The following is a 124,343-nucleotide window of genomic DNA, read 5'->3' on the forward strand; positions in this document are numbered from 1 at the left end:
AAGCAATTTACATTCCTTCCCTTTGACTTGAGAGGCAGCGACTCAAGCAAGAGTTACAGATGGAGAGACTCCTCACATTTGTTAAAAGTCGTTCAGGTATGATTTTTTTATGTCATGTCTGCATATTTGTCTGTTTTCCTCAGACAGAAATGGTTTGAAATAGCTTTCAGCCCCTAAAGTGATTACGCCCTTGTGTCATCTCATCAATCACCTGTAAGAGTCTCATTACCTCTGGGAGTTAACCTGTTCCCAGGTGAACTTTTACGTGACAGTTGGCCGCAGTGAGCCGATGATTACTCATTTGTATACGATGCACACAAGCCCACTATTAGTGTCAGGGATGTGCTATCAGCCAGAGACATCTCACCTGAACATTCAAATGCACGCGTAACGGCTCATTTCAACATGCAACAGCTATCATCTGCAATTCAGAGGACAACACGGCCCAGGCCACTGCTTTCCATCGTCACTCATTCAATTCAATTCAAATCAGTTTTATCTATACAGCGGCAAACCACAACAAATGTCATCTGAAGGCACTTCTTCAATCAAGGCAATTCATTGTAATCATAATCCAGTCAAATTAAATTCAAAATGGGTCCAATTCATCCATACAGAGCCAATTCAAAAACAATCTCCCAGGTAAGGGAAACCAACAGATTGCACCTAAACTTCTCTTCGGTCCAATCTGCCGTCCTGAGACTCACAGCTAAGCTATTTTGTATTATGGTGGTCAGATTAGATTTGATTATGTGGTTTATATCTAAAGTGAAGGACAAAGGATTTCTGAACTCTGGATACAGAAGACAAAAAGCAGCTAATGAGGAACCCGTGATGGACAGGGAAGAATTATCGCAGAAGAGAAACTGAAGAAGGAGGTGCCGTTTTGGCGTGCCGCTCCATGCTGCGGGTGTGCATATATTGTATTGAGAGACAACAGCATTGCAGAGTGTGCCTGTGCATGCTTGTATGAGCCACTGTGTTGGAATGCTGGCCTCAGGCACTCGGCAGCTCACAGCTTTAACTTCTGTAAACAAACTAATGGCAGAAGACTGGAGGACCACACAGCCTCTTCGGTGAAACTGCTCCTTGTTGCTGTGGACAACAGAGAAGCAGAGCAAGTTTTTCATATTTACAGTTCAGTGTTTATTGAAGCGGGCTGGACGGTGGTGTGGTGGTTAGCAACGTTTCCTCACAGCAGAGGGTTACAGGTCCAACTCCCGGCTGGGGCCTTTCTGTGTGGACTCTGCCTGTTCTCCCCGTGTATGAGAGCGTTTTCTCCGGGTATTTCCTCCCACCGTCCAAAATCATCCATGTTAGGTTAACTGGTGTCTCTAGATTGTCCCTAGAGGTGACTCAGTGGGTCTACATGATGAGATTAACTGGATTATAGCTACAGTTGGGTTCTGCTCCTTATCTGAGGGTAATTATCCTTGCATATATGGCGGTGAATGAATGGAATCACTGGCACAAAGCATGTCATACCCCGGTACGATAGGTGGCGCTGTCCCCATTTCAGCTATCGCTAATAGAGCCACTTCCTGTTGACGTCTTCACCGCCAACAACAACAAACTCAGGCATTCAGAAAGATGGCGAACGCAGAGCGAGATGAAGCTGCGTCCCTCTACATCTGTGATGAGCTGGTTATGGCACAGACGATGCACAACGGCGCATTCTCCATCGCGTTGTTTCTTTCTTTCTGACGACAACAACAGGAATATCGTCTCCTTCCACTTCCGGGTGACGATCGCGGGAAAAAATCTGGAGCATGCGCAGAACGCTCGATCCGATCCACTGTCATTCATGAATGAAATTAAAATGTCAATTCAACACATGTCATGTAGTAGAGTCCAAAAGACATGCAATACAGATGTTGCTGATGGTAAAATACTGTTGCATACTACTGGAGCTTGGAAAAGGTTCAGTAAAACACTGTTAACCCCGGAGTTAGTCATAGTTTTGTCTCGTAAAACAATCAGCACCTGGTCAAAGATTTGTCATAGGTGACAAACATGCACGTTCATTTGGATCGAGTTATCTCGGGGTCTTAATTCGATCGCGAGTAACCAATCCGATTAGATTTCTTGTCAGATTAAGCTTGTTACATGAGCTGAAGAACTCAATCTTATTGTAATTCAGCCATTAATCAGATCCGATGGCGCTCATGTACCCGCACTGAGTGTGAGTGTGTGTGGTCGTTTGTCTCTGTGTGGCCCTGTGATGGACTGGCGACTTGTCCAGGGTGAACCCCGCCTCTCGCCCCATGACCGCTGGGATAGGCTCCAGCCCCCCGCGACCCAACCGAGGGATTACGTGGGTATAGAAAATGGATGGATGGCTGTTTACTGAAGCTTAAATGTAGCATTTGTGTTCTTCGTATGCGTTCATATAGACTGGAACAACATTTCAATCATAGTAGCTCACTTCTTACTGCAAGAAAAAGACTTTTAAACAAGCGTAACCTGTAACCTGACAGTATTCCTGCATGATGGTACCTGTTTGCCAATACTGGGTTCAATGAGTAAAAAGGTCCAGGAGGCTGCTGTACATACAGTTTATATAAAAAAATGTGTTATCAAATGCTTGGAAATTAGACTTATTTGACACTATTCATGACAACGAATGGTTTGGTATTGCCACCAAGCAGCTGCATGGCTATAATACGCATATGTCACTTATAAGTTAAATCAGTCATCTAATCATGATCTCTGCATAGTTACAAGATGTAAAGTCGTAAGACGCAATCAGAGTTTTAAATTCTTAGACACTAAGCAGGAAGTGCCAACACTTTGCTTCCTCCTGGACTGATTTAAGTCTGATCTTGGTTGTCCAGCAGCTCAATCATCTGAGAGATTTCTCCAGGACTCTAACAGGTAAAAACAACCCTGTTGAACAGTGATTGTTTTGCAGATAGTTCAGATTTAATTTCTGCATTTTGATCATGTCGGAGCTGGGCTGATTCTGCGTTAATGGGAAGCTTATTGAGGTGTCAGCATGACTCAAGCCTGTCTTTGTTTGTCTCCCTGATAACAATCCAACTGTCACCTCATTATGAGCCTGAACAGGTTGGATGAGACGTTAAACACCCAAGAAACCGGCCTGTGTGCTCACCTTGCGTGGCGCAGTCACAGGCGATGGGCAGCCTTTGGCTGTTGAAAGATCCCGCCGTGGCCCTGCGTCACTGTGCGTGTTTGTGTGAACCAATCACAACCCCACGGGACTCTCTCTGTGGCGGCGCTCCCGTGGTCGTGGTCGTGGGCCGGGAGCCCTCTCAGTTTGGTTGCCCCCCTTAAGGTAGCTCTTTCCTTGCCTTAGGTCTGGGTGTCTCTCTCTGATAGGTGCAGTGGGTCTGAGCTTGTCTTTGTGTCTCTCTGGGTATTTATGGGGGTGGGAGGGTTGGTATGTTGTATCATTGTTGTTTTTAGCCTCTGTTCGGCACTTTGTGTTGCTTTTAAAGCACGAAAGGTGCCATATAAATACAATTTGATTTGATTTTCAAGCACAAAGATCTGTGACACTGTGTGTGTATCAAATTGACTTGATAATGTGTGGGATTGAGGGAGTGTGTGTTTATGTTTGGCTTCTGCATGTCAGTGTGTGCGTACAGTTGGGTGTGTGTGTGTTTTCTGCCAGCTGTGAACCTATGATGGATAAGCACCAAGAAAATCATTAATCTGTAATGGCACTCTGAGAGTTGCACTTATGAAATGTATTAACACTTGAAAATGCATCACAGTTCATTTCCTGCTCCACACAGAGGAGGGGGGGTGAGTTAGAGGGACACTGAAGGTAATTAAATGTGGGATGGAGGATGGTTTCCAGTTCCAGATGCTCAGAGCCGGCCTCTGGGACCACACTGATTATTCTGCAAGTGACTGAGAAAATGTACACAAGTATAGCTTTAGAACCAGATATTACAGTAATGCTGCACTACTGCAGATATAGAACTGTTTATGTTCTTTGATCCTCAGTTTATAAGGATGAGGAGTAACTTTAAAAAACTGTATTTATTTATTTATATTTTTATTATATTTATTTATATCTGCTTAATCCAGTTCAGGGTCAGAGATAAAGGAAGTGGCTGCAGAGGATCTCTCCTCAGATTATTATGGATGGATGGATGGAGGGATGGAGGGATGGAGGGATGGATGGATGGATGGATGGAGGGATGGATGGATGGATGGATGGATGGATGGATGGATGGATGGATGGAAGGATGAATGAATGGATGGATGGATGGATGGATGGATGGATGGAAGGATGAATGAATGGATGGATGGATGGATGGATGGATGGAGGGATGGAGGGATGATGAATGGAGGGATGGATAGAGGGATGGATGGATGGATGGATGGATGGAGGGATGATGAATGGAGGGATGGAGGGATGGATGGATGGATGGAAGGATGGATGGATGGATGGATGGATGGATGGATGGATGGATGGATGGATGGATGGATGGAAGGATGAATGGATGGATGGATGGATGGATGGATGGATGGAAGGATGAATGGATGGATGGATGGATGGATGGATGGATGGAAGGATGAATGAATGGATGGATGGATGGATGGATGGATGGATGGATGGATGGAGGGATGGAGGGATGATGAATGGAGGGATGGATAGAGGGATGGATGGATGGATGGATGGATGGAAGGATGAATGAATGGATGGATGGATGGATGGATGGATGGATGGATGGAGGGATGGAGGGATGATGAATGGAGGGATGGATGGATGGATGGATGGATGGATGGAAGGATGAATGGATGGATGGATGGATGGATGGATGGATGGATGGAAGGATGAATGGATGGATGGATGGATGGATGGATGGAAGGATGAATGAATGGATGGATGGATGGATGGATGGATGGATGGATGGAGGGATGGAGGGATGATGAATGGAGGGATGGATAGAGGGATGGATGGATGGATGGATGGATGGATGGATGGATGGAAGGATGAATGAATGGATGGATGGATGGATGGATGGATGGATGGATGGATGGAGGGATGGAGGGATGATGAATGGAGGGATGGATGGATGGATGGATGGATGACAGATGGGTGGATGGATGGATGGAGGGATGGAGGGATGGATGACAGATGGATGGATGGATGGATGGAGGGATGGAGGGATGGATGACAGATGGATGGATGGATGGATGGATGGATGGAAGGATGAATGAATGGATGGATGGATGGATGGATGGATGGATGGATGGATGGATGGAGGGATGGAGGGATGATGAATGGAGGGATGGATGGATGGATGGATGGATGACAGATGGGTGGATGGATGGATGGAGGGATGGAGGGATGGATGACAGATGGATGGATGGATGGATGGAGGGATGGAGGGATGGATGACAGATGGATGGATGGATGGATGGACAGACATCTTAAAGTCACCAGTTAACCCAACATTCATGTTTTTGGGCGGTGGGAAGAAGCCGGAGCACCTGGAGAGATTCACGGGGAACACACTGAAAGAAATGGATCACCACAGGATTGACGGTATAGAAAATGGATGGATGGATGATGAATGGATGGATGGATGGATGGAGGGATAATGGATGGATAGATGGATGGATGGATGGAGGGATAATGGATGGATAGATGGATGGATGGATGGATGGAGGGAGGGAGGGAGGGAGGGAGGGATAATGGATGGATGGATGGATGGATGGATGGATGGATGGAGGGATGGACAGACATCTTAAAGTCACCAGTTAACCCAACATTCATGTTTTTGGGCGGTGGGAAGAAGCCGGAGCACCTGGAGAGATTCATGGGAACACACTGAAAGAAATGGATCACCACAGGATTGACGGTATAGAAAATGGATGGATGGATGGAGGGATGGATGGATGGATGGAGGGATGGATGGATGGAGGGATAATGGATGGATGGATGGATCACCACAGTGTGAAGTCCAATCCAGCCAAGAGCGGTTGCTGCCGCAGGTCTTTAAGAGGAAGCCTCGATGAGTGCAGATGGAGATCAGGTGTGTAAGCAGGAGCTGACCGGACTCCGCCCCGGACTTCCTGGAACCTGAAACCAAAACAAACACCACAGCAAGCAGGACTTGATCCAGGAACCCTCTTGCTGTGAGGCGACGGTGCTGCCCCCCACAGCCCTGAAACTAAGGTCTGAGCCTCAATGAGCATTTTGTAAAAAGCGATAGAAAGCTTAAACTTAATTTGAAAACTCACAAAGGGGGAAGAATATCAGATCCAAACATTTCACTTAACTTCACTATGTTTGCCCGACAGTTTTGAGGCACATCTTCATGACTTATTTTCCATGACGAAGCTAATTTGAACACATTTCTCTGCTTTCGCGCATCGTCCTGTGGGCCTGATTTAAACGCCTCATCACTTAAATAAACAGCTTTAAAACTCCTCACTCTGAAGAATAACTGACAGCCTCTTTGCACGACATCACAAACACCTGTTAGAACAAACGTTTCTGTTTTGTTGATTCCACATTCAGCTGAGCAGGTATCCATTATATAGAAAAACCTGTTTCTCACTTCGGTGAACAATGTGCTTTTTTCTGCGGGAGAGGTTGTCGGGGAAGATTAGTTTAGAGAACCAAAGAGATCCTCAGTTGTTCTGACTTGTCTCATTATGCAAAGGATGCCTGGCTTGAAAAAAGAGTCGCTTACTTTGTGCTTTCTTATTTTGGAGCATATTAGTATTTGGGTGTGAGAGATCAACCCATTCCTCGGAGATCAGAACGGCATTTGCTTTTGTTTTTGATAGAAACTATTTCTAAATTGAATTCCTCGCATGCCTTTTTCTGTTATGTGTGTGAGTCATCGTCACTTTTGTATCAGGTAATCTGCTAAGTTGTCCCAGGAGCGCGACCTCCTCTCACGGACCCTGTTACTGACGCACTGTTTACTGATGTGAAGATCCTCTTTGTTCCCACACACAGTGCGGTGAGAGCATTCAGGTTGAATGGATGCCAGATCAGCTCAGCTATTCAGTTATTCCCATAATGTCACATCAGAGCAGATTATCTATCTAGATTTGTTTGTAGCGCTGTTTTATTTCACAGACGTCATTTGCATCCTCCCACTTCTCCAATCGACCTCCAAGCTAGCACGCACATCCCCGCGCATCTCAGTTCTTATTCCACCTGTGATTAATTGATTTAGACTGTGTGAACTCTCCCCAGATGACTGTTTTCCTTGTTTTCTCATTTACTAACCGCACTCTGACCAGAACAAATAAATGAAGAACATGCACGGCACTTATGTGTCTGCTTGTCCTGCGTCAAACACAGGAAAATGCTCCTCTATTACTGCTCTTTGTTCCTGAGCTCTATTGTATTTGAACCCATAGCTCCATCCTGTCATATATGTTTCATATGGGGCTGTTTTTTTTCCACAGGGAAGAGACACTTTGAAGTATTTCAAATCAGACAGCTGAAGACAAAGAAAGAAGTCAAAATGAGAAATGACAACACTGACAAGAGATTTAAAAACTCTTTTCAACTTTCCTTGTGGAGTTCTGACCGCTAATAGAGCAAAGCAGCAGCATTTATACCAACAGGTCCTATTTTATCTCACAGGAGACGTGATTAATGTCGACCCAGCTGCTATTTCAGAAACCTGAAATACATTGTATGGCAATATGTTGGTTCCAGATGTATTTTACTGGCTTCCCTAACTATTTTACATGGAACTCCCAGCTTTATCGACCTCTAAACACGAGGAAATATTAGTAAAGGGCATTCATGGTTAACATTTGAACATGAAGGACTTGAGGAAAATACATGGTTTGGGTTGCAAGGATTAAAGGCAATTCAACAGCATCCACATGTGTTTAAAAAGCTTTAAATTTATACCGATGGGTGTGGTTCTAAATGTACACACTGCGCACATTTTGGGGTTTTTGGAAAACCCAAACTGGCAACATCTTTTCCTGGAGACCGAAGTGTTTACATTCTCCCCTTTTGTTCATTTTCTTTGTCTGAGGAGGAGCAATCACAGTTGAAACATCACCTTACCATGAGGTAGTAATTCTGTGGATACATCTGGGAGCGTTAAATCGAGTGTTTTATGTTTTCAGGCAACAATAAACTTTCTGCCCCTGGTTTTAGGTTTTTTCAGCAAAGCTGGAAACACTGACTTTATCAGCTGGTTTGGTTGCTCTTGACGTTATTTGAAGGTTAAACTGAAAGCGATTGTTATTTTCCATGGTTTCATTCTCTTGTTTCGGCCATCTTATCACCAGTAATCATCTCAGATGAGGAACATTTAATCATTCCAGCTGTTTATCCCATAATATCACTTTAACAGCTTCATCCCTCTGGTTTAAAACATTACTTTAAGATAAGAAGAGCTCCGATGTGCCTGATTAAGTTTAATTTACATTTTTAGAACAAAAAAAACACTGGAAAAAATTGTGACAAATGGTTTAAGTCTGCAGTTTGTTGTCCCATCCACCGATAAAAGCCTCCCTCCTCTTCCTCCGTCCGTCAGTAACAACATCGCCTCACGTCCTCCTTCCATAACTCAGATGAATGTGAACACGAGACATTTTAACTCACTCGACCACCTGAGGACATTTTAAAACACAAACGTGGTTCTTATTGAGCAGTTTCACCAGCAACAGTAAGTTCTTCGGCATAGATGCAGCAGGCAGACCAGATAATCTGTAATTAACCTGTTTGACCTGCTGACTTGAGTTGTTCCTGTTGAGGTTCATTATTTTCAGTCACTGATTGATTCAAACCACACTCATTTGGCAATAACTCAATGTTCATCTTGGCTCACGATGAAAAGACAAGTCGAAACAATATAGTCCAATTAGATCATTTTCTTTCTATCAAACACTAACTGTGATTGGCAAGGATGTGGATTACACAGGTGAAAACACACACAAGGCCACGCATCCACGCGGCAGACTGCTGCAGGCTTCGGTCCAGTGTGTGACAGGTCGTGGGAGGATCAAAGTTCAGGTTTTGAATGCCCTGTAACAGCATGGAGGGAGTCAGGGAAGAGCAGATCGAGAGACAAAGCATTGATAATGCCCATCAGGATTTACACTGGCAGGAAAAGGGAGCAGAGGGGGTGGGGTGGGGGGGCACGGGTGATTTACAGAGCGGCGTGGGCGAGGACGCGACAAGAGTTTAGCAGAGGAGAGGCGAGACAGATGAAAATATGAGATTATTCTTGTTTGATGGAGGAAACACTTTGTGCTGCATCAAACCACACTTATCAGGTAATGAAGTCCTCCCCTCACTCACTGTCACACGCGCGCGCGCGCACACACACACGCACACACCTCCTTGCTTGAATCTTAGTCCTTCTTGGCACGGGAAGCAGGATGTCTTTCATCCAGTTCAGCTGAAGGATCAAAGCTAAAAGGCTACTCCGCTGAAACTGACCTCAATTTGCACTGCTGTGCGCTCTGCACCTTTCCAACGTGCACGCTCCTGTAGCCGTGCTCAGACCCCCCGCGCACCTCCCGCTCAACTACACGCATGCTTTTTCCCTTCCTGTACTACCTCATCCACTTAACACAGGAAATCTCTCAGCACCTCCGAACCATTAACGGTGCAGTCTGTATCCTCCACATTAACGCGGCGACGCAGCATCTCAAACCTGCGCTGTTTATGCATGCGATCGCAGACGCGCGTGCGCGAACGTATAGTTTGTCTCTGTTAAATAACCTCTTCACAATAGAATTACCCCGCTCTGCACTTCAAAGAGTGTTTAGCTTCCTCTGCGTCTTCTTTCTTACTGTTTTCACTGCAAACAGCCGCTCTGCTGCGACTCACCACCCACACACGCGCTGTAATGTACACACGCACAGTATTTATGTGCACACAAACGTATGAATTTGTACTCCATGTAAGTCGGAAATCTATTTGTTTTGGCTACACCTTTATCGCTTTTACCTACCGTGTTTTTCACATGCTCAGTGTGGATTGTGCACATCTTTTACATGTATTTATCTCATGAAATCTATCACTTTATTTCATACTGTGGCCAAAAAAAAGCATCCTTAGTCATTATTAGAACAAACATTTAAAGCCCTTATGCTGCCAGCTGTTTTCATTTGTTTGTTTCTGTAAAAATCTTTATTTGTTGCCCTTTTATTTCTGTATTGTTCGTCGTGCACTTTCCTGGAAATCGCTTTGTGTGCTTAGCTTGAAAAGTTAGCTCTGTAAATAGCGATGTTGTTGTTTTAAAGGGATTAGCGCTTAAGCGTGCACTTTTTGGTACTAATGTGCTGTTGAGATGACACGAGAAAACTAAGAGTTTCCTCACTTTGGTTTTGGACTTCAGCTGCTGTACAGCAGCCTCTGGCTTCTCTGTGAAATTTAATAAAAAGATTATTTTTAAACGAACCGTGCTTATGTAATAAGTTAAACTTCAGCTGTGAACATGTTTCACCTATTCAGGCATCTTCAGCTTGGTTTCCTTCTCACTATAGGACTGATTACAAAGTCTTTCACAGACTAGAAACGTTCCTTTATGTTCTATATGTTTTCTGGGATCTGGACTGATATTCTGTGCGGGTTGAGCCAAAACTTTGGAACTTCCTCCAAATGAAATTAATTTCCAGTTTTTAAAATCTAAACCAAGGCGTCTAAATTTACTGCATCTGCTTTGAAGTGTTTTTTTTAACTAATACTCCTACATTTGAACTATTATCTTTGATATTTCTTAGGTGTTGTTATGCAGCACTTTGGTCAAAATGTGTTGTAAACTGGCTCAAACTGCACGTGTTAATAATCAATCAGGGATATTATGCAGTGCTGATGTTCATCGTTCAGTATTGTTGGTTTTTTAATCTTCATCTTGGTTTATTTGAGCACAGACGTATTTAGACAGTTTAATGTGAGGCTGGTGGTTCTGCCATCTTGATATCCCACCACAACGAAGCGTGTTGGTGTTCAGCCTCCCCTCTGAACACCTTTGTTCCTCCTCTGAGCAAACAGGATCTCAGCGGAGAGGCAAAGCTCTTAATTTGCATTCTGGGGCGCCCCCTTCTGGGCTGCACCCGACCTGCTACTTTTATTCCATTATTTCTTTCCCCTTTTCTTTTTTTGAGCTTGGAAATATTCGTGCTTCAAAAATAGAAATCCTGAGTACACAAGCCAAGGAGGTTTGAACCCTTATTGTCACCAGCTCAACAACGGAAATGAAGACATATTATTAAATCATAGGTTTGTGAGCTCATGTGCTCCACAGTAAGTCCAGTTAATATTTACTGAGGCCAGTGGTGTTCCTCTTGAGTGTGTTAAACCTTAAACGCAGATCCACGGGATAGAAAATCCATTTGTGGCATTAGAAGGCTCATTGTTGTTAAGACCGTCTCTTCCTTTCACGTGTTTTTATTTTATTTTCAGTTTGTGTCAGTGTTTTTTTTATTCCATGAACTTTTCTTTAATTCCCAAACCTGTAGTTGGTCCTCTTTTTCCACACACTTATTTGGAAATGATAGAATTTTCTGAAAATCCTTCATGTAAATCCTTTTATTTTTATTTTATAGCTCTAAAAATGGGATTGCATTGCAAAAAAAACAACAATAAATGCTTAAAACTGCACAGTTTCACACTAGAATATAATTTTGCACACAAAATAAAAACTATGTGCTAAAGATTTTAATTATTCAGGATTAAGGTAAATGATGTTGCAACATTTTCTCGCCAATAACATGAAATAGAGTCTGAATGTATGACATAAAGCCAGCGAGTGCATGATTTTAATATGTTCTTCTCTTGATTGCGGTTGGCCTGAGCTCATCCAGCACATAAATAACCCCCAGCTGTAAGCAAGTCAGCCTGTTTATGAATGCAAACAGTTATGAACGCACTCACATCTCATGAAAGACAGAACACACACTGCAAGACGCTGCTTTGGCTTCAGTTTGCCCCGGCGGATAAAAGCCGTTTCCTCCCAGATTTGTGCAACTCATTCAAAGAGGGATGAACGCGTAACAATAAAATCCGAGGCTGCGTTGCACACCAACCCCCTGGAAAACAGTCTGTGTTAGAGGAAGTAATTCTGGATTTACATTACAACTTTTTTTCAAAGCTTTCTAGACTTTTCCCAGACTGTTTCGCTACGGCATTCAGGGCTGATCTGGACTGGACCTCCTGAGACACAGTAGCCTGTTGTCTGGCCTGGGGGGCCGAAGCAGTGTTGTTATGAGAAGGCAAGGAACATGTTTTGTTAACCTGGGTGGTAAAAGCCTGAACAGCTTTGGGAAAATGCCCCTTTATACCCTCTCTTACCCTGCCATTTTCTTCAAATTCTCTCTCTTTACCATAAAAATCCTCCCGTATCTTTTCTATTTTTCGAGGTATGTGAAAATAATGTTAAAGAAAGCCGTGTTATTTAGCCATTTTTATGGTTTAGGTTTAATTGGTGCACAAAATATTGAAAAATGACATCCAATGGACCTTCAGGAGTGTATCTTTGAAGAAACAATGTCCAAATACAACCCTCAGCACACAAAGAAAAGAAAATTCTTCACATTTGTTGTTGTGTATTTACAAATTTAATTCTGCAAGATAAGACTAATGTGCAGCTAAGATTTGATTACATTTAAAAAACTAAAACTATAATAGAAATCTCCCCTCAGCAGATACAAAAGTCAAGTAATCCACAAAAAGAAGTAAGAAACCGTGGATTCAAGACCAGTCTGAGAGGGGAAACAACACAAACATTTCCTGACCTCAGAACCAGATTCAGATCTGTAGAAAATGACAGTCACATCTAAGATAGGCCACACAAACAGGAGCTCTCACCAAAGTTCTTGCAGGATTTTGCAGCTTTAATGAAATTGGTCCAAATAGAAGTTTCCCAAAATTGGGCTGGGTTGTCTTTGCACAATCCAGCTAACAAGCAAACAGAAGCTATCAATTCGGCCACTGCATTGTTGGAGCGAGTGTGAGAGAATGAATCTGTGCACGTGTCTGACAGTCTCATCCCCCATGACAGCTGAATATAATCACAAGTGTAGCATTTGGCCTCAGGCAGATTATCTTTTTATACCCAGTGAGGTCCAGTGATACCTTTGAAGGCCATGGAAAATAAATCATTGGATGCATATTCATCTATCAGTTGTATTATTCATTCATTTGGTCAAGCAAGGTGTCAGCACTCAGACTGAAAGGCTCTCTGTTCCCCCCTGACTCGTATTCCTGCATTGTGTTCATCTGGATGCTTTTTCAAGCTAAGCCTGGCACAGGCCTGGATTTCCTGAGCCCAAAATGTGAGCCCAGGGAACTGGGCTCCTCCAGGAAAGGAGAGCGATGTACGATAAAGCGCCACGCAGAAGCAAAACAAACCCAAATATCAGAGGTTTATTTAAAATCTTCTCGTCTTATAGTAACAGCAGCGCTACAGGCAAGAGATTAGCCACCCTGGGGTCAGGGGTTCCTAAACCACATTAATTTCCCTTGGAATACACACTTCATGTTTTCATGCGATGCGTAATACAGGCGTGGATCAGATTCATGTGTGGTCATTAGACTTACTAAAAAGCAGATATGGGACAGACATGCATAGGTCAGACTTGGTCTGATGTATTTTATGAAAGTGTGAGACCTGCCCAGGTTAATGCAATGTCAACACTGAGTTTATGATCTCACTGCAGCGATCTTTGACACCGAAGGCTTCATGTTTGATGTCGTACAGTTGAAATGTCCTGCACAGGAAGGAAGTGCTCACCCACTGGCCGTCTGTTCCATCTTCAGGAGCTCTATGGGAGGGGGGGAGGATTTCAGTGCAGTATTTACAGTGACCTTTTCCTCTCACTGGCCAGGGGCCCATGGGAAAAAACTGCAGAAGACAAACAATGAACAATAGGGTTCAGGGATGAGCAATGGTGCCAGCGCAGCATGTGCCATTACGGGGATGTAGATTACACAGGGTTGGGGGGGTCATGGCAAGGATTAAGGTACCAACAGGGTCCCTTAGGAGCCGCACACCTGCTCAGAACACAGCATGAAAGCACACGTTTCCTCCTAAATGTGTGTATCGTCAGCAGAGGGTTGATCAGCACATAAAAGACAAATACTGATGCAGTGCAAACAAATAATGTGTCAATTTGACATCCTTAAAGGACCTAAAAGTCAGATTCTGTTGTCTTTTTTCCCATCTTTACTCAGCTCTCAGATTTTTCTACTGACAGTTTATTTCCAGAAATTACAGCAGGCCTGTGCATCAGGAGGTCTTACATCTCACTGATTTTAAATCTCCTCCTATTATAGTTTTACTTGCATTGGTTTTTACGTAACAAAATGCAACGTAATGCACCTACACTTGTAAATGCATTGGTGGTATAATGCTGATGTTCTCATTCATTGGCAAACGCTGTGCCACTGAGACTTAGATTGACATCTTCCATCGTCATTGCTGTAAGTAGATGTTTATGTAGACAAACAGCCACTGTGTCACATCAGCATCTGTGCAAACTCCCAAGTCACAGTTTGATCCCTCAATTATCAGATTACCCCGTCTAATTGGACAATATGGTTTCCCTGGGGACTGGGCCTTGCCTTATCACAGAAATTCTTTCTGCCCTGCACAATTTGGTGAGATAAATGTAATGGTATCAGTGTTCTAGTGTGTGCCTGGGTGGTCTCTGTTGCATTTCTAATGATGCTGCGCCTTTCCCAGAACAAGTGGAAATACCTCAGTGATGCACCGTGAAAAGAGAGACGAGGAAAGAGCAAAGCTCCGTCTGGCCTCGAAAAATTCTCTCACAATTGTAAGGACATCCAGCTTGTGCAGGTTGCCTTTCTTGCTTTTATCCATGCAGCAAAAAAAAAGTTTCCTACATTTTTTTAATTTCATCATTAGCTGGTATCAGTGCACATTAAAAGTTTACATTATTTTTTTTTAAAAGAGCCGCAAATAATAGAAGAAACATGCAGAAACTGTAAATTTATATGCGTGATCTTGATATTTGTCTAAATAAAAGGCGCTAAATTAGATGCTAAATTAAATGTAAACATAAGATACCAATGACTTTATTCATTTAATTATTATTATAAATGCTTGTAACAAACTACTGATAGATACCTTTATGGCTAAGAGTGATTTAATTTAATCTAATTTAGTCTAATCTCGTTTAATTTAATCTAAATTTTGATACATATTTTATTTTGAAAGCAAAGACCGGAAGTAGTCACAGGACACAGGAAACGGCCGCTACAGGAAACCTCCAGTGAACTGTGAGTTACCTTTTTCTTTAAGATATTTTATCCTAATTTGCTCAAGATGGCGTTAAGATAATTATGGCACAAACTAAAGCTATATTAGCGGTTTGTTTAGTTACGATAAAAGCAAATGACAGTCTCTGATTGCGCTGGCGTCATCACGAATTAGCATGCTAGGCGAGGCTAAAGTTAGCCGTCAAATTTGTCAACAAAGCAGTTGCTGTTTTCATGGAAATGAGGGAGTTTGCTGTTTTGATATTTCGTAACGGGTGTCTGGTAGATGTCTATGACAGTCGGTGTTTTTAAAAAAGGTCGTGAGACTGTTCCGTTGGTGTCATTTTGCACTGTGCGAACGACTGTGCTTAGCTTAGCCAAACTGTGTTGATATTTGGTTTATTATTAAGTTGATGATGCATGTGTTGTGTCGACTAACTTATTTTTTACTTCTCATATTTTGTGAACGGCCTATGGTGAATTCGGCATGACAACTTCATGCTTTTGCTTGTTTCTGAGAAATGTATCGGTCATAGTTTGCTGATAGCGTTTCTGATGCTCAAAGCATTGGATTTCTTTATTTATTTCTCTCTCCACGCCATCCTCCAACCCGTGCTGGATACATTTATTCATTATTTAAAACACACCATGGTTAAGTATTCCAGGATTAAAATAATACCTGCAGTAGTTATGACAGCCGGGTGGCATGATTTCTGCCTTCATTCCTGTGAAAATAGATTAAGCAACTCTTTCTTATCTTAGAAAGAATCCTTTTTCCATGAAACCGAATATGATTAGAGGATATATTGGACTTTATATGTTGATTTTACTTGGAAATCATTTATTGTGTACAGATATGAATGACCCCAGGAGAAAATCACAATAGCATACCTCAAGGTTCAGAAAGATAAAGAATAAACATCATTATATTTAGATTAAATAGCACAAATAATTATTTCATTTCAGGGGTTGCATCTTTCAAGGTTCATGCTCCTTTTCTCTGTTTTTTTTTTTTACTGAGCTACAACTTTCATTACTGATAAACCAATGAAGGTATATATCATATTTCTGGATTTAAATATCATAAAATAGTTGAAATAACCGTTTTATTTAGCCCGCTCATCGTGCTGGAGAAGATGGAGCTGGAATAATGTTTGGCATTATTGTTTGAACAGAAGAATTTTCCCTTTTTATCCCAATAGTGTTTTAATATGTCATTGTAGGATAAACTGAAGTAAATAAAACTTGTACAGTAGTGTAGTGTGTCCTTAAAAGGATTCACCTCGCTCAGCTCCTGAGTCATGATTGCTGACCTTTAAAGATCACGTTGCTTGTGTCGCTCGATCGTAACGCTTCACGTTGTTAAACATAAGAAAGATCAGGCCGAACCTGACCCAACACGCTGCCCAGCTCCTGCTCCTTGGTCCTTGACTACAGCAACACCCTCCGAACTGGTCTCCAGCCTGTGCTGTGAAACCTCTGCTGATGGTCCAGAACGCGGCGGCCTGCGTCTGGTCTTCAATCAGCCTAAAAGAGCACCGGGGCGGCTGAAGAGCAGTCGCCCATCAATTGGAAGGTCGGTGGTTCGACTCCGGCTTCCCCGGGCTGCATGTTAAGCTTAAGACGTGCTGTATGAGTGTGTGTGAATGTGTTAGTGTTAGAAGCGCTTTGAGTGGTCAGTTAGACTCACGCTATACAGTCCATTTACCATTTCTGTCACCCCTCTGAAGCTCTTGGAGACCCAGCTCTTCAGAGAGCATCTCCTACCCTGGACTTCCCGCTATACCTCTACCTCTACACTCTACCTCTGACAGGTTCTGACCAGTGGTATGTAGCTTATTGTTAGCTGTATCCTCATTTGCAAGTCGCTTTGGATAAAATGCTAAATGCATATTTAAGGTATTCGTCAGTTATTAGTTAGGTACATATTTAAAGGTGTTAGTCAGAGGCTGCATTGGTCTGATTATAAGAAACTGTGATCAAACTGATCAGATCCTTGTGTTTGGTCCTAAAAGGGTCGCCTGTAGCATCCACTTTAGTTTTATTCTTCGGTCCTCGGCTGAGCTTTGCATCGTTCTGTTGTAGAAAGTCAGAGCTCTCATTCCACCTGGGTTTGGAAATAGTCCTGTTCTAATACGTCTAAATGTGAAGACGTCACTTAAATACTCCTCACTGTTATTGCACTCGTTAGCTGTTGTTCTCAGACCGAATACTGAGCCTCTGCAGTCCCTTTTCTTGCTGTGCCACTCTCGCTTCTAATAGATTTATCCAGAATAAACATCGCCTTACTGTGTGTGTTTGTTCAACTGATTGATTACACGAGAAAGTGATTGACAGCAAGTGATTGACAAGTAAACATGTCCTGGAAATACCTCGCTCCGAGCTGTGTATGTCGCCTTCTTTGCTTCCCCCAAAGTCAGCGGCGCTCACTGAGGGGAAGGTGGGGAGGGGGAGGCCGCTGATCCGTTTCCTGTCCCCTCCTCGGGCTCTAATTGAAAAATTTGGGTGGCCCAGCTTGTTTGTTTTGGTGGAATGTGGTGGGCTGTGTTTTTTAAGGCTTTTCCTCAGTGACGCTGCTCCACAGACCTCAGGGTGAACAGAGTGACGGGGGTCAGGCCGAGCCTTGTTTGTGAACCAGCAGTTCACTCTTCCCCCTGTCTGCTCTCTCTGCAGTCTGCCCCACCTGGAAGCCTCCACCCTGCTGACATGGTCTGCACACTGAGCTTTCTGTGGCCCCATCAGGGCTGGACAGACAGGCTGTGGGGGGGTGAGTCGCCTGCAGCATCAGTGAAAGTGACAGGCTCCCTTTTAATGTTGTTGATCCATTAATGTTCAGACCTGTTGAACAGTTGGAGACTGATTTAAGAACAGTCAAATGCAGCTTCTATTCACTGTCTTCCTGCTTTTGGTGCACAGTGAAGTGCAGTGAAGCACGTTTTGTTTGCTCTCCTGGATACAGACGAACAGGAAGTTCAAAGAAATATTAGAAAATTAACACAATTCATCAAAGTTATCATTGGACAAAAACAAATCAAAGCATTGATTAAAAACAACCTTCTTCAGGAGAAAGAAGAGAAAAGGCCGGGTGACTTTTGTCCTTCGCCATACTTTCGATGCTTTTCGTAGTTTTTAAAGGTTTATGGTCACATGACATAATGTCAGGATGCTTTTTGTTGAAACCTGGTAGTTTTGTGGACATATTATACTTTAAACACCTTTTTTTTTTCTTTTAGCTTGAGGTGTGTCATAGTTTGCTGAATATTTGGAGTTTTAAACAGAATTTAGTTTAGAATTATTATCATTTCTTTTTAAATGGGTTTGTGAAGCACTCATGAGTAGTTGGTGTCTGTTTAGAGAGCTCTCAGGTTGGAGAATCATGAAGAAAATCTGATGGGGGGAGCTAAGCTAACAGCTACTAAGAACAGGGCCACAGAAGATGCTTCATACACTGAAATCTGGAAAAGTTCAAACATGTACCGTCTTTTAAAGCTTTGCAAAAGTAAAGCTATTTAACAACTCTGAGTGGCAGGAATCTTAACCGCCTCAGCAACAGGGATAAATATCTCTAATATCGGTAAAACACTGCGTTATGCAGAAGGAAGAGGTGTAAGAAGCCCCGATGCACTGCTTCTGCTCTATGTTTGAGCTGTTTTAGATGGCAAACTCAGGCCAGCATGCACCGCTAATACTACAAATCCCAGAATGCTCTGCTGGTGCGTTTGCGCTTCAATCGGGACCCACATGCCCCCCTTCCTCTGTTGACATTCATTAGCGACCTCAGGCTTCCATCGGGCCGACCCAAAGGGGAGATTTTATTTCAGAAATGAATGCCGATGAATTGGTTGTAGAATGAAGCTTTGCTTGTTTCCAGATTCAGCGTTTAAGCAAAATTCCAGTTTGTTTCCATAAGAAAAGGTTCATCCTTGTATCTGAATATATTGCAGACATTTTATCAACAAATATCAAGGCCGGCCCGCGACTTTGTCCAGGTTTTTTGCAGAGTATTTGAGTTTTGAGCCCAGTTTTGAGCCTAGCATTTAGCCCAGTTCTGACAGCTGTTAGCTTAAATCCGCCTGTTGAAATTCCTCAAACTGAAAGTGCACTTCAGGTAAAACACCGACTTCTCACAAGTACTTCACACGATCCCACTAAAAATCCTTCCAGGAACAGGATGAAACCTGGAGAATTTGAAACATTTTATGTCCTGAATGATTAATAACCACCGCCTTGGTTAACTATTTATTTAAACTAGTTTCTTAAGGCGTTCATGACAGTAAAATAGAAACTCGGATGGCTGAACGGTCTAAGCAAAGGTGCAGATTCTTAGAGTAAACAGCAGTGTTTAGATTATTAATAATCTCATATGAGTGGATGTTTCTCACGCTCGGGATGTGTTTTTTACGTAAAGCAGCGCCGTTGCAGCCTGCCTCACCAAGGTTCAGATTGCTCCATTTCGCCATGTCGCTGGGCAGAGCCGCCTGTCTCCAGCCTCTTAATCCTCTGAAAACATTTTCCTGCAGTTGCAGGCCTATTCTTCATATTTCTGTTTATTGGTACAGGATTTTTTTATGGGAAACTGGGGACTTCACTTCATTAAGCATAGCTCTGTAAAGCACTTGAGACTGACAAACAAACAAACAGATAGCCCTTAACATAACAAAGCTTGTGGGCAGATATGATGATGGTAGGATAGTGAGCCAGAGCCACACATCTCATAACCGTGTCCTCGTTTTCTGTCACGAAAGCGTCTCCAAGAGTGCTGAGATTGGCTGGTTGCGGAGGAGATGCTGACTCATTGCAGAAGAACTTAGTGGTCAGTGGTCACGGCATATGTTTTCAAGCAGAGCCCGTGCAGTTCATGTTAACATGATCCATTTATTTGGAATATGATCCAGTTCACACATATTATGGTTAATTTCTGGCCATCAGGTACATTACTGCCTCCACATCTTAGAAGCATGTGGCGGCCCGGGTGTGAGCGAACACTGAGGAGGATTGTTTAAAGCTCCACCCAGCCTGTGTGATCAAGCTCGGTGATGTTTGGCTGGCTCTGTGCATTCAGAGGGGTCGAGGGGGGGTGTCTTTGATGGAATCTGGTGTTTGTGTAATGTTGGGAGTGAAATGGCATAAGTGTGTGTGGTGGTGTGTGTGGTGGTCTTTTAGGGGGGAGATGGGTTGAGGGTGATGAGCTGTCTAAAAGGGTCTCTTTGTGCCCACTAAACCTATCACACTCTCTCTTACACACACACACTCACGCGCACATTTATGCCAATCATTGCCATATGCGAGTCACCTTTTACCTCAGAGGTTCCAATGATCCGAGGCCTGAACGCCTCATTCATGACACGGTCACGTTTTAAAGTAATCAGAATAAAATCGGTTCATCTGTATTTACATCATACTTACAGTGGCTTCTGTCTCTCTGTCACCTGAAACCGAAAAATAAAATGCTTCAGGTTAGTGGACAGAGACCGTTGCACAAATTAAATGCAATTTAAAGGGATTTTGTGCTGCAGATTATTGGTCCTTTTAACCCTTTTGTTTCTCTTTTTTTGGACCTACAGTATTTGCATCTTTTGAAAGTGTTGGTGTAAAACAGAGATGTACAACAAGCTCTAATTTAAACTGTTAAAATTGATCGGTTGTGTCTCTTCTACCATCAAAGATGTGCTCATGTGTGTTTGTCTGCTCATATGATGTGTTTAATGACCTGCAAAATAATTGGATTTCTCACTGGTCATTCCTGCAGAAAAAAATCGCAGTGCGTTCTCTTTCCTTATGTTGTTGTTGTATTTGCTAATTACGATAATGTTATAATATAATTGTAATATAGTGTAATAGTTTGGGATCTTTGGTAAAGATAAATTCGGTTTAAGATTACAGATATGCTCTAAATTCACACATTCAAACAATTTATCAGTTGATTAAATTGATTTCTTTTCTTTTTTTGATGAGATCAAACATTATCTGGGATTGTATTTTAATTTGACCCAGTTCAAATTAAAATCTGTTGTATAAATCATTTATTTTTACAATAACTGTTCTTCTAACTGAGTAAAACTAGTCGAACAGTTAATGGCAGTTACATTTTTTCCTGTTTTATTCCCTACAGTCTTAAACTAAGCGTGTATTCGCTGTTTTTTTTCAGCTGCAGGAACAAATGAAAAGAAAAGCAACAATATAAAGTAACTAGTTTTATGGTCTCTAAAAACTCGGGTTGATCATTTCAGGCATTTTTATGTGCTAGAAGAGAAAAAGAAACGGTGTTGTCATGTAAAGTTTGTTTCCTTTGCTGAGATGTGTCAAAATCAAGTTTGTTTGAAGTTTTAATGAGTAGATAAAGATAAAGAAGGATGGCTACTCATTAGCATGTTCCAGCACAGAGAATAAAGAAGGGTGGCTACTCGTTAGCATGTTCCAGCACAGAGATAAAGAAGGCTGGCTACTCGTTAGCATGTTCCAGCACAGAGATAAAGAAGGATGGCTACTCGTTAGCATGTTCCAGCACAGAGATAAAGAAGGCTGGCTTCTCGTTAGCATGTTCCAGCACAGAGAATAAAGAAGGGTGGCTACTCGTTAGCATGTTCCAGCACAGAGATAAAGAAGGGTGGCTACTCGTTAGCATGTTGCAGTGCAGAGATAAAGAAGGCTGGCTACTCGTTAGCATGTTGCAGCGCAGAGATAAAGAAGGGTAGCTACTCGTTAGCATGTTCCAGCGCAGAGAATAAAGAAGGGTGGCTACTCATTAGCATGTTCCAGCGCAGAGATAAAGAAGGTAGCTACTCGTTAGCATGTTCCAGCACAGAGATAAAGAAGGGTGGCTACTCATTAGCATGTTGCAGTGCAGAGATAAAGAAGGGTGGCTACTCGTTAGCATGTTCCAGCACAGAGAATAAAGAAAGGTAGCCACTCGTTAGCATGTTCCAGCGCAGAGATAAAGAAGGGTGGCTACTCGTTAGCATGTTCCAGCGCAGAGATAAAGAAGGGTAGCTACTCGTTAGCATGTTGCAGCGCAGAGATAAAGAAGGGTGGCTACTCTTTAGCATGTTCCAGCACAGAGAATAAAGAAAGGTAGCTACTCGTTAGCATGCTCCAGCACAGAGATAAAGGATGGCTACTCGTTAGCATGTTCCAGCGCAGAGATAAAGAAGGATGGCTACTCTTTAGCATGTTGCAGCGCAGAGATAAAGAAGGATGGCTACTCGTTAGCATGTTGCAGCGCAGAGATAAAGAAGGATGGCTACTCTTTAGCAGCGCTGCGAGATGATCCCAGGCCTCAGAGTTCCACAGCTACCACACAAATTACAGCCAACCCTCCTGTTTGTTGCTCAGTTTCCAAGGAAAACAGACCTGCCTTTTTCGCCCACGTACCACAGAGAGAGAGGTTGGGGCTGACAGCAGCATCGTGATTTGCAGATGTTCGAGCAACAGAAGAGGCTAAATCTTCTTGTGTGTTGCTGGTGATTAAATTTAGCCCTCACAGAAGGACATGCCTTGACACATGTAGCTCAAATAGGGGGTATGTCATCTTAAGAGGATCTTTTAATGCCCCCTAGAGGCTTATACTTTCATCCTTCTTACCCCACAAGTTTCCAGTTACAGAGACAGAAACTTCCTCTTTTGTTTTCGTCTTTCCCTTCTTCGTGAAATGATATTTTCTGGCGATGCGTGACATGAGACTTGTGCATGAGTCCCCTCACTTTCTCCGTTACTCTTACTGGATCATGTGAGCGTGCACGAGTGTGTGTGCGTGCACGCTGGTGTTATAGAGAAGGGTCTGGGCAGTGTTCCCGTGTCCATGCACAGCCCCCAGAGTAAAGTAAACACAGCGGCTCTTTTCTCATCCCAGCCGTCAGCAGGCTCTCCCCAGGCCCGCGCCAGAGACCACACACCCAGACCACACACACACACACGTGCACGCACACATACACATGCACTGCCCAGACCTCTTTGGAGATCCTTCCACATACTCGCATACACACCAGACCACACAACACCAGCTCGGGCCCCTCGCACGCAACCTCGCTGAGCTGTCATTCTGCCCAGCTTATGTGTGTGCAAGTGTGTGTGTGTGTGTGTGTGTGTGTGTGTGTGTGTGTGTGTGTGGAGGCCGGCTTGTGTGTGTTTGTGCACGTGTATTTCCAAGATTGGGGGGGGGTTCGGACAGAAACACTCCCTCAGAATGAGACTTTTACAAAATAAAGTCGCCGCTCCCACTCTAAACATGTGGGGCTGATGAGGGATATTTCAGGCTCTTGTTTGAGGCCTGTTAACCTCTTATCTTCACCGTGTCAGATCCGTAGCTCCTCCATTTCCTCCGACAAGCGCAGGGCAGCAGTAACAACACGAGGTAAATCCCTCTGGAGATTTTATCGGTAACTCGGGGGATATCGGAGCGGCCCCCAGAACATTTCCCACAAACCCTCCGACTCCTGGAGGTTTCTGGGTCAATACAGCTGCTGATTTTTGATGCATTTGTGGGGTTTTTGGGTGTCGTGTGTCTTTCTTTTCTTTACAATTTCAAACCCTTAAAGTGTAACAAGAAGCCGAGGTCTACTTTTGAATTTTCTTTTGAATAAATGTATTATTGTCGTACCTTTATTTGTTTGATTCAGGGTTCACCTCCTTTTGAAATGCTTAAAAAAAACACATTTATTATAGAACATTTAATATTTTACTTTGTAAATCTGACAGGATCACACATATATATATATATATATATATATATATATATATATATATATATATATATATATATATAAAAATGTGTGTTTAATTAATTAATTAAATTATTCTTATTCTGTCTGTTTTCTTTCTTGGTTATTCAGTTGAATTGAATTATTTCTTCTTAAAAAATGCATAATTAAAGCTTTTTTTAAAAAGTTTGGACTGTTAAAAGCTTTTTTTCTGTTTTTTTTTCCCACATTAATGAGATTTTGGGGATTGTTTCTGTGTTTGTCTGAAAGCTAAATGACTCACTTTGTTTGTACTTATGAACATTTTCAGCAGAGATGGACCATAGGAAAAATCAGAAGCCTTGGTTTAAACCAATAACCTTTTACACTGAATGTGTTTTAATGCATTTGCATCTCAGATCGGCTCTTATAACAGGCTTTGAAGCTTTGGGTCGTCATTTTCTTTCCTCGGAGCGTCCTGGCCGGTGGAAGTCGGACCGTGGCTCGGTGCTACACTTGCTCACCGAACCGGTTCCAGGCTGCAGGTCCGCTCCGTGTGAACTCCGGCATTGTTTGTGCTGAACGTGTTTTGGCTGCGGAGCAAAGCCTCGCTCAGCAGGGCTGAGATTGGTCAGCCTTTCTGAGACCTGGCAGTAATTTATTAGCAAACATCTGTGCTGCTGAACTTCATCCTTTTTTCTTTCCTCAGTCCCAACATGAACTGATTTGCATTGGTGCTCCTTCTTTGGTGCCATAATCTGTACAGTATTTTGTGGGCTTATGAGGAATGATTGGGAGAGCAGGTTTATTTATCCTTTGCTGTGAGGTTTACATTCTTCCTTTCCTCCCTGCTCTCTGTCTACTCCTTCACTCTTGGCTCCTTTCTCTATTTTTCCTATTATCTGAGAGATAACTGCAGCAGTGCGTACATTGTTTGGAGACCTCCAGGGTGGGAAATTACCCGCCAGCCAAATGCTGATCATATTTTGCTATCTGCCAGTGCTTAGAGCCTAAATATGTGTCTGCTTGGGAAGGGTTCGGTGGACGGTGAATTAAGAGATCAATTTACAATGTTTGTTTTCATTTTTGGGATTAGGTTGAGCGTTCACAAGCAATCGTTCCTTATTGATTAAAAAAGACGAGGATATTCTAATCTTATTTGTACCAACAAACACTTTGATGTTTGCTTTAACCATTTAAAATCATTTTGTCCCATTTATACGTAAATAAAGACAGTTTTGTGTTGTTTAACTTGCTGGAGATGCATTTAAGAACATTTTTCTTTCTTTGTGCTGCTTTTCAAATCATAACTAAGGTGATAATTTGCTTTTCTTTTAAATAGATCAACTTTTAATCAAAATACATGATTAAAAGTAACAAGATTTGAGATTTATTGAACACAGTTTTCCTTATTTAGCTCACATTGATCTGTCTTTACAGTGAATTCTCTTTGACTGACTCTATTTTCCACGTCCAGGTGCTGATTGAGCCAGAGTTCCTGTTTGCCTTCGGCCGCCATGTCACGTGCACGCCAACCACCCCTGGTCACGGGCATCTCGCCCAAGGAGGGTGCAGCCTGGACCAAAGTCACCATCCGTGGAGAAAACCTGGGCACCGGCCCGGCAGACCTCATTGGTAATAATCTCTGCAGCACAGTGACATTCAAACTGCTCCAGCAGTGTTTCAGCTTCTTTTTACGTGAAATATGCACGTGTGTCCTTAGATATATATTTTTAAAATGAAGTACAAATATAAATATACAAGATCCCGACACATTGTGCAATTAGCGCGTATTTGTTTAACGGCGAGTGTTAATTCTCAGATGGAGGTCCCTGATTTGAAGTAATGAATGTAGCTTATTGAAGTGTGAGAAAATTCAGCTCCCATCAACAAACCACAGCAGGCCTCTGATTAAACGCACAGCTGCAGAGTTTGCTTTAGGACACCTTATTTTATTCCAGTCGCAGCGAAAAGGTTTGGGACGGATGAAGCTCCTTGAAATAAAGCTGACGGATGTTTTATTTGAAGTTGACTGAAGGTAAACTTCTGTCAACGCTGACATCTTTGGATGGATCTTTTAATGTTAGCTATTCAGAAAGTCTCTTAAGGGAAATGAATAAAGGGCTCGATGCACATTTTATTGTGGAAAAAGTCGATAAAATGGCTTCACGGCGAGCTCTAACAGAAGTGATGCCGTTGCCACAGTAACGCACCTCTTCTGGAGAAGGTGGACGCAGCTCAATGCGATTAAATGTGACCGTTTAAGGGAAATCAATCAGAATTTCTGGCCTTTTCTGGTTCTGATTTACTTTAAATGTTGTCGTCGTAAAAGTGACATTTTTTGGAGTACATTCGGTTCCAGTTTTTTCCTCTTTTGTAAGTTTCTTAATTTGTTTGTCTGATATGTTTTTGGACTTTACCAAGTTGTGCTTTAAGCAGAAGGACGCTGCAACTGAGCCACACTACGTTGTTAATGCAGTTCGGCTGTTCTCTGGCACTGAGAAAAGGAATTAAAGCTGATAAATGAATGAATTATCAGTCATACGTTTCAGCATATAGAGCAGCCGTGTAGCCTTTAAGCCTTCATGTGTTTACACATGTTGTTATGATGGGAAATGTTTCGTGGTGCTGTTTAACGCTCACACACACACTGAAAGAAGTCCTCTTGTCTTGTAACCACTGCAACAATCCATAAACAGAAACTCTCAATATGTTGAATGCTTTATGCCCAGCGTTAGAAATTCCGGGGCTCATCACATGCACCGATATGAAGCTGTTTGTGTGTCTTGAAAAATGATTTTCGAGAGCCAGTCAACATCTTGTTCTCGTTACACTTTGTCTCTGCCCATATTTTCCCTTACATTTGCCAATTCCTCCTCTGCCTTACCTCCGTGGGAAGGGGAATGGCCGAGAGGACTAGCTCTCGGCTAGCGCTACAGCGGCCAGTCATACGGCTCTATTTCTGTGCACGAGCGTCCCTGGGGCCTGGATTTAGACGATTAGATATGCACAAATGTGTGTGAGTGCTTAAGTATTCAAACAAGGTTGCCAGTAGAGAACAGAGGCAGGAAATGGGGCTCTAATAGGCATATTATTTACGGTTTTATGGGCTATTTGTCGATCACCTCTTGCAGGCTTTTGTATCGTTTGATGACACAGACGTGAAGCGTTCTAAACCTCCTCAGCTGGAAACGTCAAAGCGATCCCCGGCTCTCTTCTCGTGCCTGAATCGCACTCTGGGGGGGGGGGGTTTAAAAAGAGGCTGACAGATGGAAGCGCAGAGTGCACGTTGTGCCAGTAATGAGCCACTTTGTGCTGAAGGGACGCACATTAACTTTAAGGAGCTGAGTGAGGAGGAGGGGGAAGGTCAAGGCCACCCACACCCACCGTGACCCCTGCTTGAACTTTGACCTCTGGTGACAGTTTGACTAAACGCGCTGATAGACGCCGGTGCTGTCTGAGTGAGCTGAGTGTGTGTCTGTATCTCTCACCCTTCTCACCCTTTCCCCTCTCCCTTCCGTCCCAGGTCTGTCCATCTGTGGCCATAACTGCATGTTGACAGCCGAGTGGATGTCGGCCAGCAAAATAGTGTGCCGCGTGGGTCCTGCCAAAGATGACAAGGGAGAGATCATCGTCACCACCAAGTCTGGGGGTCTCGGCACCTCAACGGTCTCATTCAAGCTGCTGAGGCCGGAGAGGATTGGTGAGACTCGGGGGACAAAAAGTCAACATGATGACATTTTTTTATGTGCACCCAAAGAGCCGATGGAAGCTCATTATTTACATCACTGCAGGAGTACTGATCAGTTGCTTTACTTTTCATCTGTAAAAAGGAGGGAAATCTATTCCGGGTGGTTTAACACATGCACAGAACTGAGAAAAAACTACCACAAAACAAATAAAGAATGAAAATAGCAGACTGGGCCACACAGAAGTGATGTTTCTAAAATGAACTAACAGCGTTTGCTTGATTCTGACCAACAACTGAAGGAAATGCACGTGCACGTGCACGATGTTGCCACGGGCACCCTCAGGACGGGAGATTGGACTGAAGACAAGTTTCGGTGCAATCTGTTGGTTTCCTTAGCTAGGATATTAATTTTTTAGTTGGCTCTATATGAATTAATTGGATTATGATTACAATTAATTGAATTCCAATTGGCTTGAATTGGACTATATTATATAATAGATATTATTATATATATATATATTATTATATTACAACAATTGTCATCTTAAGTGCCTTGAGATGACAATTGTTGTAATCTGGCGCTATATAAATAAAGTTGAATTGAATTGAATTGAATTAAATGAACTAATTGCATTTATCAGAATACTACGAGCCCCACAGTTAGCATCAGACCTTTAGCGCCTCAGTGTTTCTGGTCGTATGGGAACAGTCTTCTGTGTGAAACATGCATTTCTGTCATTGATCACTGACTGATTCTTCCAGAATAATTAACACTTGCATTAACATCGCTGCCTCTTTGTACTGCACTGGGAAAGCGTGTGTGCGTGCACATCTGGGATGTGTTTTTACGGGCTTTGTGGCCGTGTCCCGGCTGTCCTGCAGGTATCCTGGACCAGTCTGCGGTGTGGGTGGATGAGATGAACTACTACGACATGAGGACAGACCGCAACAAAGGAATCTCCCCCCTCTCCCTGCGTCCCAGCAATCCACTGGGCATCGACATAGACAAGTATGTTTCGGGAACATACAAATACACTCGCATGCGCTCACAGCCCAATCCCACTGCCGTAAACACAAGCGCTCCAGTCATTGAGTCATGGTTTACATCCCTAAACAGAAACAAACTCTTCCCATATGCCTGCGTTTGAAATATTCTGCTGAAAAGGCAGCGGCTGAGCAGCCTCCGACCGCTCCACACAGCGAGTGGAAACAACATGTCTGTGAGCATGAAGCAGAGAGAAGGACGCTGTGGGGGGGGGAGGCAGCGCACTGATGCCTCCCACGTGCCAGTTAGAGAGTGCAGAGGTTGTCATCTATAACTTCTGGCATTTCTGGCTTAGTACTTGTTTGGTTTAGAGGGGCCGGGGGCAAGTGACCGCTCGTGGCCAGAGACGAGACCCCCATAAACAGGCCGTACCCTTCCCTTCACTCGCTCCCATACATTAAACATCCAGCATGCAAAGCCTGCACAATGGTCCTGGATATTAATGTGAGAGCACACTGAACACTTGAAACGAGACGCTGTGTTGGTCATAAAGCATCGCTGCGTTGTCTCTTCTGAACGATTGTATACATTTTTGTGGACTTATGTCACTGAAATACTATTCAGCCGAAGGTGTTTGCAGCAGCTGCTCATAATATTTGGCCCAGATTCTGCATTATGTAAGTGTTTCACATGTTAAGCCCGGCCACTATTAATTGGTTACGCTCGATAAATGAAGAGCGTTTCTGAGAAAACGCTGTGATCTCTGCCAGAGTTGATGTTTCAGTAACGATGCGAAAGCACCTGATTTCAGATGGAGTTTTCACGTAGATTATTGTGTGATTTCGGATGTCGACAGTCCAGTTTTTATCGCTCATCATTTTAATTTCAAAAAGCCAAAATGAAAAAACTCTCCGCAGACATCTAACCTTGTTTTGCATTAATAGTTACAGCAGTTATGTGCATCCAGTCCAGCTTTAAATGTTAAAGCCTTCCATCTCACACTGGTTTGTTTCTCTTGAGGAACACAAGAAACTGGTCAAATTTTCCTTTAATTGATATTTGCTGCACATCTTTAGTTTTTTATTGGCTGAATTTGACATCTGTGGTGATTTCACTGCCCAAAATGTTCCCTTTCTACTCGTTAAATGGCGTTAACGGTTGTGGGAACATAGGTGTGACATCATCACTTTGGTGTTTGATCTCACATCTGTGACACGAAGCCGGTAGTTTTCTGTGCGTTTGCATCCATCATGGATTTTACACACTGCTGTGTTTGTGCGGATTTTTCTCTACGTATGTGTGTGTAACTGCAGAGTGGGTGGTGGTGGATTGCAGGGAGTGGGGGGGGGGTTGGTTTGTGTAGACCACAGGTCATTAGCAGAGATCAAGCTTCCCTAATGAGTACTGGGTCCTCCAGGGGCATCCAGGCGTCACACACTGCACTTCCCACGCCAGGCTCTCCCAGCCTCGGCACTTCCTGGTTGCACACTGCCCCCTGCTGGAAACCTTCACATGAACGTAGATCTCACAGATGACTCAAATCTCCTGCTCCTTGCTCATTGTTTACCGTTAACTGTCGGCTCCTTGGAGTTTGTCTGTTGTTTAAATAAAGTGCACCGTACATGTTTTAATACGGTTTAACCTCACTGTGTTCACCTGTTGTTGTTTTTTTTTTCTTCCAGAGGCAAAATCCCACAGAAAGACATAGAGCAAATATTCCCGGGAATGAGTGGAGACTTCACCAGTGCGAACTTTTCTGCCACCTGGTACCTCATAGAAAACCATGCAGGCTCCAGGTATGTCCATCTTTGTCACATTAAGCTGCCATCTCTCACAACTAATGATGATAATAATTATAATAAGAGAGTCTAATGACATTTTTTAGAATATGGCAGTTCATCTGCCCATTTAGTGTTTTTCCCCTCAACTGTCTCCCAAATGAGGTTTATTCCCACTTTTATGTCCCGGTCACTTCCAGCAACTATGGCTGCTTCGTTGGCATTTCTTCTCTGAAGGTCAATGCCCTCCTTCTGGGGGCCAGCAAGACCAAATGGCAGGTCAAATCATCTAAAACATCCCCCCATATTTCCCTAAAGGTTTTTATTGGTCTTGATGACACAAAGTAATGAAAGGAGTAAGTCTGCTTACTCAAAATCTGGCAGTGTTGCACCTTCCTGCAGGGTGGTGCCGAGGTGTGAGAATTTCATTGGCTCATTTTCTCCCAAGAGCTCTCAAAGCTTCCATTGCACGCCATCTTTCTGCTCTCTTTGAAAGGGAACGACTGCCCCAGAATGGTTGTTATCTTTGCAAATAATGACAAGTACCAGCACCAGTGATACGATGAGCTTTTCTGAGCCCCTTTTTGTTTAAGCCCCAGTTTCTGTGGTGGAGGAGGGTGGAGAGAAGCACAAACATCGAAAAGTTCCAGTCAAAAGCAGCCTCCGATATTTCAGTCAGTTATAAAGCAAAATAGACATCTGTCATCCATCTGTAGCAAAGGAAGCATTACCTTTTACACACCAACCGGAGGTTTGAGCAGAAATGCAGTCAGTAAGCTCATTGTTTGGTAGAAAACGGCTCAGAGTCGTCATATTAACTAACTGTTGACACATATTTTAGTTTATCTTATTGCTTGGTAGTAAAGTGCATATATTTGATCAGCATTTTCACAATTTACTGACAGTTTACAGTTCAAATAAGGAAAAATGTAAATGAAAAAAGTGCTATTTCACAGAGTATCACAAAGCGATGGTGACACTTGGGAAATAAGATGTGTTGTTATGCTGGATTTGTGACATTTGAGGTCGTATATTCTTGGCTAAGTCGCTACATTTTCAGTCGGCTCTTCATAGAACAGTGAGGTGTGTCGACACGGTAGCCTGCTGACCCAAAAAACTGTCATGTCAGGGCAGAGGGGAGTTATTTTGGACCCTCCTGGCTTCCTCTCCCCCTGCTTAGCCTTCCAGTAACCCAGACCCCCAGGATCCAGCATGACCAGGGGCCTCTGTTTGGACCTCGCTGGGTGACTTGTTTCTTCCTGCAGAGGAAATCTCAATCAGGACACTGTCACACAGACACACGTACGGACAGTGGCGCCAGATGTGTGTTCAGACATGCAAGCACGAACCAGATTACAACAAAAAGTATTCGCCTTAATTTGCCACTTTTCTATGATTCAGAGTCCTTTGATGTACTTTGTGCGTCTGCTGTGAGAAAAAGGCAGTTTTTGTTTTATTTTGCACAGTTTTGATCATCTGAAGACTGCAGCTAATAACCTGAAGAAGCAGGCGACTAAGAAGAATGAGGGAAGTCTGGCCTATGTGAAAGGAGGCCTCAGCACTTTCTTTGAGGCCCAGGACGCTCTTGCAGGTAAGAGAGATCGACACGTTCCTGTGTGCCGTGGAGCTCCACCAGATGGTTGACAATTAATCCGCAAACTTTCAAATCATCACTCCTCGTTTCTGCTCAGAAAACCTCTCTTGAGTTTTGGAAAGTGTGCGAGTGTGTGCGTTTGGATCTGCTCCCCCCACATGTGGTTTCGCAGCGGTTGATTAAAGAGGCTCATTTGGACGCTGTGTGAAAACCCTCCGCTTTGTGCTCGGGTTTCGCCAGCCAACCACAACATGGTTAATTCACCTTCATCAAAATGAGATCAGCTCTCACCTGTCACACCCAGGCACACTTGACTCTGAAAAGTGGTTATAAACACACACACATGCACACACTCGCTGACCTTCAGATGCCAAAAAGATTTCAAGGTAGCAGAAACTGACTGCTGTCGCTCTGCCAGGTACCTCAAATCAATTGTTCACTTCATCATTCATACTTTTGTCTGTTTACTCTCTGCTCCCGCCATAGCCGCTCAGTTACTTCCCCTTACTATTTATATGTACACTTTTCTGCCTCCATCATTATTATTATTGCTTTCCGTATGTTTGTGCCCCGGTTGGAAGAGAGGCAATGTTTTCATTGTTAGTGGCTGTATCTAAATAAACGGAGCAGCCCAACACAATGCAAGCCAGAGTATTAGGACTGATAGTGCTGATAACAAGTCCAATATGACCAATGGGAACAATGCACAGTCATTCTCACGTTCAGACTGAGCGTGCCTACTGTGTGCCCACTGCCCCAATGGGAAATGTAAAGTCTCCAGGGATGCAGGAAGCACTGCACCATGGATGTACTCGAGTGACCCGTGTCACAAGAGGACATGCTGCACTGACGCTTTATGACCTGCAAAGTTTCTGGACCCGACTATGACACGGTTCTGGTCAGTCTGCTGGGTTCTTTGGAGCTCTACACATTCTTAACTAATTAAAACACGAGCAAGCTTTGGCTTTCCAAGCATAAACAAAGCTCAAACCTGCAGATTTTATTGTAAGTTCTTGGCTGTGGGATGAGCCCTCGCATCACGTCAGGATTGAAAAGGACCCGGACACACGTGTTGCATCCTTTCTAAATGGGTCAAAGGGGAACTCTGGTGTTTTTAAACCTGGACCTTATTTCTGGCATGAAATACGTTCATCTACTCACCGAGAGCAGTTTGGTGAAATAAGGCATTATGTGTCTTTATTTCACCAATACTTTAAGAAGAATGAATGAATGAACGTGTGCTATAGCTCTGTTAGCTCATAGCTGCTGTTATGTGGCTACTTGCAGCTAAAGGAGAGCTAACGGAGGGATTTCTACACAGGCACTCTACTGGGACCACTTCATCCACACGCCCCCCCGCAGCACAGTTTATTCACTCCGTGCTCTGTGACAGTCGGCTAACTTCACACAGAGTTTGCTGCTGATAGTTTTGTGCGACATGGCAGGATATTTATCAGATTTTGACAACGTGAACGACGACTTTGAGTAAGATGGACGTTCTTACCGGAGTGAATAAACTGTGCTGCAGGGGGGCGTGTCGATGACATCATCCCAGTAGAAACGTGTGTAGAAAGCCCTCTATAAGCCCCCCGATAGCCTCCAATAACAACAACACAGCAGCTATGAGCTAACAGAGCTATAGCACACGTTCATTCATTCATTCTTCTTAAAGTATTGGTGAAATAAAGACAGATAATGCCTTATTTAGAGGCTGCATCGTCTAAGCCCCGTTCACTCCGTTATATGGATCTCCAGTTATCTAAATATCTTCAGAAGGATGCTGACTTTCACCAAACTGTTCTTGGTGAGCAGATGAACGTATTTCATGCCAGAAATAAGGTCCAGGTTTAAAAATACCGGAGTTCCCCTTTAAAGCCACTTATAAGAAAGAAATACTGTTTCTTTAAGCTCCAGTCATTGATATATTTGGCCGACTGTGTGTGAAAGATGTCACCAGAGAGAAACACACAGAGAATTATCCTCGAGCTCATCTTATTCCTTTTTTTCAGCTCAGACAGACACAATCAGCCGGTCGCAGCTGAGTAAAAGGGAAGATGAGGGAAGCAGGTAATGGACTTAACATTTCACTCAGGGAGTGAATTACAGGCTTAGGTGAGAAGAATTCTGAATTTTTGTCACCAGCTGGATAGAAACGCATCTCTAAATGAATACTTACCAGGAAATGGTTGCATGATGTGTTTACAACAGACTGAAAATGGATCATTTCAGCTTTAACTCATCGATCTTGCATCTGTGTGATTGCTTGTTAGTCTTTTGCTTGACATTTTCAGCATCCTCCTCCGTGAGTTTATTTCTTTATGGCCTCTAAACCCAACAGAAGCAACATTATCTTGAGTGAGTAGATTGGCTCATTAGAACAGGAGCAGGTACTTCGTTCTACTTAAATATTCTGCGACTCCCTTTTTTCAAAAAGAAAAACATTGTCTCATATTTGGACCCAGCAGCATGACTCGAAAGCTAATTTTTCAAACTTCCCGACCCCTTGTCTTCTCACGATGACTCATTAAAGCCCTACGGCATCCTTTTTGGGCCAAGATTTGGCTCTCCGTCATGAAAAATGAAGCAGCAGCGCAGAATGGAGTGCTCAAGTGGATATATTCTTTACACTATGTATGGTCAGCCAAACCGACATACCAGCCGGCACGCAGTTGGACAGCCAGCCAGCTCCAGACAGTCCTGCAATAGTTCACTGCCATGGCTGGTTAGCGCAGCTGTCTGTGCAACTGTGAATCCTTTCTTTGTGTCTCTGCAGAGTTTGGCAGGTCGCTGTTGTTCTGAGTCAGTCCAGATGAGCCTCACCTGAGAAATTAACAGGGCACTTGTGTGTTCCTCTCGCCCAGAACGTGCTGTGTTTGAAGCCGCTGTCGTGCTTCCAGACTTCTCAGTCAGCGTCACGACATTCTCGTCTCTCCGAGTGTTTATTTTCAGCTCTGTGTGCGTGTGAGATTTTATTAATGACTTTAATTGAAGTCTGGAGGTATTTGTAATGCAAGTGCATGGCTGCCTCAAAGGTGGAAAAGAGGAAGAGCGGCCAAACCTGAGAGAAGGGAATGAAACCGACAGAAATGCTGAGTGCAAACAGCAGGAATCTTCAGTATATGGGAGGCTAACAGGCTCTTAATTGCTTTCCAGTAGAGCAGTAATGATAAAATCAAATCCTGTGTCATTCTTTGTAAACTCCTGCGAGCCAGAAATCTTGTTAATTGCAATCTTGTTTGAATTAGCCAGCTAATTTCAACTTTTGGCAACTTGTTTGTAATCTTAGAGCTTCCAAAATGTAGATCAGCTGTACTCCATCAACTCGCATGGCTTCAATGCATCTGTGAGGTGTAAGATAAGCCAGAGCCAGATCAGCATTTACTCTTTTTTTTTTTTTTGCATTTGTAATTTTACTTTTTGGCAGAACAATTTCTCCCACGGGCATTACAGCACATCATTAGGTCACAGTGAGCTTACCGCTTAGTGCCAAAATCATCTTTCTTTCCACCTCTAACATGAAAATTATTCCACTGAACTCCACACAGTGCAAACACGCTCCTCCACTGTGGCAAAGACAAACTGAGCGGAGGGGTTTGAACCTTTTTCACAGAGAAAGATTTGAATATTTCATTAGAATAAGAATTTTCACCCTTGGCTTTGCACTTGGTCGAAGCACTTTTGGCAGTCTCCACCCGAGTTGGGATGGATCTTACAAGCCAGGCACACCTGTCTGTTTTATCCCCTTTTCTTCTCAGCAGAAACCTTCAGGTGTTTCAGGGTCTCTCAGCGACGCCTGGTCAGGTACTGCAGGACTTTGTGCTGTTGAAATGAAAACCTCCAACCTGTCGATTACCCGCTTCATGAAACCACTTAGAGGGATCTTGCTTGTTGGAATTATTGAACCCAGATAGCAAAGAAATTCCCTGCTTTTGCTGATCTAACTGGCTTTTGTCCTCCTTGGCACCTTAAAGGGGAACTCCGGTATTTTTAAACCTATGAGCTGTGCTGCAGGGGGGCGTGTGGATGAAGTGGTCCCAGTAGAGTGCCTGTGTAGAAATCCCTCCGTTAGCTCTCCTATAGCCGCAAGTAGCCACATAACAGCAGCTATGAGCTAACAGAGCTATAGCACACGTTCATTCATTCATTCTTCTTAAAGTGTTGGTGAAATAAAGACAGATGCCTTATTTAGAGGCTGCATCCTCTAAGCCCCGTTCACTCCGTTATATGGATCTCCAGTTATCTAAATAGCTCCCGAAGGACGCCGACTTTCACCAAACTGTTCTCGGTGAGCAGATGAACGTATTTCATGCCAGAAATAAGGTCCAGGTTTAACCGAAACCCGGCGCTAGCGAGCGTATTTTCATTTGTGCGAATCAGGGGATTTTAATTCGAATTATGGCGTTTCCATCATAATCTTCCGATGCGCATGTAAACAGGCTGATGGAGACGCACCTAATGTTTCACTCTGACATGCACCACCAACTTTAGGACCTTATATTGCAGTTATGCTCTTTCCAGATTTTGTCCAGTGATTTCCGTGGGCTTCCTTAACTGCACTTAAACTGTAGAAGCTTTTTGACGAACGAAGGAAGGAGCGATTTCTGCAATTTTGAGTATCTGGGCTAAAGTTTTAAAAAGAATCCATTCTTCCTCTATGTGTGCAAGACCCTCCCTCAGCCAATTTAAAGTTGTACACCTCCACAAATCCAGGCTGGCTAAGATTTATCCAGAAGTGTGATGGATGCAAATCTGAGGAAGCCAGTCTGATTCACATGTTTTGGTTCTGTCCCAAATTACAGTGTTTTTTCTGTCAAAATGACCTTGAATCCAACCATGTTGCTTTTCGGGGGTGTTCCTGAGGGGCTGGGCTTGCCTGTTGGGGGACACAAAGTTGCATCCTGATCCTTTTGAGGTGCAGGGACGCTGTCCCTCCCACAGTCACATATTGGATTAGGGCTGTGTTATCCAATCCAAAACTTGGAAAAATCAGATGTGTTGTGAGGGGCTCGGAAAAGAGATTTTACCTGACTTGGAAATCTTTTCTTCTTTTCTTGAATCAACCCTCGACGCAGGTTAAGGAATAGATGGTTCTTAGTTATATTGATCGATCTGGTATTGTATAGCAACATATACGGTTTTATATTCTTTGCACAGTATTAAACTGACAGTGAGGACTGGGTCTGTTCGTTGTTCTGTTTTTTTTTTTTTTATTACTATTCAGTTTTTCTGCATGCTTGTGTTTTTGTTATGTAAAAATGTTCAAATGTTCAGTAAATATATCAAACACTAAACTGTAGAAACATTTCAAGAACCAAAAATCATTGAGAAAGAGCTGCGATGCAGCGTTAGGCAAACAAATTGTCAGGGTTGGACGTGTTTTTTATTATTTTATGTCCAAATCTACATTTTTGATGCACTTTTATGGAGTTCAGCGCCTCACGTCGGCTGTATTTTACAGTCATGGTCACATTTTCCAAACACTTTGAGTTGTTTTTGCTGGATGTGGTGCTATCACATTTCTTTCGATAGCTCAGTATTTTATTTGTGTGGTAAATGCTTTCTTTTCTTTCACTCAGTAATAGAAATGCTTCTGTAAACCGCTCATGTGAACCTCCACAAGCTGGTGAAAGAGTTGGAAGGCTTTGGCCCCGTGGACCGCGCCGGCAAATGGAGCCATGCACACACTGGCTGACTGAATGAGTGACAGTCTGCTGGGAAGCAGAGGCTTGTTGCTGCTAAAATGTTGAAATTTGAGGTTTTTCATTGTTGTGTGAAAAGGAAGTCTCCCAGTGATGCAGGAAACGGAACGGCTACCGTGTTCCAAAAATGAAAGATTCCCAGGGCCTATTCCCCGAGTCCCCAGCCTCAGCAGGAGTCAAAACATCTCCAGCTTTAGAAAGCAGGGACACTGTATTTTTATTCTTATTCTTTTTCCCCTCAACGGTTCCAGGAAGTGAAGCGGGAGCCGCAGCTCTTCCTCAGGTCCTGGCTTGGTGTGTTATCCGGACCCTGACCTGATGTTTAGCTTAACTGTGACGTCACCAGCCCCTCAGTGTGTGACAGACGCAGAGGACACACAGCTGGCAGCAGGGCAAGCGGGGGGGGGGGTGCAGACATGAAGCAGACCTGCAGTGTGCGTCTTCCTTTGTGTGTCAGTGCTCTTCTGCACACTCCCACGTCTGTGGGCTTTCTCCCTGACCCGCATCTTGCCTCGTTGGTCAGTCCTGGAAGCCGGTGACGTCCGCACTGATGGGCAGCGGCGTGTTTTTTAAGAATACCCGTCTGCCTTCAGGCTTCTGTCTGGCAGAATGGACCCACGTATTTATTTACAGAACCCCCCCCCCCCTCTTCACTTTGCCTCCCGCTCCCTCTGCTGTCAGACCAGCAGCCAGATTTAATAAAAGAAAGACTGTTGTGGAAGGAAGACACGATTAGAACGGAGAAAGAAACTGAACGCGTCGTCTTCTTCTTCTCCTTTGTCTCACCTTCTTTCTGTAGAAGAAGAGCGTCCTTGTTGCATAGTTCCTCGCTTCACAAGTTTGCATAAGAGGGTCTTCTAAACCCTCTCCACCTCTCTTTCACTCTGTCAATAAACCCACACTGCAGCTCTCAGCACCCAGCTGCCCACCACTGCACACCATTTATTTATTCACTGGGGCAGCCCCACCACTCACTCTCCCTCTTTCTCTGTTTTTTCCCCCTCGTTCCCTCTTTTCAAATTCCCTCTCCCGCGTAAAGCTCTTCATGCTAAGTGATGGATAGAAGCCATCAGAGTTCCTGCCCCCCCCACTTTCCCCCTCGGCAGCAGTCATTTTTGGCATCTAGACCTCCAGCCTTGCTTTTCCAAATGTTATTTTTCAGACAATTAAAACATTTTAGATTCATGTTACCTCCGGGTCAAAGGGCTTCAAATGCACCGAGACTGCTAAACTGTGCCGTTAATGGCTTTGGTTCGGTGGGCTGCTCCGGTGCAGTGGTGTCTGGGACGGGGTCGTGTCCTTGTTGTGTGGGAACAGGCACTGGAGGGAGTGGGCTCAGCAGCAGCGTCTGTGGTTGGAGGACCAGCGAGGTTATCTCCCATCGACCACAGCCTGTTTATTGTTTTACCTTCAGTTCCTGAAACCAGAAATGTTCCCATCTTTGGCGACTGGTTACTCACTTTCACATGTCATATCCCCATAAGTGCTTCAGCTCGAAATGTGATTTGGTTTTATTTTGAGGTGTTTTGTCTGTTCGAGTGTAATCTGAATTATACCGACTTGTTGTTCCAGCTATCCACCAGAGGCTGGAGTCCGATGGCACGGAGAAGGTGGAGGGATCGATGACCCAGCGACTGGAAAACATCCTCAACCGTAAGCATCTTGTCCAGTTATTATAGGTATAGTTAATACAAATTATTTGGTATTGTTTCTACAACAACATCATGTGTCCAGCTGAATTAATATCAAGCTTTAAATGGTAAAAGGGGGGCTTGTGATCTGCAGCATCCATGTTTAGCAGTTATAACAGACGCTGATGCACAGTCACTGCAGGCCACAAACATCTGCTCTGGGGGTCTTCCTGCCTTTAACAAGCAGATTCCCCTGCAGAACCGTGTGCCCACTCTTGTATGTCATACACGATACTGTGACTACTCTAATGGAGGGTCAATAAGCCGGCCCTTTTCCCGAAGTGTAGAGTAAATAAATCTCCCAGCCGGACATAGCTTTCATCCCTACCAATCCAGACTTGAGGGCCCATGGCCCAGCAGGCCTGGGCCTCTGTTCACCCCCGAAACCCATGCATCAAACGCACAACGCCAGCCAGCCAATCACAGAATGACCTTGTGAAATGTCAGCTCCATGACAAGTCAGATTGGTGAGTGAAAAATGTTAAATATTCCTCCGTTCGGTCTTGTGCTGTTTTTCCTTCAAGGATTTTGTTATGGGGGTGGGGTTCTGTTTTGATTATAGGATCTTTGTTTTTTTTCTATCTGACGGCACATCCGTGACCACCCACAAAGCCAGTTAGCTGTGCAAAAGTCCCACCGAGCAGGCTGACTTAAAGATAGATGTCACTTTCTCCTTAGCAACTTAGTCTCCACTCCTGCTCTTCTCTTTGTGTCAAATACCGTCCAGAGCAGGAAGAAAACCAGAGACCGGCAATAAGGGGGAAATGTGGTATCAACATTTATTTATATAGTATCCCAGTTTCTCATTTTCTCCTGCCTCTTTCACTCTCACTCCAACATTTTCTCACTGTCTTTTTCTCGCAGGAGCGAGCGATACTGCAGATACTCTCTTCCAGGAGGTCTTGGGACGGAAAGACAAAGCTGACTCCACACGCAATGCACTCAACGTCCTGCAACGTTTCAAGTTTCTCTTCAACCTGCCACTCAACATAGAACGCAATATCCAGAAGGTGCCTAATTAGCGCTGATGCTAAATCAGTGCAGCATGCTCTGATAAGCTGCGTGTCGTTTGATTGTTGCACAGTTACAGTTTGGGAGGCCATGAGAATGAGTTCACAGGCTCTGATGAACAAAAATCACATTATTTTTCGTACTTTTTTGCTACACATCTGGTCTCCGTTGTTGAAAATGCTCGAAGTGAGCTTCCTGTCTCTTTAAAGGTTTTTTTTTAAACCTGGACCTTATTTCTGGCATGATCTACTTATCATAACGGTTTGGTGAAAGTCGGCGTCCTTCAGAAGATATTTAGATTCCTCGAGATCCATATAATGGAGTGAACGGGGCTTAGAGGATGCAGCCTCTAAATAAGGCATTATCTGTCTTTATTTCACCAATACTTTAAGAAGAATGAATGAATGAACGTGTGCTATAGCTCTGTTAGCTCATAGCTGCTGTTATGTGGCTACTTGCAGCTATAGGAGAGCTAACGGAGGGATTTCTACACAGGCACACTACTGGGACCACTTCATCCACACGCCCCCCTGCAGCACAGTTTATTCACTCCGTGCTCTGTGACAGTCGGCTAACTTCACACAGAGTTTGCTGCTGATAGTTTAGTGCAACATGGCAGGATATTTATCAGATTTTGACCACGTGGACGACGACTTTGAGTAAGATGGACATTCTTACCGGAGTGAATAAGCTGTGCTGCAGGGGGGCGTGTCGATGACATCATCCCAGTCGACAAGTGTGTAGAAAGCCCTTTATAAGCCCCCTGATAGCCGCCAATAACAACAACACAGCAGCTATGAGCTAACAGAGCTATAGCACACGTTCGTTCATTCATTCTTCTTAAAGTATTGGTGAAATAAAGACAGATGATGCCTTATTTAGAGGCTGCATCCTCTAAGCCCCGTTCACTCCGTTATATGGATCTCCAGTTATCTAAATATCTTCTGAAGGACGCCGACTTTCACCAAACTGTTCTCAGTGAGTAGATGAACGTATTTCATGCCAGAAATAAGGTCTAGGTTTAAAAAAAAAAACGAACTTCCCCTTTAAGCCACTCCTCTATAGAGTCCCGGTCTGCTGATTGGTCACTCGGTTGATCACAAACTGCGATGTCTTTTGTTTGTGCGAAGGTGTTTCGTGGAGATGTTTCTGCGCCACAAAGGATATATTAGAAGCTGCTCAGAAGCGATGTCTCTTCTGGGAGAGAATCAGAGAATTTTCCTGTTACATGCACAAAATCTATATTTAAAACTGAAGGAAGGGGAAAATAAACAAAACCGAGCAGACTAAACATAAAACCTTCTGGCATCTCATGGAGTTTTGCTTGGTCTTATTGATGCTGCTAACGCATAAATGCAGGAAAATGCATCAAACAACAACAGCCTGTCTGCAGCTTCTTTATTTTAGTGACTTTAGTCTCAGTGACTCGGCTTTCCAAAGTCCTCCATGAAGCAGTTGATTAAAGCTTGTAGTGAAGGTCTTATTACACGTTTGTAAGCTTCAGTTGGTAAATATTCTCCTGACTCGTGGACTTTTTCCCACCTTTAGGGAGAGTCTGATGTTCTGAACCTGCTTTAAAGACGCAGCGCTTTGCAAATATACACTTTCACGTCAAAGTTTCAACTCTTTTTCATTTACTGTAGCATTGCTTCATGCTCGTCTCTCCCCAGTTTGTGCTGTATATTTGTTTTGAGGCACGGCTTGGCCGACTGTCGACCAGAGGGTGGGGCTAGAGAGGCTTAAATACACAGCGTGTGTCATGATTGATGACTTAAAAGAAATAGTGCACAATTAACCCAACTGATGTTTCCTTGCAGGGAGATTACGATGTGGTGATCAATGACTACGAGAAAGCCAAATCTCTGTTTGGGAATACGGAAGTTCCGGTTTTCAAAAAAGGTAAATGGATTTTGAGTTTTTCAGCCCGATAAAAGCTCAAACGGGGTTTATTTTCTGCTCCTCAGACACTTTTGCTCCTCTGTGCTGCAGTTTACACTGAGGTTGAGACGAGGATCGGAGCCCTGAGAAGCCTCCTGTTGGAGAAGCTGCTGCAGACACCGTCGACCCTCCACGACCAGAAGAGATACATCAGGTTTATATTCCCTGTTTGGCTTCATCTGTCTGTGTGTCCTCAAAGGCTTCGCCTTCATGCATCATACAGCCTCGAAAAATCAAATAGAAAGTCATGAGAAATCTCTTGGACTCTGTCATTGCGCTGCTTTTGGTTTGTTTTATGTCTGTTTATGTCATTGTTTACCAAAACTTCAACCTCCATCCGCAGTTTTTTTTTCGCCTCTCACTTTTCTTCTGTTCACAGATCCTCTCATCTTTCTGTTATGTGGCTCTCTTGTTTTAGTTATATATTTTCTTCTGTCCCTTGCCTTTCTATCCCTCCTTTTTCCCTCCATCCATCTGTCCGTTCATACTTGTGGTTTCTACCGATTTATTATTGTTAAGACCAACCTGTCAGGATCACAGAGACCAGCTCTCAACCACATGGCAACATCTTTCATCCCGGTGCATTAGGCACAGCTCTGAACGCCCACTCAGCTCCTGTTTACTCTTCGCATGGCGGGTGGGAGCGGCGTCCATTTGTGTGTGCATGTTTGGTCCATGTGGGTCTTTGCTGAATCTTTTGAAAGATGCCACCTAATGAGAAACAAAGGGCAGCTGGTTTATTGGATGATCGCAGAGGAAGCCAGGCCACAGCTTAGCGCAGGAATCATCTGATATCCCAAAGGACACCAAAATGATGTCCAGGAAATAAACTCCTTGGAGACGGATTGTGATTACTGGGATGAAAAACCGGTCTGACTGTTTGAGGACATCAGATCCTCAAAAATCTCTGTGATACCTGATCCGTGCGCATAAATAACACAAGCAGCTCTCTCTTTGCAGCCTCAGATGTTCAATTTCTAATAGTTTGATGCCAGAACTTGAGGGAGGAGATGAGAACAAGAGCAGGCCTCTATGCCGACAACACAACATTTTACACGTGCTTCTTCTGTTTCGAACACCATGCGTTTCTGTTATGGTTTAAAAGCTTTTATCAGAGAATCTCAGGGTTTGGATCGATTATAAAGTCTCAAAGGTTATAAAGTTATAAAGGTTTGATTTTCTCTTATTTGGAAGGAAAGAAACTGAGTGATTCTGATGATATGCTGTCCTTTCCCTCATCATTACCTTATTTATGAAAAGATTCTAAGAAGTAAGATGCCAGGTTTACTCAGTTTATAACTCACCAGCTTCCCTGGAATTAGATGAATCTGCTTTTTCATCTGCTGAACATCTGAGAATAAATACTCTGTCGACCAGGAACATTCATCTGGTAAAGTGTTTAAGGCTGCTGTTCTTGAGAGTTAACTTTCTCTTCGGTGTGTTTTATTGTGTTTGTGTGACCTCGTTTGACCTCTTATTGCCCATTAACTCCCGCCAGCTTTGGCACATTTTGAATTTAGAAAGTTCCCTGAAAAAGCAAACACGCTGTGTGTTTGGTGTTGAACTGAAGTCTCCAAATGCCAAAGAAAAATAGCTTAAATGCTTCCTTTATCGTGTCCTTTGGTACAGAAAACACCGAACACTCCTTTATGAAAGAAAGAGCTTTACTATAGAATAGATTTACTTCTTCAAAGTGACGCTTTTATTTTATTTCTTCAGTGTTTTTAGCTGTGATTCACGTGGAAACAGATGAGGTCAGGAGGGTGAGTTTGAGGGGCCTTTAGTGCCTTTTCATTTCCACTTTAGACAAGTGGAAAAGACTTAGACTTATAGTGCACAGGTTGGTCTTTGCTCATCTTCCCAACCTGGTTCAGAAAAGATGGAGTTTTTTCACTGCTCCATCCTACCCTCGGTCTGTTTAGTTGCTACCGCTTGGAGCACCGGAGTTGCAACTAAATTTATACATCGTGGCTTGAAATGTTTAGCTTTAATTTCAGTGTGAGTGTGTTTCTGCTGTGGTTTTTAGTCTGTGCTTATGTTACGGTGCAAACAGACAAAGTGATGCTGGAAAACTTTGGCTGTGGACTACTTGAACTAGTTTTCATCGCGCACTTGGAAAGATTTGTTGAATGCCTTTAGAAACAGGATACCTGCAGATACTTCCACATTCAGTGGAGAAGCGTCTAAAAATGAGTGTTAAAGGAGAACTCCGGTATTTTTAAACCTAGACCTTATTTCTGGCATGAAATACGTTCATCTACTCACCGAGAACAGTTTGGTGAAAGTTGGCGTCCTTCAGAAGATATTTAGATAACTGGAGATCCATATAACGGAGTGAACGGGGCTTAGACGATGCAGCCTCTAAATAAGGCATTATCTGTCTTTATTTCACCAATTCTTTAAGACGAATGAATGAATGAACGTGTGCTATAGCTCTGTTAGCTCATAGCTGCTGTTATGTGGCTACTTGCAGCTATAGGAGAGCTAACGGAGGGATTTCTACACACTCGTCACAAAGTTACAACGTGAGGGGTGTGTGGAAACTTAAAAACAATGCCTTTAAAAGGGAAATGGCTGCAGCACAGCTCATTCACTCCGGTAAGAACGTCCATCTTACTCAAAGTCATCGTTCCCATTGTCAAAATCTGATAAATATCCTGCCATGTTGCACTAAACTATCAGCAGCAAACTCTGTGTGAAGTTAGCTGACTGTCACAGAGCACGGAGTGAATAAGCTGTGCTGCAGGGGGGCGTGTGGATGAAGTGGTCCCAGTAGAGTGCCTGAGTAGAAATCCCTCCGTTAGCTCTCCTATAGCTGCAAGTAGCCACATAACAGCAGCTATGAGCTAACAGAGCTATAGCACACGTTCATTCATTCATTCTTCTTAAAGTATTGGTGAAATAAAGACAGATAATGCCTTATTTAGAGGCTGCATCCTCTAAGCCCCGTTCACTCCGTTATATGGATCTCCAGTTATCTAAATATCTTCCGAAGGACGCCGACTTTCACCAAACTGTTCTCTGTGAGTAGATGAACGTATTTCATGCCAGAAATAAGGTTTAAAAATACCGGAGTTCCCCTTTAAGCCCCTGCTTCCCGACCCCTGACTGAGTGACTGTGGAGGAACGCTGATCTTTTATCTGAATTATTAATATCCTATGAAAGAGGAATGATGTTAAGCCTACCAATTATTTATTTCTTTTTTAATTCTTTTCATCACATCCTAACGACACACTGTGGCAGCTGCATTTGTCGGGGGGGGGGGGTTTCCTTTCCTGGAGAGGTGGAGCTGTGCTCCACGCCTGCTGTCTCCGTCGGCTGTGGGGAGATTTTCAGAAGCACTCAGCAGGTCACGTTATGGCTATTGTGGATGAAAAAGCATTTGCCTCCAGGGCTGGGGTAACCGATGCCAGCTTTCTGATGTTGAACTGAAACCTTACAGCTTGCCGGGCTCGTTGTGCATCTGTTTCCATGATTGGGATTTTTTAAAGAGTTTGTGAGCACATTTTCACCCCTGCTCCAGACATTTTTACACATGGCAAACCGTACAGGGGGGCTGGCATACGTGTGCATGTGCTCATTCTGTACACAAGGCCCCAGATTTGTTTGTGACACGTGTGTTTGTGTGTTGCGCAGGTATCTGTCTGACCTCCACGCTCCAGGTGACCCGGCGTGGCAGTGCATCGACGCTCAGCACAAGTGGATCCTGCAGCTGATGCAAAACTGCAGAGACGAGTTCCTCACTGGCCACAGAGGTGACTGACGAGATCTGAGCTGACACACAAAGTCGGTCTTTGCCATATGAGCCTGGTGTTAGTTGAGGGAAGAGAAATTCACCAGCCCTCTGCCCACATTCCCCGCTCAGTCACCGCCCTCCCCTGCCTGTTCTGTTTGAGGCCTGTATGTTTATTTTTTCATGAATGTATGAATAAGATGAAAGCGAAGGAGCGCTGGCTTTGGATTTGAGTTTCAGGGCTTGACGTGTTACCGCACACACACACACACACACACACACACACACACTATCTTTCTCACTCACACACAGCTCCACAGATGGATTGGAACAATTAACCCCAATTAAGCTGTTCCTCTGTTAAATCAGCCAGCAGAAAAATGTGGATGTGAAACCATCCACTCAGGAAGACGAGCGATCCGACCACACTTTAGACACATCCGTGCACGAGCACACTGCGAATGAGGGGGCTGCTTCACATTGTGCGGTTGGAACGTAAACATGTCTAATGCTAAGGGTAACAGCGATTTCCAGGGCTCGGGCTTGATGGATCGAGGGCTTTGGTTTTCCCTCTGCCTCCCCACATTAAATATCATGATTATCATGTCAGTGATGGCCCCTTCTCACTTCACACATGCATTCCTCAGCACAGCCACTTGTAACAAAGTGAATCTGAAATCACATGTGGTCGAGATATCATGTGCAGAACTCAAATGTGCTCAAACGCTTACCCGCCAGTGCCCATTGAGAGCTACTTTATTTACTTAAAAACATAAAATGCAGTTTGAAGTGATTTAATATAAACTTTAGATCCAAACAGTAATCTGTATGCATTATAATTCTGACACCATATGTATAAACACGGCGCAGACAAAGTCCTCAAACTTAGAACAAACATTTCTCAATCATTTGTCAGTGTCCTCTAAAATGAAACCATCTGCTTGTTAAAAGCCAGGCGTATTGATTTGAGTGATCAGTCGTTGAACTGTTCTAACGCACCAAGGACCGACTGCACATAAAACAAAGACCACTTGGTCGAGTTTAGAGGAAATGTTGTTCAAAAGGAGCCAAATGTGGTTTTCAAGCAGGTGGAACATGACTTGTGGTCTCTGCTGTCAGGGTAATGTAATCCACCTCGGTCCATTTGCTCATACTTTTGTGTGGTTATGACAAAAACTATGAGCTCACATGTGAGTGAAATAAAAAGGTAGATCATTCATAAATAAACACAACTGAGCGTAGAAGCAGTTCTTTTTCTTTGAAGGTTTACAGAAGGCACAGCTTGCAGTGAAACCTGCGTCATTCGTGTCCGGCTCGCTAAGTCGGATAGCATGAAGAAATTAGCTTGAATCATGTGACGTGCGTTTCTGTAAACGTATCATGTTTGAAAGTCGGGCTTTTTCGGGTTGATGTGGGCTTTCAGGATTGTGGTCACATGGAGCGCGTTTACGTGCCCGAATGGCCGAGTTTTTTTGGTTTTGTTTCAAAGAGACCAGCGAGGTTAAGCTTGGATGGCGAAAAGCTTGAATTCTTGTGGTGTTTTCCCGTGACGTGGCGTGTAGAGCACGGCTAACTCTGCACAGCTGTGCACGGCTTCATCTTCCCCTGCAGACGGTGACACAGAGACGACTTCACCGTTTGTTCGAGGATCCAAAGTGTCTTCCAGGTGAAGCGTTCAGAGGAGGAAAGTGTGGTCATAGCGCTAAATTCGTTGGTCGCAGGCTTTAAATCGACGGTAAATAAACAGCAGTTGTCCCTGCTGTGCGTTGGACGCTGCAGAGACGTCGCTGTTTACGCCCACATGTGATGGTTTTCGCTGCCTGACTCACCTCAGCGCAGGTAGAGCCATGAAAGTGTCACCAGCTGTGAAGGAAAACAAACCAACTGTTCGAGCTATCGTCCCGTGTCACGGAAAGACGTGACACTGATGTCAGCGCACGACAGTTTTTTGGGTTTTTTTGCTGTTTTGTATGAGTTAATCTTTTGAAAAAGCGCGTTTCAGCAGGTGGTCGTGACCTGGAACTCTGACCGGAGCCACTTCGCCAAAAGCAACTCGCAGCCCAGTAATGTTTGTGGAGGCCTGGTTCGGGTGGGAGTGGAGCTCGCATTTTAAAACAAATGGACGGTCATCAACACCCCCACTGGTGAAGAGCTCCACGGGATATATTTAGATGTTTAAACAAATGCTGTCACTGCTCTGGTGAGGACAGACGTCACATACACAAAGGAAATAACGTGCACACGTAACAGAAAGGTTTAAAGGAATCTTCTGGGTTTTCTTCTCCTTTACCACAGCTGTCTTACACACTCTTACCCTCAAACACACACACACACACCTGGTAGCTATTGGCCGTCCCCTTTCCACGCTGCTCACCTCTGGCCCAGCTGTGAAACCTGTGCCTCCTGCAACATCTCTCCACCCAGGCGGTGTGTGAACAGCCATCATCGCAGAACTACATCCACTGCATTCCACTGACCTGACTCTTCCTCCCCTTCCCTCCAACCTTTACCCCCCCCCCATCCCCTCTGCTGGCAGCTTACTCCCACAGCGAACAGCTTTCTGTACTCAGAAGACATCTTTTATGCTCATTACACGTGGCACAGATTGTTCTCCTGTGATGGGTCAGCTATATCTGCAATAACTAGAATCATTTTCCCCAAATTGTGTGCTTCCCCATCAGGAATATGAGGCCAGAGGCCGTTCTGGCGTAGTTATGACTCCATTAATTACCCCATGAACGGTCTTAAACATGAAATGGAGCCATCTATCTTTTTTGTACCAACAGCCCAAAGGAAGCATGGCCGAACAAGTTGCTTCCGTATGTCTAAATACTCCCATCGTGCCCCGATGTTGCAATCTGACTCTGCCTCAGCCAATTATAAATCGCAATACTCTTGTTTCCTGAGCTGCACTTCTTCTGCCAAAGTCAATACACTTAGCAGGACACTTTTTGTTGAGAAATAGGTTTACCGGTGAACATTTAGAGGGATTCTCACGTTTATCTGTGAGAGGTGTGCTTGTGATGTTTGGGCTTCGCCGTTATTACTCCGGGGGAAAAGCTGTGATTATTAAACACAGTAATCAGAAAGATATTGGCACGTCACGCGATTTCTCTTTTCAACTTTGACTTCTTCTGAAAGTCAGGAAAGTTCAGGGTCTTTACGTTCTTTGCAGGGCATCAGCGACCACAGCCTCAGACCCAATGAGGAAGTGTGCACAGGTCCCACATGCAGAGGTTTCTACATTTTAACCTCTTCTGCAGGATCTGAATATCTTCAACAGAATACTAAATGCAGGCTTGTACAGAAATCCTTGAGCTGCTCCTCATTTCTTCTTTACATTTCCAGGAAAACAGTAAATAGGTGCAGCAAATCATGGAAACGTGTGCAAACATAAATGTAAATACAGTAAATAAGGCAAAAAACAGGGTTTGTTCAGTTCTAATGAGCTCTAAAGTGAATATTTGGTCTGAGCTCCTTTATTCTCCAACACAGCCTGAACCCTCTGAGACGAGCTTTCTGTCATTTCTTTAAGGAGTCTTCAGGAATAGTTCTCCAGGCTTCTTGAAGGACATCCCAAAGCTCTTCTTTGGATGTGGGCTGCCTTTTGTTCCGTTCTCTGTCAGATGATCCCACACTGCTTCAATAATGTTGAGGTCCGGGCTCTGGGGAGGATTCATCCCTCCATAAGACCTGTTGCCACTGATTTTCAGTCCACTTCTTGTGTCATTTGGCACAGCTCAGCCTTTTCTCCCTGTTTCCCTTCCTTAAGAACGGCTTCTTGACAGCCACCCTTCCATGGAGACCAATTCTGATGAGGCTTGGGCCAACAGTAGATGGATCAGCTGAAGGTCCAGATGCATCTCTCAGGTCCTGTCAGGTCACAGCTGGATTTTTTCCTCTTTCTTAAGGACATCACTTTCAGATCCTGTTCATCTGCTGTAGATAGTTTTTTAGGCCTGACACTTCTTCTTTTGTCCTCCACTTGTCCAGTTTCCTCAAATGTTTTAAGGACACACTGCACACCATGGTGAGATATGCCAAGTTTTCAGCTAATAGCTCTTTGGGAATCACCTTGTTGCTGCAGAAATCCTATTTTCTGTCTGTCAAACTGTGTTTTCTTTGCTGTTTTTCATAGATGCAGCTAAAGAAATGGGAACAAATGATGTGTCTTTGTGACAGGCTGCTGGTAACAAAGTGCCTAAAGATCCAGTTTAAAATGGCTTCTTTGCTAAGTTGTCTGTTCTGTGTCGACACAACACTGGTTCATCCCTTGAGTTAGGAGCCTTTTTTCTGCCTGAATGGTTCATAGGTCAGAGTTAAGTGGTCTGGCACAAGAACTGGACTGAAAATGAGTGAAAAAGCAGCAAATGTCTGAAGAAAAACTCTGGAAAACCTTCAGAAAGTCTGGAGAACTATTGCTCAAGACCACTTTTAAATGTTACAAGAAAGTCTGACTGCTTGCATGCATAAAAATAAGGAAAAGGAGGAGGGTGGAGGGGCGGCTCTGGCCTATTACACAGTACTTTACACCTAAAATATCGCACACTCACTCGTATGTTCTGGGGACGTTGGGGGTTCAGCTGACACCTGGATCAACAGCAGCTCTCATCCCTGTAAGAAGGCAGGAAAACATCTCAGAAACAGCCTCTCTCACACGTGTGTGTGTGCGTGAGAAAAGCTCTGACTCAATTGAGAATTTCCTTCCATTTTCTTGCCTGGTGTGTGTCGTATGCACGGCCGTCTGAACCACACTCGCTCCTCAGCTTGGGGATTTCACAACACTTGCTTACACACCACATTCAGGCTGTGACTCACCAGAACGCTTTTCTCTGTGTGTGTCAGACACATGTTTTGGAAATGTGGCCATCCGTCTACCTTGGTTTAGACAAACTCCATGTGGGCGTTTTGCAGTGTTGCACGAACTAATCTTTAAGTTTCATTTTCATTGTAGCAATTTTGCTCCCACCTTGGCTCTGCGGCGTTTCACTTTCATTCTTGTTTGTCAACTTTCACCCCGCTGTTACAATTAACTCATTTTACGGATTAATTGCACTGAATTTATCCCGTTTGCCGAGATAAGAGGTTGCAAGGCTCGGCCATGCGGTGCTCTTGCGTGGCTTCCTGGTGCCATCTAGTGGAAGAGTGCTGTCAGGTGGAGTTGTAAACCCGCTTCACCCCTGCACACACAAAGCCCAACGCTCTGTTTCCTCGCCCTGCAAACAACGGGACATTCTCTCAGCTGTGGGTCGGGGCAGAGATGGATCAGAACACAAATAAAGAAAGTCCAAGAACGCCGAGGGAAGATTGTTTGGTGTGAAAGCCTGCTGAGCTTATTCAGGAATGTGGAATTATGAAAATGGCTGATTTGATTATTTGATATGTGAAGTATGTGTTTCTCTGTCCTCCCTCCCGCTCATGCTCTTCTTGTCCGTCAGTGGGGGCTGGAGCTCTGGACCTGGAGGGGGAAGCCCGAGCGTCGGCCCTCGGCAGGCTCAGCCACGCCGTGCCTCTGAAGCGAGGGGGCAGCCTACGATCACCGCGACCCAGCAGTGAGTTCACCCACACACACGGTGCTGAAGAGGGGCTTCCCTGTCTCTGGGTGTGCACTTGTTTGTGTTTGTTACACTTTCTGTAATGGGAGGCGCTTATCGGAATCTTCTCATAACAGCCTGTACAGTTACAGTCTCCACAGAAAGCTCGATTCAAGCTTTGTGCGCCAGAAGTAAAACACTTCATTGATATAGGTTCAAGTCCCTCCATCTCCTGCTTTGTGCTGCATGTTTAGCCAAAAAGCTGCTCTGTGCTGATCTGTGTAAATCTCTGTTCCAGCTTGTGGATTTGAAACGCCACAGAAGGTGCAGTTTGTAGAGAAGCTTTCGGACGTGGTGATCGGTCAGCTGCCCAACTTCTGGAAGCTTTGGATCTCTTATGTTAACGGAAGTCTTTTTAGCGAGGTAAATATTTCAGCTTATTTAGCTTTATTAAAGAGTCGGTTAGCCGAAGTCATCCATTTAGACTTGAGCTGGTGTTTGTGATGCTCCTTCAACAAACCACACCCCCCCATGTGAAAACACCAGGAGCCTCATGTACAAAGAAAGTGGCGTTGGCCACATGACCGTGGAAATGTGCGGTGCCTCACGCCAACTTCATGGCTGCCGTACGCACTTTTCTAATGCAACTTTATTCGTGTAACTATCCTAATATTATTCCCCGTGACATTCATTGAGCATGTGCGCCCCCTATTTCTGTCCTGTCTTCATAATATCATTACTAGTCAGTGGTTAAAGTTGGTAACTTGCTGTTTTTTGCTGGTGAAACTACAGCTTAAGATCCTTCTAACAAGCCTCTGATCGTCTCTGTGTGCAAATGTTAATAACTCCGCGTGTAAAGTGTTAAATGTCTTAATCAGCCTCACCTTTTCCCCACTTCTGCACATGAGTTACTGTATGAACACGTTTGCTGTGAGTTACGCAAAAACAGGTATTTACCTTTAATCAGAGTCACCCACCACCCCTGAGGGAGCAGGGTGGGCCCCTCTTCTCCTGTCCCCCCGCCTGTTTTGGCCGCACTTCGGCGGTGGGCAGCCACTTCTTCTTCTTCACCTCTGCTTGTGTCAGACCCCACAGCATTGACAGCCTCGCTCACGCTCTCCCACCCACCCCTCTTACCGCTTATGCCGGAGGACGGCGTCCCAAAGAGCACATTTTTGCGCGCCTCCACTTCAGAAAGTAGCACCTCCATCTCGCTTTCCGTGAAGTTCTTCTGTTTTCCCGTCTTACTCATTCTTTTTTTTTAATTTTCTGATCGTGCAGAGAGGGGAATCGCAGGTGCAGGGCTCATTTAAATATGCATATTTAATTAGGGGATGCTCTCTCCGGGTCGGGAATGAGATCCTTCCCCAAGTGGAGGAGTTCCAGTATCTCGGGGTCTTGTTCACAGTGAGGGACGAATGGGGCGGATCGGTGCAGCGTCTGCAGTGTTGCGGGCTCTGCACCGACCCGTCGCTGTGAAGAAGGAGCTGAGCCAGAAGGCGAAGCTCTCTATTTACTGGTCAATCTACGTTCCCATCCTCACCTGTGGTCACGAGCTGTGGGGAGAGACCGAAAGAACAAGATCGCGAATACAAGCGGCCGAAATGGGTTTCCTCTGCAGGGTGTCTGGGCCTCCCTTAGAGATAGGGTGAGAAGCTCAGTCATCCGGGAGGGGCTCGGAGTAGAACCGCTGCTCCTCCACACTGAGAGGAGTCAGATGAGGTGGCATCTGGTTAGGATGCCCCCTGGACGCCTCCCTGGGGAGGTGTTCAGGGCCCGTCCCACTGGGAGGAGACCCCGGGGAAGACCCAGGACACGTTGGAGAGACTATGGCCTGGGAACGCCTCGGGGTCCCCCCGGAAGAGCTGGAAGTGGAAGAGGAAGTGGCCAGTTCTCTGTTAAAGCTGCTGCCCCCCCGACCTGACCCCTGGAGAAGCGGCAGATAATGTTATCGCAGTATGATAGATGCATCATTTCTGTCAGGGTTTCCAAGTACATGAAACCACAGCAGAACCTTTTTAAACCTTCAGTTGACAGCGGTCTATATGGAATAACAGAAATGTGAAGTTATCGGAAGAGGGAATTTTTGCAGTTTAAAACAATATCATCGAAGGCCGGATGTGGACATCCCTGAGTTAGATGGACAGCAACATGCTCCTGTGTGGCCTGACTTTGAATAGCAGACAATTGGCTATTGCAAATTAGACTATTCACACAACACCTCTTCAAAAAACTCAAAATATCCCTTCCAGGGGAAGTCTACACTGTGTTTTAGGCACCAAACTACACCTAAATACTTGGTAAATGTAATAAACTCTGTGAGGGTTGTGTCAGTTATGCCTTTTTAATCATAATTAAACATTTTTTACAGTTTCAGAGGATTTTTATCTTTATTTCCTCTGCCTTTTCCTGCAGACTGGAGAGAAATCTGGCCAGGTGGAAAAATCCAAGAAGAACGCCAGACAGAGACAGAATGACTTTAAAGTACGAGGCTTGGTTACTCTCTCATGTACATTCAAGCTTTTACTTGTCGCTCTTTTTCTAAATGCATGCTTCCACTTTGTACATACTTTGCCTGTTTCTGTAGAAAATGATTGAGGAGCTGACCAGTCTACTTGTGAAGCTCATTCGGGGCGCCCTGCTTCCCGCCACCTTACCCCAAGCGGAGCTGCGTTTTTACGGAGGCTGGGACAACAAGGCCGAGCTGACCGGAGCCTGGCTGACGCAAATCATCCACACCGTCAGGTTCTCACGCCGAGTCTGCTGTTGTGTGTCGTTGAAATTGAGTGAACTCGCCATTTTTCTGCAACTTTTTGTTGTGTCTCGGACTCAGGAGTTGTCACGAGGCGCTTTCCGCTCTGGAGATCCCCAATGATTTGCTGCAGGTGATCCAGGATCTGCTGCTGGACCTGAGAGTCCACTGCCTCATGGTGACTCTGATGCATACGGCAGAAGGTGAGAAAGGGGTTCACTGAGCGTCAGAGCATCATTTCACATGAACAGCAAGCATTTTCTGGACTTTTCCTGCAGCTGCTGTTCACACATGTACATAAAATTAGGATATTTTCTTCTTGAAACTGGTGTGGAAATATTAGACTCCGGGCGTGATGCAAACAGTATGCTGTGAAAACGTCTTTACAGCACATCCAGAGCAGCAGATGAGGTTTGCAGATGGCTGTTTTATCTTATTAAATCAAGGCCGCATATAGTTGGACACATTTACATATTGATAAACGAGTGGAAAGCAGCACGCAGGCCAACGGAAGAAAGCAGCACACACACTTGCTCGCCAAAAATGTGCAGAAGTGTTTGCTTTTATAGTCACTCATTGTCTCGTTGCTGCTAGTCTGGACATTTTGCTAGTTTCCTGGCTGGTGAAGTCGGGGGTGAATGTCTCAGACAGCTCTCACATGCAGCCCCTCAGGAGCGTCTCTAGAAGATTTCAGAGCTATGGGAAAAAGGCTCTCAACAGGGCACAATCTAAACTACATGCCATCAAAAGAATGGACAGGAATAGGCAGGAATCCACTAAAATGTGTGTTCTTCTTCAGTGCTTTAGCCAAAACGAGCAGGAAACAGTTTTTTTCCACCTCCACAGTCACGCTTTCCCATTCATCCTAAATTTTAAGTGGAAATTCTGTCTGTATTTGCACATGCTTTTGATTAATCTCAGACCTTTCATACTTCATGCTGTGAGTGGCTTTTAGCTCCATGAAGTCGTTGTATTAACACGTGTGACAGAAACCAAACTTCTGACCTAAAAACTGTTGCAAATTATCACTTTGAGGGAAGTACAACAGGACCAGAAATGTTATCTGGGGTTTTGCTCTGACTCCAAAGGCACGGAGTGATGAGAGTTTGCACACGTGACATAAAGCACACAGCTGACATGTTTTCTTATTACTCGTTAAATGTTAATAGAAGAAGAACTACATGATTAGTTATTTCTGATAAAGCCTCGACTTGTACATGATTCCTTTATTGGTCATTTGGTGGTCAGGCTCTTTTTAGCTAATACAACTTCCAGGACTGTAATGAAGAAAGTGTTATGAGACCAAAACCAGACATGTTCAGTTTCACTTGTGGTATGGTCATTTTGAGAAGAGTGACTGGTTTTCACTCAACAACCCCCCCCCCACCACCCTCTCTCTCTCTCACGCCTACCCCGACACTCATATTCACACACACAACAAATTGTGGTCTGAGTTTTTTTTTACTCTCTGCAAGTTCAATTCTGCATGCGTTCATTCGCAGGGACCCAGTGTGAAAGTCAAATCCATCACTTTGTGTGTGTAAAGTAAACTGTTGAGTGGTTGCAAGTCATTTTTCCTTTTTTCCTTCATGTTTGTGCTTCTTAGATGTCAAGAGGCTCGCTGAGAAGGAGGACTGGGTTGTAGATAATGAGGGAATCACCAGTCTGGTAAGGATGTTTTATTGCACCAAGCACTTCAAATTATGCTAATGTACAAGTTTGTGAATTAAAGGGATTAACTAGATTAACTACAATAAGTTTCACTGCTTTAAATAAAAAAAATAAATTAAAAAAAGCACATTTTTCTTATACATTGCTGCAGCATCTTTTGTCAGCTTCTGACAGTTTAATTTAAGTGCTAATTTTTCATTTATGGCGTGCTAAGCTAAGCGTGATGTAGACCAGTCAATCAGTGGGTCCACATGATGAGATTAACTGGATTACAGCTACAGTTGGGTTCTGCTCCTTATCTGAGGGTAATTATCCTTGGATATATGGCGCTGAATGAATGGAATCACTGGCACATAGCATGTCATACCCCGGTACGATAGGTGGCGCTGTCCCCATTTCAGCTATCGCTAATAGAGCCACTTCCTGTTGGCGTCTTCACCGCCAACAACAACAAACTCAGGCATTCAGAAAGATGGTGAACGCAGAGCGAGATGAAGCTGCGTCCCTCTCCATCTGTGATGAGCTGGTTATGGCACAGACGATGCACAACGGCGCATTCTCCATCGCGTTGTTTCTTTCTTTCTGACGACAACAACAGGAATATCGTCTCCTTCCACTTCCGGGTGACGATCGCAGGAAAAAATCTGGAGCATGAGCAGAACGCTCGATCCGATCCATCGAGTTATCTCGGGGTCTTAACCCGATCTGATCTGATTTCTTGTCAGATTAAGCTTGTTACTTGAGCTGAATAACTGAATCTTATTGTAATTTAGCCATTAATCCGATCTTATTCCCCACATGTAACCGCACTGAGTGAAGAATACTGTGGATTTTTAGCTTTGCAGCCCTGCAGACGCCTTCCATTCACAAAGGCTTTCTACACCGAAGGAAGCTTAAAGACCCACTCCAGGGTGTAGTTGCAGCCAGAATGTGTTAGTCTGGCCCAGCCTACATCCCCCACCCACCAGCACATGCTGTGTCTCTGTTATGATGCTGTGGCCACGTCTAATATTGGGTTAATTCAGTGAAGCTGTCAGGATGGTGATTTATTAATTTCTGTGATTTTTAACTATATTACAAATGCACTGGCAGCGACATCACGTGACCTGAGGGAAGTCTGCCACCCCCCCAAAAGCAGAGCGCACCACGAGGCTTTGGGGGACAGCCACATGTTTCTAACCTGTGCTCACTTGGTTTTTTGCAGCCTTCTTACTTTGAGCAGTGCATGGTCCAGATGCTGCAGTCACTGAAAGAGCCCCTGGACGTCAAGCCGGGAGAAATCAATGTAAGATCCTTACCTGCCAGCATCAGTGCTTCCATTGAACTGTTGCCGAGGTGTCAGAGTGTTGAGCAACTATCGTAGTTTTAGTCCTTTCTGTTGACTTTATGGCCGACGCGGCTCCGGCTGAGCTGTAAATGTGTCTCAGACGGGTCTGCAGAGGCACCTCTGCGGCTCTGTTGGAGATGTCATGGGTTCATGGGCAGTTTGATGAGTGAAAACCATCTAATAAACCTCCTACTGTCTCCACTGGGGGCGTTTCTTGTTACTTTTAAAGGTAAATCGAGCAAAAAGAGGAACTGCAGAAGTGAATTGAACTAAAGAACTACTTCTCGTTGCTAAATACTTGCACCTTTCGTCAGAGCATTGATCTGTAATGAGTTTAATCTGTGGAGGCAAACAGAAGATCATCCAGCTGTGTGGCGCATCCTTTTTAACTCTGAGTCTTTTTCTCAGGTGTTGCAGTTGGATCAGGTCCAGGACCAAGCTGCAGAGCTCAGTGTGAGCATCATGAAGGTGAGATGTGTGGAAGCAGGACTTTCCCTCCTGCCAGACAGCTGCAGACTTTGTTCTGTTCTAGTGTTTTTCTGAGAACTCGTTCAGTGCTGCAGATTAGCATCTCCACCTTCAAATCTCTCACCCTCACTGAGGAGATGCTCCTGCACTTTTTCTTACTTTTCCACCATTTAAATGAGATGTTTCAGCACCATAAACTGATGATGTTGCAGCTTTTCTTCTGGATCTAAACTGTTTGGGTTCCACACAAATGGGCCCCAGCATTTTATTTGCTCCATCTCACGCACTACATCATATAAGAGTGTCGGTATTACGCTGTAAAGGTGCATTTTAGGTGTAAACAATGAGCCCCAGTGACGTTTTTTAACAACATATCTGACACGTGTGTTCAAATTAGGTTTTTACAAACTGTTTGGATCACCTGAGTACGAAGGCAGATGGAGACTTTGATGCATCTCAGTAAGTATTTTCATGATTTCTTATGTAATCTGTGATTGTTCTGATCCACTCTGAGAAGATTTTAATCCTGTGTTTGCAGCAACATTTCAATGGACTTGTCCTCTCCAGATCGGTTTAATTGCATCCAAGAGGACTTCAGGCCAACATCTGTAAGCACAGCGTTTGTTTTTGTTGTTTTCATTCAGCAGTTTGGGGTTAAAATCCATGAACTCCGTCACCAGAGCTGGGGCTGTCACTCTGACAATGCCAGACAAACAAGTCTCTCTCATTTGAACCACAACATGTTATCAGTCTGTTTCCTGGTTGTGGACAAGCAGCAGATATGTCCTCATTTCCTGTAACTTGTTTGAGATGTTGGTGAAGGGGGTTAAGCACTGAGGAGGAGGAGGAGGAGGAGGAAGAGGAGGGTACAGAGTGCTTCTTGTAAAGGGAAATGGAGCAAGGTGCAGATGGGGTTTCCCCAGCCAGAGTGTGTGCAGCAGGACTCGAGCAGCAAAGCTCCACCGAGAGCGGATGGCCAGAGTTTGGACGGGTGTCGCTCATGATTTGAACTGTAGAGTTCGTAGAGTTCGAAACCACCATGTAGAATAAACAAAGGATGATACCTGACAACTTTTACTCGATTTTCTTCCACCCACTGAAGGCTTTTGTCTGTTGGTCTGAAGCCCTGGAGTCTGAGAAAGTGCCACGGGTGACGTCATCTGCGGTTATGAGAAAATAGGCTTAAGCGTTCTGTCGTCATGTTATCTGAGTTTCTCTGAGGTTGCATTTTCTTACTCTGTGTTTGCACCTGTTTTTAAGAGCTTGAGATTGAGGACAAAGCAAAGACAGGAAGAGATTATCAGAAAAATAAGGCTGGTAATAAAGACAGGAACTCTCTGATCCCAACAAAAAGTTGGACGAGAAACTGTCGTTTCTCAGCTAAAATGGATGAATTTATTGATGAATTATCCAGAAAAGTGCAGCTCCCAACTGCAATAAAACAGGAAGTAAGAGGCTGCATGTTCAGAAATCCAAAAGCGAGAACACCTTCAGTAAATCGGACGAATCTTTGACACAACTGTGCCTCTGTCAGATTTTAAAGCTTTCGTTTTGTGCACATTGTGCTACATTCCACCAAATTCACATTGCATTTTAGGAAAATCGGGCAAAGGAAGTGTTTGATGATCGATGCGAAGGGTTGTTTGAGGAGTTTAAATGTAAAATGTTTGCGTTTGTAGGAGCAACGTCTGCTGATCATTCTCAGTAACTGCCAATATCTGGAGAGACGCACCTTCCTGAACCTGGCTGACCACTTCGAGAAACACGGCTTCACGGGGACGGAGAAGATCACTCGGGTCAGTATGAAAAAGTCTTTATTTACCGTAAGTAAACGTAAAGACTAAAGGCAAAAGGAGCTGGGCCTTTGATGAGGGTGCTGAGGTGTCATTAACAACAAAGCAGATCAGACAGTTTGTCTTCTCAGCAAGTAAATGTCATTATCTACCAAGCTCAGTTCCACATTTTCACCCCTTTCTCTTTTTCACGCAGACACAGCAGCTCACAATGACTAATGACTGAATCACAAAGCAAAGAAGTGTTTGGTTGGCTTTCCAGTAAAGGCTGTTCAACATCACTTTCTTTGAAAGATCAATTCAAGTCTCATGAAGACGCAGAAAACATCGTATGAGTGATGCTTTGTCTTGATCTTCAAAAGTTAAAAATCCCCCTTGGTGCATCTGCTGTGACGCTCGGCTTCGTCTCAGTGAAGTGTGCAGAGCAAACGCAGAAAAGAAAACCGGCTCACGGAGTCCCAGACGGGTCCAAAAACGCCGCCACATCACAGCTGAGGGCACATTTAGGTTTTCAGCCGATGGGAAATGTAGAGCCCAAAGGCTGGAGGAAGCCGTTTCTGATCTGTTTATACTGCAAAGAATCAGAATCAGAAGCATTTATCAAAGAGCTGTGAGATGTACAATAAAACACACTTTATTCTTATCTATATGGCAAACGGCAGCTACCCGACGGTCCTCTGATGGCGTTTGCAAGCTGTTCATCAGTCAGCGATCCCAGCTTTACACAGAAAGTTAACAAGTTAAATAAATGAAAACCAGTCTGACTGAATCAAATGATCCAGTTCAAATCATGGCTGCAAAGCGGCCTGAGAGTCTTCTGTTCGATTCAGCGTCCCGTCCTGAGCCTGGGAGCGGGTGGCGGGTAGGAGGAGCAGGAAGTGACCTCCAGCAGAACCAGACTAAAGCATGTGACGACGGGCCTGGTGCAAATAAACCTGGTGTGAACAACAAAGCGGTTTACTGTCCGGCCGGTTGTGTGCAGAACAAGGCTGTGACATGTCTGATGGTCCATATCACGCCGTGTCTTTACTCTCCCGCGTTCCCTCGCCCTCACAGGTGAGCGTGGACGCTGTACGCCAGCTGGACCGGAAACTCTTCGAAGCCTACATCGAGAGGCGAGCCGACCCGATAGCAGGCTCCCTGGAACCTGGCATCTACGCTGGATACTTTGACTGGAGAGACTGCCACACACCTGCAGGTAGGATCGCCTCCCCTTCGGCCCGTGTTGATGAAAGCCGGCACCATGAGGGGAATCCCCCGAGGCAACCGCTGACTGACCGCGGTAACGCCATCGGTTGGCCAGCAGCAGCAGCCCCGTCGGATGGGAACTCTCCGTCTCCGGGCTTATCTGCTCAGTTGTGGTTCACATGTGTCATGTTTAAAGTACGCCTCTTTGAAGGCTTACTGTAAACACGGCTGAAGCTCTCATGGCCTTTGTGTTGAGCTGTGGGTGTGCAGCGATATGTGTGCACATGGGTTTGCTTTGACATTTCTCTCGCCAGATGCATCCAAACACAGGTGAAACTTAAATGTGAATATGTGGTTTACCTTCGCACAGGATGTGAAGCAACGTGTGAGTTCGACTGTATTTTCAGACGGCCTTTAAAGCTCGTCTTGACCAAAACTTTGAGCCTGGCTCTTGCCTCTGAGAGTTTGCCTCCAGCCTGCATGTGAAAGAGGAACATTTTGGACACTAAACCACAGTTCTAGGATATGATACTTTCACTTGTTGCATTTTTTTGTGTGGGATTCATGTGAGCGTGTGGGGTGCTGCAAGGCATTAACAATCTGGTTTCAGTACTTTCTTTCTGTTGCTACATTTGGCTGTTTCACTGTCAAGAGTTTACTAGATGTTATATTTCAAACTTCCAGGCAGCACGGTGAACCTGGCAGGAAAAATCAATGAGAAATGCCTTTCACGATCACACTTTCAGCTCTCTCTGCATTATTTTTAGTGTTGGAGTAAAACAAATGAAGCAATAAGGAAGCAGAAGTTAAGTGCTCTCCTCTGAGCGTGTTTCAGCTGAATATTATGTGGATCAGCTCCTTCCATTCACCTTTAAATACTGCATTTACATGCAGAATTACGATAGAATCGCCATGCTCTTCATTAGCAGAAATCAAAGATAGTTCTGTTTGGTTTTGAGCTTATTCGAGTGGTTTTGAATTGGCTATAGAAACCTTTCTTTATCCTGTTTGTTGGCCAGTGTCAGTTTGATTCCTGAGTTTTGGTATCACTGTCAAAATGCACAGAAATGCACGGAAACTGCCACGTAGCTCTAAAGCTGCACAAAGCTCCTCAAAGCAAACTAAGCAGTGACTGCTTTCAGGTTCCCCTGCATGACGAGCCAAAGGAAGACGGTCACGGCACAAATCGGAGTTCAGAGACCTCAAACCTGCGGGAAGGTGCCACATTGGCAGTTTCTGGGCCCGAATGTCTGTGATCACTTAGTTTTTAAGGTCCTGTCTGCTAAAAGCAGGCTGAACACATCGATCAGATGCAAGAAAATAAGCAAAAAAGCAAAGAAACACAAGCTGAAACACTCTGAATGGCTCGTTGGCGAGGAGAGACGGAGTGGATCATTTCTTTGACTGTTTCTTCTTTCTCTATTACACATCCAGGGTATGTCCAGCTTCTATTTATTGACTGATACCATAGACTGTTTTATAGAAAGACTGATGTGGCTTCCAGGTTTGAAAAGGGAAGTGTTTTTAAGAGGAGCTTTCACTTGTTGCAAAAAGAAGTCGAATTTTACCACTTTTCTTGTACTTTGATGATGTCAGCAGCTCGATTTAAGGCTGCGTCAACAGAGCATGACAGTGATTCGATAAAAATGTTTCTATTGAGAGAAAGAAAAGATTATAAAGCGGCAAATGCTGTGAGGTTCTCATAAATAGAAATATATAATATACATAACGATGCAAAAGTGGGATTTTTAGGGATTTAACACAACCATGAGCTGCACAACCTTCAGAATCATCTCTATCATTTCATTGCTGCTGTTGTACATCAGTGGTTTTGAATGAATGATCAATGATTGAGTGTCTTTTCACCAGTCTATGCTCTGATTGGTTCTTCCGGAGCAGTGACGAGGGCTGCTGTCCCGCAGGTTTTTCCCTGCTTCAACACGCCGGATTCAGACTGAGATGAGCTCTTCAAAAGATTGTTAAGTTGAGCACAAACCAGCTCATGAGGCATCGATCTGAACCGGTGTGTTGGAGCAGGGAAACGTGTAAAACCTGCAGGACGGTTTGACATCTCCGCTGCAGGGGAAACTCTTTCCCAAACACTTACTGCAAATGTTCTCTTTTCGTGAATGTGTCGGAGAGACTTTGAGACTTTGAGAGAGTGAAGGTCGGAAAAGGTCGTGGTGAACCGGTTTTAAGACGCAGCATGTTGCCTTGCAGCTTATTAAACTTGAACCTGTCTGACTTTTATTGGCCTTTCACAGGTGTGAGGAACTACCTGAAGGAAGCTCTGGTGAACATCATCACGGTTCATGCCGAGGTACAAAGTCGCACCCGAACACACTTCTGTCAAATCCTGCGTTTTTCTTCTTCTCTCAACCCGACTTTTCCCCCGTCAGGTCTTCACGGTCTCCAAGGATCTGGTTCCTCGGGTTTTGTCGAGAATCGTAGAATCTGTTGCAGAAGAGATGTGTCGTCTGATGCAATGTGTGTCGTCCTTCAGCAAAAACGGAGCCCTACAGGTACTGAGCGCCTTGGCGCCGTTTCTCACTCATAGTAAGACCCTGACTCATAAGTTGACTCCACATTTGTGGGGGGGATCCACCTGTCGTTTCTGATAATGCCACATTTCGGTTCAAGTTACTAACTGTTGTCAGTTGGCGACGATCACTTCATTTTATGTGCATTCTTTGTACCCCCCCCCCCACCCCATCCTGCCTCACACTCAGGCCCGACTCGAGCTCTGCGCCCTGAGAGACGCCGTGGCCGCATACCTAAACCCTGAGAGCAAGTAAGTGAGAGCTCAGGCACATGTTCCCAGTGATTTATGGCAGAGAATGTCACAGACATAAATCTTAGCAACTGCACATCCCTCACTACAGTCCCTATTTATGTTAGTTGGTGGCTTCTGGAAAGGAAGTGAAAGTAATCTGGTTCTCTTGTGTGCCTGCGCTGTGGCGTGTGTGTCCATATGTGTGTGTTCCTGTGGGCAGGTCCGTGTGCTTGTCAGGATACACGCATAGACTCGTCCTGAACTGTTAATAAATGTGTCTCTTAGTAAAACATTTTAACTGAGCGTCTCCTTTTCAGCGCCAGCTTCAAACTGGCTTTGGAGTCCCTGCCCCAGCTGCACAGCGGCGGGGATAAGAAGTGAGTCTGAGGTGGAATTTCTCTGGATTTTAAAGGCCGATTTCATGTCTAATTTTTCTTTTTTCTCCACCTTAAGGTTACTCGAAGAGCTGCTGAACAAGTTCAAGAGCAGCATGCAGCTCCAGCTCACCTGCTTCCAGCCTTCCTCCATCCAGCCAGTCAAGAGATAATCTAAATCCACTTCATCTGTCTTTGTTTCTCTTAACAGCTAATGAACTATATCTTTTCAGCTATCACTTTACGGTTTACTCATCCTTTTTCAGTGTTACTTTCAATCTCTGCTTTACTAGATGAACACAAATATCTGTATTTCTAATCTTGAAGACACTAAATGAGTCGATTTCATTGTTACTGTGCAGGACAGTCCCAGCTGGGTTGCTTATTCTAATCACGCAGCTCACGGGCACAGTGCACGTTAGGGGATCTTGCTTTATATTCCAGAAAGTTGTGGATCGGTTGTGGGAGGTAAACTGCAGCCAACCTGGAGTCTCCTCTCAGACTGAGAGGCTGCTGTATACCCAATAAACTTACTTTTCCCTCCGGTCCCATTTGTTCTTTGAGAAAATACCAAACATTCAAAGCTTTGCATCAGCATCTTCTCTTTGGGATTTCTTACTTAAACATGAACTCGATAGTTTGATATTTAGTCTTTCTGCAGCTTTGATGCTCTCAAGCCTGAAAGAAGACGTGTGCTTTGTCTCTTTCAGGGAAAAACAGGTCGATACTCCGTCATCTTTGTAGAATACTGACCAAACTCCCTTTAGAGGGAAATATCTTGCAAAAAGACCCTGCCGAGTCTGAGCATCCTGAAAGTCTCATTTCATCTGTCATTGTCTTTAGATATTCTTTAAACGATCAACTTCAGCCTTCTTTAACACTTCTGGAAGCGTCGGTTTAGATTGCAGAAGGTAACGGGTCCCTGGAGCCTTAGATTAAGATTTAAACCCATCCAGGTTGGTACCTGTTGAACACGCACAAGTTAGATTTTCTGACTTTACAGTTTATATTTAGCTTTAAAGCAGCCTTTAAAGCAGTGTTTCTCTATTCCGGTCCTCATGACCCACCGCCCTGCATGTTTTAGATGTTTCCCTCCTGCACCACACCTGATTCAGGCTCCTTATCAGGCCACTGCAGAGCTTGATGACGAGCTGATCATTGGAATCAGGTGAGGTGGAGGAGGGAAACATCTAAAACATGCGGGGCAGTGGGTCATGAGGACCGGAATTGATCCATTTCTGCATGGAATTGATCTCAAAACTCAGATGTGAGCCAAAAAGAGTGACAAAAGCATACATATATAATGCTATATATATAATACTGCTATTATACTAGATAATGAGCTGCCTTTATGACTGGCAGTCCTCCACAAGGAGTCCCAGAACTCGCTGGAGAGATTAGATTTAGAAGACTAAGGGCAGATATGTGTAACTGTGAAGAACCCGGAGTCATTTCTGAACACCTGAAAGCCTCTTTCATGCTGGCGAATGTGTTCTCCATCAGTGGAGCAGCAGAAAACAGCCAGAAGGCTGCTGGACAAAGTGTTCTGTGGACAGAGAGAGAAAAATACTGTATTTCAGCACGAGGACCTGGAAACATGGTGGTAGGATCATGGTTTGAGCCTGTTCAGATGCATCTGGACCCTGACTGCTCACCATCAGCATTCCTCATTGTACCAGTGTGAAAAATTTCAAATGATTCAAATTCAAATCTGGCTATCACAAACTTTTCTCTCCCTAAACGAAAACGAGACAGAATGTGTGTTGTTTGGCTCATCAAACCCAGTTACTGCTACACCTGGTCTTGGTCCAGTGGCTGTTGTTAAAAATCTTAAATTCCACCCACAAATTAACGCAGTCGTGAAGGAAAGCTTCTTTCAGCTTCGCCTCCTTGCAGAAGTTAATCCGTTTCTGAGAGCTGGAAACAGCCATCCGTGCCTTCATTGGCTCAAGGTTAGATTACTGCTTTACACTGTGCATCAAACTTAGCCAAACATCTGTCCACATCTGTCCAGGCTCCTAACTAACACCCGTAAACACGACCACACCACACCTGTACTTTACTAACATTTAGGATCCAGTTTAAAACCTTTAGTTAATGGCCTTGCACCTCCTACATTAGTGAAACCCTGAGGCTTCACCAGCCTGGCAGAGCTCGCCGCTCTGCTGGTCAACATCTGCAGGAGGTTCCCCGGTCCAGGTGTAAGCAGTGGCAGAACTCTAGGAATACTCCACTGACCTCAGCTCAAAGCCAGATTAAAACGTACTTATTTTCACTGAAGCTGTGGCTCACCCTTCTGTTGTTGTCTTGTGTTCTATGTGATCTACTTTTAAATCTATTTCTGGAATTGTGAAGCACTTTGGTCAAGGTAAGGTGCTTTATAAATAAATGTTGATTGATTGATTGATTGAAAAATGCCAGGATCCACCAAAGATCTCAGTGTTAAAGCTGTTCTGCACAGAGGAAGCAGAACTCAGGCTCGTGCACGGCTCACTTTTAAGGACTCAAACTTCCACTGTGCAACCTGCATGTTGCACCAACCCTGACAGCAATGAACTCCACCCTCTCAGATAGGCTCTCAAAGAATGAAAAGCTTCTCAAATGTGGCAGAGATGTTAAGTTGTCTTCAGATCCAAACGTCACTCTCTGCTGTGAAGCAGTGCACGTGTGCAGACGGTTGGTTTGTGTGCCTTTGATCAAAGCAGCAGCTTCAGCAGCTCATCACCTTTCTGGTGCTCTCTGGCATGTCAGCGTCTGGCTGTAAGGGAGGAGGCTCAGTATGGGCGTGTGCAGGGTGGGGAAGGTGTGGGCCGTTACTCAGAGCAGCACACTGAGCTGTTGGATCCCAGATGAAGATGGCGATAACAGAAAGGTGGTTGCGCGTGCAGCGACTCACGAGGCGAGCGTGGCAGTTTTGTCGATCGTCAGTCTCCTGACACGCCCGAAGCTCGCATGAAAAAGGTTAATTGAGGACAGCGCTGTCGCAGGGGGTTGACCCACTAAATTTCATCTTCTGAATGTACAAGCCACATCTGCACATCTTGGTAGTCATTTGTTGGCAGATTTCTGTTCTCGTCGACATTCACACACCTCAGGGCTTTTTTTCTGACTTGGTTTCCCATGTACATGAAGGGGAAAGCCATGCAGAGCAGACGAGTTGTTTTGATTGTCTGAGTTCTAAACTTAGCTCTTTGTCCTCCCACGGCTCATTCACAAATTCAGTTCAAAGCCTGAAACCTTATCCGCTCCTCACCAGCTCTCTGTTTACAGTAACAGAGGTGAGAGGAGGGAGTTTTTAAGAATTTCTGTTCCATTCAGAAGACGAGATGACAAAGCCTGGTTAGAAGATGCAACTTTGATCTGCCGTTTTCCTCACGCTGAGTGGGTAATTAAAAGGATGGAGAAACTGAGCACATCAGAGAGGATTTGTTTGTGCTCACCTTGGCTGTGGAGTGTATTTGTTACCTGTTTTTCAAGCAGATGAACTAAAATGACACTGGAAAGTTTAGGTTTTTTTCTCAGGTGAGAATTTACCTTCAAAACACGTTTATATCAGCTCTGATTGAACTAAAATAGCCATTAAACTCAACATACGTATTAAAGCTGAGTATTTGAACGGTGAAATCAGTGATATTTGTGTGTTTTTCATGCTGTAAAGGAAGAGCAGTGAAGTTGTACGACTGTGTGGCTCCTCTGTGTTTTTAATCACTTTTGGGTTAAAGAGAATATATTTAAGCAGAATTTCTTTTTGGTTTTGGCTTCATTTTATCAAGTGTATGTTCATAAAAGGACGCAATGTGAGTCAGTCGCTGACTTTTTCTTTTTGGGGTTTTTTTGGTAAGAAAATACCATTTGAAGATGATCTTTTTTATCGTTTTCTTTCATATTACATCATAAACTCTGAAATTATCTCCTGATCAGTGGGCATTACATCAGTGGCTTTTAAAAGTAACCCTCCTCAACAGATGACATCTTTCTTTCTCATCTTCTGAATAATTTCGCAGCAGAGAGCGAAATGTTTTTGTGGCTTCTTTATGATTGTTTTCCATGGAAGTGGAAACAGAATCTGCGAGCAGAAGCCAGGAAGGCCGCCTCTCCAGCGCAGTGCGGAAAGCGCGGCCAACCTCTTCCTCTTTCTCAGCCCCTCCTGATGTCATCACTCTGTTTGTGATAACCAAGCGTTTGATTAACCAGCCTCATCCTGCATCTGAACTACACTTCCTGTTCAGACCATGCACCTAGTGCTGATGTTTTGCGGGGAGCTCACACAGTTGTGAAAAGAGCCTGTGACTTCTTACATTTTATTCATTTTTTAATTACAGAAAAGACAAAATAAAACTTTTCAGATTTATCACAAACACTGTCAGGCGCATTCATAATTTACAGTAGTAATAGTGTCTCCTAGCAAGAGAGAATTATGTACAAAAGAGTAAAAAAATATCTTCATCTTCATAAAACATTGGATTGCGATTTAGGCAAATTCACTATTTCTCCATCTAGCAGATGGTAAGATGAGAAGAGTGATACAGTACATGTGTTTGTACCGTGAATATGAAACTAGAGGCAGTTAGCTAAGATTAGCATAGCAGGAAGGTTGGAAACCAGGGAAAACAGCTAGTCTGGGCTTTTCTAAGTCCTAAACAATTCCCCCAGCACTTCTAGACCTTATTAATGCAAATATTTCATGTTTGAAGTCATGTTCATGTTTCATGTTAAGTCTTACAACAGATTTTTTTAACTGTTTTTTTAAGTTTTGTCAGGCTAGCTGTTGGTTTCCAATCTTTATGCTAAGCTAAGCTAAGCTAAGCTGAACTAAGAAGCCAGTGGTTATAAGTGGTAACTTTAACAAATAACCACCAGCCTAGTTATTTAACAATGGTATTCATATTTTTAGCTTTAACAAATATGAATCCCTTAACCTTTACAAACAAAAGCAATCAAACATGTTTCACAATAGCCTACATGCCACTACTTATGTGTCGAGGGCAGTCTTTTTTTCCTGCACAATCACCTCAGCTGTCAGTTTTTTTTTTGCATAGAAAGTCTGGAAGTATCCACTGGGCCCTAAATGTACAATTAGAACAAAAAATAACATATTTTCTTTCAGTCACATATCCTCACAACGGGCAAATACACAGAGACCGCAACAGGGCAGACAGCTGCTAACTAAATGTCCATTGGTTTTGTCTGAATGTATAACTGTCCATGTTTGTCCCCTTGTGTTGAGTTTCCTGGTCTGCTGTGTGAAATACTTTGGCTGCACCATTAACAGTCACTTGAGCCCACAGGTCACTCCTGCAGGCTGCTGCTGTGGTGGTGTGTGATGGCTCTCTGGTAGTCCTCGGAGGTGTTTATGTGGTCCGTGACTCCCGGGTGTTCATAGGGGCGGTAGTAGTGGCCACCCGTCTGCTGGGCGTAGTACAGGAGCTGCCTGGCAAACAGTGGCTCCACCTGCAACACAAAGGCCAGAAGAAAAAGCTTTTAGTTCAAAGTATACTTGGAAAAAGTATCAAAGTTCTCTTAAACGCATAAAAATAACATAAATGTTTCATTGCTTTATATCTTTCAATGGATATTTGACCAAAATAAGCCTAACTGACAACAGAAAAGTTAGTCATACTACAAAACTAGTGTCCCTAATGTGGCGATTGAACCCTTTAAAGTACCTTTAGCAGGTTATATTTAATGTTGCATAATTTTCTCTCCATTTCAGCCCCTTAGTACTCTCTAAATTCCATATTTTGTCAATGCAAAATCCTAACAAGATGGAAGGATGTTGGTTTTGGTGCACATTGTTGGTGTTTTCACTGCACATACTAGCTTTACTAATGTGAAGCTAATTACCGAATTTAAAGTAGGCAACTGTGCACCAACACAGCAACAGGATGGTGAATGCTTTGGTTTAACCTCAAGTGTGGGGTTGGTTTTGGTTTATTTGACAAGTAGAAAATGTGTCGAAATTAGTTTGTTTTCACTTTGAATTGCTACAGAAATCAAATATGTGGGTGGTGACTCTGAGCTCTGGAAACAGGTTAGAGCTGAACATCAGCAGCTCATTTGAAAATTAAATTTAGTTATGAAACACAGCAAACAGTATGACTATGAAGAAGTTCCTGCAGACTTTCAAATCTTAGGTTTTAACTTTCAAATCCTATTTTTCAGTTTTCAAGCTATACTTTAAAGTTTCAAAAACTCAACTTAGAACTTTTCAAGTCTTAGTTTTGACCCTCCAAGTAAGTAGCAGGTTTTATTAAGCAACAGAGTTAAGTGTGAGGTTCGGCTGATTTATCAGCAGTCACCTGGACACTGAGGGTCCGTCTCTGTCTCTGCGGGTCCAGACACTCGTCTCCAAAACTCAGCAGGACCTGGAAACGAGACAGCGGCCGATTGTGGAGCCCGTAACTCTGGATTTCTGATTGATGGGAAACAGAAAGATCATCAACATGGTTAGCTCTGGTATCTAAAGTGCATCTGAATTTCACTTGAAGTGGTGTGACATTTGGGGTAAATCAAATGGAAAGTCCTGGCTACAAGTATGCAAATACAATTAGTAACAGCTGGGGCTGTCATAGCATGTGGGTGGGGATGATGTGGCAGGGCAGAAGTCATGTGACTGTCAGTTTATCATGAAATGAAGGCCACCACAGCTCTTCTTAGATGCTGTAAAATCCCTCCAGTAGATGAGCCAGGAATTCAGCCTTACTGTGTGCTGAAGGTGTTTGTTTCATCTGGTCAGCAGTCTCCACTGCTCACAGTGAAATGCAGACCAGCTGATTTACTGCACCAGCTGATTAAATGTGGTGGAAAAGTTTGAACATTTTTTAAAAAGGCCAAACATACTGGATCAAGGGGGAGTTTTTTTCTTTTTGCTTTTCATTAAATATCATTGGTTTGGACTCGAACTGCACGTCTCAGCCCTGTTCCTGCCGCCTCACCTGTGAGGTAGTCCTGCGTGTGAAGCAGTTTACAGGTGACCTCTCTTTCCAGCTTGTTGGGTTTGTCTCCATACGGCGACGGGCCTCCCTGCCAGTACACTCTGCTCTGACACAGCCTGCGGGCGTAGAGTCCATCTGCACCCATCCACAGTAAGACGCCCCGCTCCAGGGTGGACGGCGGACTCGGTGGACACTCATCTGGCCTCCTGGGGGCTGAGAGGCTTTCCACAGGCAGGGGCACCACCTCAGGACTCCCGGGTGACACGTAGTGCTTCTCGGGGGAGCACGGGGTGATGTGGCAGCCCTCCGGACTGGATGTGGTCACCTCCCTCACCAGAGTGTCCCGCAAATACACCGACACATGAAGGCGGAAGTCTAGATGGAGAAGGAAATGACACCGATAGAGGGTGAGTATTCACTCTTTTTGAAGATAAAAACAGATTCAAATCTTCCTCCTCCAGGAATAATCTGCTTTAACCCAAAGGGAAGTCAGGTGAATATTTCACAGTCGAGCTGCCGCACTGGTTTTCACTTTTAGGTCAAGTTTGCAGACAGTAAGGTCTTCCTGTAGTGCTTGAACTCAACTTATACAGTCAGTCAGTAGAGGTACATATTCCTTATGTTACAAAACGTTCTTTTATTCGCCTACATGCGGCCTCCACCTTTAAGATCTCTGGCCGGTAATGTCATGGAGGTAAACAAAGACCTAAAGGAACCATGAGTGGCTGCAGACAGTGAGTCTTTCAATAATGGAACTCTGCTTTTCAGGAAACAGGATCTGTGTGGCGAGATTTGTGTCATGTCTCAAATTTTAACGCGGCTCCACCTCCTCCAGCGCTCTGAATCGTTAGAAAGCATTTCTTAATGATGACATTTCTGAAGAATCACCGGTTAAATGATTAAATTAACCCAGATTAAAGCTGTCAGATTAAAGCTGTCAGTTTATTTCTTGCCACTGAGGGGGAAGGAAATAGTCGAGGCTGGATGATGCCACCAAGAAATCCATCAATCATTCTGGAAAAATTATTCTAAGACGTCTTCAGTCTGTAAGATACCATTTAACAGCTCATAGTTGTATTATTTCTCTCACACCGTACACCACTACAGCAGCTCTTGCTCGCTTTTGTCTGAATCTTTTCATTTCAGCGCTTGTCTCTTTAAGGCCCTGCGTTAGGAAAGGTATAGTCTGCCCTGATTGGTCGAAAATGCTGGCGTGCAGGCAGCTGTTGTGCTAAACCAATGCACAAATTGTGCAGCTGCATTTCACGATGAACACACACACAGCATAGAGAAGAACCTCCTTTGGTGTGGACTATTGTGCTAAAAGCTGTATGACACACCGAAGGAATGGGGCAAACCCAAAAAGCATAAAATCCCCTCTTTTGTCATAATATCAGACTAGCATTATGAGTCTTTTTTGATGGTTCGCATTCAGCAAAGATGCCAGACTGATATCTCACTATAAAGTTCACAAGTTTATCAGATACACATTTTTGTATTTGACCAAATATATATGACATACTGTGACATTTACAGGTGTTTATGCACTGGAATGACATTAGAATCATTTCTGATGCTCAACTCAAGGCCAATAGTGTGTCTTTACTGAATTCTATAGCGTGCAGAGAAATATATAAGTTAAATGAACGTGTTTCGTGTACCTGAGAGCGCCTCTGCTGATCTGATGCTGGCATCCAGGCTGAAAGGTGAAGGCTGGCTGTCAGCAGGCCCATATGAGTAAATGGATGCTCTGAGCTGGTACCCTGCATGCACAAAGAAACCGACAAGAGCTCAACACAAACACCCAAAAAGGTTTGGTTTGATCAGGATGCTGCTGTTCATATAGTCATGAGTGGTGTACCATTCTCCATGGACGGGGGCTGCCACGGCAGGCTGCGGGGGGGACAGGGACACTGAGCGAAGGACAGCTCGGGCAGGGAGGCCTGCTCCTGACAGTAGTCTCTCCAGCTGCACTCTGGACTCTGTATGTACTGTGGCATCTGCAGACGGAGACACAAAGAGTGAGCTCAACATAACTGATACCAGCTGATTATAAGCCTTTTGCTTCTGAAACGGGTCTGTTTGTACATCAGATTTAGCCAAATATGACGATTTTCATGTGTCATAACAATGCTGAAAGTTCTGTAGAAAGTTAAATACACAGTGATGAGTTTTGAAATGTGTCTGTGGGGATAGTCAGGGGAGTGTGAGTCCTGACTGCTGAAGCATCAGTTATTTAAAGATTTTCTGCTCTTCAACACTTGGCATCAGTTCAGTCATCAGATCATAAGCCTGCAACCGTCCCTCACTTAGCTGCTGGTGTTGGGAAACTCAATCACGCATGCACAATATGCCACGGTTCACCCAGCACACCCAGCCTCTCTGCTGCTGTGCCTCTTAAGCCCCGCCCCCTGATTTCCATACGTATGAAAATCACCTGAGTCGGCACGGTGGGGTAGGAGGGGTGCATCTGGAAGCTCACCGGACTCAGAGGACTGTCCTCCTGCCTGGGTCCTACAAGCAAGACAGAAAGGTTTAGCAAGTATGAACAAACTTCCTGCAAATACAGAAGTGCGCATCTGTTTACATTGTGCAGCATGACCTGTAATGGTGGTTTGCTGCTCTAAGACACTGGTGACTAATATATCGTTCACACGTGGCTGGATTCAGATCATTTCCACGTGCACACCATAATGAAGACTTACAACGGAATGAAAATGCCCTTTTTTTAAAAAAAAAAGAACAACCCCCCCTCGTTGCCAGTTAAATTCATGTTGAAAAGAAAGAAAATGTTGTTTTATAAGAGGAGTTTTGGGGGACTGACTTTTCTTGGCGCCCTCAGGGATGATGCGGTACACTTTGTAGGGATCAGAGATGTCCAGCTGGCTTCTCTCCACAAGCTCCTCAAAGTCATTGCTCTTGTTGAGGGCGCAGCGGAGGCGCGTCTTCCAGGTCGGAGGGTCCGGCTTGTCGATCCCCTCCCGAAACTTTCCTTTGAACAGCGCCCAGGCCTGCAGACAGGTCGCCGGCAGGCAAAGAAGATCTTAAGTCACCTAACTTCAGGTTAGCCGATAGTCTGCAGTCACATAACCTCGAACTTTTTCTCTCTGACCCTTTCTGCCCCACCTGCTGGGGATAATATTAGAGTGGGATGAAAGCGACATTTACCCACAGAAATATTATTTACTTCCAGAAACTAAACCTAAAATATTTGCTGCTTCCACCCTTTCGATCGATCATATTCCCTTCTTTTCCTCGTGTTATATTAAACTGTCCCGTTTGGACAGAAACGTGTGGAAACTTTAAAGAAATACCCCAATGCCCATCATCATATAGTCTGGATTTACGAGTAAATATAACCGAAAATATCCCTGTTTGTACAGCATGGAGCTAATGCAACGGGTTTCAAATAAAAAAGAAAAGAAAGAAAAATGATTGAAAATGAAAACGATTGAGTAAAAAGTAAAGCAGCCTTAGTTATTGATACTTTGTGAGGAAAAACACTTGTAATCGACCATATAAAATCACTTTGACTTCTTGTTTCGCTGAGAAAAGTAACTTTTATAGTTTGCAACCGACTTTTACGCGCAAAGTCAGAGTTTCTCTTGCGCCTGGATGACGGCAGGAGGATACTGGTCCCTTACCTTGAAAAGCGCGGCATCCTCATCCCGGTTGTAGTCCTGTTTCCCGGCGTGTTTCCACGGTATCCTGAAGATGCTCTTCTCGTCGTTCTCCCACACCAGACCGGGATACTTCCCGCAGTCCACCTGCTCGATGAGCCACTGACGCAGCTTTCCGTTGCCGCTGCTCCCGGAGCCTCCGTAATCCAGCTCGGTGTTCATCTCTGACGAAAGAGACGCATGCAGTTAGGTCCTAGAACGTGATATCATGCGCTGATGTGGAGGCTTTGTGATTTGAAAGTAGTGTAGGTTTAGCAGAGAATCATCAATCATTTACCCACTGATCTCCCACGCAGACTAATTTGGTTTTAATATGCGCCCTGGGAGCGAATCGAAGTTGTCTTACCTGTGAAACACGAAACCCGTCAAGTTTTGAAATCAGTCAGAGTCAGAAAGCCCTCATCATTCCGGCGGGCCCGCTTAAATCCTCCCCAACCCAAAGCGAGCAGCAGGAGGGCGGAGACTCGAGGATGCTGAGGAGGGCGCACCTGCTACTGAGCGCTGCTCTCCCGCGAAGCTTATCAGCGCACTCACAGCGGCTGATCTCCAGTAAGACACCGGGGGAAACCCTGCCGGCGTCAGTCAGAAGTGTCACACACCCGCACGTGGAAAATCATAGGACGGAGACAAAAACAATTCTTTGAAATGATAAAGCTTTACGAAAAGTTGCTTTAGAGTGGTCCTGCGTTAAAAACATCGATTTGTTCCTACTGGAAGATAAAACAAAGACAGTAAAAGCCTGCTTGATAAGATTACAATAAACTGAGTGTCATATATTCAGAAGCCCTTTGATAGAACTGTTACTTAGAAATAAATGTCCTGGAAAACTGAGAAAGGCCCAGATTAGACTATTATCTGAAATATACAATGTTTTATGAAAAAAAAGCTGCTAAAGCTGAGAGAAATGTCAATATCCCGACAAATATTCAGTCTGAAATAATGAGTTTATAAGTAAAAGTCACACATTCGGATGTTTGCTTCGGGAAATCTTTGAGTTGAAACTAGTTAAAAAGACATAAAGGATGAAAAAAGTCACTTCTTCATGATGCCTCCAGGCAGGGCTGTTGTGTTGTGGTTTAATCTGTAACCCTGAGTCATTTCACAGAAACCAGTTCAAGAGGATTGGGTTTAAAGTCTTTAATGTTGTGGAGTCCAAAGAAGTCATGTTAGACCCTGAAAGGTCGAACCTGAGTGAGTGTTTTGTTACTGTTTCAGCTCTCCTTCTTGTTCATGACACTTAAAAACATCAATCTATGACCTTTTCTATCTGTTACAGATCCTTTTTTCCTTCTTTATATTTCTACTCCTCCAAACTTTAGTTTATTTGCTGCACAGATTGAGATTTTACATGAAAACATGGGATATTAACAGATGACTGTCACAGATCTTCCATAAACCCTTTACTTTATGTGACCTTTCGTCGGGTTTGACTCATTTTTTGGGAACCAGTGGACTAAATTAACTGACTTACACATTCATACTTCAGTTCCCACCTTAAAAACAAGTCCCATTTGATGCTAAATCATTTACATGTGCAGTTTTTGTGGAGGATGTGTGCTTATACGTTTAAATCTGATCGATAACACCTTGTTCTGTTACTGATTCTGAATGCTGTGTGTTTGCTCGGTAGATTCCAGCACGGCCCTGAAAGATCAATGCAAGTGTGCAGAAACATATTCGTTCTATTTTCGGATCCTGCTAACACTCTTGGTATTAAACTGTAACCCTTTAAGAGCCACTTGATGAAATAAGCTTCACCATAACGACTGTTTAATTAAACACAATGCAAATTCACATGCGCACACAGAGGCTGTCAGCATGAAAACTGAACATATGTGAACACTTTAAGCCACACAATACAAAATAAAAAGCAGAACTTACATTTAGGAGTAATAGTGCAGTGAATTACAAAACCTCTGGTGTTGATTTACTGATAAATACATAGTTCAACAGTCTCAGCTCTCTGTAGAGAGTAATAGTCATATTTCAAGTGCAAGACACAGCATAACAGAACTGACACGGGGAGTGTACACAACTAAATGTGCATTCACACCAAGGACTGTATGTACTTATTTCCTTGCTGCTAAGCTTGGCTGCCCTTGCATGTTGTTTTGACAGTTAGAGACAAGGACATGATGAGGAGAACTGACGAAGGTGATATAAATCCCCCCCAGCGCTTAACCATTCTGCAAAAGTGAGACTCAACCGATCATATCGACACAGTTTTAAACCCCACAAGCGTTCCTGTTGGAGTTTTTCTGCTTCCATCCACGGTCCCAGCAGAGGCCGACACTCCTCGGCTGAAGCTGTTTCTTCAGGTGCCGCTTGTGGCCAGCGCAGGAGCGATGCCGGGTGTTACGGCGCCGCTGCTGCTGCTGTTGGCAGATTTCTGAGTTAGAAGGTTCTGAATCTCCTCCTCGTCATTTAGCAAGTTTTTCCCGTACCTCTCCTTCCACCAGGCTCGATACTGAAAAGAGGGGAGAAAGATCACTGATGTGAAAAAGCTTTAGAAACTAAGACAGAATCACAGAGTTTTTCACGTTATTGTGTTTCAGCTCATTATCTTCTCACCAACATATCCACAGTTTTTAAAGCAAAAAACAGGCTTTTAGATTATTTTATGATTTTTCCTGAGATTTTCAAAAGTATTCACCGGGTTAAAGACCCTTTGACTTACAAGTTGGACACGTTTTAGCCAAGCAGAGGGAGCGAAACATTCAGTGTCACAACAGAGATTCTCCACTAAATGTAGACCCAAACTCCAGCTTAGAAAGTTTTCTCAAAGTCATTCCTGTACTTTTTGTGTTGAAATGAAAAGCCGGGACCCTGCTTCGTCTCCCAGTTCAGGCCACATGAACTCATTCCCACAGAATGATGTTGCCATCCCCATGTTTGACAGAAGGAATGGTGTGGATGAGATGATGCTCAGTGTCTGGTTTCCTCAACACACGCTGGCCAAAACAAAAGTAATTTAAGTGCATTTTGGGTTTTATGACACTTCAAATGTGGGTAAAAAAAAGTCTGTTCTCAGTGCTGTGACCTGTGCTTTGACACAATCCTGGCTGGCTGGCCTGAGGACAGTTCTCCGGATCTCATCTTTAGTTTTTTAGTCAGATAAACCTCATATAGACCTGTGTGTGCCCGCTTTAATGAGTCGATGCGAGAGGCACAACTGATGAGATATTATTAAATTAAAAAATCTTTTTAAAGGAACATGCGATTCACTTTAGATGCTGCGAAGCCGGCATGATGTTGAGAGGATTCCTCACGCATTATCTTGTCTGGCTGAGAGCATTTCCCAACAAGAACTCTGTTCTCAGGATTTAACGCATCCACGTGCACCACCTTTTGTCTCGTGCACGACACGCTGTCCAAGCATTCCCTTATAAATCCAGTGCACGGCGCAGTTGGAAATGATCACCCACCTCTGCCAGCTCTGTGTTTTCAAACTCCTCCAGCTGCCGCAGGAAGCCCAGATTGGGCCCCGCACACGGCCTGGCGCACCTCACGGCGGCCAGAGACTCCATCCAGCCGCGACTTGTCACGGTCATGATGTAGGCCACCACCAGAGTCACGCTGCGGGACACTCCTGCCACACTGAGAACACAGACCCTCACTGTTGTCGTCTCATATTCAGAGTCTCTGCTTTAGCGTACGAAGAAGTGAAACCCCTTCTCCTAAAGCTGTGGTTAAATGCCTGATGTTGCAGTTTGATATGAGAAAAGATGAAAGGTGATGAAATTTACAATGAAAGTTTGAACCAAAATGCTTGACAGGCAGCCACTGTTTGGTGTGGTTGAAAATGAGAGCTGGGTTAATAAAATATGAAGACCTCCCGTCTGTGTTGGATAAACAAACTAAACCTAAAATCTGTTGTGGGTGACGCCAGCCCTCTGCTATAATCCCAACATAGTTTATAGAATGAGAAACAATAGTTACAGCCTTCCCTTGTTTTAACAAAATGTCTCTTTAGGATATTTCAAGATGAAGCGTTTTAAAGAAGTTCGAAAAAGGAGTGTGAGAGTTTTCACCCACCAGTGAACGAGGCAGCCCTCCCCTTTCAGTCGGGACTCGTGGATAAACATGATGCTGTCTCTGAAGAACTGAGTCCTGGTAGAAGAAAAAGAAAAACACTCAAAGTCTAAAACAACCTGCCTCTAAACATTAGGACAATGTCTGTGAAGTATGTATGTTTTTTTTTAATACTTTTAAGAGACGATTTGCTCATTTTTATGCAGAAATCTTTTATCAAACTCACACTTTTATTTTATAGCATTTCTATTGAGTTACATCACAGGGTAAATCCACTAGAGGTGGCTTTTCTGGACATCATATGCATATCTTTCTGTACATTTCAGTACTCACAGGTTTTGCTTTGAGTGGTCAGCTGCAGATATGCAAAGGTATGTCATGTCCTGCAGGGGAGAGAGCAAATATAAAACTTAGGCGTTGCATGAGCGTTGCTGTTCAATTCAACGGGTCCAACACACTTCCTGTTTTTTCATGAGGGACCGACCCTGAAACTTAGCCACTCTGACCCTGTCGCTGTGGTAGGTCATGACATAACGACGCACACACATGTGCTCACTTGCACCTGGCAGCTGATGTACACGCAGTGGACAGAAACTACCTCATCCTGGTATGACTGCACCAGTGCAAAAACCCCTGAGTCCTCTGGGACAGAGCGAGTCCTGGAAGTGCTCCAGACAGGCCAGATCTCACAAACTCATAACCACTAATAAGCATGCCACCATTATATTGAAGGAATGCAAAACATTTGTACAAATTTTGACCGAGAGAGAGAGAGAGAGAGAGTCAGGTTATGGAAACGATTACTGAAATATCTTCTTGTATCTATGCACCATCAATCTTAAACCTCGTCATGACTCACGTAGCTGTTGGTGAAGTTAAAGCACACAGAAATCATGAATGCACTGCATAGCAATATGCATTCAAATAGCAACGCTGGCATTGTCTTTACTGGAAGAAAGACGCTTTATTCCATAGAAATGACCCCGGCGCTCGATTTTGCAGTATGTTAATTAAAGCCACAATCTGTACATTAAAAGGCACATTGGACCTCAGAGACTTGGTGGTTGCAAATTTTACCTTCCTCTCTCAGGAACCATCATGCTGTCTTCCAAGAAATCAATCAGTCAGCAGTTTGACTGTTAGGTATGCAAATAAAACCATCCCATCTGGCCACTCGGTTTAGCAGACCTGAGTCATCCTCAAGCCACAGACCTCAAAAAGCTGCGTCATATATTTCAAAGCAACAATCCAACGATCAATGTTAGTATTTGGGATTAATAAAGTGCTGACTGGCTGGCAAAGCAGTTCAGAAAGCGTGCATGGGCCGAGATATGATTTCAAGCCCAAAACCTTCTAAAAGTTTTGGTGGTTGACCAGTTTGGGTAGTGATACTGTAATACAAGTTGCTGTTTCTCTTCACCGTTCAATGAAACATTCTGGCATGGACAGAGAAAGTGCACAGAAATCTCTGAGCACTTTTCATGATCGCTTTCAACAAGAAAAGATGAAAGTTGTGAAAGCGGACACTGACGATGTCTGACGGATTCAAGATTTTCAAAAACAGGTCCGATGGGAAGGAGCGCAGCAAAAATTCAGGATGAAGGGCTGGGATGACATCATAATCAATAAACAGAATTACAGGCATCATTCTGTAGATATTCACAGGTCCGTAACGCTGGATGCCAAAAAACGGCATAATTTCCGTTTATTTTTCCAGAAACATCCGTTAACAATGGATCGTAAAAGTTACAAATGTTGCACGTGAGAATACAACCTATCAGCTCTTTACATTTATTCGTATTCACGAGAGAAAAACGCCGTACCCGCCCTTTCATACCCAAACTGCCGCATCTAAATGTAGCATTGAAAGGCCAGAAACCCCTTTTTTAAATGCAGTTCCACTTTCAAGACATGATGGACTTCAAGCTGCACAGCTAAAAACATCTCATGTGAAAAATACAACATACAGTGCACAGGCCTGCATCTGCATCAACAGCTGCATCAACTGAAAATCCAGATTTTCATATATTTATTGCAATCACACACGATATTTAAGCCTCACAGTCAATCAGAAAAACTCTGTTGAGTGAAACTTGGTGGATTCCGGGTCTTATGACTGACACAAAATTGAAAATACGAACATCTGACTTTCACACCAATTGAAGTGGTCTATTTCAGCACCTTTTGATAAGGATTTATGTGAATAATATTACATGTTTGTGTGGTGTCACACAGTGAAAAGATATTAAGAAGGTGAGAGGAAAAGGAATTAAATCTTAGACGATTAATTAATTAATGAATAACTATTTCAGTACTGATTTTAAGGGACTTGAAGCATAAATGTTTTGTATCATCATGAGATAAAGATAAAGATAATTGGTGGAAGCAGCTGTACGAAGATTTTAAACTCGGAAAGGACGTTGCGGCTCCTCAGGGCTGAAGCCAGCATTTCACACTTTCAGAATGAGTGCTGATCAGTGGGGGACACAGAGAGGAAGCAATGCTGATGAGTTCAGAGAACATCGTGTGCTGTGGGCCTGGAGGTCTGGGGGTCTGAATGCTGGGGGTCAGGGGGTCGTGTCGGCCGACATAAGAAACACCAAGAGGCTGTCTCACCTCCAGGACGGGTGCAGCTGTGTCATGGATAGACAGGATGTGGGTGATGTTGTGCTTCGCCAGCAGCTCCCGGTCTCGTGCATCTGTGGATCGCAAAGAAAGTCAAGAAATTAAAATTATGCCTATCACCTGGCAACAAATTACTCCATGTAAGCACTAACCTAAACCGAGCATTTTCTACCCAACAACAACCCCCCTCCTCAAATGTCTTCCAAGCAAATGTGGCTTTATGGCTTAAAAGTTTTGCTCTTCTTTTGAACTGAAAGAAAAACCGGAAAACCAGTGTTTCTAAAACAGTCCAACAGCTTGGCCCAAAAGCAAGAAACAGTAATTGTTTTAATCAAATTTTGTTCTTTAAAAGGAAGCCAAATGTTTTCTACCTTGGACAGATGTGCTTTGAGCATTTTTTCTCATGCTTTGCAAGTTTGCAGGATGCCACCAATACAACACCAAGTCGATTCTGCACTGAGCACTCCTGCCAGGCAAATAAACTTATAAGTTATCATATTTTACATCAGTAGAGTTCATAGAATTTAGAACAATTCAACTCAGCTCAGCTTTGTTTATGTTTATAGCACCTTTCAAAGTCAAGCGACCCAAAGTGCTTCACAGAGCAAAAGCAAAAGTGTGGACGAAGATATAAAAGATTAATGCTCTTAATGTTGCTAATAGGCTACAACACAGATAAAATAAGCCCACTCCTGAGTCCCATTTAAAGTGGAAACCAAAGTAATGCCACAATAACTTTACAGTTGGATAGTGACTATCCAAGTGTTTTAGGGCCTAAACGATAACTTTGGGTTTGACTGAATTCAAAAGAACGAAATCAAAGTACAGCTCATCAAGGCTTTTTCATGCATTCATACAAGCCCACAGAAACAGAACACTTATAGTGTTATAGGCTCAAACACTTGTAGAGGAAATATAATCTTAAATCATTGAATGTCAGTCACTTAAAGGTCACAAAGCATCCAACTGTCTCATGAAACAAATCTCTTTATGGATTGTCAGGCAGCTGAGACATTGTGTCACATTGAAGCAGCAAAGAGGTGGCCTGCTGCCAAGGACAGGCAAGGACACAGCCCTGAAAGGCTAAATACAGAAACAAGATTCACTTGGTCAAGATTAAGAGAACAATCAGACTGTATCTTCTCTAAAGAAAGATCTGAAAGACTTCAAATAAGCAGTAACAACAAGGAGATGCTAACAGTTTGTTTTGCTAAAGCCACAGGGTTACACCAAGTGAATAATGGCAGCTAAGATAGAGGCTAAAGCTCTTAAATCTGTTAAATGTTTGTTTTTGGACAGTTTCCAGGGAGAAGTAAAAAGAAATGCGATTATAAGTCAGCTAAATATTTATAAATATGCTTGTTTCTTCAGATTTACATGTAGCTAGCTAACTTGCTAATGTAGTTAGCTTAGCAGAGCAGCACTAACTGCCATCTCAAATCAGGTGGAAATCATATAGTTTTTTACCATTAAATAACACATTTAAAATCTACAATACATTAAATGGCTTTGATAAATATTATATACAATTGAAAATAGATATTAATAGCAGTAATCTGAGCCACCAGAACAGCACTAAATATGTCCTGGGATCCCCTGATTTACAAATTAAGCACTTAGTTGTGTGGTGAGGACTGCTGTGCATTCATGATTCATAGAAAATGGAAACACATTTCCACATTTGACATTTATTTTAGCAGTGAAAAAGACCGGGTTAACTTCAGGCATCTGAACTTCTTCATTTGTGTTTGGACGATCTGAAAACCAAGCAGCTCTAGTCGAATAATTGTGCTTCTGCCGGTGTCTTCTGGTGTGGCGAGCAGATAGTAGATATCTGAGTAATAGGTGACAGATATCTCAGCCAAGTCTTCTTTTTCCATGAGCTGGTCATGGTTTGAGTGCATATTCTTGTGATTGGTCGATACTAATCCAGCGGGAAACAAATGTGAAAACCTCTGGTCTAAAATAATTTTCCCATTGTCAACTAATTCTGTATATTTGGATGTAGATTTGTAAGAGTTTGGTCCTTCTTACTACTTCTACTAGCTCATTAAACAACACAAAACAGGGTGCGGGCATGAAAATAACTTAAACTTTGAAGCATTTTTCTCAAAATGGGGTTGAGTTGAAAATTCTGGGTCCATTTATGAAAATAAAACAAGTATTTCACAATTTGTCTTAAGAAGACGCTACAAATTTGCACTAAATATCAGCCTAAAACTGCAAAAGTAACAGCCTTTTTGTCTACGCCAGTGTTTGCCCGACAGCCTGAATACTTGATACTTTCAAAGTTTCCTTTGTTGTGCACAGACAAAAAGTTGAAGATGTCTTTAAATGTGCCAAATCAGGAGGATAAAAGACGTTTATAGGCTCAGTTCACATGAAAGGCATCACATTTCCTGTTTGACAGTGATTCTGGAACATATCTTGTTTACAAAATCTTCCATGTTTTTTCTGACATTTCCTGTGTGGTTATGATTGCATGTATGTAAGGATTAAAAATAAGAAAACAAAAAAATAGCAACCTAATGATTGCGTTTGCTGGTTTATGGAAACAAGTGGAATGCAGTTCACATGAGGGACACCCCCACACTGTGGGACATCCCCTCCCACACCAACGCTCTATATTCACTACAGCAACCAAAAATATTTCCCCCAGCTGCTGACAGAAAGTGATACACACCACACACACCAAATAATGACAGAGATTAAAAAACAGCAACACTGAAATATTCTTTTCTCGTCAAAGTGCATCTGCAATCATTCAGCTACACACTGTGACCTCTCCTCTCTATAGAAACTGAGCTCAGTGTAGCAGTTCACCACATGCCCCTCCATATGAGGAACCGAAACGCGCTCTACTACATTATCCTGAAAATAAATCAATCCTTTACTTACATGATCAGCGACAAAAAAAGAGCTTACCTTTAACGTTGCCGAGATAGAGATCAGGCAGGATCTACGGGCAAGAGTTCGGAAGGTGAAGAGAAAACAGTAATGAAGGTGTGGATGATTTAAGATTTAAAATTAAACCTTTTTATGTCTGTAGATTTAAATCTACACTGCATGATACTGTACCTTGTTGATTCCATTACCCATGTCTCCCAATAGTATCAATAAAAAAAACTTCAGGTTTAAGACGACTCTAAGGTCGTAATTTGCAAATCCTTGCCCCAGAGAGCTAATTCAGAGTTGCCTGAGCTCTTAGATGGAGCGCTCTGGCTCTATTGCCCTCTCAAGTCACTCGCTGTTACTGCGTCTCATCATTCTCAAACATCCCTGATGAGAACCCAGTTTGAACCGAGATAGCATCAAGCCTTTCGTCACGTCCAGAGCTCGTGACACGAGGGGTACTTCACTCTGAATATGCTGCTCAGGATTACGTAATGTTGCTTTGGCAATGGAGCACCCTGCTTGAGTGTTTATATTTAGACCCGGTTGGGTCATGGGATCGTGGTTAGACACATTCCAGCCAGACAAAGATGGTTCAGGGCCAGAGAGTAGAAGAGAGCAGATCCGAGGGTGGGTGACATCTGGCTCTCACTATGCGCTGAGCTGTTATGCCGTACAAGGAGCAGCTCTGAATGAGACTCAAGATACCGACAGGAAACGTCTATTTGACTAGAAATAGGAGTTCTCCTCTTTGGTTTGAGTTATGAGGCTTTTTTCAGTACATTTTCAGCAGATATCTTATGGATCAACATCAGTCTCAGCATGTCGATCACAATAAAAGTCTCATGTAGTAAATTTGTGGCAGAAATTAAGATTATTGCTAAAAGAAATGAAGGAGAAGCAGCATTTTTGTCTTTTATTGACATTATATCACCACTTTTTCTACTATAATTCTAATTTCTTATCAGCTTGAATTTCTTTCTTGAAAGTCAGAATTCCCCCATTTAACTTTAATTATGTGCTGTTTCTCAGTGGACATCCACTTGAATCTGCCTCTTTTTACCGCATTTCCAGTAAATCCGGCGACATCTGCAACGCAACGCTCAGAGGCGATTGAGGTATTTTTAGCCCGGCTTTCTCTTATGTTCCTGTGTGTGGTTCAGTGTGTGGCACAGCTCAGACGCACTGACAGGCAGAAGAGAGTGGAGGCGTTTACAAAAAGCTGCCTGGCCGCCTGCCTCAGAGAACCAGAGCTGAACAGCTCATCAGGACCAGCGAGTCAGACCCATCCCCAGACATCCAGTGTTGTTTTTAAAGAAAAGAGAGCTGGTTTATTTAGAAAACCCTTTAATCGTACGCTGGCTGTTTGTGTAGGTGTGTGTCTGTGTGTGGGAGGAGGGAGGAGAAGATATGCTGAATGAGGAAATTGCTGTTTTTTCAAGTTAGAAAAAAGAGAAACTACGACCTTTGTCGACTAAATGCTCGTGAACGGAGGAAAATACCCATTAAAAGTTCCCATGGAGAGGACGGCGCTTTTTAAAATAAAACTAAACATTTTAAAGCCAAAATGTGTCACTTACTGGACTAAGTTAAGACAGAATTATCAGGAAAAGCAGAATATTCCAAGTGTTTTGAACCACGAGGATATGTGGTGATGTCTCAAATATCTCAGAAATGATTTGATTAGTTTCTGTTGAATCTTGCACAGAAATTCATGGGCATCAGGGGCTACTGAAGGTGAAACATTTCTCCTAATCCCTTCAGGAAATAGCATTAAAACCCCCGAAAAATCCAGATAATTTATCCTCCAGGTGACTTTTCACCTCATCACTGACAGATATTTAATTAGATGTCCATTTCTGTACCTTAATGAGAAAAACAACAGCAGGAGGATGGTTGGAAATAAAGGGAGTTTAGATGTTTTGAAGACTGGAACAGTTTGTTCACAATGTCTGATGAGTAGTTTGTGCTTTCTGGGGCCTAAATTATTCAATTTAAGCATCATAAAGCATCGTATTCAAGTGGAATATTGGTTTTTTTCAGCTCGTGGGTTGTAGCTTCATCCAAAACCCAGAATTTATATCTTACATTTCTTTTTATTTGGATCCAGCTCTGTCACTTTCCTCAAATGCAAATACATAATTTGTTCTCATTTCTTTAGTTGCATCTATGAAAAACAGCAAAGAAAACACAGTTTGACAGACAGAAAATAGGATTTCTGCAGCAACAAGGTGATTCCCAAAGAGCTATTAGCTGAAAACTTGGCATATCTCAGCATGGTGTGCAGTGTGTCCTTAAAACATTTGAGGAAACTGGACAAGTGGAGGACAAAAGAAGAAGTGTCAGGCCTAAAAAACTATCTACAGCAGATGAACAGGATCTGAAAGTGATGTCCTTAAGAAAGAGGAAAAAATCCAGCTGTGACCTGACAGGACCTGAGAGATGCATCTGGACCTTCAGCTGATCCATCTGCTGTTGGCCCAAGCCTCATCAGAAATGGTCTCCATGGAAGGGTGGCTGTCAAGAAGCCGTTCTTAAGGAAGGGAAACAGGGAGAAAAGGCTGAGCTGTGCCAAATGACACAAGAAGTGGACTGAAAATCAGTGGCAACAGGTCTTAAGGAGGGATGAATCCTCCCCAGAGCCCGGACCTCAACATTATTGAAGCAGTGTGGGATCATCTGACAGAGAACGGAACAAAAGGCAGCCCACATCCAAAGAAGAGCTTTGGGATGTCCTTCAAGAAGCCTGGAGAACTATTCCTGAAGACTCCTTAAAGAAATGACAGAAAGCTTGTCTCAGAGGGTTCAGGCTGTGTTGGAGAATAAAGGAGCTCAGACCAGATATTCACTCCTTAGAATTTCCACAAACTCTGTTTTTGTCTTTTGTGATGTTTTTGTTTCCATGTTACAAAGAAATTTCCTGTTTTGATAATATATGAAAATGTGTAAAGAAAAGCAAACACAATTACATTAATGAAAAAAACACATCAGGTACAGTATGTACCATCATGAAATATTTAATTTAACTGGTTTTTTATTTAATATCACTGAAAATATTCAGGGAGTCAATAACTGCTACATCAAAAACTTTAGAGGAAAAAATGGGAACGGAAACAAATGCGGGGAAATAAGTTTGCATTTGAGTTTTTAATTGGCACTTTCGCTTTAAATTTTATTGTAAAAATACGCGGAAAGTGCCAGGCTGATCCCAGCTGATCCCAGACCAAACAACACAGAGGTGCAGGGCTGTGGACTTCAGTCTCACGGGTTTTAAGCCAGATCTGCCCTGTCTGTCAGCACCTCACAGGAATGGCGTTGTTCTTACTCGGAGGACGTCTGTTTAATCGCAGAAGTCACGTGAAGAGATCCATAACTGCGACTATGAGGTGCGCGTGACTGTTTCTGCCGTGCTCACAGAGAAATGAACGCACTAATGTGCACGATTCTTCAAATAACCACGAAGACAAAGCAGGAAATGCATGCTCTGTTTAGCAGGAGGTTGATTTTTTTTTTCATGTTGTTCTTCCTGTTTATATTTTCAGCCACTAGATGGCGCAACATGTCCGGCCACTATTCTGTGAACTGTAAGCATGAAAACGAGGAGGAACTCTCTCAAATCTCGCGGAAAACAACCAAAACTCCCGCTAAATTAAAGTTATAATTAAAGTTTTTACATTTTATTTTAGTTTTTTAAAGATCAGTTCTTTGATTTTAGAGTTTTACGGTTTTTATGTTAAAAAGTGGTGGAAAAATGCCTCAAAATGTCAACAGTTACCAATTTCCTCCAAAAGGGAAGTTCCCAATTAATAGATAACACAATCATACTTTCCATAGTTTCTCTTGTGGACAGATTATGTGTGTTGGAGTCATTGTAAATGCCAAAACTGTCATGGTTGTTGTTGTTTAAACTTGCTTCAGTAAAGCTAAAGCACCCCTGGTGCTTTTATTAAGTCAGTTTTGGTTTTACAGCGTCCTTCAGAGTTTAAAAAGATCTCTTCTGTGTTTCCCTGCAGCTCATCGGGGTCCTCTGGGAGGTGGCGTGTCAACGGAGTCGATCTCTACTACGAGCAGACTGGCAGAGGGAAACATGCTGTGCTGCTGCTTCCTGGTGCTCTGGGTAAACACACCTTATCTGTGCCTGAAATCCTCTGAGATCATCTTTTTGGTGGAGGTTCTGAAGGACGGCATCCTGTAAACTTGCATGAAATATGTCTCCGTGTTTTATTCATCTTCAGGAAGCACAAAGACAGATTTTGGTCCCCAGCTGAAGTCTCTGAACAAGGAGCGCTTCACCGTCATTGGCTGGGATCCCCGCGGGTACGGACAGTCCCGTCCGCCAGACCGAGACTTCCCCCCTGACTTCTTTGAGAGGGATGCAAAGGATGCTGTGGATCTGATGAAGGTCTGTTACACAAACTACACAGTTTACCAAGAAGTCGGGGTCATGTGGCAGAAAAGAACAATGTGGACGGTGTGGGGGACCGAGCCGATTAAACATGAGGACACAGTGATAATTTACCCCCAAAAATGCAAAGAAACAAACTACCCAGAGCCCTTAAAAGAGGTCAGATGAACGAAACTAAGCTTGAGTCATAACAGCAACTTAACCACCAAAGGAAACAAATACTAACAGGTAATCTAACAAAGAAGCAAAACAAGTCAGTTTAACAGTTACTTCACATGAATTTTAATCAGACAAGAGGAAGTAAATGACTCATAAATCAAAGAAAATATTTAATCAGCTCATGGCATACGCCTGCAGCTGCTCCAGACAACCTGAGATCAGACACCCAACCGCCTCCCCAGCACCGGAAAAATAAGAAAAAGAAATGAAAGTGTGTGTGACAGTAAAAGAAAAGAATAAGTCACCGTGTCTGTGACCCCAACCTGTCACAGACTTCACCATCAACGGTCAAAATATTAGGAAATATTACTCCAATGATAGAATTTCAACACTAAAAGCTGCGGAGTGTCTCCTTTTTCTGCTGCATCCATGAAACAGGGTTTAAACTGCAGTTTAAGGCATCAGTTATCATCATTATGTACATGACAAACATGATGAAGTCAGTCTGAAATGGGGCCCAAATCTGCTTCTGCACTGAAGGATTCTGCCTCCTCATTTTAGCCTCAGAAGCCTAAAAGCTGCTTTTATTTCAGACAAAAAGAGCGTTTTATGTTGAGCCATTTATGCACAGAATGAACGTTAAAGTCTCCTCTTGTGTAGTTCATCCGCTGGCCTCCATAAAAACAGGATTTTACCCATAGATCTATTTTCTATATCTGCTTTATCCAATTTGAGGGTCGCGGGATGACGGGAGGAGACCCAGCTGCCAGTGGGCTAAAGGTGGGGGACAACCTGGACGGGTTGCCAGTTCCTCCACAACCTCCACTCAGGAAAGGCCCCCGGCTTGGATTCAAATCAGTAAAAACAGGGTTTTACAGTTGCAAAAGCATGCTGTTTGATTTCCAATTTACTGCAGAGCAAAAAGTGAAACTCAACCAAAGTACTTAGAGGGTAAAAAGGCTTTTAATGTGGAAACTGGAAACTAATTCTGAGTTTTCTTCCAGCGTTAAACCTTAAAACGATGGACAGAAGCGTGTTTTCCACTCGGTTGTTTTGCTGACCCTCTGTTCGTGCTGCTCAGGAACTTCAGGGGCCAAATGTTCAACGTTCAGAGCTGCCGTTGGTGTATTTTCAGTGGTCTGGAATTCAAGATGCTCAGTTTAGCAGCTGGACTTTTTGTCTTTGTGATGTAACCTCTGACCCAGCGATGCTTTCTGGGTTAAAGCCTGATCAGAACACTGCTCCACTTCACAGTCGTCCATCATCAATCAGTGGGTCCACATGACTGGATTATAGCTAAAGTTGGGTTATGCTCCTTATCTGAGGTTAATTATCCTTTTTTAAGTTTAAGTTTTAAGTTTCACGTGGATGAAATGATTAACGATGGTTTTAAGAAGTGTTTTTAAGCCCCTGAAGGACAGATTTTTTTATCCTCAGTGCAGATCCTGATGTTAACAGCTGTTCTTTATTGGTTTTCAGCCTTGTGGTTTCTCAGGATTCTCTGGAATTATTCAGTCTTTAATGTGTGAACTGCTTCCAAACAGTCTTTTAATGAGTCTCAGTTCCATCACTTTACATGTTATCTCTGTTCTATTCCCAGTCAAATGAATGCATTCTGGTTTAATTCCACTTTAGAGCACCAACTTTAATGAAATGTAACTGAAAGCATCTCTTTGGCAGGCACTGGGCTTTGGCAGGTTTTCTCTGCTGGGTTGGAGCGACGGAGGAATCACTGCCCTGATTGCAGCTGCGAGGAACCCTGACCTGATCAATAAGATGGTCGTTTGGGGATCAAACGCCTTTGTTTCGCAGGACGACCTCAAGCTTTACAACAGTACTCCACTTCTCCCTTTCTGAGATGTTTCTGTGGTTATGATGCAGTTCTCAGAGCTGTGCATAATCTCTGGGATTCTGTGTTTCAGTGGTCCGTGACGTCTCCAAGTGGAGTGCACGGATGAGACAGCCGATGGAAGAGGTGTACGGAGCTCAACTTTTTGCTAAAACATGGGAGGGCTGGGTGGATGGAATCGCTCAGTTCGCTCAAAGACCAGAAGGTGAGGTCGCCATGCTGCTGCTGACTCATGAAACACCTAAAAAATGAACAGATTTCGACTTATTTTTGTCAAAAGTTGCAGAGGAAATCTGCAGCTGAGAGGTTTCCTTTCGTCTTCTCTGCTCAGGAAGTATCTGCGTGGAGCTTCTGCCCCTGATCAGCTGTCCAACCCTCATCGTCCACGGAGAGAAAGACCCCATGGTGCCCGGATTCCACCCTCAGCATCTCCTCAAACACATCAAGGGATCCCGGTGAGAACACGCCATGATATCAAACTTAACCTTCGACGCAGATGAGCTGAAACAAGGTTTCTTTCCCAAATGTAGGCTACATTCAATGCCAGAGGGAAAACACAACCTCCACCTGAGGTTCGCTGATGACTTCAACAGACTAGTTGAAGACTTCCTGGAGGAGCAAAACAACCAATAGATCATTTTCTTATTGGATGCATTTAGTTTAAATCATGGAAATGCTTCATAAATTTAAAGCAGTTCCAGCTAAAAATGTGTTAAAATTGCCTCAAAATGGAAGATCTGGAGCAAAGTTTGTCAACACAACTTCAGTATATATGATAAACTATGCATTAGGAGGTACTATTTTTGAGAAAATAAGTCAAAATTCTCACTTTGTATTATCAAATTCTGACTTAATGTCTCAGTTAGAGTTAGTTTGCTGACTGGAGGAGTTGTAAGTGGAGGACTGATCATCATTAGGAGACACTACTCGGGTAATTTACACGCCAGGTCAATACTTTTGTGCATTTCTGTGACATACAAAGTCTGTTTAAACTTTATATCCCCTGATGAATAAAGGCTAAATGCCTTGAGCAGTTTGTGCTCTGATTTTCTACTCTGATCACATTCATCATGTTAGATTTAACCCATTATTTTTGTGCCAACACTAATTTGTCTAATGCCTGCAGTTAAAAGGAAAAACTGATAAATCAACTATTTTTTACTCTGTTTCATTTCGTCTGTATTTATTATTCTACAGGATAGTTTATACCGCTGAAATATATAATGATTGCTAAGAAAATGGTTGAAAAAATTCCTCATTTAACAAGTTTTGGAGCTGCATCATGGGATATATTTCCAAGGTTAGTGGCTGTGGATTCTACCCTACTTTTCACAGTGGACTGTTGTAATGTGAAGCTATTTCTCACCACTTTGCACACTGGGATGGGATCTTGGAAGGACTCTCATGTTGTTTCTCTTCACTGCTGTTGTTACAGAGTGGAGAGAAGAAGTGGAGAACAGAAAATGAGAGTTTAATATGTCAAACAACTGGATGCAAGATCAAATATGACCCACATTTGTTCAAATAAGCAAATTATTATACTTCCACATACTTTATTTTGTGTGTTTATTCTGTGGAGTGATATGTTGCAGATAATAAAGGCATTTTTCTTTCAAAACGTGCCCAAAAAGTTAAATTCAGGGTCTGCGCATACAAAGACAGCACTGAAAAACGGCCACAATATATTTTTCCCATCTCAGTGTCAGAAATGGGCTCCGAAACCTCTTCGGATCACCTGCAGATCCGCTGCTTCGGTTCCCTACTGGATAGCATCGAGTATCGATTGCTTTGGTCTGTCGCTTTTCTCCAACCCGGAAGTAGCTGCTGCTGTTTACAGTTAGCACGCGTTTCAGACGCAGTGAACAGTGACTCCGTGAAAATGAACCCAGTGCAGAATGGAGAGGGCTTTGATGGCATTTCAGTGCACAACTTTTCCGAGAAGATTCTGGAGCAGGTCGTGCACTTCCACGTGATGAAGCTCAGCGGCGGGTTCTTCCTCTGGGTCGGTTCGACTCCGGTTCTGTCCAACCTGGCGGTGTCTATGAGCAGCAGATATGTGAGTATATATATTTTTATTAACATTAATATATATATAAAAATGTTTTTATGTAAAAACATGGTTAATTCTCACCTGTTCTGGTCAGTATTCATTTTTTAAAAATAAAAACACTGAATCGGTGCCAATTGTTCTGATTCCAGCCAACTTCCTGCTATTTTTACTGTTATATCTGATATTTAAGATGTTTTTAGAGAAATAGATCAGACTTTTACTTAATTTTTTCAAACACAAAAGGACTAAAAAAGGAAAACAACCCACAGATTACATAAGAACGATAAAAACTTGCCTCCAATCCGTTTTTAGTGTTCAATCCTCTTGATGTTTAAAGCTGTACTTTCCTACTTGGGCTTTTTTACAAATAAAACTAAAATACTGATAGAATCTGGAGTCACAGAATTAATAAATCTATTTTCATTGTGCAGTTGATACATATTTCAAAGGCCAGACTGCAACATCACTCTGATCCACAACTGTATGTATTTATCTGAATGTTCCTTTATCATAACATGGATTTAATTGTAATTTAAACTGAGAAAAGTGCAGGAAAACATACAACAAACTCTCTGTATATCAGTTTTTAAGTTAGTTTTGCAGAAATATCTTTTTTTGACCAGATGTTTGGTTATTTTTCAAGAGAATAGACTAAATATTAGCAGGATTCATCTTATTAAATGTGAGGAAAAGAAACATCACTCTTATTAAAGCAGGCAGAAACTCGCCTCCTGGCAGTTATTTTCTATTTATCTGTGTCTGTAGCAGCCGATATGACAGCTTTTTCCATGATATTTTAAATCAATGTGATGAATTCACCCTCACTTAAGACATTTAAGATTTAAAAACCACAAATTGATTTACTCTCAGTGGAGGCTGATTGCTTTTTTTGTCTGTTTTCTGTCTAGGATTCAATGCCGTTGTCAACATTAGTGATGGGGGACCCTTCCAATACTGCTGCAAACTCTTTGGCACAAAGATTAGGTAATGTACAGGTCAAGTTCATGTGTTTCGTTATAATATGGTCTGTGGCTTTGTGGTCTTCTTCTCTGCATTTCAAAGCAACATACCAGTGTTTAATTATAGCTCAGCTGCCATTATTGCCATCAGTGTTCCAGCCACTGGAAACCTTTCCTTTTAATGATTAAATCCATGAATTATACTTTTAATATGAGGAAAGTGATGCTTTGAGTTCAAAACGTGTCCGTCTTCTGTGGAAGTGTGGACTGATATGTCTGTGTTGTGTAACCATGAAGCAGTACTGATGTTGATGGAGATTAATGAAATGCTGAAGGCGAATTTCGAGTCTACGCTCTCATATACACACCAAACTCGTGTAAATTTTTGTCCTCTGTGTAATCTGTGTTTTGTCTAAGATAAAGAGAACGAGAGTGCAGTAACACAGCCAGTTGCAGAACTTAAATCGGGGAAATAAACCAGGCTTTAACCGTTTTTTTTTCACAGCTTTTGCACTCTAAATCACAAAAAAAACACGTGTACACCTCAGCACTGACCTTCAGGACGGTGCAGGTTTTATTTCTAAGTGTCTGTTGGTGCGACCCACTCTGACCACATCCAAGTCGTTTATCATGTAGCTTCAGAGGCCATGCTCACTAACCTGTAACCCTGCCCCCATCCCCAAAGGTCCGGAGCCCTGGAGCTGCTTTGCTTTTTTTTTTTAAAGGGGACTCCGGTATTTTTAAACCTTATTTCTGGCATGAAATACGTTCATCTACTCACCGAGAACAGTTTGGTGAAAGTCGGCGTCCTTCGGAAGATATTTAGATTCCTCCAGCTCCATATAACGGAGTGAACGGGGCTTAGAGGATGCAGCCTCTAAATAAGGCATTATCTGTCTTTATTTCACCAATACTTTAAGAAGAATGAATGAATGAACGTGTGCTATAGCTCTGTTAGCTCATAGCTGCTGTTATGTGGCTACTTGCAGCTATAGGAGAGCTAACGGAGGGATTTCTACACAGGCACTCTACTGGGACCACTTCATCCACACGCCCCCCTGCAGCACAGTTTATTCACTCCGTGCTCTGTGACAGTCGGCTAACTTCACACAGAGTTTGCTGCTGATAGTTTTGTGCAACATGGCAGGATATTTATCAGATTTTGACGACTTAGAGTACGATGGACGTTCTTAAAGGAGTGAATGAGCTGTGCTGCGGCCATTTCCCTTTTAAAGGCATTGTTTTTAAGTTTCCACACACCCTCACGTTGTAACTTTGTGGTGTTCACACAACTTTTGACCAAAGATCGCAGCTGGAAAATGCACCAAACACACCAAAATGGTGGGGGGGGGCTGCCAAATACTCCTTAAAGGGCAACTCCGGTATTTTTAAACCTGGACCTTATTTCTGGCATGAAATACGTTCATCTACTCACTGAGAACAGTTTGGTGAAAGTCGGCGTCCTTCAGAAGATATTTAGATAACTGGAGATCCATATAACGGAGTGAACGGGGCTTAGAGGATGCAGCCTCTAAAAATACCGGAGTTCCCCTTTAAGTCCTTACATCCATGCTCTGTCATTGGCTGGTGTTTACAATAGTAAGATGAGAAGAAATAATAGAAATGAAAGCTGTAAGAGATGTTTCTGCAGAGAAATGCACCGCCACACACCTTTAGTGTGTCATAAGCCATAACTGTTGCACGATTCTACATATTATTATTTTTCAAGTTTAAGTTGAGCAAATGGCTTGTTGAAATATGGAAAAAAACAGTATTTCATGTATTTTCTGAACCAGACTTCCTCTGTTTCTCAGCAAAGAGGACCAAAAAACAAGTGTTTGTGAGTTACAGTCTTCCGATGACCGACTCCAGCCTCAGTCTGTTGGTGGAGAACCGGATCAAAAAGGAGCTGGAACTTCATCCGGAGCATTTTGGCACCTTTCACACACAATAATCAGGACAAACAACCACATCGAGTGATCTTTTATTGACATAATAAATTAAGTGGTTTATTATCAAAACATGTAGGCCTATGGCTTTTTGTACAAATGCATCTTATTAAAAAAATAACACTTATAAAACAGCGTTAGTGGTTGAGTTTTTCTTTTTTCTTCTTTTCCTCAGTGTTTGAATGTTGAAACTACCAAACCATACGGTGTGTTTTATACATGTGCGATGGAGTAAATGGGGTTCTGAAAAATTGAGGATGTTTGGACTTGTTGTAAATGATTCATGAGATGGTTTCTATTTGTTGTGCTTCAAAATCTATGAAGGTTATGGTCCATACATTATGAATGAATGGCACATGTACAAATACCTTACATTTTTATGCAGTCCTAAGGGATACAGTATGAATTCACACTTGTCACAAGTAGGCCAGGTCTATGCTGCTCTAGTCTAATCTTCACAAACTTTTATATTTCAAAAATAAAGAGTGAAATATTGTGCTTTTGTGGCTATAGTTACAGATCTGAGGAGCAGGATTACAACATCACACTAGTACTGAAAACGAGGAGTAAGAGAGAGAGAGCTGGAGTGGAAATAAGGAGGTATTTCAAGCAACAAAATTGCCCTCGGCAGCCTTACAAAATAAATACTGGATTTCTTGAATTACTTTGTGTCGTCTCTGTTTTGTTAAAAGAACAGAGCCACCTTGATAAAGCCATTAAAACGCGAAGATGCATCATAGGACATCCAGCAGAACACCGACCAACAGGTCCCTCTAATGTCCGTTCAGCTCTCAGATTTGTTCTATCGATAGTCTCTAAAGGCTACAGAGGCAGCCTGCTGAGGCGTCCGGCTGTTGGTCACATCTGACAGCCATCACACGCCCACAGAGGCAGTAATTATCTAAAAAATCAGCGTCCACACTAACCTCAGCTCTGAGGACAAAGTGCCACGTTGGACTTCTGTTAGAGACCACAACCGAAGAAGGAAAAAGGAACAACTAGAATAATAATAATTTGTGCCCTTTCATGCAGAAAATAGTGGGAGTGGTTTAGCCAAACTCTGGATTTCCAACATGTTGGCTGAATTCACAAACACTTGATTGTGTCTTTGACATTTAGTGCAAAATAACTTTGAAGATGCCGTGAAATCCTGTTTCAACAAGTCAAAATTACAAACGGAAAGGTCACGGGGCACACAGTTAATCCGCTGGCTCTTCCCTGTGTCTGCTCACTTTCTCTGTGAAGCAGAGAGGATGGCAGCACGAGAACATCACCAACAGCACTGAAGACGCTCGTATTATTTAACACACACTGACTTCAGTGCCAGATTTTTTGGCAACTCTTGAATTAACCATTGTCACTACAAAGTACAGAAATTTACTATCATCATCTCAAACCTCACTACAACTAGAGTTCATCTGGTTCGTCCGAGTGTTTTTTTTTCCCTTAAATAGTTCAACGACCGCTCAGTCGGGTTAATGTTGCAGCAATTACAAGCACAGAAGAAGACTATTGCTGTGGCGCTCACACCCCATTGGCTACGGCACAATTCCCAATCACCTCGCCGCCAGTTGCAAGAGCGTAGGAGGCAGGTACCGCTGCCAGAGCGGTGGCTGCTGCCACAGTAGCGCCCCCGGTGGCTGTGAGGTGTAACGGCGTGTCATGGACGCGGGAGTAGTCCTTGTCACACTTGGCGAGAAGGAGGTGCTGCTCTCCTGGATGGAGCAGGATCTGACGGGTGAAGGTCTCTCCGTCGGCCAGGCTCTCGGGCAGGGGCTGACCCCGCGGCTCCGGCAGCAGCAGCAGGCAGATGATGCACAGCAGGGTGCAGCAGGCGAAGATCACATGATGCAGGAAGTAGCCCTTCTGGTTGTGGAGCTCCATGATGGGGGCAGTGAGCATTCCAAAGCCGGCGCTAGCCAGGACCAGGCCGAGACCTCCACCCCTGCGCAGAGAGAAACTACATTTAGCCTGTCACGAAAGTATTCTGACTTAAATCAGTACATCCAAAGACAACAACACGCTTCCAGTGCATCTTTTCAGAAAAAGACGTCACCTCATCTGACGGGCATCTCACCTGTCAGTCAAAGGTGCACCACAAGATGGGGCCATTTAGCGACTGATCAGAGGTTCATCATTTAATAACATGAAATATTAAGTGTCGTACCTGAGATGAACGTGCTTTCCTGTTCTGTACTGACAGGAAAACACACAACAGACAGTTACCTATGAGCATGCAGGCTTACCTAATCACAGTCGGAGTGATTTCAGCACAAAAGAAAATGCTGAGTGTGCTGACTGCGTGAGACGAGAACATGCCGATGATGGAGAAGGCCACCGAGAATTTCCTGTTCAGAGTGTCTCGCAGAACTGTCCAGAGGAGAGCAACATCAGCAGTGTAAATACCAGCATAAAACACAATGTTGCCTGATGCCAGGGGAATAAATCAGAGTCCTCGGAATTAAACCGATCCTGAGATCAGCAGAAAAGTTTACTATTTTAATTAATTGTTTTATGTGGGAACAAATCAGCAAACTGCTGACGTACCTGTGTCATGGCGAAGGCTGTACTTTCCAATCACTGCATTCCACGAGTGAGCATTGGAGAGTAGAAGAAAGGGAGCATGTCATTAGTTAAAGGCAACACATTGCTGACTCAAAACAAGTAGAGTTAAAAAAAAAAAAGCCTTCAGGAGAATGGGAACTGTTAAATGGAGCCTGAGATAATGACTACATACTGCAGATGTAGGTCAGAAAGGCAGGATGGAAGATGCTCCTATTACACTGAAGGTTAAATTACAAACTGTACTATTTTAATGACTTGGGGGCAGCATGCAAGGTGTCCCAGAATTTCATCTTTATGTACAAGACAGTTTCCTGAACTGTTTTGATGCCTTTCTGAACCCATCCATAAATATTTTATGCCCACTTTAGCCCGTTCAGAGTCACAGGGTTGAAAGATGGGATACGCTCTGGACTTGTTGCCACACAATTTACAAGCCTTACCCTCCTCAATAATAATTTCACTTGAAGTATGCCTTTCAAGCTCATGAGCATTCAAAATGTCAGTTAAGTAAAGAGCAGGGGAGTAAGTGATGAAAAGTAAAGTAGAGTAAAGTCTACCACCTAAAATGGGCACATTTTTCTTGCTTTTTCCAAAGTAAAAACTGGAGCAAAACCATGTCAATTTGCAAGTTAACAAGATTAGCATACATTAGCTACAAAGTAAGCTAACTAGCCTGTTAGCTAACGAGTCTGCTTGTTAGCTAACAGGCTAGTTAGAATTAAGCTAATGTGTACAGCTTGCAATTTCCACAAAAGTTAAACTGAGAATGTGTCAAGCATTTTCTTCTTCTTAGGATAAAATGTGTTTATATTCATCAGATTAGATTTGGTTTGTAGCTGCACTTTGTAAGTCTTTGACGGCAAATCACACAACTGAAATTACTAGGTCAATTTTTGATAGATTTTCAAGTGCTTTGCTTTGTTAGCAAGGCCAGAAAATAGTCTACAATATTAGTTTGTATATTATAATATTTTCTGGCATTATCTGTATATTAACTTTTTTGTGGTGCAAATTAGGTGGCTGGAAATCATGTTTTCTTTGAAAAATTGTAAAATAAAGACTTAATCTCAATAAGACAAATACTCACAATAAACTATGGTTGGTTAAATATATATATCTGGACTTTTACACATGAACAGAAAAACATAAAGACAAAAGTGTCCTCCTCAAAAGCTGTGCATGAGGTTTTCTTCTGATTATTGTCCCCCAAACATTGAAATGTAATATCCACCCATGGAAGCTCTAGAAGGTAAATGTAACTTAACATCCTTGGTCTTATTCTCGCTATTCAGTTTCACTCACTGCTTTATAATTTAACTTTTCATTCAGCCACAGAAAATACTTTCCCAGTGAGCATCAACTGGGATTGCATTGTTGTTCCTAAAGCTCCAAAAGTCCAATGCTTTACGGACTTCTTTAGGCATCTTTTCAACCTTTTCAACCAGCTAAAATGCAGTGACAACATCAACATGTCACAAAATGTAGTTATTATAGTTTGCTCATGTATCATTTGAAAATGACATGATATTGAAAGGTAAGAAGATTTTTTTGTTGACCCAAAAACATAATTTTAACACATTTAATGTTTCATACAAGATTTTCTAATTTTAGTAATTTTTATAAGCTGTGTGCTGCCAGCAAGAGACATCAATGACATTGCAGATAAGAGGTTATTTTAAAATGTGTTACAAGATAACAAGATTTATGTGGAGAGATCCAGAGAATCAGGGGCTGGATGCGTCAGGTCACTGGTGCACAGACAGCATTGTCCTTTCTCATTTTCCTTGTGAGACTGCTGTCAATATCAAAGCACACAAAGTGAAACCTGAAGCCGCTGCTGACACTGCGAACGATGCGGAAACAGGGAGAAGGACTTTTGCTCACGGTCCTTTGACACTTGTGTGTGTGATTACTCACAGTTAAGGAGACCCAGCTGAAGTAGTGATGCCAGAGCTGTTATGATCATGAAGGTGAGCAGCCCTCCACGCCGACCCATCAATCCCACCGCGGGGCAAAGCGCCAGGCAGGTTGCCACAGCGATGCCAGCCATGGTGTAATAGTCAGCGTGGCACAAAGCTGTGGGCTGGGCCTCCGGGTCCATCATACTGCGGGAGAAGCAGTGGTGAATCCCATAACCTGTCAGGCTGCACAAACAACACATAAACAGGCAGTGAGAACGCAGCCAGTGAGGTGGAACCTGAGACATGCGTCTGCCACGGGGCCGGTGAGGTTTACACCCACACACACGTCTTTATGTCTGTCTGCGGTTGGTGCTCTTGTGAAATTCATGCTCTCAACACAATGGAAGCTGGCTTTGATTGGCAAAAGAACTGTGCGAGTCCAGCCACAAACGCAGCCCACTTACGAGTTGACACACAGCACCACAATGTTCTTCCACAGGTTCCTGGTGCTCATCATCTTGACAATGCAGGTCCTCTGGGGTTTCTTGTGCAGCTCCTGCTCCAGCTCTGGTAGGAAACATGAAACGCACACCTTGAGACTTTTCCTTTTAGAGGCTAATGAGAGGCTGGACGCTAAGGGACCTTTTAGCACAGAGAAACTATAGTGCTGTGGTGCCTTTAGATTGATACAGGACATCACTTTACACTCTCCTATCATCTATCTGTCTGCTGGCCTCTGAGGGAGGCTGAAACAATGAGTGAAACACACGCATACAGGAGGAAGGTGTGAGGAAAATCTCCACTGTGTGAAGTCTTTAAGGGCTGTTATGTAGCTACAGATTTAGGAGCTTTTGTGTTTTAGGATAAATTGCCACTTTGTGCTCTTGCAGAGAATTAAAAATCCCTTGATGATCTAAAGGTAAACGTGTTGATTGCAGTTGCATTTCATCATGTGAACAGTCAGATAAGTGACTCAGTCTGTCTTTGTGTCGGTTGCATGTTCATTTCATCACACGGCAGGGAGAAGCTGCAACATAACATCCAGTTGATGGTGATTTAATAATCTGCTTAATGAAGTGAGCAAAGCAACAACAGAAAGTAAAATTTGTGGCAAAGATGGATTTAGAGGCTTTCATGTTGTTTCCTCTCCCCTTCGAGTCTGTTCTCACCTGTAAGAACGCCACTGGGCTCCGTTGTCATGTCAACCTGGTTCTTTCTGGCGATGCGCAGCATCATGGCTTTGGACCGCCTGTAGTGCTGGGTGGCCAGCAACCAGCGCAGCGATTCAGGAAAAATCCTGAAGAGCGAGAGAGAAAAAAGGCAGGAAGGACACAAAGAGATGGACAAAGGGTGAGAGCAGAGCATGTTGAGCAAGAAGGAGACAGAGAAGGAAGAAGAAAAACAGCAGGAGAATGAGAGTATTGTTCTGAAGTTGAAGCAGAGAGTGCTTAGTACTGTGTAGTGCTCAGTGTACTGTACAAGCCATCGCCTGGCTCAGCGTGAGAAGAATCTGCTCCCCCTTGCTGAGGGTGGGACTCACCAGATATAGGGCAGCATCAGAACGAAAGGGCTGATTATGACTATCTGCAGCACCTGCCAGTCATCCCGGTTTGGCCAATGCCGGCACAGAGCAGCCACCCCTGGCATCAGTAGCTGCCCGCCCACCTTCAGAAAACTGGCCACCATGGTCATGGAGAAACGCCAGCCTGGCAAACAAAGCTCGATCCCTAAATAAAGAGACAGAGCGAGAAGCAAGAGGAGGATTTTATTCCACGGAAAATATAGATTCTTGTTATGTTGGTGCAGCGGGAGAGATGAGTGAATAATGTAGAGACTGTAGGCGTTTAGATGTGGCGTAGGATATGATTTCCATTATTAACCTAACAGCAGCTTGAATGGCCTGAAAGAATGTGATGAGTGTGTTTGTTTAATGGTATTGAATTTCCTCTCTGAATTATTGAGGACACCTATTACTGATCCTTCCCCTGAGAGTGAACGAGTTTAACACCGGGCCTCTTCATGGACTTAGAATGGAGTCCGCATCAAAGCTTTTGAGGGGGTTCAGCTGCTCTTCGAGCATTTTGCTTTGATTGTCTTTTAATCTCCCCCACCACCCCTACTGCCTGTAATATGGTACAGTCCAGATGGCCAGGCCCATATGGCAAGGTCTTCTTGAAGGTGATCATTGTGGGTGGGTGAGGAGGGAGGGATACAGTAACTCGTACTGTCACTTTTTATCGTGAAGAAGGGAAAAAAAAGGGAGGAGGGAGGGACAGGGAGTGTAGGGGCAGAATACAAATTACTTTTCCCTCAGAAGGCCACAAAAAGTCCATCTATTCATCAGTGGAGTCACGTGAGGAATGATAATGAAGACTAGCAAAGGAGAGAAAGGGGAGGAAAAGGAAAGAGATTTAATGATGAGTAAGACTTGAAGATGAGAGAAAGAAGGGACATTACAGGCTGGGAAAGAAGGGTTCGTGGTTTAACTGGAAATCCCTCCAACTCCACTTCTGTTGTGCTCCAGACTCCAAAAATCTTCCCTGCAGGTACCAAAACCTTGGAAGGAAATTACACTGACCCGTGATCCTTAACCTGGCTGGCGGCTTTTTTCTCCTCCACGAGAAACGCAGAGTGCGCCTGCCTCCCACTCAGAGATGGGGGCAGTTTTCACGGCTTTGACAACCGGCATTTAAAAACAGTCAGGATGCTGTGTAAAATGTAAGAAAACCATAATGCAACCATTTGCAAATCTTATAAAACATGTCAAATGTTGCTGCTTCATTAAAAATATCAGCTCGTCATTGGGTTTGATGGCAGCAACACGCCTCAAAAAGGTCGGGACTGGGCAACAAACGGCTGAAACAGAAACAGCTGGAGGAACTAATTGGAGAGGAACTTCCTTAGAGAGGAAGAGCTTCTCAGAAGTGAAGATGGACAGAGGTTCAGCTGTTTCTGAATAACGCTCTCAGGTCTTTGACTAGTACAGAACATACAGTAAATGCATCTCTGATGGCATGGGGGGGGGGGTCATTAGTGCCTGTAGAACTGGAAACCTGCACCTTTTCAATGCTGAAAGGTATATATACAGGTTTTAGAGCAAAATCTGCTCCCATCCAGATGTCTGGAAGACAAACTACATCCTGCATCTATTCCAACAGCATGGCTTCGCAGGGCTGGACTGACCTGCCTGCAGCTAGAATCCAAATTCAGGCAAGAATGGGACAACATTCCTCTCCCAAAGGTTCAACAACTGGTCTCCTTGGTTCCAGATGTTTACTGACTGTTATCAAAAGAAGAGGTGATGCTGCACAGTGGGAAACATGGACCTGCCCCAACTTTTCTGAGACATGTTGCTGCCATCAAATTCAAAATAAGTTATTATATTAGCTAAATATCTCACTTTCAACAATTGATGTTTTCTGTGTTCTCCTGGAAATCAAATATCAGTTCAACATCTAAAGCTGAAGTCAAATGAAGTGCTTAAAGAAGCCAAAAGTGAACGTTTACAAAGAAAGTATAATTTTATGAAATGTGATGGATATATAAGCAAGAGTTTTACAGCTCGGTTTCATCTTCAAACATCTTCCCAGCTGTTTCGAGGCCTGTTTGTCACTGTTAGGCTCTGATCCCGGAGTTCATACGTTACTTTGATGATTGCATCAGCTGTACGTTCAAAAGCCTGAATGTTATCCTTTAAAACTGTAGAAATCAAGTGGTTTCCTATCAAATAACTAAGAGATCAGTTACACTTGGACATAGACAATCTCACACCGGTTCCTGTTAGAGTTTCTGCATGGAGCAATGAGTTCTCATACCACCTATATAAAGAGGCAAAGAAGCTTTGATAAAGGTATGCAACACGTACTTAAGTTCTTTTGGTCCCAGGGACTATTTTTTTCTTTTTGTAGCACTTTGGTTGATTTTTCTAAACCATATAAATAGGAAAATTGGGACAATTTTGTATTGGATTGTATTCCTGAAACAGATAAAACAAAAAACTGGTCTATTCTCTTATTGTCTCATAGATATGTAAAAATTAAATATGGTGTATTTCCAATTTTCACCCACCAGTCTTATGTTGGAGAGTCTGTCTTGTACCAGTTTCTTGTGATTGCTTTTTCCACAGGCTGCCAACCACAACTATCTCTCTGCTCTTTGCACACTATTTTCCTTCTCCATGGGACTGTTTTTGAAGGAGCTGTCTGCGTTTCAGCTTTGGTTAAGAAAAGATAAAAAAAATCTGACGTCTCTCCTCTCAGAAGCTGCACTTGCATTCACCCAAATTCTGGCAACGTGGCACCTTCCCACAGGGTGAAGTTGAGGTGTGGCTGTTTAGATTTGTGCTTCTACCACCGTATTTTTCGGACCATACGGCTTAAAATCCTTTAAGTTTTCCTTAAAATGTGGTGTCCCTGATGTATGAATTAATTCTGGTTGTGCTTTCTGACCTAGAACTGATTTTATGTGATACACAGAGCTAAAAATGTTTTAGCACGGCCTTGGTAAGCTACGAAGCTGCACTGCTGGATGGATTGAGCATTACGGGCCACCGTAGTCACGAGCCTCGCAGAGTAATACGATCTGTGCTTCAACATTAAGGTGTGTGCATTTATTCATCTATTTTCTATTCCCGCTGCCCCAAAAATGGCTCCTGTTAAGAGACATGCTTACGAAACGGATTTCAAACTCATATAAAGTTTGACTTATCTGAGTTTTGTTTCATTTAATGCGCCTTATAACCCAAAAAATACGGTAGTTTCAGTCCTTAAACCTAACCAGGACTATGGACTGCCTAAACCTGAAAAGGGTGAAAGTGAATAAAAATATCGTGCTGAAATCTAATATTATCTAATATCTAATGGAACCATATACTTTTATCTATATATGAGCTGTATTTAAGTCTAAATAAACATCCTAATCTCATGTGCAGTTAGATATGGAACTCTTTTACATGTTCTTAGTTATTTTCCACAGTCGTCACCCAATGGTACGACTATCCACAACAATCGTGGACCTCGGTCAAAACACTCACACAGAGACCAGAGAAATCAAAAGTACCTCAGCAAAGGCAATGTGTCCCAAAGCAGCAAAACAAAAACCACTCCCTTGCTCTCTGGGGAGGTGTCTGATCTCACTGACTCTGTTGTAATATCAAAACACACACACACACACACAGTATCTCACACTGGCAGGGACCTTTTGTTCCAGCTGAGTGGGAGAATGGCTCTTCTTGTGCTGATTATCTCACTGCCCCCCCTCCGTGAGCTGATCTTCCCTCACTCCCCCATCACCCCCCCTCTTCCCTGACTCTGAAGTGGCCCTCACCCGCTGTGAAGCTACCATCCCCCATCCTCTTCACCCCCCACATCCCCCTCCTTTCACCAAGCAGCCTCTCCGCTGACTTTACATCTGAAAGTGAGCAGTTGCAAAACCTTCGCAGAACAAAAAACACCGGAAGAAAAGAAGAGTAAGACAAAGAGACGGCAACAAAAAACAGATGATCTAATGGTCAAACACATCTTCGATGACAAATGGCTGACAGCTCCACCACACACACGCTTTGTGCTGTGTGCTGCCTATTCGCTAACCTCGCCTGGGGCATGAGAACAGAGAGGAGAGACTATTGGCTTTCTGACAGCAGGAGTTCAGAGAGAGAACCACAGACTGTGTTAATGTGTGTGACGATGAACAGATCCCTGCTGCTGCTCCTGCTGCTGCTGATGAGAAGCGATACGCATTTTAGATATGGTGCTGAAATCATTAGTCGATTAAACGATAGGGAAATCAATAGAAAATGATCAGCCATGACAGTTATCATTATCCGACGATGATCTGCTTTTCAATTTCAGCAAGTTAACTTGCCCGAATTAAAGGGCAACTCCGGTATTTTTAAACCTGGGCCTTATTTCTGGCATGAAATACGTTCATCTACTCACCGAGAACAGTTTGGTGAAAGTCGGCGTCCTCCGGAAGATATTCAGATAACTGGAGATCCATATAACGAAGTGAACGGGGCTTAGAGGATGCAGCCTCTAAATAAGGCATTATCTGTCCTTATTTCACCAATACTTTAAGAAGAATGAATGAATGAACGTGTGCTATAGCTCTGTTAGCTCATAGCTGCTGTGTTGTTGTTATTGGCGGCTATCGGGGGGCTTATAGACGGCTTTCTACACACTCGTCTACTGGGATGATGTCATCGACGCCCCCCTGCAGCACAGCTCATTCACTCCGGTAAGAACGTCCATCTTACTCAAAGTTGTCGTCCACGTCGTCAAAATCAGATAAATATCCTGCCATGTTGCACAAAACTATCAGCAGCAAACTCCATGTGAAGTTAGCCGACTGTCACAGAGCAACACAAATTTCATGTCAGCCCATCACGGCTGCTAAATTCCTCACTGGTGCCGAAGGAAAAGCTGGAGGAGGACCAAAGTGGTTCGGATACATCATAAGTAAACCATTAAAACTGTAACTTCTGGAAAAAATGTTTAGATTAATAAACCATTCATAGTTCTGTTAATCACTGATTTTTCACATCGACTTATGGATCTGCTCTAATTGATGTTATAATAAACTGTTTCATGGTCCATCTGTTGGCCAAAACCATCAAGAATGAATTTAGTATTTTAGGAGATTTCATTGTTTTCTGTTGTTTGACATTATTGGATTTAATATCCACAAACTAATAAAAAAAAAAAACACACACAAAGACATCACCAAACACTCTGGAAACTTCTTTGAAAGTTTTCAGTTTAACAAAATAATGAAAAACTCTGTTGAAACCTCAATGATGACTTCACTGGCAGGAAGGGAAACTCCAAGGAGGCTTGATAAGACCACAGCATGACAGCACTATGTTACACCGCTTAGTCAGCAGAAGTCATCCCCTTTAAAGTCATAACATCACACACACACGTTTAAACACTCATACTGCTTGTCTTCAACATCACCTGCATGACTTTGAGAAGCAGGAACAAACAGGAGGAGCCAAAGATATGAAACTTGACTGGCTAGAGGGAAAATCTACTGCAGATTTGGGATTTTAACATAGACCCTGAGTACAAAATGTCTGCAGGAACTTCTCAAATGAGTCATTTAAACAAATCCAAACTGCTATGAAGTCTTTTTGGCACATTCAAGTCGAGGGCAGGGTTTTTCTTCAGTCTCAAATTAGATCCTTGACGACACGTTTGAGTAACTTATTGATGAGACAACAAGTCTTTACCAAGATAACTTTTCAAATATTTAAAAATGTAATCTAAAACATTGATTCTCTCATCACTAAGGTCAAAGTTGGGTCTCAGGTCCGCACTTTTATTCTAAACACTAACCCACCACCTTTTCATTTGCTAATTTGCTCGTTTGCTATCACTCACTTATTTACAGATACAATTCAGAGTTGCATTTGCATCCACAATTAGATACAAACGCATCTCTTTAGATGGTAAATGCTCCATTTGCACACAGTTAAAGTTACAGAGCCTCTTAGTGACCATAAAAGTGAAAAAATACCCTTTTGAGAACATATTTTACAAAACTGAACTGAAAATATCTTAACATAGCTTAGTTTAGTTTAGGTTGATTTAGACTATCTTAGCTTAGTTTATTTTAGGTTACTTTAGCCTAGCTTAGCTTAATTTAGCTTACCCTCGCTTAGCTTAGTTTAGCCTATTTTATTTTAGCTTAGCTTATTTTAATCTAGTTTCTAACTGATAACAAGCAGTCATTTGGGGTGTTATTTGCTTGCCTTCATGGTTGTTTTCAGTGCTTTTCTGGTCTTTTTTGTTGTTTTTATGTCTGTCCATGTGGTCATTTTGAGTCTGATGGTTGTTGTGAGTTTCTTTGTTGTTATTTAGTATCCAAACTGTTCTTTTCCAACTCTTAGTGGTCATTTTGAGTCTTTTTTTGTTTGTAAAGCTATTCTTTTTGCATGATTATTTTTTTAAATGTTATATGTCTCTTTACAGTCACTTTATGCATCTTTGTGATAATTCAGAGTTGTTATTTTATGTCTTGTTATGCTAAATTTGCACATCTTTGTGGGGTTTTTTGTGGCTTTTCTATGTGATCTCTTTTGATAACTAATTCAACAACAAATGTAAAATTCTCTTCCATTCACTGAGGCACCCTTGGGGAGGCCCCTACTTTGAAATCTTCTGCTCTAAAGCAAGGAATTCAGTCGGTTAGAGACGTATTCCACGCTTTTAAGATTTGACAGAAAAGAACAGGCAGTTTGTTTGTAAATGGGATCAGGTCCAGTAATCTCTCTTTAAAACAAGGAAAAAGCACAAGGAGAAGGATGGTCTGTCCTAACAGCTTCGAGAGGACAGCCCAGATGTAGGTGCTACATTGTAAAAGAACAAGTCAGTGCATAAGCTGTGCAATAACCAAATATTACCACAACACACACACATGAAAATATTTACATATCATAAGAGCAAACTAAAGCTTCTTCTGACTGCGCCAGAGGAGTTTATTATGCAGTGCGTGCTGCAGGGAGATAACAAAATGATGAGAGATTTCAAATAAGCCTCACGAAAATGAGCGAGTGAGGCTGTGAGTGCTGGTGGTAATGAAATGGTACAGTGGAAGGAGGAAGAGGAGGGGGGTGAATGGGGCAAAGGGAAACATTGAGGTAAAATGCAGAGAGCTGTTGATTTTAGACACACTCAGTGTTGAATTTACAATGGCAATGCAGGAAGTATTTCTGTTAAATAGATAATACGGATGGAAGAATGCAGCAACAGCACACACATGTAAATACTGTAAATAATCCATAATACAGCACATGCATGCCACATCCTTATTTCTTCCATTCTCTGAGCAACCTCCTTCTGCTGCAGCCCGGTTAACAGACGACATGTACCCCTGTTATGCTTCAGTGTCTGTCCTTAACAGCACAGCAGACTACAGCTTTTACACCGTTTTGTTTTGGCTCCGAACTGCAGCTCATTGGGTTTGAAAGAAGCACGACTTTGGGATTAAAGTGCAGGCTTTAAGTTTGAATTTGAGGGGGTTTACATCTGTAATGGGTGTAAACATCTGGCACTTTTCATACACAGTTCCTTGATTTTACTGGACTCGATAGTTCAGTCACCTGACCTAAATCCTATGAATGATGTCTTTCACCCGCTGAAGACTGAACTCAAAGCAATAAAAAGAAAAAGATAAGATCCTTTAATTAAGCAAAAGTGTGACCTCATGCTTAGACTCCTGTAATGCTCATTATTTCCACCTGAAGTTCTGGTAACTGATTCCAACTGGTGCAAAACTCCACCTTATATAACTTCCATAGCTCCTCCCCTTTATATTCATGTCACTTCACCGCTTTTCAATAGAATTTAGGATTTAGTTCAAAATCTTCCTCATCAGAGTACATTCAGCACCTTGTTCGAGCCCCTCGGGTCCTCTCAGAAGTCTTTCTAAGTCTACCTTTCTGTCGATTGAAAACACAAGGAGACCAGCTCTCCTGGACCCATCTCTTCTCAAACTGTTTTGTGTTGAATTTACCAGATAATTTTCCATGCTTTTGGGGTTTCAGGGTCTTTTACTTGCCTCTTTTTGCCGTCATTACAGTGTGAAGTGCCCAAAGGTGCAATATGGAACAACAATTTCCACAATCATTTAACAATGTTGTATTTGAAGAGCTTTTTAATACTGTTTTATCCATCATTTAGTGGAGTAGAAAGTACAAAAAGCTTTGCATCTGTGAGATTAAAAGTACCAGATAGCAAAACAATGGAAATATGCAGCTAAACTACAAGTGCCTTCAATCTGCTTTCAAGTACAGTGTTTTTGTTAATGTATTTAGTTCATTTAGAATTTTATAAGGTAGCTGCTGAGCTCCAAAAAGATAAAACTAAAAGTTAATATTCCCATGATATCAGTAGTGATCTGTGTGTTATGTACAGTACACTAGCTGCTGTAAATGTACAGTGTTCATGACTTTATTTCATAATAACTGTTAAATGCATGCCATTTTTTTATTTTTTCTACATTTATTTGTGGAGATTTAAGGCAGATAAATGTTGTAATACTGTAAAATGGCATAAAACCTACACATATACACATTTTTATATGCTGTAATCCACAAGGCAGCAATATCCAGTTACAATAAGCAGTAGATTGGACAGTTTTCTTTTTTCTTTTTCCAGATTTACAGCCGGTCTGATCTTCTGCCTGCTTGTGTCTTTCCCTGCAGGACTTCTTCTATGTACTATTTCCACATTCCCAGATCTCAGCTCAGACCTTCAGGATGTACCATCCTGAGCAGGCTAGATCGGCTAAAATGAGGCTAAAACGGGCCGTCCCCGGAGACGGATTGTGAAGCTCTGTAAGTACCTCCTATTACTCACATTTTAGCAGAAACTAATACAGTATAAACGAAAATAAAGACCAGAACATGCTTTTAAAGTTGGAGTGTGTAACAAGGAAGATGGCAGTGGGGGAACCGATAGTTGTGGTTGTTCTGTGAGATTTAGCACTGGTTTCTTTTGGTACTGGTACATGAATTAACCTTGTCAAAGAAGCATAAAAAGAAGCGTAAATAACCATTACAGATGGGCCTTTTCTCAGGTGGAATCAGCCGATAAAGGAAAAAGATGCAACTGTAGGTACACTTTGCTGCTAGATGGTGGGTGGAGACGGTAACTGTTGCAAAACATTTAACACATCCCATAGTTTCTAACCTTCTCTGTGGGAGGATGTATTACACGTACAGTAAGTGTAGCTGAATTCCCTGCACAGGTTTAAGCCTCTTAAAAGGTGATTTTGTCAGATGACGCTGTGGTTATAAAACCGAAACCTTTTATTAGAGCAGAGCGACAGCCTCTGAATGCTTTGAGCAACAAAGCAGTGTCTGTTATATGTGAACGAGAGCAGCCTTAATGGGAATTTGGTTGTATCAGTAAACACTGAAAATGATCCAGGCCCAGCTGAGTCCAGCTGAGCATCTACATGCATTAGTAATTCAAACCAAACAGCATTATTATTTCATATGATTTTGGTTGAACAGACATGTCTAAATATATTTTGCTTCTGGTCTAACGGCTAACACAATAATCAGTTTTCTACTCGTCTTTCAAATTGAATTACTGTTACTTTAAAATGTTTATATGGTTCCTTTTGGACCTTTAAAACTGAGAGAAACTCCGGTGAAACGAGGCTACGGCAGAATCATTGTGCTGCTGTCACATTTGGGGACTGTGTATGAAAGCCCCACAGTGGAAGAACCGTCATTTTCGGTCCATTTTAAATCCAGTTTACTGTGATCCCAACAAAGCAATGTGTCACTGCCACAACACCGATCGACGGTGCTGCTTCTGTCCTGCAGTGGGACTTCCTCCTCTGCCGCGGCCTTCACTGCCATGCTGCTCACGTATTAGTGCAGTTTGCAGTTAAAGCGGTGACAGCGTTTATTATCGACTGTCACATCATGAATTCCCTTCAAAGAGAACCAGGCTGTTGTACTCCCACTGTATGCATATACACCTCACATAGCCAACAAACACCTTTTCTGTCGCACTTCAAAGTCTATGCACACAATCTGCTCTCACATGCAAGCAGCAAACACATGCAACACACAGCGCTGCTTATGCAATCTGCTCTGACCGCACACATAAGTGAAATACTGAACAACTACCCAGCAACACAGGTATTTTTCCTTTGATGCTCTGACTGTACGAGCAGATGGAAAATTACTGTGTTGGGTGTGTTAAAGCATCCGAGTCTGTGCATAAACGAGAAAAACTGCAGAGACACAAGAGGAAAAGGAGATGTAAAGATGCTAAAAAGGGTTCAATTCAGGGAGGCCACATTATGACTTTTGGGGGGGTTCCCAATGAAAGAAGTCATTCTCCACCAAAGACAATGTTGTTCCTGAACTACCTTGTTTGTATTTCAAGCGTTTTCCCCCCTTCACCTAATGACATCACCAAGGGACATGTTTGCATAATTTCTCCTTCATAGCTAATTTGGTTAGCTGCAAACAAAAAATGCACAGCTGCTTTGTTCTGCTTTAGGCCAGGAAAACACTTGCTTTTGATCACAGATACGAGTGTTTATCATGACTGCTTCGCACATCCAGTATTAGTTTGGAGCGTCATTTGTCCACATCCTCAGAAATTAATGTATTCGCAAGCTGCAATATATAAGCGACCAATAGGGGCAGTGTAGGCACAAATTTGACTGTATGACGGCAGCGGTAAAAATGCCGTAAAGTTTGGAAGACAAGCTTACAAAGAAGGTCTGCAGTTACCTGAAGCTTTACGATGAGTCTTTGCTACTTTGCTGTAATTTTTTTAAACAGTCGTGCATGGAGCAAAATGTTGGAGAAACGGCGTATGGATGGTGTTAATGGCGTGTTTTTTTTTACGGTCTGAAAAAACATTGGCTGTGCCTCAAGTGCACTCCTTTGATAACAGGCGTGGTACACATGCAAGTATGTGAACAATTCAGCCCATGAAGGAGCAAGTTGCTTATGTAAATATGTGATTAAGAGGGAGGTTAATTCCTGGCCTTTTCACTGATTGGGCCTTTCAAAAGGGGGCGTGTCTTAAAGAGACAGGTTAAGTTTTCATTACAACAACTGCTGGATGACAAAGACAGTTTGTTTCTGAATATGCAAGAACGTATCTAAAATACATAATTTTTAACCTGTAAATAATTGTAAAACCTTTATTGAAAAAAACAATTAACTGATTAAACTGATTAACTGAAATATAAAAACCTGTTGACTTTTATCCGCCTGAAAAAAAAACTACTTCAAAACAAGCAAAGAATTCACAGCAATAAGCAACTCCACTATTTTATCTGATTATGTTTGGGTATAATCACAAGCTTACATGTTTAATGCACAGATAAAGCCCTTCTTTGCAGCCTGGAAAGGGCTTGAAGAGTCTGTGGACTTCTTCTGTAATCTAAATTTCCCTTTATTCCTCCAGCATGTCACCTCAATTTGTTTTACTATTACAGCCCATAACCCACCGTTATTTGTGTTTAATTTGCTTTGGTTTACGTCGCAGATTGAATCAAATTCTCCCCAGTCTCTCGGCAGAGGGTCCATTTTGTTTGGTTGTTGGTAGCAGTGCATTTGAGATTTATCGGGGACCCCGTTTAGAGGGAAAAACCCGCCCCACTGCTCGAGCTCAAGTCTGCCCGGCCGTCACGCATAATGTCTGACTAATCTCACTTTGTCCTGAAAGGGAGAAGAGGCCCACAGAGGGTGAGAATGAGAGGGGGCGGTGGACACTGCAGAGGGAGGTGAGGACAATCTCAGGAAATAAAATCGTCATCGGCCAGTTTGGTGTCAGTTTGAACCAATGACTCTTCCGCAGAGCCCTTAAAGGGAGATTAAATACTTTAGATGGTGAGTAAAAGTACTAAAAGTACTCGTGCAGAAGCGACCGGGTCTCATGACAATGTTTAGCCATAAAACTCCTCCTGTCATTTCTTATAACTTCCATTAATACCAAGCGGGGAAGTTCATTAAATGAGCTGATTACGTTCAAATCAGGTGATTCATTTATGATATCCACCTAAAAATCCCATCCCAGCTGTTTGTCACCTTCTGTTTTCCTTCTATTTCTCACACAGATTAAAACAGATTTTAATAGTTAAGTCTCAGTAAGTGTGAGCTGCTACTACTTAGTATTTTATTTTCAAATCACTTTTATTTCTACTACACTGCATCTCAGACTCGATTAGATTGAGTACAGCCCTTAAAATATATGTTTAGTCGTAGATTAAACTACCGAACAGTTGATCCAACTTCGGCTGAAACAATTAGTTGATTAAATAGTTAATTAAATGGCAGAAAATCTGCAACTACTTTGGTTGGTTTTAGAGCATCTGTGGCGGCTTTGGTCAAACCAAACAATCAATCACGTAATGAGAAGAAATGAACAAAACAAAGGATTAAAAGCACTGCCACTTGATTCAGTCCCTGCATGAGTAACAATATTCTAATGATTTCATTTATTTAATAATGATACGAACATAAAACGGGACACTTTCCTGCACTGGGGACTTTTACTCTTAAGATATTTTCATGATAACTATGCATGCTTTTCTTTGTGTAGGACTAACCGGAGTAATTCCAGTGTGCTGTATTAGTTCCTTTATTTAGGTAAAGGATATGAAATGAACGTCAGTTTGTTTTGTAAAATTTAACACAACAACATGCTTCATTTTAAAGAGTAAAGACTGAAAATATCATCCCAGTATTTTCACTTTCTATTAGCATTTATTTCCTTATTAGGATTTAAACAGAAGCTGCATTTCTGACCATGACAAAGTTCATATGAGCAGAAGAATCCGAAACCTAATTATCATGAAAGGCAACAATCAAAAAGTAAAATTATATAAGAGAACGCACCGGTGGTCTTCCTCTCTCTCTAAAATGTTTCACTCTTTGTCTAGTCCTCGTAAAACGGGACGGAGAAAGAACGGAGATGCGGGAGCAGGGGAGCAGAAGGGAAGCGGGAGGCAGGCAGGCAGGCAGGCGCGAGGAGGTGGAAGCGTGTACTTACTGAGCACGTAGAGGGAAAGAGCGAGGCCCGCCAAGCAGAAACCCTCAAAGAAGCGCAAGGTGCTGAACATGGTGACATTTACAGAGAAGGCAACAGTCAGACCAAACACCAGCATGAAAAGCACCGAGAGAATCAAAACCGGGTGGCGACCAAACCTTAGAAACAGAGAGACACAAAGAAGAAGCAAATTGATTTCAAAACTTTTGATGTGAAGTCAGGTGAAAGAGATCATTCCGCTTCATTGTTTTCCACAGACGCTGTGGACTTCCTGTTGTAAGGAGGGTCAGTAGGTCATCGGGTCAGGTCAGAGCCGGTGCCTCGCCGGCCTGCATATTTCTCCACATAGTTTCCTTTGTTACTGATCCTGCACACAATGCAGGGGCTTTTTTTCCCACGATGCAGCTCAGGTGGCCCAAAGGCCACAGATGGGAATTCAGTGGAAAAGATCCAAAATGGCTCCTGATAAAACACAGGAAAAGCAGCTTTTTCTTTAAACTAACCGCCGCCGTCTCCTCTGCTGCCACTAAGGTGCAGGTCTGAGTGATGGGATTTCAGAAGGAGATCTAAGGCTGTTTCAGCGGTTATCTGCTCAGCTGGAGAATTAAACATGTCAGATGTTCTGTTGTTAAACAGTTGGATACATTTACACAAAAACGTAGTCCCCACTTCATAAGAATAATGATATTGATAACTGTTATGTGACATTTCCTCTGTAATCACCATCAGGTCAAACTTAAATCTTTAAATTGTCAGAAAAAACTGCTTTAAAACCGTCTTTTGAGAGTTTTTACACCTGCGATCTGACCTCTGGTGTGTTGGGTCTTCTTATCATTGAGTCATGAGATTAATTAATTAATTAAAGGCTGCTTCTTATTTCCAGTATTTCCGCAGTGGTCAGCGTGACACCTCTGCTTAGCCCCCGAAGTTATGGCTAATTGGCTTTTGTGATGCTTTGCCAAATGCTTCAATGGAGGCTAATGGAAAAGGGAGTTGGTGCTCACTCTGAGGGAAACAAATGGTTTGGTTTTAGTGAGCAGGGCTCGATGGATATAGACAATTCAGGAGTGGTATTTTCCTTTGGATCCATCCACATTCAGCTGAAAGAGCCTCAACCTGTTCACCTTTTCCGATTCGCATCTTCACATAATTGCGCGTCTCTGGTCAGGGATGCATTCAAACTGAGTCATTTTCTCATTTTGCTTCTTTCTCAAAGCATCTATTAGATTAAAAACCTTTTGAAATGTTTGTCAAAGTACGTAAAAAACGGGACTGAGGCAAATCTATGACATGTTACGGTCTAAATCTACACTAATAGCATCTAAGTAACAGAATTAAATTCAGTATTTGGCAGAAACATGAGTAGATACACTAATGCTGGAGTATTTGTGGCCACCACAGCTGACTGATTATGTCATATAAGCTACATGTTTGTTTAAATTCCCTTAAAATTGTTCATTTGAGATCAGATCACGCTTGACATGTCTTATCACCAGCTGTAAACAGACTCTTTGTCTTGTTTAAATGTAATTTTCGCTCTGTTGTTGGGGTGAAGGCACAAATATCAAGAAACCACCTACTAATTTCATCAGAAAATAGATTTTTCTGTTATCGGATGAGCAGATTTAGCATCTTTTCTCATTACTTATGACAAAATTAGCACAAAAATGGACACAAAACTGATTTTTTAACTCCGAACATTAAATCCATTTAATCTAAACTGCCTTTTTTGGAGAGTAGGACTGAAAACAAACGTCTGTTATAACCCTTCCTCTGTGGAGGATATCTAAATCTTGATGAACACTTTTGTCTTCCCCAGCTATCCTGAGAGTTTGCTTTCAACCTGATGTACCAAAAACCTTCAAAAATGCTTCAGAGTTAAGACAAGATGGAGTTTATCTTTAAGACTTTTAACAAAACAGAAAAGGAGGAGGCAGCGTACCAGTCGGCCATGACACCCATCACCAGGTAGCCAAATATGGAGCCCACCAGCAAAGAGAACTTGGCAATGTGAACCTTCCAGGCCGAGTCACACACCAGGTTCCACTAAAACAGATAGAAAGAGACAGATCAGCCTTAGTTAACGTTTCACACGAACATAAAAGGGAATTAAACATCAGGAGCTGAAAGACTTTCAATGTGTGAGCTGCCCGGGAACAAAGAGAAACATCATCCGAATGCTGTCAAACGGTGATCCGAGTCTGAAACATTCGAATCTCCATCTTTAAAGAAAACAAGCATGTGTGGGTGTGTGTGTGTGTGTGTTTGAGAGAAAAAGCAGCATGTGTGGGAATGTGCAAGCATGTCTCCTCTAACAGAAATCAATATTTTTCCACTCTTCCCTCCGAGCCCACGGGTCAGTGCACACACCGCTGCAGCGCTCAGCATCGGAAACGCAGCCAAGGACACATGTGGAAGCACGACGTGTACTTTATTTGTGCACAACCCTGAAACCGCCAACAAGAGCCCAGTGGACTGATTCAGCTGTGTGTGAAAATAGAGTTGGTGTTTAGCCGTAATTTACACATCTCCCTGCTGAGTGTGCAGAAGAGCAGAGAAGAGGAGGAGACGATTATTGCTTTTTCCTGTTTATTTTGGCCACTGCTTCACCTGTGGGGAACCCAGCCAGCATGAGTTTATTATGTGTGGGCCATTAGCAACGATGTCATCTGAGAAAACAGGTGTTATTCATGCTGCTATGGCAGAGCTGGGAGATCAGATTGACTCTGAAGTGGAATGTTAGAAAGATATCTTCGTTTTTTCCACAAAATTCTGGAAAATTTGATCATCAAGGTTTTGTGCATGGAAGAATTAACCCGTTAGGAGGTTTGAGGGTTAATTTGAGCCACTAGACTCTTATTAACGCATTTCCTCCAATTCTCTTTGTACTGTGTGCAAAGTTTCTGGACTAAAATCCTTCCTGGTCCACCCTAGATTGTAGTATGGTTCCAATCGCTGGTGATATTGCCTCCAGGGATGTAATATATATATAATATATATATAACACTCTGAAATGACTGGGGTGATTTTGTGGAATAGTATAGCTGCTTGAAACATATCCTAAAAAGGTGAATATGTCATTTTTGAGTGTAAACATCCTTTATTTTTCTCTATGTACCACACACAAAAGTATTGAAAGCGCAAACGAAACGATTTTGGAATGAATTACAACTATTTTTTTGGGTCAAAACCGTGTTTTCTGCAGCTGAAATACTCCAAGGAGGCCCTGGAGGTCTAAGAAGCACGGATAATATTGTGTCTGTGGCTGTTTTCCATTGGGTTGGATAGTTGCATCCATGATAATTCAGCTCACAGCTAGTTTACGGCTCACTTTTTTCAGCCCAGCTCCTTTATCTAAGTGATCCGAATGAAGTCAACACGGTGAGTTGTTTCGATTTGGACGTTTTGAGCAGTTTCTGTCTTTATTTATGAGACACCGCGCAGGACCAACACCAGCACCGACGCTGCCACCACAACACACAGCCTCTCATATCGAGGTCAGTGGGCGACTTGTCGCTCAGCTGCGTTTGTTCGTGCGCCTCACAGCCCTGCTGCTGCTGATGGAGAACAGAGAGTATTTTTTGTACAGTAGCACCCGTTACCTTGGTAACCACATTCTGACTGAGTCCCGTCTGCAGCTCCAGCCTCCACTCCTTGCACGCGCACAATAGTGCGCTGCCGTCGCCGTTTCCCTCCCCGGTACCGTTGCCTTTGAGTTGCAGCGCGGGCGCGCCGCTGGTTGAGACCGCGGCCGGCAGAGACGGTGGCACGGTCCAGTTACTGTCGTTACCGAGGGGTTGCAAGCACGTGCCATTGGGCTGAGCCAGCAGGAAATAATCTGAAAACTGGCTAAAGCCGATGAACAATGCCGGTATCCAGGTCAGGACCACGAGCTGCTTCTGGTGTTTCCCGAAGCCCCCCAGAGACGGCAGCACGCAGCCGTCGATGTGTGGCAGCAGCCGTGGCGGTGGGCGCTCCAGCGGGGTGAAGCCGTTCTCAGGCGGGTGGTCCTGCGCCTCCGGCTGGCTGCCTTCCATCACCACCCGGCCACAAAGGCAGCTGCTGTGCTCACGCAGTCTGTGTTACCTTTGGCACAAAGAAATCCCCGGAGCGCAGATAAATCCGGCGTGTTACCAACAAAAACTCGAACCCAAATGTGAGGGTCTCTCCGGTCCGTGTAGGCGAACAGATCACCGAGCTGTCGCCCTCATGGCGAGGGCAGTCGAAGCGACCAGGGGATGTCCGAGTGGAGAAGCTGTGTCAGGAGGAGATCGCTGTGGAGAGGCTCCCGGAGAGGGGCGGACTCAGACAGGGGGGCATGCTCACCAACACGGGCTTTGTATTCCATGAGTGCAGCTCCTACAGCAACATCCATCCATGTGCGGCTGCAGCGTGCCGGGCCTGGTGCTCCTATGGAAGTGCAATTATGAGCCGCATCCAGATCCTCTAAACATCTGCTACTCCTTGATCCGTGGGCGCCACAGGTCTCATACCTGTCCAAACCCTTACCTCCGGGAGGTGCGCATGATTGAGCTCCTCAAGCCCAGATACCCGACCTTTCATACATCACCGGTCCTCCCTGACTTCAGAGACGCCATATAATCCGATCCTCGGTGTGTCGCCGTCTCGTTAATGGGACGCTGTGCCAAAGCTGGGCTCTGAGCAGAGACTGGGGAGACCAATCCCCGCCCTCCCTCGGTCGCGCTATGCGCTGCGATTGGAGAGCCTTCAAAGAGCGACTGCAGCACTGACGGGCATCTGCAGGCAACAATAGTACCCTTTGTGCAGCCTCTGCCCACTCGGTTCAATGTAAGGCTTGTTAGGATCACTCAGTCATTCATATTTTCCACCGATGCGACATGATGACCAACTCCAGATATTATTTTAATTCATTTTTTTGTTTGGTGTTTTTTTGGGGGCGTTTTGTAACGCGTCGAGCATCCCACACAGGCAGCTGCACGTCATTTTCATAACCCTCATATAAATAGATTAGTAACTGGATTGTGCAGACAATGGGAGGATGGCAGGGATTTTTGGCGGGGGGTGGGTGGTGACGTGTTGCCTCTCAGGCGCAAGGGGGCGTCAGACGATCGTAATGCTTTATGTCCTTTGCTTCAATTTGTGCCCTAATGAGAGAAAACAACATTTAAAAGGAGCTTTAACTCCTACTTCCGGATTATCAAAGCTGCAGTGATTTAAGATGTGTGTGAGATTTTAAGGTTCCTCACGCGGATCAAATCTGCCCGCGGCTGCTCCCACGTGACTGGTTGTGACCTTGGGATTTGACTGAGTGACAGCTTTCCCCCGGGGCTCCGTGGGAGCCTGCCGTCAGGACTAATGTGACAAAATAAGTGAATGTTTGTGTGAGAGTGAAGCTGTGAACCTGTCGGTTTACTCTCGGTGTCTCCTGATGGCTCAGAGCTGGTATCCAGGGCACGGCTGACGGCTCAGCAGAGAGGTGACAACTCGTGCTCACTTCCCACTCATCTCTCACCTCCTGCTTCCTCAGACTCTTAATAAGGCCGAACAGCAATAAGTGTGTGTTACAGGCTGCCAACCTCTCCCTTTCTGCACCAGAACTGCTCCAGTCATTTTATTGGGTCTTTAAACAGAATGTGACTCCTTCCACAAATACAAATGTTAATGTTAAGTTTAATTAAATCATATTTTTGACTGCGTAATCAATTTTTTCGCTTGTGTAACTGAATGATAATAGCAGGGACATAAGATAACACTAATGTGTTTTGACACATAGCTGCCACAAAAGGAATTATTCACAATTTTTGCAAATAGTTGCATGTGTTGGAGGATGAAGAACATATTATCACCTTTAAAAACATATCATTTTATAAACTTAGCGAAGAGCAGGTGACATTTTCCCCCCTTTTCTCATCATGGGAGGTTTACTGAAGACGCATGATAAAGGAAAGAACTTCACAGACCACTGAAAAAGTCTCACACAGATCACAATAATTAATAAAAGAATAGATAAACCCTGCTGGAACAAGCCAGAGGTAACAAATATGGGTGATTTTAACCCTCTAAAATCAAGTTTCAAGCCTCAGATTAAAGCGCCAGCCAAGTGATTTGTACTTTAATCTAAATTTTAAGAAATGTGACTGATCATTCTTAAAAGTGCAGTGAGGAACTAAAACTCAGCCACACTTCTGCCACCAAAAGAACATAGATGAGGAAACATATCACCTTGTTCTTGGCATCTCTGTTTTGCCTCTCGGGCTGGGTATTGTTAAGAATCTCACGATTCGATTCGATTCTTTAGGTCACGATTCGATTCGATTCAATATCAATCGACACTATGCGCGGACAGAACCTGGCACCAGTTTGTAGGATCTGTCGAGTTGCGTTTGTTTTGATTCCGTGGATTTAGCGATGGGTTGCTGCAGAACATCCTCATGGTGGTTTCGCAGGTTTGTCGTGTTGCTACAGTATTTCAGAAAAATATAGAAAAGATTCCCGCCTGGAAAAGTTTGCACAACACCTTACTTTTATCTCTTTCCTGTGTTCCAGGTTTACAAAATCAATCCACACATCTGCTTTCAGGTTGCAAGGCGCTGGCTTAATGCTGCTGCTCCTCACTCCGGTCGCCATATTGTTCTGGTTTGTCCGCACAGTGTGAATCACACGAGGGTGTTGCTCACAGCGCCCCCCACTGGCCAGGGGCTAGAATCAATTCAGAAGATTGTCGAATTGCTCAAGCGATATTTTTACCCACCCCCAGTTGCCTCCCTACAACTGTTGGATTTTATTAAGTGCTGATACTTGTATATAAAGCACTGAGCTCAGGGCCGGCCTTCATCACAGAGTCCCATGGCTCACAAGTCCCTACGTAAGCCGTAAAAAACCCTTCACCACTGTTTTTCCTGCCATCCAAACCCACATCCAGGTAAGAGTCTGTTCAGCTCTGCTCCCAGGGACCTCGGAGATATTTCAGGGTGTCCGTTCTATGTTCATCTTTAAGCAGCACTCGAAAATATGTGTTTGATACAACAATATGTGATTAAAAATCATTGTGTCATGTGCTTTTATCGACCTCAAAAAAAGACCTCACCGGGGCGTGACATTACAAAGTCTGGATTTAATCCTTTAAAGTTACTTTCCTTTACTTATCTCCAGATTTCTTGGAGAAACAGACATTAAGGGGGGTTTTCCTCCTACCCATAAAGCCCAGTTTGCTGTGATTGATCCGCTCCAGAGGCCTGATCAGGCACCATCTACTATTCTCCATCAGCTCTGATGAAATCTGAAATTCTAGCAAAGCATTTCATTGGATGCAAGTTTACATAAAACATGACTTTGTGTCACAGATACTGGTGTATATCAGATGTAAAATGCAAGAAAAATAATATAAAATATTTAAAATCTCAGTAGTAAACGACTAAACCACTATGTGATAATACAGCTGTCTATTAATGTTAAAGCACACAGCGTCCCTTCCTCTTGTGCTCATAAGCTTCCTGGTATCAAACTCTGCATAAAGTTCCAGTTTTCCTTTGTTGAATAATGTCATTTTGGTTTTAGACTCCCACAAAGAGAGGATTTGAACCCAACTGGCCTGTTTTATCTGAGATTAATGATCTGCACCTTGGTTTTCACTTTTGATTTTGACTGTTTTTTGGGGTTTTTTGTCAGTGCTTTTTAAAGATTGACTCACAATACTTACTTAAGGTCCTATTTTAGAACTTCAAACATTAAATTTGATATCAAGAGAACTTTGAACTTAAGGGAACTTGTAGCTACAACATCCTAAACCACCGTTACCAAGAAAAATATCTTGCTTTAAAACCGGTGTTTGGTTTGTCTCTTCTGGGCTACCATAGTCACACGGCAGAAGAAGTCAGGAAGGAGAGCGACCCTCGCTTTCTTGGGATAAAAATGAGTCGTTCCAAGGTTATGAAAACACAATAATTCTTATAATAAGTTGACTGCACACTAATGAGAGCATAGTTATGTATATTATATTGTATTTCTGCTTTTAAATGCATCTTGCTGGAGCTGTGGCACCTTGGGTGGTTTTGTTAACTTATTTTATACTTGTTTTGCTGCAGTCCCTGAACATTTGCACTATAGTTAACTAAGATAAGATATAATAAGTCATCAAGCATGCATAAATGCAGTTATGGTCCTATAAGGCCTTCCAGTTAGAGATACAACGACTCCACTGACAAATCTGGAGTGAAAGAATTTCTCTGTCTTCCAAAAGGTGGAGCAGGATCATGTGACCAGTGACCCAGTTAGGTTTAGGTGTCATGTAGCAGCTCTCTGATGGCCACTCCCTGCCATTCACCCCCTCCCTCCCAGTCTGGTCTTCATACCCCCAGGAGTCATATCCATGTCACCTGCTGCACAGGTACACCTCTGTCACGGGATAAATGAGCTTCCTGCAACCTCCTTTAAGTTCACAGTATGTTGAGTTATGCAGAGGATATGTAGTTCTTATTTATTTATATATATATACATAAACCAGAACAACAGGTTTACTCAAACCTCAGGCAATAAATGTTTGCTGTCTTTGTCTTATCATCTATCATACATTCAGTCAAACACTCACCTGCACAGGCAAACGCAAGAATTCATTTCTTCTGGTCTTTACTCCAAACTTTCTCCTCATCCTGAGTCCTGAAGCCTGAAAATTTACAAGCATTTGTGTGTGCTTGTGTGTGTGTATCAGTGTGTCTTTTAGTGTATGATTGCTGCTCCACCCAAACCACGGAGTCAGGAACAGAACATTCAAAATGTGCTCCAATAGCCCCAGTGCACATCAAACAGTTTCATGACATGTTAAATAACTACAAATGATAATCAGAAATTAGTTATATACAAAGAGCTCTGACTCAGTTGTCTCCTTTTCCCAGAAATTACAGCATTTTTTGCTGCAGGGGCCGTTTGTCTTGTCATGTTTCAAAGTTCATCACATAAAACATTTCAGGCATTTTCAGTTTTAAGCATGCAAGTGTTCCAGCGTGTTTGCAAGGAATTAGGCTAAAACAAACCAAATGTTTCCCACTGATGAAAAGTAGAAATAGTGGAGATCCAAACAAGTGAACAATTCAAATGTCGGGACGTCTTCTTTATTTTAATTCTCTGCAGCTAAAGTTTGACCAGAAATGGCCCAAATGAGTTATGAACTAGTATTTAACAAATCCAAAATACTTTTTAAAATACTGTTTACAAGAAAATCTGTCCAACTAATCCAGAGCCATTAAACATTCTGGATTCTGGAGGCTAAAGCCAATCAAAAATTGTGATGCACAAACATCTAATCTAACAGGGAGAGAGGAAGACTTCCAAACACCAAATCATTTTGGTACAGTTTGGAATAAATATGTTTTGTTAGCATGATAATGACTGATATGCAAATAAAGAAAGGAAATAAATCAACTGACTGAATATTTTGTGTTTGTTGCACATGTGACAAAAAGCAGAGAATGAGCAGCAGCTGAAGACTCAGGAGGTGTCAGGGTTTGTGGTGCGAAAGATGCGAAACTTCAAAAATGACTTGATTTATTAAGAAAAAAGCACGAGGCAAGAACAAAGATATCAAAAATCTTAACTGTGAACAAACAAAACAAGATAAGGGAAGACTATGGAATAAATAAACAAGACTATGACTTTGAGGCAAAAACCTGATCTGACAAGACTGTGGAAAAGGTGGCATGAAAGGTAAAGTGAGGAATCTGCCACGAGTTGAATGAACCTGGAAACTAAGTACTGGAGGGAGGTGATAAGTGATGACATGCAGCTGTGGAACAGAAACAGGGGAAAAACATGACAGAAATTAACCAAGAACCTGAAAACAAAGCTCAAACAATGACAGAGCCCCCCCTCCCCCCTCAAGGATGGCTCCAAGACATCCAAAGAGTGGGAGGGAAGGACTCTGAAAGGATTAGGGCCGGATCCCATCTGGTGGACAGAGCAGCAGCG

General features: G+C 43.2%; 6 protein-coding genes across 7 annotated transcripts; 3 read left to right on the forward strand and 3 right to left on the reverse strand.

The window, feature by feature from the left end:
- Positions 1-15,161: 15,161 nt before the first annotated feature.
- Positions 15,162-64,411, forward strand: exoc2 (exocyst complex component 2). The gene is made up of 28 exons (XM_072388924.1): positions 15,162-15,217; positions 25,349-25,506; positions 27,398-27,574; positions 28,445-28,571; positions 30,230-30,343; positions 31,792-31,916; positions 39,191-39,271; positions 40,174-40,319; positions 42,138-42,219; positions 42,310-42,412; positions 45,896-46,014; positions 51,431-51,544; positions 51,825-51,949; positions 53,942-54,010; positions 54,114-54,271; positions 54,360-54,481; positions 55,885-55,946; positions 57,154-57,234; positions 57,685-57,744; positions 58,142-58,203; positions 58,283-58,352; positions 59,424-59,540; positions 60,594-60,735; positions 62,990-63,045; positions 63,125-63,247; positions 63,455-63,516; positions 63,816-63,875; positions 63,952-64,411. The coding sequence occupies exons 2-28, from the start codon at positions 25,389-25,391 to the stop codon at positions 64,043-64,045; spliced, it is 2,769 nt and encodes a 922-aa protein (XP_072245025.1). The 5' UTR covers positions 15,162-15,217; positions 25,349-25,388; the 3' UTR covers positions 64,046-64,411.
- Positions 64,412-68,171: 3,760 nt separating this feature from the next.
- Positions 68,172-74,968, reverse strand: LOC140311532 (interferon regulatory factor 4-like). 2 transcript variants are annotated; one of them, XM_072388926.1, is made up of 9 exons: positions 74,834-74,968; positions 74,452-74,651; positions 73,632-73,818; positions 73,245-73,321; positions 72,669-72,807; positions 72,469-72,570; positions 70,808-71,182; positions 70,172-70,284; positions 68,172-69,323 (listed from the first exon to the last, which is right to left on the reverse strand). In XM_072388926.1, the coding sequence occupies exons 2-9, from the start codon at positions 74,647-74,649 to the stop codon at positions 69,162-69,164; spliced, it is 1,353 nt and encodes a 450-aa protein (XP_072245027.1). In that variant the 5' UTR covers positions 74,650-74,651; positions 74,834-74,968; the 3' UTR covers positions 68,172-69,161. The 2 variants fall into 2 exon arrangements, with proteins under 2 accessions (XP_072245027.1, XP_072245026.1); XM_072388925.1 differs by lacking the exon at positions 74,834-74,968 and having other exon boundaries at positions 74,452-74,805.
- Positions 74,969-76,303: 1,335 nt separating this feature from the next.
- On the reverse strand, positions 76,304-84,477 carry LOC140311257 (dual specificity protein phosphatase 22-B-like). The gene is made up of 7 exons (XM_072388648.1): positions 84,223-84,477; positions 84,070-84,103; positions 81,136-81,218; positions 78,853-78,902; positions 78,523-78,597; positions 77,913-78,084; positions 76,304-76,954 (listed from the first exon to the last, which is right to left on the reverse strand). Exons 1-7 carry the CDS (start codon positions 84,241-84,243, stop codon positions 76,802-76,804), a joined length of 588 nt encoding a protein of 195 aa, XP_072244749.1. The 5' UTR covers positions 84,244-84,477; the 3' UTR covers positions 76,304-76,801.
- Positions 84,478-87,259: 2,782 nt separating this feature from the next.
- On the forward strand, positions 87,260-92,046 carry bphl (biphenyl hydrolase like). The gene is made up of 7 exons (XM_072388927.1): positions 87,260-87,422; positions 88,050-88,153; positions 88,272-88,438; positions 90,281-90,434; positions 90,523-90,654; positions 90,781-90,904; positions 90,980-92,046. The coding sequence occupies exons 1-7, from the start codon at positions 87,346-87,348 to the stop codon at positions 91,080-91,082; spliced, it is 861 nt and encodes a 286-aa protein (XP_072245028.1). The 5' UTR covers positions 87,260-87,345; the 3' UTR covers positions 91,083-92,046.
- Positions 92,047-92,242: 196 nt separating this feature from the next.
- On the forward strand, positions 92,243-95,542 carry psmg4 (proteasome (prosome, macropain) assembly chaperone 4). Its single transcript, XM_072388929.1, has 3 exons — positions 92,243-92,505; positions 93,408-93,483; positions 95,273-95,542. Exons 1-3 carry the CDS (start codon positions 92,329-92,331, stop codon positions 95,410-95,412), a joined length of 393 nt encoding a protein of 130 aa, XP_072245030.1. The 5' UTR covers positions 92,243-92,328; the 3' UTR covers positions 95,413-95,542.
- A 49-nt stretch (positions 95,543-95,591) lies between these two features.
- On the reverse strand, positions 95,592-119,168 carry LOC140311535 (solute carrier family 22 member 23). The gene is made up of 10 exons (XM_072388928.1): positions 118,004-119,168; positions 116,344-116,447; positions 114,405-114,559; positions 101,414-101,600; positions 101,043-101,170; positions 100,338-100,440; positions 99,890-100,116; positions 97,955-97,987; positions 97,654-97,777; positions 95,592-97,352 (listed from the first exon to the last, which is right to left on the reverse strand). Exons 1-10 carry the CDS (start codon positions 118,436-118,438, stop codon positions 96,932-96,934), a joined length of 1,917 nt encoding a protein of 638 aa, XP_072245029.1. The 5' UTR covers positions 118,439-119,168; the 3' UTR covers positions 95,592-96,931.
- Between the last annotated feature and the right edge of the window lie 5,175 nt (positions 119,169-124,343).

This window comes from Leuresthes tenuis, unplaced genomic scaffold, assembly GCF_036924035.1.
Source record: "Leuresthes tenuis unplaced genomic scaffold, fLeuTen1.0.hap1 SCAF_7, whole genome shotgun sequence".
Taxonomy (NCBI): domain Eukaryota; kingdom Metazoa; phylum Chordata; class Actinopteri; order Atheriniformes; family Atherinopsidae; genus Leuresthes; species Leuresthes tenuis.

Coding starts and splice junctions, on each gene's coding strand:
- exoc2 (XM_072388924.1), top strand. CDS start 25,389: ATGTCACGTGCACGCCAACCACCCCTGGTCACGGGCATCTCGCCCAAG. Junction 31,917..39,190: donor GGCCCAGGACGCTCTTGCAG/GTAAGAGAGATC, acceptor TTGTTGTTCCAG/CTATCCACCAGAGGCTGGAG. Junction 63,876..63,951: donor CACAGCGGCGGGGATAAGAA/GTGAGTCTGAGG, acceptor CTCCACCTTAAG/GTTACTCGAAGAGCTGCTGA.
- LOC140311532 (XM_072388926.1), bottom strand. CDS start 74,649: ATGAACACCGAGCTGGATTACGGAGGCTCCGGGAGCAGCGGCAACGGA. Junction 72,571..72,668: donor GCCCCCGTCCATGGAGAATG/GTACACCACTCA, acceptor TTGTGCATGCAG/GGTACCAGCTCAGAGCATCC. Junction 71,183..72,468: donor ATCAGCAGAGGCGCTCTCAG/GTACACGAAACA, acceptor TTCTCCATCTAG/ACTTCCGCCTTCATGTGTCG.
- LOC140311257 (XM_072388648.1), bottom strand. CDS start 84,243: ATGGGTAATGGAATCAACAAG. Junction 81,219..84,069: donor CTATCTCGGCAACGTTAAAG/GTAAGCTCTTTT, acceptor TGCGATCCACAG/ATGCACGAGACCGGGAGCTG. Junction 78,085..78,522: donor GAGGGCTGCCTCGTTCACTG/GTGGGTGAAAAC, acceptor CTGTGTTCTCAG/TGTGGCAGGAGTGTCCCGCA.
- bphl (XM_072388927.1), top strand. CDS start 87,346: ATGGCGTTGTTCTTACTCGGAGGACGTCTGTTTAATCGCAGAAGTCAC. Junction 87,423..88,049: donor TCCATAACTGCGACTATGAG/GTGCGCGTGACT, acceptor GTTTCCCTGCAG/CTCATCGGGGTCCTCTGGGA. Junction 90,655..90,780: donor GTTCGCTCAAAGACCAGAAG/GTGAGGTCGCCA, acceptor TTCTCTGCTCAG/GAAGTATCTGCGTGGAGCTT.
- psmg4 (XM_072388929.1), top strand. CDS start 92,329: ATGAACCCAGTGCAGAATGGAGAGGGCTTTGATGGCATTTCAGTGCAC. Junction 92,506..93,407: donor TGTCTATGAGCAGCAGATAT/GTGAGTATATAT, acceptor TTTTCTGTCTAG/GATTCAATGCCGTTGTCAAC. Junction 93,484..95,272: donor CTCTTTGGCACAAAGATTAG/GTAATGTACAGG, acceptor TCTGTTTCTCAG/CAAAGAGGACCAAAAAACAA.
- LOC140311535 (XM_072388928.1), bottom strand. CDS start 118,438: ATGGAAGGCAGCCAGCCGGAGGCGCAGGACCACCCGCCTGAGAACGGC. Junction 114,560..116,343: donor ATGGGTGTCATGGCCGACTG/GTACGCTGCCTC, acceptor TCTGTTTCTAAG/GTTTGGTCGCCACCCGGTTT. Junction 97,988..99,889: donor TCAGCTGGGTCTCCTTAACT/GTGAGTAATCAC, acceptor CGTGGAATGCAG/TGATTGGAAAGTACAGCCTT.